This window comes from Limanda limanda, chromosome 18 (genome assembly GCF_963576545.1).
Source record: "Limanda limanda chromosome 18, fLimLim1.1, whole genome shotgun sequence".
Lineage (NCBI taxonomy): Eukaryota > Metazoa > Chordata > Actinopteri > Pleuronectiformes > Pleuronectidae > Limanda > Limanda limanda.
This window is the reverse complement of record NC_083653.1, coordinates 22975939-23120117: the sequence shown is the minus strand read 5'-3', so window position 1 is coordinate 23120117 and position 144179 is coordinate 22975939. Positions and strand designations below refer to the sequence as shown.

At 40.5% G+C, this 144179-nt stretch overlaps 5 protein-coding genes across 8 annotated transcripts in view; 4 read left to right on the top strand and 1 right to left on the bottom strand.

The window, feature by feature from the left end:
* Positions 1-23390, top strand: part of LOC133024500 (centromere-associated protein E-like) — a 36342-nt gene extending 12952 nt beyond the window's left edge. Inside the window, 31 exon segments of the mRNA XM_061091635.1 lie at positions 959-1075; positions 1077-1127; positions 1252-1326; positions 1746-1814; positions 2098-2229; positions 3143-3320; positions 3444-3574; positions 3935-4114; positions 4251-4400; positions 5392-5538; positions 5814-5993; positions 6129-6278; positions 7021-7197; positions 7360-7593; positions 7749-7982; positions 8134-8367; positions 8524-8757; positions 8912-9145; positions 9301-9534; positions 9687-9920; positions 11267-11347; positions 11430-11624; positions 11707-11916; positions 12277-12489; positions 14165-14368; positions 16300-16476; positions 16657-16757; positions 17284-17381; positions 19795-19930; positions 20020-20363; positions 23248-23390. Coding sequence (XP_060947618.1) covers positions 959-1075; positions 1077-1127; positions 1252-1326; positions 1746-1814; positions 2098-2229; positions 3143-3320; positions 3444-3574; positions 3935-4114; positions 4251-4400; positions 5392-5538; positions 5814-5993; positions 6129-6278; positions 7021-7197; positions 7360-7593; positions 7749-7982; positions 8134-8367; positions 8524-8757; positions 8912-9145; positions 9301-9534; positions 9687-9920; positions 11267-11347; positions 11430-11624; positions 11707-11916; positions 12277-12489; positions 14165-14368; positions 16300-16476; positions 16657-16757; positions 17284-17381; positions 19795-19930; positions 20020-20363; positions 23248-23339 — 5226 coding nt within the window. The 3' untranslated portion in view covers positions 23340-23390.
* A 3348-nt stretch (positions 23391-26738) lies between these two features.
* Positions 26739-58882, top strand: rad51 (RAD51 recombinase). Its single transcript, XM_061092141.1, has 10 exons — positions 26739-26786; positions 27095-27200; positions 28748-28885; positions 44717-44834; positions 44978-45069; positions 45274-45368; positions 45544-45657; positions 53390-53519; positions 57441-57562; positions 58044-58882. The coding sequence occupies exons 2-10, from the start codon at positions 27117-27119 to the stop codon at positions 58165-58167; spliced, it is 1017 nt and encodes a 338-aa protein (XP_060948124.1). The 5' UTR covers positions 26739-26786; positions 27095-27116; the 3' UTR covers positions 58168-58882.
* A 120-nt stretch (positions 58883-59002) lies between these two features.
* Positions 59003-80088, bottom strand: rmdn3 (regulator of microtubule dynamics 3). 3 transcript variants are annotated; one of them, XM_061092137.1, is made up of 12 exons: positions 79529-80088; positions 78890-79079; positions 77471-77614; positions 68765-69104; positions 66332-66434; positions 66072-66132; positions 65890-65965; positions 64795-64872; positions 64568-64666; positions 63413-63466; positions 62030-62110; positions 59003-59750 (listed from the first exon to the last, which is right to left on the bottom strand). In XM_061092137.1, exons 1-12 carry the CDS (start codon positions 79725-79727, stop codon positions 59691-59693), a joined length of 1485 nt encoding a protein of 494 aa, XP_060948120.1. In that variant the 5' UTR covers positions 79728-80088; the 3' UTR covers positions 59003-59690. The 3 variants fall into 3 exon arrangements, with proteins under 3 accessions (XP_060948120.1, XP_060948121.1, XP_060948122.1); XM_061092138.1 differs by lacking the exon at positions 79529-80088 and adding an exon at positions 79475-79510; XM_061092139.1 differs by lacking the exons at positions 59003-59750; positions 62030-62110; positions 63413-63466 and having other exon boundaries at positions 64597-64666; positions 65885-65965.
* A 7658-nt stretch (positions 80089-87746) lies between these two features.
* Positions 87747-125131, top strand: mcm9 (minichromosome maintenance 9 homologous recombination repair factor). 2 transcript variants are annotated; one of them, XM_061092134.1, is made up of 15 exons: positions 87747-87838; positions 98186-98369; positions 98962-99127; positions 100360-100466; positions 100875-101081; positions 101229-101310; positions 101585-101785; positions 101883-102008; positions 106294-106413; positions 115795-115969; positions 118459-118661; positions 118938-119141; positions 120637-120719; positions 122006-122151; positions 122469-125131. In XM_061092134.1, exons 2-15 carry the CDS (start codon positions 98205-98207, stop codon positions 123805-123807), a joined length of 3324 nt encoding a protein of 1107 aa, XP_060948117.1. In that variant the 5' UTR covers positions 87747-87838; positions 98186-98204; the 3' UTR covers positions 123808-125131. The 2 variants fall into 2 exon arrangements, with proteins under 2 accessions (XP_060948117.1, XP_060948118.1); XM_061092135.1 differs by lacking the exons at positions 120637-120719; positions 122006-122151; positions 122469-125131 and adding an exon at positions 119225-119281.
* Positions 125132-131155: 6024 nt separating this feature from the next.
* gja1b (gap junction protein alpha 1b) lies at positions 131156-136735 on the top strand. The gene is made up of 2 exons (XM_061092140.1): positions 131156-131249; positions 133519-136735. Exon 2 carries the CDS (start codon positions 133535-133537, stop codon positions 134699-134701), a length of 1167 nt encoding a protein of 388 aa, XP_060948123.1. The 5' UTR covers positions 131156-131249; positions 133519-133534; the 3' UTR covers positions 134702-136735.
* The last annotated feature ends 7444 nt before the right edge of the window (positions 136736-144179 follow it).

Genomic DNA, 144179 nt, shown 5'->3' with positions numbered 1-144179 from the left:
TTGGTCAGCTTCTGGGATTTCGAGGATAATCTCATTAACAAGCATTTGGTTTATGAAGAATTTATTTAAGAAAATTGATTAGTTCACTTACACCAGCTATTTAGGACAACCTCAACTTATTTAAACAGTTGAGTAATGAGTTTTATATGCATGGAACAGACTCCTTCAGCTGCAACAGTGTGGAAAAATTACAAAAACTCCCATTGAAAAGACTGTAAAATAAATAAAATAATTAAAGGGGAAAATAATTGGTAAATTATATAAAATTGTATTTATGATTCTGTATTGCTCTCGAAAGATAAAAATGGGCCCAATCCATCCTAGTTTATGTTGGTATAAATAAGTGTTTTAGAGAGGGGTGTTTCTCTCCCTCAAAGTTTTTCTGTAAGATATCCCCCTGGAGATCACATTGACTGTACTTGGAGTATCAACTGAGGGCATAGATTTGAGGGCCAAGAAATACCTTTTTGAGTATATTACTTTCAACAGCCTTAAAGTGCATTTCTAAAAATGGCTGAAACCAGATCCTCCTGTCCACAATATATTGATTCAAAAAGTGTGGGACAAATTACAAATTCATTAAGGCTTCAAAAACTGAATTTATTAAATGATGGAGTCCCATCATAGCCTTCCTAAAACAATGAGGTATGTTGCCCAGTTAGTCTAAAACTCCTCAAACACGCATCACACATTAATATTTGATATATAACACATACCTTCTCCCCCTTTGCTCATACATGGAGTGGACAAGCATTTTCGTCTGTTTATATTTTCAAGTGGCTATTAATTGATTAACATCTATGGTCTATCTAAAATGATGTGTAATAATGTTTTTTGCTGATGGGAATGAAAAAAGAAAGTGCATATATTGTGCTGTTGAAAACTAAATAAAAAGACTAGAAATATGTGTGAAGTGTAAAATCTTTGTGATGCACACTGATGGACTGTGTGTTTGCAGGACAAGATGGTTGCTGAACGTGACTATCTGAAGGAGGAGCTTGGGATGTTCATCGAACAGACTGAACGTCTGGAGAATGAGAAAGCTGCTCTGTCGCAGGAGCTGGAGGAAAAAGAGAGAGACAGATGAGTTCAAATCTCTGGAGGAAGAGTTCAAGAAGGAGCAGGAGGTGAAGACAGACTCTACCTGTTGTTATTGAATGTAATGACAGTCTAGTAAGTTAAGCTTTAGGCTTAGCTTTTTTGCTTATTTGTTCATAAATTATTACAATTATTTTGTTTGTCAACTTGCAGCTCGAGGTGCAAAATGAAATATCTAGCTATAAGAAGGTCATAGAATCAACTGAAGTCAAGTGCAAGGTACTTCAGGTAAGATGACATGTTCTGTCTCAGGTTTTAATTCATCTGGAAACAAATTTGTCCTGTGTGATACAAATGTAGCTAACAATGAATTACAGAGCTCGATAATTTTTTCTTCTCAATTACCAGTGGTTTTTTTTGCTTAGTATGCAGTCTTTAAGCCCTGGTTCACTGTAAAGTCAGATTGTTGTTCCAGCTCCATATGACATGACTAAGGACAAAAGTTGCTGTGTGTTGGGGTTGAGGGAATACTGCACCCAGATCACAGATTGTAATTGTTCCAGCTATCTCAACTTGTTTTAAAATCTTTAGTGGCTGACTATTGTTAAGATACCGAAGAAAAAATCTGAAATACAAAATATTTGATTGTTATGATTATTACAACTTAAATCTGTAAAATGTTTGATATGTGTGTTTCTTTTGGTTAGAACAAGGTAGATACTCTGTCTGAGGAGATACAGAAGAAAACTGAATCAGCAGAGGAACTTCAGAGAATGGTGTGTGTGTTATTTTCTTTTAATCACAAGTAAATATAACCTTGCAACAAAAAGCAAGTTGATGAAATGATTAGCAGTGGCAGGCAGGTGCTGTTAGAACAAGCCACAATTCCACATGCAGAATGTGTGCAGGTCAGTCCACAGAATCATTGTCATAATAATAAATAATAAGTCTATTAAAGTGTAAGGCTAATTATAGCTTGAATCCGTTGAAGTGAACATAAGTTAATCAGGTGACCTCAGTTATTAAGCAGGCTAGTTCTATCACGTTGCCTTCTTTCAGAGCGGAGAGGATCTTGTGCAGGAGTTGTCAAAGCTTCGTCGCTCTCTGATTGATGCAGAGGGAGTCAGCAGAGATACAAAGAAGGAATGGGCTGTCCTGCGCAGCCAAAACATTGCTCTGGAGGACTTGAAAGTAAGTGGAATCTGCTTAAATCAATTCAGTAGTTAAAATGTTGGAAAAGGTTTAACATTGGGTTTCCTGTCTGACACAAGGACACTGACTACAAATAATTTGTTGCATCATTCTCCCTTGTTTATTGTTGTGTCTGGTCTGATGAAATCAAAGGTATATAAAGCTAGTTGTAAAAGTGGGATTTATTCACACATGTACAATGCAGCAGGAGGTTCTCAGCTCAGACAAGTTCGCAAGAACAACAAATCATCCGCAGGCTTCAGGTGATGTGTGGTGCAGCAGATAAAGGCAGGATGTAACGTAAAGTTTCCGTTGCAGAGATCATGTGTTTTTGTTTACAGCACATTGTTAAAGGCGTTGGCACATATCACCACAAGACTCTTGTCAGTGTCTTCTACGTCTTCACTCTCACTTATTCACAAACAAAACATAATCATCGGAAACGTGTGTAAACTCAAACTGGGTTAAAACAACAAAATTTGTAAACTTAGATGATATACGGACTGTAGAGCTGGAGAAGGTGGCAGGGCGTGCATGGTTTGGCTCAGTTGTGTCTGTAGTGCGCACTGCGAATGATTGCAGAGAGGTGCAGTAAATTACTGACAGAGCAAGTAAAAATTCATTTTTTATGGCCCAAACGTGTATGAAGATGAACACTGTAAGCAAACTTAGTGGTCCTGTGCATGAACCCCCCCTCCCCATATGTTGGTAGGCAGAGAAATACTGCAGAAAATCCGGATTTCACTCAATCATTTGTGTTCAGGCATACATCTCATGTTTAGTTTTGACTACATGGCCAGCTATTTTGAACTATGTGTCTCTGACTTAATCATCTGTATGTTTGTTTTTATAGGTGTATTATTCACACTTGAACAATATTTTATATGTGGTGTTTTTGTTGTGATCTTCTCAGGTGACCCTGACTTCAAACCTTGAGAAGATGGAAGCTGAAGTTAACAGCCTGCGTTCTCACCTTGAAATTGAGAAGTCCCGCTACAGAAAGATGGAGAGTGATCTCCAAAAAGAGCTTACTGTTACATTTGATGAGAACAACAAGCTCACCGATCTGCTTGATGGCAAAGTCCCAAAAGGTAGGTTTGAAGTCAGGCTCTTTACTTACCAAAGCTCTACTTGACAAACTTTCATTTGATTGTATAAATTGCGCTCAGTCTGCAATGCACTTTAAATTGGGGTTTAAGATTTTCTGTCTCCAGATCTGATAGACCGCGTGGAATTTCAGAGAAAACTGGCCACTCTGAGTGAAGAGCTTACAGCATCTCGTAAAGTAGAGGGATCTCTCAGAGCTCAGCTGGAGGAGCTGGCTTCATCTCAAACTCAAAATCAGGTAAGACCTCTTTGGAGAGTGTCTGATAGAGGGTAGCATATAGGTGCAGTCATGTGACGTCATGTGGGTTGTCTCAGGTTTGTGAGTTGAGCGAGGAGTTGTCTGCCATTCGAAGTCAGAGGGAAAGTCAGACAATGATTTTAATGGTACTTTCTCTGAAACCATCTTTGGTAACACTGATTTATATATTTACTGAATCATTTTTTAACTGTCTTAAATTCTTAGATCTCTTAATGTTTACGTTTCACCTTTGTTTAATGGCGTTTTCTCTCTTTCTCTGATTATTGATCCTGTGATGAAACTGTGACCATGAAATCAGTGAAGTCTTATATACCATAAACACAAGTTGTATTTTTCCAGCAGAAGCAGCAGACTAAAGTGCTTCAATATGTCCGAGCTGAGAAGGAAGCTCTCCTGTCTGAGCAGAAAGCTGAAGCGCAGAGCTCTGCAGAAGAGATGGACCAGCTGCTCTCTACACTTACTTCCATGACTGCAGAGAGAGACCAGCTCAAGGTGGACCTGCAGGAAAATGTGGAGATGGTCAGTGATCTTGTGACTGCTTTGCCAGTCCAAATTTGAAAATACATTCACTTGTTTCAGCTATCGTTTTCCTTTAGCTGTTTATTTTTCTCTCTGCATGTTAGAGGCCCAAAGATAATATTTCTTTATCAAACAGATGATTGAAAATCAGGAGGAGCTGAGAAATGCTCTGGAGAAGAACCGAGAACAGAAGGAGCTGCTCAGTCATTTGGAGACTTTACAAACAACCAAAGAGGATGGAGCTCTCTCTGAGATGAGTGCACAGCTGGAAGTGCGACAAAAACATGTAAGAGTTTCCTCATGCCCTGTATATGTGGTTGTTTGTCCACCAGTCTCGTTTTCGGGAATGTCTCAAGGGAATTTGTTTCAATGTGGAACTGAGATTAACTTGGATGCAAAAATTACTTGATTTAATTTTTGGTGGTCAAATTCTTAAACTTAAGAATGAATGTGCTAGTTTTTCAGACGAATGTCTAATTGGATAAAATTACAATATTTTATATTTAAGAGGTCAAAGATCAATTTGACTTTGACATCTTTGTATTTCAGTTTTAAACGCCATAATTCAGGAGCAGAGTTAGAGATTGTGAAAATATCATTAATTATTTTTTTTGTTCCTTTATCTTCTGTTTTCTTTCTTTATAGTGTAGGTTTTCCTCATATTCCATACATTTTATTTTTCCTTGTCCCCCTCTCTTATTAATTTAATTAACTAATTTCCTTTTTTCAAAATGAAGCTATATATTTTTGAGCCATGTCTAAAAATGAAAGTCATCAGTGGGGACCAATAAACTCAGCTGAGAGCCACAGGAAGTGTATTGAACTCAGAGAATTGAGAGTTGGACAAACTGATGACTTCATTAACTTGCGCCTTTTCATGGAGTTTGTTGATGGGAGCATTAAAGCTCTGGTCCTTGATTGAAAATACTTGAAGGTGTACTTACTGGTAGTTAATATGTTGCCTTTTATCATATCAAGACTCTTACAGAGCAAGTAGAGAATGCTGGCGCAGAAAGGAAAGCGTTGTTGTTTGAGGGGATAGCCAGATTTCCGAGCTCCTTGGACATCACCCTGCACAGCAGCTTCTCTTTCTCCTCTGTCTGTGAGGAGAGGGATCAGCTGCAAAAGACACTGCAGGAACTTAGACAGGAGAAAATGCAGCTGAGAGCTGAGCTGGGGGACAAAATGGAGGGACTGCAGTGTGAGGTCTGTGAAGAATAACTTTACTGGAAACCAGTTATGGCAGTTCGCGGCTGGTGATACATTTTTGATTTCAGTTGGAGGAGAGTGACCAGCAAAGAGCATTACTGGTAGAAAGACTGAATGAGATGCAGCAGCTGATGAAGCATTACGAGAAGAAGCTTGCTAACAGTGAGATTTCCAGAACCTCAAATGAGGAAATCGGCACAGAACTTCAAGAACAAGTATGATTTTGATGGTACTTTCTCTGAAACCATCTTTGGTAACATTGATTTAAATATTGTGAATCAAGTTTTTGACTTTCTTTAAATCTTAGATCTCTAAATGAAAAAAGATAATGAGAAAGAGAAGGATAACACCATTAAACAAAAGAGAAACGTTTCTGTTTTGTTTAATGGTGTTATCTCTCTCTTTCTCTAATTATTGATCCTGTGATGAAACTGTGACCATGAAATCAGTGAAGTCTTATATACCATAAACACAAGTTGTATTTTTCTAGCAGAAGCAGCAGACCAAAGTGCTTCAATTTGTGCAAGCTGAGAAAGAAGCTCTCCTGTCTGAGCAGAAAGTTGAAGCTCAGAGCTCTGCAGAAGAGATGGACCAGCTGCTCTCTACACTTACTTCCATGACTGCAGAGAGAGACCAGCTCAAGGTGGACCTGCAGGAAAATGTTGAGATGGTCAGTGATCTGGTGACTGCTTTGCCAGTCCAAATTTGAAAATACATTCACTCGTGTCAGCTGTGGTGGGCTTCTGCTGTTTGTTTTTCCCTCTGCATGTTAGTGGTCCAAAGATAATATTTCTTTATCAAACAGATGATTGAAAATCAGGAGGAGCTGAGAAATGCTCTGGAGAAGAACCGAGAACAGAAGGAGCTGCTCAGTCATTTGGAGACTTTACAAACAACCAAAGAGGATGGAGCTCTCTTTGAGATGAGTGCACAGCTGGAAGTGCGTCAAAAACATGTACGAATTTCTTCATGCACTGTATATTTAGTTGTTTGTCCACCAGTCTCGTTTCCAGGAATGTCTCAAGGGAATTTGTTTTAATGTGGAACTGAGATTAACTTGGATGCAAAACTTTTGGTGGTCAAATTCTTAAACTAAAGAATGAATGTACAGGTTTTTCAGACAAATGTCTAATTGGACAAAATTACAATATTTTATATTAAAGAGGTCAAGGATCAATTTCACTTTGACATTATCTTTTTTTTAGTTTTTTCTGCATAATTCAGGAGCAGATTTAGAGATTGTGAAAATAACATTAATTATTTTTTTGTCTTTTATTTGTTAAATAACGATCCCTTGCGATGGTTATTCCACCTACCCCATCCCCCAAAAAAGTAGAAAAGAAAGGGTTGGAATGAATATTTTTTGTTACTTTATCTTCTTTTTTGTTTCTTTATAGCGAAGGTTTTGCTCATATTTAATAAATGTTATTTTCCCTTGTCCCCTCATCTTAATAAAATGAAGCTATATATTTTTGAGCCATGTCTTAAGATGAACTTCATCAGCTGGGTCCAATGGACTGAGCTGAGAGCTACAGGAAGTGTAATAAAGTCAGACAATTGAGAGATGGACAAACTGATTTTGGATTCACTTTTGCTTTTTCATGGAGTTTGTTAATGGGAGCCTTAAAGCTCTGGTGGTTGATTGAAAATACTTGGTGGTGTACTTACTCGTAGTTGATATGTTGCTTTTTGAACAGATACAGACTCTTATGGAGCAAGTAGGGAATGCTGAAAAAGAAAGGAAAGCCATATGCAGGGTTATGTCTGTCTCCGAGGAGAGTGATAAGCTGAAGGAGACACTGCAGGAAGTGAGACAGGAGAAACAAAAGCTCAGAGCAGAGCTTGGGGACAAGATGGATGCACTTCCGTGTGAGGTATGTGAGGAATAACTTTACTTCTATTAAACAGCATATTTTGTACATCTGCTTGTATATTGTATCATAATAACAGATGTGATAGTATATTTGGATTATAAATAGTTTTAAGACAATGTTAAAAGGACTCTTGAATTAGCCTGATTGCGGCCTTACCTACAGATGAAGACCTTAACAGAGAAACTGGAAAGTACTGAAACAGAGAGAGACAGTCTGCTCTGGGAGAAGGAAGCCAGCTTTCAGAGCTCCTCTGAGGAGAAGGAAAGGCTGCTGTGTAGGTTGATGACTCTCTGTGAGGAGAGGGATCAGCTTCAGGAAACACTACAGGAACTGAGACAGGAGAAGCAGCAGCTCAGAGCAGAACTGGAGGACAAGATTGATACCCTGCAGTGTGAGGTAAGTGAGGGATAACTTCTATAAAACATCATATTATGTACACCTGCTTGTATATTGTTTATATCATAACAGTTGTAATAGGACATTTTTATTAGTTTTTATTCAAAGTTCATGTGACTCTTGAATGAGCCTTGTGACTGCTGCCTTTGTCACAGATGAAGACTTTAACAGAAAAACTGGAAAGCACTGAAAGAGAGCAAGACAGTCTGCTCTGTGATAAGGAAGCGAGCTTTCAGAGCTCCTCTGAGGAGAAGAAGAAACTGATTTGCAGGGTGACATCTCTCTGTGAGGAGAGGGACCAGCTGCAGGAGACACTGCAGGAGCTGAGGCAGGAGAAGCAGCAGCTCAAAGCAGAGGTGGATGACAAGATGGAGACAATGCAGTGTGAGGTCAGTGAGAGAGAGCTTCTATAATACAGCATTTTATGTGTATTACACGTACAAATTACAGTTGTAATTGGATGTGGGGATTATTAATCATTTTAAATCAAAGTTAAAGAGAATCTTGCTTGAATGAGCCATGTGACTGGCTTTCTAACAGGTGAAGACTTTAAAAGAAAAAATGAAAAGCACTGAAAAGGAGAGAGACGGTCTCCTCCTTGAGAAGGGAACCAGCTTTAAGATCTCCTCTGAGGAGAAGGAGAAGCTGCTCTGCAGGGTCACGTCTCTCTGTGAGGAGAGGGATCAGCTACAGGAAACACTGCAGGAGCTGAGGCAGGAGAAGCAGCAGCTCAAAGCAGAGCTGGAGGACAAGAGGAAGACATTGCAGTGTGAGGTCAGTGAGAGAGAGCTTCTATAATACAGCATTTTATGTAAACCTGCATGTATATTGTATGTACAAATTACAGTTGTAATAGGACATTTGGATTAGTTTTTAATCGAAGTTGATGTGACTCTTGAATGAGCATTGTGACTGCTACCTTTGTCACAGGTGAAGACTTTAACAGAGAAACTGGAAAGCCCTGAACGAGACCAAGACACTCTGCTCTGTGAGAAGGAAGCCATCTTTCAGAGCTCCTCTGAGGAGAAGGAGAAACTGTTTTGCAGGGTGACATCTCTCTGTGAGGAGAGGGACCAGCTGCAGGAGACACTGCAGGAGCTGAGGCAGGAGAAGCAGCAGCTCAAAGCAGAGGTGGAGGACAAGATGGAGACACTGCAGTGTGAGGTCAGTGAGAGAGAGAGCTTCTATAATACAGCATTTTATGTACTGTATATTGCATGTACAAATTACAGTTGTAATTGGATGTGGGGATTATTAATAATTTTAAATCAAAGTTAAAGAGAATCTTGAATGAGCCATGTGACTGGCTTTCTAACAGGTGAAGAATTTAAAAGAAAAAATGAAAAGCACTGAAAAGGAGAGAGACTGTCTCCTCTGTGAGAAGGGAGCCAGCTTTAAGATCTCCTCTGAGGAGAAGGAGAAGCTGCTCTGCAGGGTCACGTCTCTCTGTGAGGAGAGGGATCAGCTACAGGAAACACTTCAGGAACTGCGACAGGAGAACCAGCAGCTTAGAGCAGAGCTGGAGGAAAAGATGAAGACATTGCAGTGTGAGGTCAGTGAGGGATAACTTCTATAAAACAGCATATTATGTACACCTGCTTGTATATTGTTTATATAATAACAGTTGTAATAGGACATTTGGATTCGTTTTTAATCGAAGTTGATGTGACTCTTGAATGAGCATTGTGACTGCTGCCTTTGTCACAGGTGAAGACTTTAACAGAGAAACTGGAAAAACCTGAACGAGACCAAGACACTCTGCTCTGTGAGAAGGAAGCCATCTTTCAGAGCTCCTCTGAGGAGAAGGAGAAACTGTTTTGCAGGGTGACATCTCTCTGTGAGGAGAGGGACCAGCTGCAGGAGACACTGCAGGAGCTGAGGCAGGAGAAGCAGCAGCTCAAAGCAGAGGTGGAGGACAATATGGAGACACTGCAGTGTGAGGTCAGTGAGAGAGAGCTTCTATAATACAGCATTTTATGTACTGTATATTGCATGTACAAATTACAGTTGTAATTGGATGTGGGGATTATTAATAATTTTAAATCAAAGTTAAAGAGAATCTTGAATGAGCCATGTGACTGGCTTTCTAACAGGTGAAGACTTTAAAAGAAAAAATGAAAAGCACTGAAAAGGAGAGAGACCGTCTCCTCTGTGAGGAGGGAGCCAGCTTTAAGATCTCCTCTGAGGAGAAGGAGAAGCTGCTCATCAGGGTCACGTCTCTCTGTGAGGAGAGGGATCAGCTACAGGAAACACTGCAGGAGCTGAGGCAGGAGAAGCAGCAGCTCAAAGCAGAGGTGGAGGACAAAATGGAGACATTGCAGTGTGAGGTCAGTGAGGGATAACATCTATAAAACAGCATATTATGTAAATGAGTTTGTATTTATATAGCGCTTTTCTAGTCTGACGATGACCACTCAAAGCACTTTACAGTACAGTTTTACATTTATTTAGTTTAGCTAAACATTACCTATGAAACTGGAACACTAAGAGGACGACGTCTGAGGTCCCTTTTTCTTGCAGTCAAAAACAGAGCAACTTTCTTTTCTGAAGTTTATTCCATTCATGTTTAAGTGTGTACATACTACATACTCTACAGCTGTTATTACAGACCACCAACATTATTAGATCCTGGCCCAACCAGGCTGCATACCTATTGGCCTACTGATGAGGAAAAGGTTTATTCCTTGACATTTGGAGTTGAGGCATTTTCAGAGCTTGTTAGTGTCTAACCCATTTGGTCAGTGCCATAGTTGGAGGTTCAGCACCCTGCCCCGAACAAAGCCCCTGGTTTACACAATCAAATACCATTTAGATATGTTTTTGTCTCTGAAATTGTCCCCGTCACTCTGACATGACAGTGAACTGTGATACTACTTCTTGTTGATCTGTCTCCATCCCCCCATCCCTCCCCGCTCCTCCTGGATTTACTCTGAAGCAGCATTGAATTAGAAACTCAATTGTTATGGAAGTTTTCGTGAAGCTGGTCAAAGGAGAACTCTAGATTCTAATGTAGACTTGATGCATCGAGGAGACCAGAAGGTGGACAAATATACAGAGTAACATAAGCAATTGTCAGCCCCAATCTGAAGATGTCTCCCACAACATCCCCATTTATCTTTCTCTACTTGCATTCTAACAGCACAGCCAGCGGCTGTGGCTCAGTCGTAGAGCTTTCTTCTTCCAACGAGAAGGGTGGCAGTTTGATCCCCAGTATTGCCCATCTGCATGCCGAAGTGTCCTTGGGCAAGATGCTGAACCCAGAATTGCCCCTCATAGAACAAATAAAGTGCTTGTTGCTGAGAGTTGAAGTTGATGCCTCGCTGTCTGGAGCATCTGACTTAGATATGAAAGTCCATCAACATAGACACATCAATGCACTGTTGGTTGGCCCTTTATCTATAACCTGACCTTTGGTACTGCTTAGAGATAGACTGGAGTATCTGTGGAATTAGACAGACATTCTCCTCTACAGATTTAGTGTAATATACAATATACATAATATACAGTGGCATACAGTCATTTGTGAGGATGGTCAAATATTCCTCAATAATAATGAAGCAGCTTTAGTATGAGGCATTTATACACAGAGTGAATGGTGTGTCGTTCTCTTTTTTTTGCTAGTGAAGACCGGCCTACTTACAAGACTTTTTTTCTTTTCTTTTTTTTCTTTCAGTTGCTCAGTGAAGATCGAGGCTCTGCTGGAGTCGAGGTGACGGTGTCATCAAGGTTGAACGACTCCACCAGGCAGCTTCAGGTACTGTAACCTCTAGCTGTTTATTCATCAGCAGGTGAAAGTCAGACAAAGAATTTAATAATTCTACTTCTACTTGTTGCAGGAGACCTTCAGAGGATTTCAGCACTCTATAGACAGGTGTTCCAAATACATCTCCACACCCATGGACAAGGTTTTGAGGGTGCAGAGTGCCTTGAACCATGATTATCTGACCTCTCTTCCAAAAGCCACCATGAGCGCCTACACTGCTATATGTCAGCTAGGACTTGAGACTGTTCAGACTCTGGGAAACATTCTAGTAAATATCAACATTTGTCCACTTGAAATTTCATGTAGGTCTTACTCTTGATAAAGTAGTAACCAGTAAATCATGTCCTCAGGTGTGCCTACAGGTGAAGGCCCAGGATTGTCGGAATCGGTTTGAGGAGTTGGTGAAGAAAGACTTGTCTGTTTTCGAGGAAAGGCGGCTGCAGGATGTGCTGATGTGCAGAGTGCAGGCACCTACTCTCTCTGTCAAAGACGAGGACCTCCATACTGTGTGGGAACACAGACTGGCTGATCTACTGGACAAGCGGCAGCTCTACCAGCAGGTGAGAATGTGACCCAGCCTTTGCAAAATGCTTGCCTTCCAATTCAGTCATTACCTCTACAAAGGAGCATATGTTTTCACCCCTGTCAATTTGTGTGTTGGTTGATGTGTTTTTAAGCAAGATTATGCAAAAACTACTGGACTGATTTACACAAAACTTAAGGTCAGGGATGAAACCACAAAATCTTGGTGCGGATCTTGATCAAGAGATGGATCCAGAAAATCATTTCACTTTCTTTAACATGGCAAGATAAGGGGTTTACTTGATTTTGATTGATTACCTTGATTTAGTGTAAATAAATGTGGTTTCACTCCAACATTAATGTACTGAAATCTCATAACAATTCTGCTGGCTTTGTAGAAAATGTCCATCATTTTGAAGAGGTTCTCGGACAATGTGGCTTGTCATCCCAATGAGTTGTCGGCGGAGATCACAGAGAGGGAGAGGTTCAAGGAGCAGCTACAGGGCGCAATAAGCACCCAGCCAATCAGCTTCAGTGAGCTTGACAGCATCCTTAGCTGTGAGCTGGACCGCAGAGCTGCCCTGGCCCACAGCAAGAAGATGATCCTGCAGGTAATTAGGGATTGGGGGGGGGAATCGTGATTCCTGTGAATGACTATTTTAAATCGCCACGCTGCCTCCCAAATCGATTTTAAAAAAATAAATAATTATTATTTTAAAAAAAAAAGATCATGTTGACCAGCTCTTGTATTTGCACAAGGATCTAAACATACCCAAGCACTAGCTTTGCATAGCCTACATGCAAACAACAATGAACCATATCCTACTTTTTGTTTATTTCAAAGTTTATATTTTAATTAAACTTTTATTCATTCTATTTAATTTACCTTTTATTTATTGTTTAAAAGTAGCCTAAGTGGCATAGTTTGTGTTCAGTTGACAGGGTCTTTACAATAATAGGGCACATTTTTATTTATTTTCTCTATTGGCTGCCCGGCAGTCATTAAGTTAATGTTAATATTTGACATAAAACTTGTAAAGCTCTAAGTTAATTTAACTGTGTTGTATTTGAAGGTATGATTCAACTTTTTTCCATTGTCCAGTATTTAAAAAAAAAAATAACCAAAAGAAATCGTTATATCGAATCGCAATACTTACAGAATCGCAATACATATCATATCGCCACCCAAGTATCGTGATAGTATCGAATTCGGGAGGTCCCTGCCGATTCCCGTCCCTAGCAGGTAGTGTTCAATATTCACCTCTTTGATTACTTCCACAGGCAGGAGGGGCGATCTGTTGTATGTTAGTGAGCAGGATGTCTACAGTTTTGAAGATGTGTTATGGAAAGTTGCTGAAAATATCAACTGTACACATATGGTACACACACACTCAGATCGGTACAGATCCGATGATGCCAGACAACATTCAGAGGTGGTCTGGGCCACGTGTCAAAATTATTTTAGAAGTGTGACTGAGAAGGTGGCCTTCTCAACCTACTGTATGTCCTATTTGTAAGGCAATATAACTATACTATTTGTATAGCAGATTTCAACAGCACAGCAATTCAAAGTTCACTGTGAAGAAAGTGTGACACACCTTGCATTAAAATGTGGCCCCACATGTGTCTCCTGATCTGATCTCGGATCAGATCTCACTTCCCCACCCTATATGTAAATATACACGTACATCATCTCCGCTAGCTAAGATGCACTGCATGGCGGGAAGAAGCAAGGAGAAAAAGAAGATATAAAAATAACACAAACACCACAAGGTATAACAAATCGTTTCTGTTGTTACCGGTTTCTTCACTTTAAATGAAGCCTACAGCAGGGGTATGTGTACGTATTTGCAGTTTCATGATTCACTGCAGATCGTTTCATTCTGTTTCGAGAATGAGTGATACATTTACACACCGGTTTACTCATCACAAAGTGTACAGCATTTAAAGTGCACACTCAACAGTTCAGCCATTTTTCTGATTGTCATCAGTTGTGAAGGAAACTTGACGTGTCTGTTCGGGAGATGTCCAGCATTTCTCCAGGAACTATTAGGATTTATCAGCAAATAGGATCCATTCATTCAGTTCAGTTAATGAAAACCTGGGATATGGTTGCTCACAACTACTGCTATTTTAATTATATAGTAAAGATCTTAATCTATAAATGTTCCTATGTTTTTAAATGTGGTCTGGCTAATAACAAAGTGTAACAATTTTCCATCAAATGTTCACTACAATGCTATTTCTTGTCTTCCTAATGTCATATTGTCAATGGACTTCCTACAGGGCATCACTGCTGAACAGAGTGTTCTGAGTGAAGAGCTGAAGCTGCTGGAGGCTCAGGCTCGTTTTCAGCTCAGAGAGGAGAAAAGCAAAAGTTCCACTCTGCTGCAGGCGATTGAGGGAGCTCCTCTGAAATCAGAGCTCTCCTTGCTGAAGGACAACCAGAACCTTCTTACTCAACTCATGCAAACTGAAGAAGAAGTAAAAGTATGTCTTTGATGTCTGATATTGACACCTTTTAGTACAGTGATTCTCAACTGGTGGGCAGTGGGTTGCGGGACTTTGCCTTTGCAAAAAATTATTTTAAGAAAACAATCCTGTGCTTTTATTTTGAGGGGAATTTTTTTTATGCAGCAGCGTGCCATTATTTCACACTCCTTAACAGTATTTGGCGTTAATGCCTTGTAATGCTAATAGACACCTCCCATAATTTCATATGCTAATTGAACATGAATCTTTTTGAATTGCATTGTGAGTTTGTGGATAAAAGCTGCTACTCATTACACTGCATTTTTTCCATAGTGCATTGTTCGTTGTCATACATTCAGTGAGTGAGTATTCTCAGCTTCAGCTACATAATTTGAGTCTTTTTTTAAACTACTTCTCAGTAGTTGGACTTTTTTATTTCATGTTTGTGCATGAAAGGGCTGTTGAGTCTGTTAAAAAATGCTTAAGTTACTGAATTATGTATGTTGTATTACTTTATGTCCTTAAGATTAACTTTTTGGTTTTTAATTAGTGCTGTGTGTGCGTGCATGCGCGTGCTCCCAGATAGCGCACCGGTCTGGGGGCTCCGCCCCCCGCTCACTCGCTCAGAGAGACACTGTGAGATCAGAACTCGTTCACGTGAAGCAGCCGCTCACTGACTCACCGGCTGCTTCTTAACTATGGAAACAGTGAAAACACAGAGTTTCTCTGGTCTCAGCTGCTCAGAGATCAGCGCCTCAGCTTCTTGATCAGAGCAGAAGCTGCAGTTGGTTTCTACCGAGCTTCAGTATCTGTGTTCACCTCCAGTCTGACCTGCTCTCGCTTTTTGTTTTAATATTTCGCCAACTAAAATAAAAAAAATATTAGGCTGCTGCTATGTTTTTATTTATTTCAAAATAGGGTACTTCTTATTTCATACATTTTCCACAAATATGGAACTCAAATAGCCCTACAAAGTTCTGTGTATAATTTATTTCAAAGTAGGCCGACACATGCCTGTGTATTTTTATTTGTTTGTTATTTTGTTGCTTGTCTGTTTGATTAGCTGGCTGAAAGCAAAGAAGTAGTAGGCATACCTTATATTGGTAACCTAACTGTTACGGTTCATTGTTTCTTAAATAAGAGGCCTAACTGCTATGTACACAGCAAACTTGAAAAAAAGAAAATATGAAGTCATGGTTTAACTGCACTATAGGCTGAGTCCTTGTTTACCTGAAATGTGCACTTTATAATTTAATTTTTTACCGCCCTGTTTGGCAATGTTGTTTTTCAATAAAATAAAACATTTGCATGAAGCAAGCCAATCCACTTTTCAATGATGAAAAATTATGGAAAAAAAATAAATGAAGGGTCATTTAGAATAGATACAAATTTGCGATTAATTTTGAGTTAACTACGACATAATGCGATTAATCGCGATTAAATATTTTAATCGTTTGACAGCACTATTTTCAATTCAAATTAGGCTAATTGAGTGTAAAAAGGAATATTTCCCTCTCTAGCATCGCCACCTGCTGGTCATTTTGGTTTATCATTAAAGTTGTTTTTTTTGTGTTGGCATACTGTGATATTCTGTTCTATCTCAGGATCAAACTGCACCATCTTTTCATTTCAATAACATTGAGTAGTTGAAAACTTTCCTCAATTTGGGTTGATGTCATTAAGGGGTGATGGTGGGTCCTGAAGCCATCCCAGTTGAGAACCACTGCTTTAGTAGGAACTAGTGAGCTTGGGTCTGAGAAGCACAGATACCGGAGGGAGTCTGAACACACTGTGAGGACAATTTCATTGTTATTTTTAGCTGAGCTCATGGGACATTATAGCTTAGCTCGTAAAGACCTTTTAATTTCTTTTATCCCTTTCCTCTCTCTTCTTACAGTGTCCATCTCAAACCTGTCCAACAGCTAGTGACATATTTTTCTGTGTTCCAGGCTTTGCATGTACAAAATGAGCAGCTGGAGGAGGCACAGATAAAGGCCACAAACAGGCTGTCCAGCCATAAGCAGGCCACTCAGCTTCTGCAGACAGAGCTGCAGGACAGCTCGGCGCAAAACGATGAGAAAGAGAAGACGATCCAAACGCTCAGGGGCAAACTGCAAGAGTCTGAGGTTTGTATTATCTGTAGGGACTAAATAACAGCCTTTCTATAGCTGAAGAGGTTTATTTACCTTTATATCAGACTCTGAGCTCAGTTATTGCAGTCATTTTTGTTTTTGTTTACATGTTTAAATGTTGGTTCTTTGACTCACATGAAGCAGCTCATATTGTATTTGTCTTTCCCATATCAGAAAAGAGCATCACCCAGTGTTGCTGAGCTGGAAATTCTCCAGACTAAACTGTTCAAAAAGGAGGTGGAGTTGAGTTCTGCATCTGATAAACACAAACAAGAGTAAGAGCCTTTTGTTACCTACGCCAAGGACGTATGTTTTCATCTGTGTTTGTTTGTCCGTCTGTGAGTCAGTGGAATTACAAAAAAACGTCTGACTGGTGGAATCCATGTTTTGTTTTTGTGAAATTGCTTTCTGAGATAATTATTCATAAAAACAATCGGACATGTTTTGGAGACTGATATTTATGAATGTGTGCACTTTGGTGCAGATTCCCCCACAAAACATGGAACTCGAGAATTCAAATGTGCGGTCACAAGTTGAGCCTTGACGGTCTTAAACGCTCTCTCAAGTACCAGTTCTATTTTTCTACTTATTCTGTTCGGTCTTATTTATTGGCTGAACCTAATGTGTTATTGTGATAGTGGAGGGACTATCCATTTATTTTAAAAAGGCTGATGTGCCTGTTGACAGTCGAATGAAATTCTCAGCTGTCAACCTTCCTCATTTACGACACATAAGAGCGTTATTTGTACTTTGCTCTTTGTTCTGTGGCTGAATGTTGTGACCAGAGTGTTTCCTTGTCAGGATCCAGAGACTGAGTACAGTGCTGAACGTGAAGGAAGAATCATTAAGAAATCTGAAGGAGACGTTGAGGAGGCTACAACAGCAGGGAGAGGAGTCATGTAAGTCAGAAGTTTGAAAATGTATTTAGACCTCAACTGTAGCTCTCAGCTTCAGGTAGTGACAACGTTATTTTTCTTTTGGCCTTTTTATAAGATAATTGATAATAGGAATGTAGCAGCTGGATCACAGATTAGTAAAGATTATGGATATGAAATTAAACTGTGTCTTAGTTTGGTTCAGATGACGTCTACCTTCACTTTAACGCAGTGGTAACAAACTGAATGCATTATTAACACATGCTCACCTTTTAGGTTGAATGTTTTTTCTGTTCATGACTTCATGTATCCACGGTGGTTCTAGAAAACAGAGATTCTCACAAATGGAGAGAGAGTTTAACTTTTACAATTTTTTCTAACACAATTTCACACAAAAGTCAAAGTGCACATGACGAAGAATGATGCCTCTTGAATTGTTTAATTCTGCAGGTGATAAATTAATTTTTTTTATTAAAATGTTTTATGTTAAGAGGAAGACTATGGAAGCCCATTTCCGCCACTGTGATGAAAAAAAAAAAATTGGTATCTCATAATTATGAGATAGCATCTCATTATTATGAGATAGCATCTCATTATTATGAGATAGCATCTCATAATTATGACTTAGCATTTCATTATTATGAGATAGCATCTCATAATTATGACTTAGCATCTCATTATTATGAGATAGCATCTCATAATTATGACTTAGCATCTCATTATTATGACTTAGTATCTCATAATTATGACTTAGCATCTCATTATTATGAGATAGTATCTCATAATTATGACTTAGCATCTCATTATTATGAGATAGTTTCTCATTATTATGAGATAGTATCTCATTATTATGACTTAGCATCTCATTATTATGAGATAGTTTCTTATTATTATGAGATAGTATCTCATTATTATGACTTAGCATCTCATAATTATGACTTAGCATCTCATAATTATGACTTAGCATCTCATTATTATGACTTAGCATCTCATTATTATGAGATAGTTTCTTATTATTATGAGATAGTATCTCATTATTATGACTTAGCATCTCATAATTATGACTTAGCATCTCATAATTATGACTTAGCATCTCATTATTATGACTTAGTATCTCATAATTATGACTTAGCATCTCATTATTATGAATTAGTATCTCATAATTATGACTTAGCATCTCATTATTATGAGATAGTTTCTCATTATTATGAGATAGTATCTCATTATTATGACTTAGCATCTCATTATTATGACTTAGTATGTCATAATTATGACTTAGCATCTCATTATTATGACATAGTATCTCATTATTATGAGATAGTATCACAATTTATGACTTAGCATCTCATTATTATGAGATAGTATCTCATTATTATAACTTAGCATCTCATAATTATGACTTAACATCTCATTATTATGAGATAGTATCTCATAATAATGAGATAGTATCTCATAATTATGACTTAACATCTCATTATTATGAGATAGTATCTCATAATTATGACTTAGCATCTCATTATTATGACTTAGCATCTCATAATTATGAGATACTGACTGCAGGGTCTGTCATGGAGACTGTGTGTGTGTGTGTGGGGGGGTTGTGTGTGTGTGCGTGCGTGTGTGTGTGTATGCTTGTCTCTGTTCCTCTTCCCTAAAACTGATAATCACATGTATTTTTTAGCTATTATCCGATGATGACCGATCATGACTTCGGATCACTCAGTCACTTTAACGCTGAAGGTCCTGACTGTGCACGTTACGTCTCGTGTTGTGTGGAGCGGGGGACTACGTGCACACGGTGTTTAAACATGTGTTTCATGAGCTCAAACAAACACAAAGTAAACATCAGTCCTGTACGTGTCCTAATAACTTGTGATTATTGCTGGTGTTTAACAGAGGACAGAGGGAAGTGAGGCGGAAGCAGACTTCGACACACACACAGGACGACTGAACTTTTAATGAGCGTCTGTTCTGATCCTGGAGCAGCGCTGGTTATAATTATTCAGCCGCAGCACATCGCCAAGACAATGAACGGAGCACAAAACATGGATCGATTATATTATGTCTCTGTATCAATGCACAGTCTCCCACTTCCGCGAGTAAGGCGGCTGTCCCCGCAGCCGCTCAGCCTCGGCTTATAATAATAATAATGAGATACTAAGTCATAATTATGAGATGCTTAGTCATAATTATGAGATACTATCTCATAATAATGAGATGCTAAGTCATAATTATGAGATACTAAGTCATAATAATGAGATACTCAGTCATAATAATGAGATGCTAAGTCATAATTATGAGATACTAAGTCATAATAATGAGATACTATCTCATAATAATGACATGCTAAGTCATAATAATGAGATGCTAAGTATGAACAGTGGCGGAAATGGGCTTCCATAGGAAGACTGGTTAATTGGAAAATGTGAAAATTTAGTCTTGCAGGGTGAGGACCTTCACACTAAACTGACCAACCCCAAAGGTGTGGTGATCAAGAGCAGCATTCTGCTGGACAAGACCATACTTGAGAAGGAAGTCAAACAGCTTTGCCTTAAAACAACAGAGCTGGAATGGTAAGTACAACCAGTCTGACAGTGGAACTGCTCAGTTAGTTTCGATAACTCTTAAATCCATATTGACATCTGCCCCTGTCTCACTACAGCTTGGTGTCCACTCAGCAGACAGAGATAAGCAAGTGGAAGAGCCGAGCCATCAATCTGAAGGCAAAGAGCAAAGTTGAAGTGGACAAGCCTTCATCGCCCTGCAAGACTACCAAGAGGGGCCTACAAGAGACCTCAGACTCCAGCTTCCTTAGCTCACCTAAGAAGTTGCTGGTTACTTCTAGGAAGATCCTAGACTCTCCTAGGAAGGTGATGGACTTTCCAAAGGTCTATCAGCTCGACTCCCCCAAAAGCAGTTTCTTTGATGTGGGTGGGAGCTCGGACCTGCTGCCCAGAACCTTTCCCAAGCAATTCTTTGATAACTCCAGCCTTGGCACCATTCCAGGTAGAAAACTTTTGTCAACTACATTTTTGTGTAGCTTGTCTGCCACACTTATTTTTAAAGGGAAAGTTTACCGAAAAATGAGAATTCACTCATTATTTACTCGCCACTATGCCAATGGAGGGGTATTTGAAGTGTTTGAGTCCACAAAACCCTTGTGGATTCTCAGGGGTAAACAGAGTTGCAGCCAAATCCAATACAATTGAGGTAACTGGTGACTCCTTCAGACATAATAACACAAAGAAAAAAACATAACATGCCTCCATACCTCTCGTGTGGTGTCATAAAGTGTCGACTCAGCTTCATTTCAACATGTTTTAAGCCTAAAAGTCCACTACTTGAAGTAGTGATACTGGCGGATGCAGCTTGTCTTTAGTGTGTGCGTACATGTGTGAACATGGCTCCGAGGAGGATATATCTGTGGACATTTAGGCTGAAAACATGGTGTAACTTATGCTGTTTCGAGTTGAATTGAAGGTCTCGGCACTAGGGTTGGGTACCGAGAACCGGTTCCAATATGGAACCGGTTCCAATACAACCGATACCTACCCGGACCGAAATGCAACAGAGATTTCGGTGCCTCATTTCGGTACCTGAGCCAATCAAAGCCTGAGGTCTCCGCTCGTCCCGCCTCCTCACACTTCCGCTCCTTCCTTCACGGATGACGGCCGCGGCCGCCGGTGGACAGACTCTTGTCTCCGCTGCCCGCGCCCCGCGTGCGTCAGGGCTTCCGTGCAGGTGGTGGTGGTGGTGGGGGGGGTCTCCTCGCGGGACCTCTCCCCTCCGCCGGGCGCATTTCCTCCGTGGCGGTGCGCCGCGACCGGATCCGGGTCGGCTTGGAAAGGCTTGGGGCGGGAGGAACGAAGACCACGCCGAGAAATGTTTCAGAAAAGCGACCGCATTTTAGGGGGGCGAAGGCGGGGGGCCGAAGCCTGCCTGCGACAGCCCCAGCCGCGGAGACACGGGGGTCTCTGAGTGATGGAAAAGCGACCCTCAGTCTTCATTTGGCTCAGGCACCGGAGTCAGAGTCACGAGTCAGAGTGTGTGTGTTTTGTATTTATTTGTATTTATTTGTATTTATTTAAGTATAGTGTAAACTTTTGTTAACAATTCGTATGTTATTCATAGTTTTAAGTTAAAAAGGGTTTTGTATTTATTTATATTTATAATCTACTTTAAACAGTTAACATATTTGGCAATAAAAAAAGCCTTTCTTGGTCAAGCATCGTTTTGTGCACTTTTTTGAAAAAAGTATCGGTTTAGGCACCGGTATCGTTTTAAAAGTATCGGTTAGGAACCGGTATCGGATAAAAACCAAACGATACCCATCCCTACTCGGCACCCAGACACGTGGATGAAACAACACCAGTAGTATGGAGGCATGGTATTATTTATTTTGGTTCTTTAGAAGGAGTAACCAGTTACTTCAATTGTATTGGATTTGGCTGCAACACTGTTTACCTCTGAAACTCCAAAAGTTTCTTGACTAATAGACTTCACCCACCCCTCCATCAGCATAGTGGTGAGTAGATAGTGACATTTTTTGGCGAACTATCCCTTTAAGAGTTTTTGTACATCATGAACACTCAAGCTGTTTGTTTTGCCAGAGGTTTCCAATGTTCCTGATACTCCAGACGCAGAGAGGGGTAACTGCTGCAATATCACACTGTGTGTTTAGGGAAACTGGGGTTGCACTGACAAAAGCTTGGGGTGATGGATTTTATCAGTCTTCCATTAAAACATGAATCAGCACCGTCCTCAACTGTTGAACTCTATTTTTTTATGAGCCTGAGCAAACTGGTGATGTCCATTCAAACTGTGCCTGTCCGCTGAGCAGGATCATCATTTAACTAAATTATAATTTAAGCCAAAACCGAGCCAGTCGCTCATGTATCCAGTAGCCAAAAGCAAAGCAGTCTAATGCAACAGTCCTGAAATTAATTGTCCTCCATAAATGTTCCAATATACAGTTTGTAATGAAAATGTTTGAGAGGTGCTGCTTCATCTGTGTGATAATTTTAAACACTCTTGTGGTGCTGTTGAACACTCTTGTCTTCCTGATATTTGCTGATATAAAAAGGATGGACAAATTAAATAAAACAAATGCATAATCATGACACCAGTCAGAAGTATGACATATTAAATGAACTTTACGAGACAATAAGTCAAGATTTGAACCATCTCAGCTTGTGAGTTGGATACTAGTAATTTTTAGAATAAGTGGATATGACATTGCTTTTGAATGCTCATCACTTTTCTTTTGATATTTTTGATCAATTTGTCTTTCCCAACAATATTGCATTTCCTGTTGTGATTGGTTTCCATATTACAGTCGATGCATCTAAAATCCCTATCTTTTTGCAGCACATCCAAACCTAGGGCTTATAAAATGTTTAGCCACTGTTTGTTTTAAAGGCAGAATGTTGACCATTTTTAGTTGTATTAAAAAGTGTCAGTTCATAGTAGGGCAATGCTAATGTCTGCATTGAGGCAACAAAACCTAGTGAACATTCAGGATGTTTCACTTTACAGTGGCTCTACAGTCCTTTATTCAGATGTCCAACAAGTGGAAAATTAAATTTATGGAGAGATGGCTCTATGTTGCAGTATGAGCTAAAAGTGCGGAACTTAGTCTTTTGATATCATAATAAATGTAATATATTGATTTGTATCAACATTATTACCTGGTAATGAACAACAAACACTGCAGTCAGATAAAACGCACTCTGATGGCTGTTTGCTACATTAATATCTGGTTTGACTCTCAGGTCTGAAACAGGGTAAATTTAAGACCATCATGATCATCACAGCCACAGCAGAACAGGTGATTTTATTATCTACTGTTACTTGATCTTCATTGGTTTAATAAAAGTCTGGTGTGTTGCAGATGCAGATGCAGCTACAGGTCTCGATGTAGCCAGAAAGGACGAGTGGTGGCCTAAGTCTCCAAAACAAGAAGACATGTGTAAAACACAGTAAAATCACTTGTAATATTTTAAAAGCCTATGTGTTAGTCATAATTTCTGTTGTCTGTATTGCTTTTGTTTTCTTTGTTTTTGTCTTTTTTCAATTTAGATAATAAAGGTTAGTTATACTTAATAATCAACATCTGTTGTCTCCTTCACGTATTTAACACAATGAATTTGTTTCAAATAAACCCAAATAGAAATTGAAACACTGGCAACGACTGAGCCTTTAAAATATCACGACTCGGAGTCATTCATTTCCATGTCTGTACATAATTAAGTAGTTTCATATGATTAATATACCTGATTATGTTGATTTGTGTGACATTCATGACAGTATTATTCTAAACATAAACCATATTTAGGAAAAGTAATGTGATCATGTCTTTAGCAAATATATACTGTACATCTTTATGGGCAGACTGAACCAGACATATACACTGCTCAAAAAAATTAAAGGAACACTTTGAAAATACATCAGATCTCATTGTGAAAAAAAATTATGTTGGATATTTATACTGATATGGACAGTTTAATGTCTTAGGAACAAAAGGATGCCACATCTTTGATGGAAATAAAAGTTTTCAGCCTACAGAGGGCTCAATTTTATAGACACCCCGAAAATCATAGTGAAAAAGTGATGTGGCAGGCTTGTCCATTTTGCCAAACTTCAATTTCTGCTACTCAAAATGCTTCTCAATATCTTGAGTGACCCCACGTGCTTGTATGCATGCTTGACAGTCGCGGCATGCTCTAATGAGACAACAGATGGTGTCTTGTGGGATGTCCTCCCAGATCTGTCTAAGGGCATCAGTGAGCTCCTGTAAAGTCTGAGGAGCAACCTGCCAGCGTCTGATGGACCGAAATATAATGTCCCAGAGGTGTTCTATCGGGTTTAGGTAAGGTGATCGTGAGGGCCTTTCAATTGCATCAATTTCTTCATCCTCTAGGTACTGCCTGCATACCCTTGCCACATGAGGCCGGGCATTATCGTGCGTCAGGAGGAACCCAGGACCTACTGCACCAGCGTAGGGTCTGACCATGGGTTCAAGGATTTCATCCCGATACCTAATGGCAGTAAGACTGCCGTTCTCTAGCCTGTAGAGGTCTGTGCGTCCCTCCATGGATATGCCTCCCCAGACCATCACTGACCCACCACCAAACCAGTCATGCTGAACGATGTTGCAGGCAGCATAGCGTTCTCCTTGGCTTCTCCAGACCCTTTCACGTCTATCACAGGTGCTCAGGGTGAACCTGCTCTCATCTGTGAAAAGCACAGGGCGCCAGTGGCGGACATGCCAATTCTGGTGTTCTATAGCAAATGCCAATCGAGCTCCACGGTGCTGGGCAGTGAGCACAGGGCACACTACAGGACGTCGCGCCCTGAGGCCACCCTCATGAAGTCTGTTTCTGACTGGGCAGAGACAGATACTTCAGACACGTCCGTCTTTTCCATCCCACCAACAAAACAACGCCGTTAGAGGAGAGAGTGGAATCAGATGCGCAGGAAGCATGTCTAGGCTATGCCCTAGTGCCTAGGCAAAAGGTTTACCCATGCAGACCAGCGCTCCCAAGTGTTCCTCACCAATTTCAGGTTTCTTACAAACAAGATGGATGAGATCAGTCTGAGAAATACAATTCATTACCTCATTGCTGTGCATCCTGCAGAAAACTGTAATAGTGTGATTTAGTAGTCCATCCAACTTAGTTATGTATGATTTCAGCATCTTGTGATGAGGCTCTAAAAAGCAGTATTGTGTCTCCACTCACTGACATATAAAGGACTAATATAAATAAATAAATACATACATACATAAAGCAGATAAGTTCATTTCGAACATTCATATATTAGGCTTACATGCTTTTTTGATATTAAAACCAACAATATTATTTGTGCTCGCATAATTCTTTCATTAACATCTTTAGTTGAAAAATATATAAATCAACAAAGTAAATTACGGTAAAATAGCATAAAATAACAATTACAAAACAGGGTAATGATTAGTTTAACGATAAGTGTGTGGAATTGCTGCTTTGAATGTGTCTGTGCTGTCAGCCACATAGAGCACATTGAGCACCACTTACAAAAAATACTTCTATACTTCTATATCCAAATGATGTTCCAGAATGGACGTATGATCTGGGATCTTTGTGCTGAACTGATTCCAGTATAACACAGACGGATTCAACATAAATTAACCACCAATTGTCGTAACACACTAGTTAGCTCTTCTCTATTGTCGCTGGACCATACATTTACCGACTTAATTTCCGGTTTGCTCGACTTGAAAACTGATCAGCACCTGGGGAGCAGTTGGATAAAATTATGATCAGAGATACCAAGGGGAGGTCTAGCTCTGGCTGTATAGGCATCCTTAGTATCACCATAGTACCTATCAAGGAGGTTGTTGTTCCTTGTGTTAAACTTCACATATTGATAAAATCCTGGATTTCTTCAGGCTGCATTTATTGAAATCACCTAAAATCAACAAGGGTTACTGCGGTCCATACTTACACTCACACTCAGACAATGTACGGGGACACCACAAACAACCAAATTATGTCCAGAAAGAATGCCCCACCATCTTGCAGACAGAGCAGCGCAATCTTTCGTGTTATCTATGTGTTAAAAAAATATGGACAGTAATCTTGATCGTTTGTCACAAGTAATGGTTGAATTATAGCATGTTTTGATTCTTCTAAATGGTGGATGACTAACCCTGGTGCATTAGCCTCAAACATAGTCAAATTATCATTAAAAAAACGTTTGCATTAAGAGGAAAAAGATGTGATTACCCTGATTGCCAAATTCGGAGGAATGGAAAAAGTTCCGTAACACGTACAGAAAAGTACAAATCAGCCTTCACTGACATCATGTGCCTTTCCCCCGTGAGGGGAACACTTTCTGTCAGGGATAAGTACCTCTGCACAACACCTGTCCTATCCCCAACCATGGCCAGTTGCAGTAGCACAGGAAAACACTATATTTTTTCATGAATTAGGTCAAATCAATATCAGTTATATAATTTAAACCTTCTCTAGATAGTGATTCATTAATAATTATTTAATGAATTAACTAAATACATAACTAGCCAGAGAAGATAATCAATCAGTTTTAATGCAATAGTGAAAATACAATAATAATACATTTTAAAAATGTATATTTATAAAAGAACATTGAAATCATAAACAACATTAACACTGAACCATAGTACGCTTTATTTCAATTCATGTCCGCTCAGTCAGATTTATATATACTTCGTTAGTTTGACCATCTTTAGAGATTTTACTTTGAAGGGTAGATCGGCCTGTTTCCTGTGTTTATCTTTCTTGACTGATCACAAATCTTGGGGCGTTGACGTCCATTGCGTACTTGCGTCAGATAAGTGCGTATTACGTATTTCGCGCGGGAGCTTGAGTTATCAAACGACAGAGTTTGAGGGGAATCAAGAAGCTGCATGTAAGTATCAGCTGTGCATTTTAGTCCACATATTTGACGATGTGTTGCGCTGTTTGTGGTGCCGCTTATGCTAACAAGCTAAGCTTTAGTATGCGTATTAAATTCCTAGATGATATACTGGTAGGTAAAGGGAAACCACGTCTTTCATCGCCCATTACATTCAGCTAACATTGTCAAAGTTTTAGTAGCCACTCTCTCAGGGTTTGTGAATTATGACCTACTCCGTGACAACATCCCTCAGCTCTTACGTGAATGTAGCCCTCATACTCACTGTTGTCACCTCAACACCTTCTATTTCTTCTTTATAGACCAGACTGTCATACTCTAAACATGGCTATGAGGAGCGAAGCCAGAGACGAGGCAGAGGTAGAGGAGGAAGAAAACTGTGGACCACAACCTCTGTGCAGACTAGAGGTTTGTTATCTGTGTGCATGTGCATGTAACTTGCCACTGTTTCTGAGTGAGAGCAAACATCCATTATAAGATGTGCAGCCAATTCAGAGTCTCTGTGAAATGAATGGGAAGTGAGCTGGGTGAACTTTAATTTTTTGTGTCCATACTAGCAACTAAGTATTATAAAAGGCAATCTTGTGACATTGATTTCTGTGATTAGTCCATAGGGAATCTCCCCTTCACAAATCTGGAACGTGCATGTGTGAACCAGTACCTTAAGAATTTGTTTCTTATTGACCAGTGCGGTTACTGTTTGGCTTTCCATTCAGTAATAATCCAGTGTTTTAAACAGCCATCTAATCATTTAATCATTTCAGTATCAATAATTTAAAAGTCACTGATGGGATATGATCTTAATGATGATATACCCTATATGTACAGCTCTGCAATAAATCCTCCGTGATCATAAAGTTCTTTTTTTTTTTTTTCTAAAAGTGGGGCTGATTTATTTTAATGGTCAGTTTGGAGGCTGTATTACTATTTTGTGGAGCTGTTGAACTGAGCTGGTTTTCACTGAGATGTTCTTAAACTTTTTCCTGACACTTCTTCTACTTAGGATGTGAATCAGTTGTGAATGGTGCAGTGTTGATCTTAACAAAAATTTAAATGTACCTTAATGAATTAACAATTTTAGTTGATTGATAATGTAATCAGTATCCATTTTGTTCTGCCAACCCATGTCCAGGTCATGTTAATTAAATTGATTATATCGCTAGGGATTATTCTGATATATTGCTAAGAAGCACTGACCAATTGTAATGATATAATCATTTTTACATTGTATTGTTCCATCTAGTCTTCTATTGTGCTTTCATACTACTAATGGTATGATTGTGAACATGTATACATTTTCAAAGAAGATGTTAAAAGTCTTACACATGCCTTAGTTAACTTTGTTTCAACCTCACTCAGCCTGCTTTCTAGTGTAGTAGTTTCTCTGGAGGAGGTGCATGTGTGAACCCAAATGTTCGAGTGAGAGCTGTCTTTCTCCTCTACCCCAGAGTATAGAGCTGACAGTAAATCTCGAACATGCAACAGATGCAAAAATGCAAAAAACTAACCACAACTACAAACATATCAGTATGAAGAAGCAGTGTCATACTAGTGGATGACATGGACATGTTGATGTGATGTTAACAATATCACATGATTTACATGATCACAGGATGGTAGAAAGAACGTCCTCTAACTAGTTGGTCTGTGGTTTGATCCCAGTCTTCCCCATAAGCATACCCAGGTGTTTTTTGGCAAGATACTGAACCCCAAAATTGCCTGTCTCATATAGAAAGTGTTGCCCATAGATGCAGTGTATGAATGTTTGTTTGAATGGGTGAATAGCAAAAAAAAGTGCTTTGAGTGGTCGTATATAAATACATTGTGTTGGTGTGTTGTGTGAAAGGCAAAGTCCCCACCCAGGAAGTCTGGACACATTCCCCCAGAGATCCTGTGCAAAACGTATCTGAAAACTGCTTTAATAAATTCACCCACTCAAATTCTTTCCATTACAGCAATGTGGAATCAGTGCCAGTGACATCAAGAAGTTGGAGGATGCAGGTTTCCACACGATTGAGGCGGTGGCCTATACACCTAAGAAAGAGTTGCTGAACATCAAGGGCATCAGTGAGGCCAAAGCTGACAAAATTCTGGTAAGGAGCCAAAGCCAATTTACTTAGTGTCCCAGATTAATGATGCAGCATGTAACTACTCCATATTTCTATTGCAGGTTTTACATGTTCAAAAGTGTAAATCATAAATGAGTGTCTAACGTCATTATGGTCTGAACATGAATCATTCAAACATGAAAATGAACCCATAATATCAGCATACCCTCCTGGCTCAACATACTTAATTTAATCAAGCAGCTTCAATTAATTAGAGGTTTTTAATTAGTTTGACTTTGTCTTAACTGTAAATCTGGGTGTTGTCAGCATAACTATTGTTGGCAAGATTATTGTTGTGAATGATATGGCAACGCGGGAGAATGAATATATGGAACAGAAGTGGTCCTTGAATTGATCCTTGAGGGGACACCATAGGTCAAGAGCATGTGTTCTGACCTGTGGTTTCCAATGGAAACCCTGACCAAGTTCCAAAGTCTGTCGGAGCCATAAATAGGTTAAAGAAGGATATTATTATTATTATCTGGTCATGAAATATGATGTAATGGGTTTGTAATTTTGGAGTTATATGTTATTTATTGTTTACTTGGCAGGAAATAGGTCATGAGGATAGGGGCGGTGAGAGAGTTTGAGTGGGGACGAAGTGTTTTTTGTTGACTAAACTTCGTTATGCAATGTGCTGCTTACTGTTTGATCGATTTAATCTATGAGTTTGTGCATGGTCCAATAAGGTGATCCTCTTTTTATTTAATAACAGTTTGAACACATTTTTACGGATTGCACTGATTTTGGGATCATCATGCTATTCAATTTATTAGGCTCAGCCTATCAATGACGTTTGTTTTCACTAAGTCGCCAAAGGGTCTATGTATAAGTATACTGTGATCGACATTCTCAAAAGGTTCACTTAGATCTAAAAGCGCTTAAATTTATGTTTTGCCGGAACTGATATATAATTTAAAGCCTTTATGTATATATTAAGTATTAAACATTTGCTACAGGATATATCTGATCAGTAAACAGAATGTGATGGTGATGATTAATAATAATATCGGAATTGTTGTGTTAACGATGTGCAAGCTCAAGTTATCGAGATGATGATGATGATCCATGAGCCACGCATTCAGGCTCTGCATGTCGATATATTTGGCCGATCAGATGGAGCCCTGCTAGCCTGGGTGCCAGACGAACTTAGCCCCGCCCACAACATTTGAGTCCGGGAAGTTCGGTCTGGCATCGCTCCGTTGGGGAGAAACTATGCCCGCACAGAAGCTGTTCGGACCAATCAAATTGTCAGGGCGGGCTTTATACGATGATGGACAGATGATCTACAGCACATGTGTCAAACTCAAGGCCCGCGGGCCACATGTGGCCCGCGAATGAATTATATGTGGCCCGCATGATAAAATCTATTTACTATTAGAGCTGGCCCGTCGGCAGTGTTTTGCAAGTTCTCAATACAAAATAAGTACTGAGAATTCCTGAGGTTCAGTGAACACGTCGGGATGGGGCACGTGACAGTTCTAGACCAATGGCAGGCTCTCATTGGCTGACGAGTGGGCGGGTCAATGGTGAATGACAGATCCCACAATGCACTGCCCGTGTGTCGGCACGTCAATCACGGTCCCGCGAACGCGCGCCTCACTGTATCACATATCACTTGTGACAACTTTCAACTATCCCGCTCCCCAAAAATGTCTAAACGAAAGGTGGCATTTGAAAACAGGAGCTTTCAAGACAGGTGGGAGGAACAGTATACGTTCGCGGATGTAAAGGGTGGATCCGAGAAAGGATGAAGGAGGAAAAAAGTGAGTTGACAGCTTATCACTGCATCATACACCAGGAGTCGTTGTGTGGCAAAGCCTTGAAAATGAACATGTGATGAGCATCATAACATTAGCGGTTAACTTTATCAGAGCCAAAGGTTTAAATCACCGCCAGTTCAAGTCTTTTCTGGAGGAGTTAAGTCCAGAATATGGTGACTTGCCCTATCACACACAGGTGCGATGGCTGAACCAGGGAAAGTTGCTGGAAAGATGGTTCCAGTTGCGTGAGGAGATCTGTGAGTTTATTGAAAGCAAAGGGAAAGGCCCAACAGAGCTCCGAAATAAAACGTTTCTGTGTGACATCACGAGCCACCCGAATGCGCTCAACCTGCAGCTTCGGGGGGGGGGGGGGGGGGGGGGGGGGGGGGGGGGGGGGGGGGGGGGCGTGTCATCACTGACATGTACGCTACAGTGAGGGCTTTAAAACCAAGCTGCGCCTGGGGGAGACGCAGATGCTGCAGGGAAACTTGTTTTTCTCTTGCTACTACAGGACATTTGATTTTTCTTTGAAGTCAATTATTTTTGGCTGTTGTTTGCCTGTAGAAAATGTTTTCGCTGGAAATTACTCTGGAAATACTACAGATAAAGCCAGAAAGCAATTAATGAAACTGATTTTATTACTTTTATATTTATTTATGTATTATTTATTATTTGTATTTCATTTTTTTCATAATTAATGTTGTTTTATCGGCATACTCTATAGGCCTTGTTAGTTCCAGGTTCAATATGTGCACTAAGTTTTCAATAAACGTTGAACCCATGTGGCCCTCGACTTGAAGCAATTTTTTGATTTCGGCCCACTGCGTATTTGAGTTTGACACCCCTGATCTACAGGGACGTAAACAACCACGTCACCAAAGAGCGCTGCCTGCCGCTGGAGAGCTGAGATGTGTCGATGCTTCCATCGAGTCTGTTTGAGCAGACATCGACAGCGCATTCATTTTGAAAGAGGAACAGAGGAACGCGATCAAGGCATTTGTAGATCGAAAAGATGTTTTTGCCGTCCTCCTACGGGATTCATAAAAAGTCACACAAGCAGTCATATAAATAAAAAGAGAGTGGGGGGAGCGCTACGCTCCTCAGCACATATGAGACAAAAAAGACACATGTTGGGACGCTGTTAATGTTGGAGCAACAAGGAAGTGTATGCTTGAAAAAAACGATTAACCCCCGTTTCTCCTCCTCGCTGGCCTCCTGCAGAGCCTGGCGGATCAGCAGCTCCGTAGATTTCTGGTAGCGACGGATCTCTCTCAGAGCCTCAGCGCTACTGGGACCCGTGACGGTCGCGGTCCCGGGTCCCGGTAGCGCTGAGGCTTCTTCACGCCGCCGGCGGCCGGGGCTCTCACGAGCAGAACTGGCCTCCAGCTGCTTCCTGGGGGCTTTGCCTCCGGTGGATTTACGAGCAGCATTTGCAGCATTTCCATTGATTTATTTAGAGAGTGAATAAACTCGTGAAACAGATAACTGACAACAACTATGCGTCCCTTGACATACGTCACATACTACGTTGCTCTGATTGGTTGTAGGTCTATCCAATTGAGCAAAGAGAAATTTCTTTTCCTGGTTCAGTTGAAACACGCCCCATAATCACAGCCCAATGGAGCAGTATCAGACTCATATTCTGACTAGAATAATGAGTCTGACAACGTCAGGCTAGAGCCCTGCTGCTCTTGATGATAAATGAAAGACATTCAGATCATTGACAGGTTTTGCGCCCTCTCTCTGGCATATCTTACTTGGTCGCACTGGTCTGTTTTTGTATTTTAGTGAGTCATCTCACTTCCTCATCTCATCTCATCTGCAGAGATTACACTCACTCACACAGTGACACAGTCAAGCACAGATGAGAGAGGAGAGCTGGTGAGCGAGGTCGTAAATGTTGAACAGTATTTGAAAGAGGTGATTTTCGGAGAAAGAATAATCGCGGGCTGACCGGCGTTGAGAAATGCGCGTCCCGTGAGAACAGCCAGGCGCCTGCGCGCTGGAGAATTGTGCGGTGCTTCGGCGTCCGGTGTAATACTTACCAAGATCAGTCTTGTACAACCAGGGGGAATATTTCCCCTCTGGCAGCCAAGCTGGGTCAGAACCTGTCATCCGGTGATGACTGAACAGATTCTTGTCTGGGGCAGGGCGTGCAACACGTGGGCTCTTCTCTGAACTCGGACCCGGAGCAGGAGAGCTACTCCGGCTGCTACTCACAGGAGAGTGGGTGTTACCATCTTCCACCTGGGAACGTATATTTTTAACTGCTTTTCAGGTGGTTCATGCGACATGTTTTCAGATGGATGCTCTCTGTCCGCTGGTGGGAGGTAACGATTGCTCAACTGTGTGTGCGCGCACGTATTGTGTGCGCGCACGTGTCTGTGTGTGCGCACATTTGGATGGAACTCCGCCGTGCGCGATACAGAGAGCAGAGGAGAAATCTAAACGCCCGACCATGTCGAGACAGAAATGCAAGCTATATACCTGTTTTAAAGGAAATGTAACCTTAAAATTATTTATGTAGAGATCTGGCGCTATATTAAAAAAATAAAAATAAAAAAAATAATTAACTTGACCTTCCAGGTGGGGCGGAAGGTGCCGTTGGGGGGGCGCAGCGCCCCCCTAATAGAATGGTAGGGGAAACACTGGGGAAAAAAGAAAGGATCATTACAGTAGTCGGTTACGTTAACCAACAATCATTATTCTCAGGCTCCAACCATACACCCTGAAACGGTGCCATGGACATGGTCTTTCCATCTCTTGGCAGAGGGCGTCTTCCACGTCACCACAACTGTCACACCCTTCTTGACGGTTTGTTGAAGCTCGGAGTACAGGCAGCACTCCCCCCCACGAGGTGTTAGGATGAGGCGATGTGTTTGAGTACTCACTGCACAGCTGCCACTTGTTGGAGCTTGGCATGCTACTGATGGAGGAAGGCGCTATTTCACCCTTTCCTCTTCTCTCGCTTCTAAGCTTGCTGGTTGTCTTTGTGAACGTTGGGGCGGAAGTCGCCAACTGGTTCCCATATGTACTTGCAGTGGCTGGTGTGGATCCAGGTGGCTCTTACTTCAACCTTCACTGCTGTCTCGAGCAGGTGAACCGTCAACAAACAACTCCAAGTCAACATTTTGCAATGGGGTGTCAGTCAAGTCAGATCTGGTTGTACATTTGTCTTGTAAAACCTCAATGCAGTTATGTGGTTCTCTGTCATCTGCATTAGGTTTAACCTTTATGGTGTCATCATGTTTATATACCACTTCTTCTCATAGCTGCTCACTGGCCCTGAACTCACATGTGATGTGTGCTTGAGTGAATCAGGTGTCATGAACTGTGTGAGAGATGAAATTGTGAAATCAGGTAGTTGTGGAGCTGTGGAGGTGACATCACTGTTGACAAGCTTCCACTCTTATGCATACAAGAGTGCACTGGGACTGTATTTAACCATTTGCAAAGGAGAACATTCTCCTGGTTTTAAAACTTTGATGCCCTCTGGTATTGGACAAAGAACGAGGCCAAAATGGCACATCAAATCTCTGCCCATCAAATTTATGGGACAGTGTGTTGACACTAGGGGTGCAACGATTAGTCGACGTCGTCGACAAAAATCGATGACAGGAATAGTCGCCGACGAATTTACTCGTCGATGATTCGTTGGTTACGTCATAACACGTGTTTTTCGTGCCGTGCAGTTGAACTAAACGTCGTTTTACCGTAGGTGCTGATGAAAGCAGCTGAGGAGTGAGCCATCTCGCTTCCTTCCTATCTCTGAAAGTCGCGCATGTGCAATAGCCTCAAAACACGGTCCAATGGCGTCCTCCGCTGCAGCAGCATCGCGCACCAGAAAGTAAAAAGTTCCGGAGAACTTCACCCGTAACAGCCCGAAAAAAACTATCTGCAGTATCTGTACGGCGGACCTGCTCTCCATGGAAGCAGGACACGCACATTTGACTTCGTAACGGAGACGATGCGGACTCGCCTCTGTCAGATGTTATATTTAAACGTATAAACCTGCGCGCAGGATTCTAGCACCCATTACAAAAATATGGTTTAAACTTTTTATTAACGAGTTTAAAAGCGTTATGTTATCCTATTGCCTGACAAACGTCTTTTTTTAATCACAATTATTTAATCAGAAGAAGACTGTAGTTTCGTTTGTTGATGTTTTTATTGCTGTTACTTTCCCTGTCATTTTTGTTAACAGGAAAAATGAATACTTGATTTTTAATTTATTTGTTTTATTAGCACTTTGCCTGTCCTTGCTTTTAAATGGACAAAAACTTGATTTGTCTTTGCTTTTGTGTCAACAGTACCCTTATATGAAACAAAGTTTATTAAAAGACATTTTTTTTTAATGAAGTATCAATATTTATTGCCTTTATTTTCAGTCATCACATGCCTCGAACAACCTCAAGCTAAATTTAAAAGCTGCTTGCTAAATAAGAGCAATTGAGAATTTGTGTCATTCATAATCCGATTAGTCGATTAATCGTTTCAATAATCGGTGACTAATCGACTATCAGAATAGTCGTTAGTTGCAGCCCTAGTTGACACTAATAATTGGTACCTTATTGTCCAGTTCACATCTTAGAGGCACTGAGCTATGCTCCACAACGGTGTCCCTCGTGCTCCTACTGTGAAGCATGTTCTTCCACTTCTCTTTGGGAGTGTTGATAGTGCATCAGATCTGAAGACTGAGGTTGTAGCACCTAAGTCTACAAGAATCACTACAGGTTGTCCTAAGGTAAACAAAGTTAAATGTGGAAACATTCTATATCCTTTATGATAAGTGTACATTGGGAAATCAAAGGAACACAGCCTTTGATTTAGTGAGCTATATTTTGATGTGCATGTGTGTGTGTGTTACTTCATCTGGGTGAATGGTGGTCTGTTTCCGGGGTCCACCCTCCCTCCTCCATCCCTCAGTCTCCTCTAAGAAAAGACGTCTCTTGGCAATTGTTTTCCGCAGTGTCCTGTCTTTCCACACTTCTGGCATAGATATCGGTCATTCTGACCTCCACTACCTATTCGTCCACACCGATGACCTTGTCCTCTCCTTCCCCCTCTGGCTTGGACATGTAAAGGCTGAAAACATAACAGGTCTTCCAGGTCACACACTTGATTTTGACTGCACTGGAGGGATTGAGTCTTAACCCGCTTAAGAAGTGTTATTTTAAGTGAACCCTATAGGGAAACAATGGGAATTCTCCCATATAAGCTGGACGTGTGAGTACACTGTAGGTCAAAATAAGCTGTAAGCCTCTGCAAGTATGCACTGACAGTCTCATCCACGTGTTTACCAGTCATCATGCATCCTACTGCCTGTGGTGGAATCAGGGTGTGGTCCTCCTGTAGCACCTCTCTCGTCCGTCTCATCAGCGCTTGTGTCTCCTTCCACCTGGCGAGATGGTTGTGGAGGTGGGGCTATCCTATTGCTTGAAATGGTTTCCATTTTTTTCTTTTGGACAGAGTTGCAGTCCGCTGTTGTTCTTTTGTCTCTCTCACTTACAATTTCTCCTTTTAGCTGTTCAAGTTGCCTTTCACTAAAACCTCCCTATTTCATGGAATCCCAATTTAACATACTCAGTCATTTGAGTCATTTGACTGAGGCTCCAGGTCATTTGACCTGGATAGGTATCATTCATTTGTTCAAAAAATGTGGCAGAATTGGGGTCACACCGTCAATACACTAGAAGTTTCAGGGGTAAACAGTCTTTCAGCCATACTACATACATTCATACTTTGGTGTCATCCAAGTATCTGCAAGCCCCGACATTCATATTCGACTCAACTGTTTTAAGCCTAAATGTCCACTACCGGTGTTGATGCTAGCGGACGTGGCCAGATGAACAGGCATTCTTCGCAAGAGTGCCTTTTTAGTGTGCACCTCATCAGAGGACATTTAGGCTAAATTACGCCGTTTCAAGTTAAAAATGAGTGTTGGGGCTTGTGGACACTTGGATGACACCACACAAGCAGTATCGAGGCATGTTATGTTTTTTTCTGCTGTTTTTGCAACGTCTGAAGGGGTTCAATTATTTCAATTGTATTGGTTGTGGCTGCAGCACTGTCTACCCCTGAGACTCCAAAAGTGTTTTGTGGACTCTTTATCTGCCCCCCTTCGGCATAGTGGTGAGTAGATAATGAGTGAACTTTCATATTTTGGTGGACTATCCCTTTAAGCATGTACACTCTGACACATACATAACATACTATTACATCGAAAAACTTCAAAATTTCACATTATGCCACATACATCTTTAATGTCTTTTGATTGCACTAACCAAATCAGAAGTTTATATGATTATTCTGGAGTAAGAGTTCATAATACCTGCAAATGGCAAAAACCAAGCAAACATTGTACATTATAATCGCCAATTTCCTGTTCAATTTAGGGTATGGGTCTGAGACTTTTTTTTGTCTGGCCACGATGCATACCTCCCCATTCTCATATGTCGGGGAACCTTTAAACTTGAAATTGTGTAGGGTGGGCAAACGAGCCATTATGCCACAACCTTATGCAAGACCCTTTAGTAGAAGTAGAAGTCAAGAAAGTATCAAGCCAATACGGTGGACTCTTAGAGGAGTTTAAGTTGTTTCGAAAAGTTTTCAACCGTGTTGGAAGAACTCTGCGAGGGTCATGTCCAGGATATTGACAGCCTCACCACCTGCATCACGGATTACATTCATTTCTCTGTGGAGTACACTGTACAAACCAAGACTGTATGGTGCTTCTCTAACAACAAGCCATGGATTAATCCGGACATGAAGGCTCTGCTCAAGGAGAAAAAGAGGGCTTTTAGGTCAGGAGACAAGGAGGAGCTGAGAGCTGTTCAGAAGGAGCTGAGGAGGATGAGGATCAGGGAGGGGAAGAACAGCTACAGGAGGAAGATTGAGGACCAGCAGCAGAACAACATCAGCATTGTCTTGAGAGGTCTGAAAACCATCTCTGGCCACAAAACTTAATGTCCCGTTGAAAAGCCATCCTGCAACGGAGTTCGTCCAGCTTGTTATCCAGAGACTGGACATTAGCCAGAACAATACTGGGTAGTAGAGGCCGGTTCTCACGTTTCCTCAGCCGGACTAGGATGCCGGCCCGCGACCCTCGTTTCCTTTGTCGTAGCATGGACTGACACTTACATCTCAGGTGATCCCGAGGAGTACAGGAAGTCCAGGTATGTGCTCTGAAATGCTATAAGCAGTGCTAAGAGACTTTACAGGGACAAAGTGGAGTTACACTGCAAGGACTCCAACACTAGGAACATGTGGGCCGGACTCAGAACCATCTCAGACTATAAAGGAAAGACCAGCAGGGCTGATGTAGTGTCTGCATTTCTCCCAGAGGATCTGAACACGTTTTATGCACGCTTTGAGAGCAACTCCCCGGCTCTGGAGATCCAAGAGCTCTCAAGGTGTGTGCAGATCAGCTGGCAGATTTGTTCACAGACATTTTCAACCTATCACTGCTTCAGTCTGTAGTCCCCGCATGTTTCAAGGATCATTGTCCCTGTTCCCAAAAAAACGAGAATCCTCTGCCTGAACGACTACCGCCCAGTTGCATTCACCTCCACCATCATGCAGTGTTTTGAGCGGCTAGTCAAACCCTTTCTCACATCCTCCCTCCCTGACTTTCTGGACCCTCTTCAGTTTGCCTACAGGCCAAATAGGTGGCTGCAGATGTCATCTCCCTCACCCTTCACACTGCCCTCTCCCACCTGGACCAGAGGGACACATATGTGAGAATGCTGTTCATTGACTACAGTTAAGCACAGCACATCACCAGGACGGGGCTACCATCCATGGAGGACCTCTACACCCAGCGGTGTAGGAAGAAGACCAACCAGATCATCAAAGACCCCATTCACCCCAGCCATAAACATTTTTGCCTGCTCCCGTCTTGCCGACGGTAAAGCAGCATCTGGGCCCGCGCCACCAGGCTCAGAGACAGTTTCATCCCCTAGGCCATAAGACTTTTAAACTCCTCCAATCTGCAATAACTCCACTAAACCAGCACCGTATCATATTTGCACTATTGCACATAATTGCACTATTTTTCTTGAGGTGTATATACGTATATTTTCTATTTTAAATTTTTGATATTTTTATTTTATTTTTTTGCTTGTAATACTCTGAACATTGCTAGAAGAGAGCCTGTGACCCAAGCGTTTCATCGCCTTCAACTGCTTAATGTTATTGTTGTGCATTTGATAATAAACTCTTGAAACTTGAAGAAAGCTGTGTCCCCGGCTGCAGGGGACCAGGAGTGGGCAGATGCCCTGAAAATGTTCTTCAACAGGTTGGATCCGACACCTGGCCCTCCCCCTACCCTGCCAGCCCAGCTCAGGAACATAAAGCCAAGAAAGGCGGCGGGCCCTGACGACATCGGCCTCGAACTCCTCAAATCCTGCGCTGACCAGCTGGGTGGGATTATGGAGAGGTTCTTCAACATGAGCCTGACTCTGGGGAGAGTATCATAGCTATGGAAGACCTCCTGCGTTGTACTGGTGCCAAAGACTTCTCACCCAAAATACCTTAGCAGCGACAGGCCGGTGGCAGTAACATCCAACCTGATGAAGACCCTGGCGCGGCTCGTTCTTAAACACCTCCACCCCTGGTGAGACCATCGATGGACCCACTGCAGTTCGCCTATGTGCCTGGCATTGGGGTTGATGATGCCGTTATCTATCTACAACACAGAGCTCTTTCTCATCTGGAGAAGTATGGGAGCACTGTGAGGATAATGTTCTTTGATTTCTCCAGTGCTTTCAACACCATTCAACCGTCACTTCTGAGGCACAAACTGGAGCGGACTTGCACCTCACATCGTGGATATTGGACTACCTGAGCAACAGACCCCAGCATGGGAGGATCCGGGACTGTGTGTCAGACACGGCTGTGTGCAGTACAGGGGCCCCGCAGGTAATGGTCCTGACTCAGTTCCTCTTCACCCTCTACAGTGCAGACTTCACCTACCACTCACCCACCTGTCACCTGCAAGAGGTTCTCTGATGACTGCTATTGTCGTCCTCATGACTGCACACACAGTGTTGCGACCGAAAATACTGTGATCTACAATTCAAGTAGTTTATCATCCAGGACCCAAGGGGGGCATCCATGACGGATTGAGTGGCGTCAGAACCAGTAATTGGTGATCGCGTTGCGGGCTGCGGACCTGAAAATCCCTCCCCGAGCCGAGCTCCGGGGTGGGACCTACACGCACATCTGCGAGACGGAGGTGTTCAGCATGGGGGTGTTCCTGCTGAGGCCCGATGCCTCCGTACCGCTGCACGACCACCCGCACATGAACGGGATGCTCAAGGCTTTACACCGCCTCATGTCTGCTGTGTTGTGGCTCCACACACACTCAGACTGTTACGTGACTTGTGTTCGAAAGGGTTAAAAATCACAGTTTGAGTAGTGGGACCATTTCATTAACTTCAGGAAACTGTTCACACATGCAGTTGTACTGTTTGACTTGGTCGCCTGTGCATTTCTCAGTTTTTTATTAATAACTTTATTAGGGCCCGAGCACCGAATGGTGAGAGGCCCTATTGAATCTGTAAGGATTATTATTATTATTGTCACTATCCTAAATTTGCTTTTTGAGGGCTTTCCAATGCTCAAAAAGTTGCTAAACTTTGCAGTTTATTAGAACGTGGTGAAAATAACAGTATTCTGGAGTATTTGGAAATGGGCGTGGCAAAATGGCTCAACAGCGCCCCCTGGAACCCAGCCGCTAGGTTTCCACATAACCGGTTTTCACCAAAATCGGGCGAGAGGTGTATCGTGACTAATGATGAAAAAAAGCCTCTTAGAGCATTATGAAAAACGCAACAGGAAGCCCGCCATTTTCTATTTAGTGGCCATTTTGACCATATTCACCATTTTTACTTTGACATACTTGTCCCAGGGCTTTCATCGGATCAACTTCAAATTCAGATGAGTGTCATCACAACAAGATGGAGATAAAAAATGATTTAGGGATTTGTCCTTCGTCACACCGTGTAACCGTGGCGTGGCGTCAAAGTTCATCAACTCGCCGCGAAACACGAAATTGCTGTAACTTCAGTGTTCATGGTTCCATCTCACTCAAACTACATGTGTGTGTTAACATCCCCCCCCTGAAGATATTCATATGGTTTTAAGAAATGGGTGGGCAAAAAAACTGACAAGCGCCCCCTAAAGGGCAGCCCCGACACTACGATTGGCCGTCATGTACAAAAAATGATTAGGGCATGTGTCTTTTCATTACAAACAAAAAAGTCTCTTGGATCAATGTGTTAGATCAAACAGGAAGTCCGCCATTTTGAATTTAGTGGCCATTTTGACCATATTCACCATTTTTACTTTGATGTACTTGTCCCAGGGCTTTCATCAGTTCAACTTTAAATTCAGATGACTGTCATCACAACAAGATGGAGATAAAAAATGATTTAGGGATTGATATTTCGTCACACCGTGTGACCGTGGCGTTGCGTCAAAGTTCATCAACTCGCCGTGAAACACGAAATGCTGTTACTTCAGTGTTCATAGTTCTATCTCACTCAAACTACATGTGTGTATCAACAGCCCCCCCCCCTGAAGATCTTCATATGGTTTCAAGGCCGTGTGACCGTGGCGTCGAAGTTTGATTACACGCCATCAAAACACGTTGTTCTGTAGCTCGGATTGTCCAATTAAGTCCAAACTAGACATGTAAGACTAGAGTCCCGGCCTGATGACAGCTACACAGAAATCATGACTTTAAATCACAGCGCCCCCTGGTGGCTACAGGAAGTGAAGCGTTTATTGTCCAATTGAGTCCAAAATAGACATGTAAGACTAGAGTCCCAGCCTGATGACATCTACACAGAAATCATGACTTTAAATCACAGCGCCCCCTGGTGGCTACAGGAAGTGAAGCGTTTATTGTCCAATTGAGTCCAAACTAGACATGTAAGACTAGAGTCCCAGCCTGATGACATCTACACAGAAATCATGACTTTAAATCACAGCGCCCCCTGGTGGCTACAGGAAGTGAAGCTTTTATCCTTGCCACAGAGAGGAAAACGCATCCAACGCGGAGACGTGCGCTTGGTCATCGACCGCTCTCTCCCCCGACCGCAACAGGCTTCAACGTGCAGGTGCTCGGGCCCGCAAGTGCTACAACGTAGCCCTAGTTTACTTTGATTTTACAAAATATTTTCAAAGTATAGTAGAGGCAAATTCTATGTTTCAGTTGTGTGAAATGTTTCTGACTTGGGAGCAGTAAGACACCTATAATTTTAAATATTATTTAACACTAAATGTATCTAATATTGTGTTGGTCATATTTAAATCATTCATTACTTTTTGTTGGGGAAAAAAAATTGGATCAAATAAAAAAATCGCATATTAAATCGCAATCGCAATATTGGGGAAAAAAATAGCAATTCGATTATTTCCCCAAATCGTTCAGCCCTACATTAAACTCCTTAACTTCCCTTCTCAGGTCCAGGGACCCCCTGTGTTGTGCCTACAACTGCGTACTAGTCTAGCTTTCAGTACTTAGGTTGTCCATTAGATATCCCTCCTATAGGTCTATAGCAGGGGTCGGCAACCTTTACTATCAAAAGAGCCATTTTGCCCCCTCTTCCCCCAAGTAAAATTTGTCTGGAGCCGCAAAACATATTTGATAACAAAGCTGATCAAATTTTATATAAAGTTATACTATACTAATCTGAAGATTATTGCATTTATGAAATTATAGAACAACAATTGACATGAAACTGTTGACATTTTATTTATTTTTACCTGTTACAACAAAGGGAAACACCAAATGCTTATGAAGAGGAGAAGAAAATACACAGGCAAGTGTAGGCCTACTTTCAAATAAATTAAACACAGAACTATGTAGGGTTATTTGAGTCATCCCCATATTTGTGGGAAATGTATGAAATAAGAAGTACCCTATTTTGAAATAAATAAAAACAAATAGCTGCAGCCTATATATTTTAGTTGGCGAAATGTGAAAACAAAAAGTGAAAGCAGATCAGACTGGAGGAAGACACAGAAACTGAAGCTCGGTAGAAACCAACTGCATCTTCTGCTCTGATCAAGAAGCTGCGACGCTGATCTCAGAGCAGCTGAGACCAGAGAAACTCTGTGTTTTCACTGTTTCCATAGCTAAGAAGCAGCCGGTGAGTCAGTGACTGGCCTGCTTCACGTGAACAAGCTCTGATCTCACTGTGTCTCTCTGAGCGAGTGCACGGCGGCAGGGGGCGGACCCGCGGGACAGCAGCGCTATCTGGGAGCACACACACACACACACACACAGACACACACACTCGCCGCTCCGGGTACTTCATACGATTATGTTTTTAAAAATTGTTGTGACTTAGTCAACCGCCAACATTTTCGTTTCGTCTTGTCTCGTTAACGAAAATTTAAATAGATTTCGTCATAGTTTTTATTTTCAAAGATCCGTTTTCGTTTCGTCTTAGTCATGGGAAAAGGGGCGTTAACGAATATTTTTCGTTATCATCTACGAAATTAACACTGGTAGTTATTGAGTGTAGGGCTTGGTGATATGGAAATAAATCTTAACAGGATCTTTTTTTCATATCAGTCGACAACGGTATGGAGCGCAATATAAATCAAATCAGCGCCACTGCACTGAGTGGCATTACTCTGCACAGGTCAACAAGTGACTCTGCTCCTCTGATGTTTTCTAATAATACTAATAATGGCTTGCATTTACATAGCGCCCTCACAGGACCCAAGGATGCTTTGCAGTTGTCTGTGGAAACAAAACAAGAGAAAATTTAAATAGTAATAGTACAAGACAAGATAGAATTAAACACCCTGGAGGGGCATTAACTAGGGCAAAAGGATTACGTGAAAAGATGGTGATTGAGAAGATATTTTTGAAGATGTAGAGGGATTCAGAGTTGCGTATTTTGGCCGGGAGAGTTCTAGAAGGTGGGGGCTGCCACATAAAAAGCTGTCTCCAAAAGTTCGCAGTTTGTGTCTGGGATGAAGGGCAAACCTGTTTTGTTTTTTTTGTTAATGTTGATGTAAACTATAAATCTGTTATGTATGGATTATTTATAGAAAAACTAATATTAATTGAACTGAAAAAACAAAGGTCATTTGTTTTTAAACAAAAGACTCTCAAGCCCTGGTATTTGATCAATTTACAAATTATAATAATTAGGAGAATTTAATCAAATGTGTATGTTGACTTTTTTTACTTCATTGAACATTAGGAGATTCTACCCTATTTCATTATTGTAGTATTTTATTACAACAACATTTTATAAGGTCTATTTTAAAAGTTAAAAATTACACAGTGTAGAGCAGGGGTGCCCAATAAGTCGATCGCAATCGACCGGTCGATCGCGAAGGCAGTGTTGGTAGATCGCACGACTGGACAAGAGGCAGTCAAGTGGACGCTCCGGCGCACATATCCCCTCTTTTTTTTTTTGCCGCCGCCGCCACGTCTTTGTACTCCGGACTCTGTTTCTGGTATTAATATCTGTCTGAAGAGATCCATTACAGTGTTGAGTACGTGTGCCACCCCTGACATTAAAATGAGTCCTGAACGTGTTTCCTGTCACCACTTTATCGAATCTCAATTCACCGCTCTATATTCAAATAATCATGACCATCATTTCTGTTTGCATAGACCAATTTATGTTTTTTAACCCAGTGTTAGTTTACAGATGTGTGTGTCTGCATGACTAAACAAGGGAGTGAGCGGTATAGAGAGAAAGGAGTAAGGATGGGCTGAATGAATCAGCCAAGAGTGATGTGGGCCAAGTATGCTGTTCTTTAATATGCCCCCCTTTTGCCTCCTGCTCTTAGTGCAGTGCAGGTCAACTCTAAACAATATGAAAGCCCTCCTGGTGTCCTGGTGCAGCACATGATACTGCACTCCAAGTACTCCATTGACTCCTGGCTAGCATTAAGTCTTTTTTGCAAGCAATCTCACATTGCCCAAAATGAAAGAAGGGAGACGAGGAGTGTTTCAAGACATACTCTAGAGATCTTTATGTCTTCTAATTTCTAAATTATATTATTTTTTCGTGGCCAGGCTGAAGCAGCCAAATTGGTGCCAATGGGCTTCACAACAGCCACTGAGTTCCATCAGAGGAGAGCCGAAATCATACAGATTTCTACAGGCTCAAAGGAGCTCGACAAGCTACTACAAGGTCTGTACGTCTGTCTTGAAAATCATCTTGATCCTAAGTTAATAGAAAAACACCATCTGGCACGTCCCAAAGTCTGGTTATGAACATAAGACCTGGGTCCTGTTTATGAACACCGTTAATAGAGATCCCTTTTTCCTTTGCAGGTGGCATTGAGACAGGCTCCATCACAGAAATGTTTGGAGAGTTTCGGACAGGGAAGACTCAACTGTGCCACACACTAGCTGTCACCTGTCAGGTACATTCCACACTAACACCAGTGTGGGCGGTTCTTCTACTGCGGAAGCCTCATTTGTATCAATAGAAGCTGTTTTTTAAAATGTTTTATTTTTAAAATGTACAGAAATCAAATTACTACATTTATTTTGAAGTAGGTCAATACTGTGTATGAAGCCTAAATCTTCAAATTGACTTTTAATTGCACTGTCCTGTCTGTCTGCAGCTGCCCATTGATCAGGGGGGTGGAGAAGGTAAAGCAATGTACATTGATACAGAGGGAACCTTCCGACCAGAGCGACTCCTTGCTGTAGCAGAGAAGTGAGTCAGCGCCTTATCAATGATCGAAGGCTAAAGGCTATAATATGGGCCAACATTTAAGTTGTTCCTGAGACTTCAAGTGTCTGGAGATTTGTTTAAACCAATAAAAGGATCTGGTTTTTGTAATAATGCAAAAAAAGTATGTTTCATGTGACTTAGATCTCTCTTTCATCAGATATGGGCTGGTTGGCAGTGATGTTCTAGACAACGTTGCCTATGCCCGAGCCTTTAACACAGACCATCAGACCCAGCTCCTGTACCAAGCATCTGCCATGATGGCTGAGTCAAGGTCAGTCGGCACTAAATGCCTTTGCTCTCAGGGTCTTAAAGGGGACCTATTATGCTTTTCCTTAATTGCAGAGGTAAATATAATGTTACAATGTTGGATTATTATATTTAACTTGCTCAGAGTTTAAGAAATTGGCTCAATGCATGTTAGAGTAATTCCTTTGAGGCACAGGGAGCTGAGCTTTTCTTTTGCGCCTTGTTTCCAACATTTTTTTTCACCCTCTTGGTAATCTGACGATTTCGTTGGACGTTCATATTTGGGGATCTGGTCCAGGATCTTTTCGTAAGGTTGTCAGTATGCCTCTTCTTAAGCTATTTTTTGGTTGTGAAGGTAAGTTTTCCAAAAGAAAAACACCTAGCAAAAATGGATAAACGTTGTTTTTGCAGGCCAACAACAACCCCATGCAACATTCTTTGTTTGTTTACGCCACTTCACAAAGGACTCATCAACAGAGCCCAGCATGAAGCTGTATTTGCAGCTTGGTTTTTCCTGAAAGATGGCGGTGTTCCCTCTGTAAAGGGCTGTGCGCAACCCGTAAGTAACATATAAGTTAAATGTTTGTTTTCAATTGGTAGTCAGTCTAGATCGCTTCAGAATACAGTTTCATTACAGACAGCGTAAGTTTACAATGTAATGTACAGTAGCTCCAGTTAGCTGCAGGGGCTAATGGGGCTTTGCACATAACAGTACAGCTGAGCTGTGCACTGAGCAGTCTGATAACGTTAAAACATTTTTAAACCATTACCGTAAAATTCAAAGCATTATTTTCACAACTGCAGTGAATGTAACCATTCTCCAAAGTTTTTATTTACCTAGTTGTATCCAAATTTGAAGCAATTCAGGAAACCTGCTTACCTCGCTAACAAGGAGCTATTGGGGAGGGCGAGGAAAGAGTGGCAAATAAGGCTGTGTAGATTTCATTGTCATCATTGTTTTTCGTCAATGGGTTAAAATAACTAATTGTCCATAGAAATCAGAGTAAAAGTGGTCATAATGGCCACGCATCACAGAGTTTAGCAGCTTAGTGCTTGTTTCTGCTCAACTTTATATTGCTGTTTGCTCTTTCAAACATGTTGTACACACATTTGAATACATGTAGGCTAACAATATCAACAAGAAAATATTCTTCTTTACAGAGAAATCCTTACTCAGATCAGCGGCAACACCTCACCTAAACCAAAAATTACACAAGTAATACCAGCATGTAAGAATGCGTCTCAGTCAGACAAGAGAAACTCCATGTCTGGGGTTAATATGTGAAAACGGATTCACCTTGCTCTTTAGGGAGAGGTGGACTAGTGGCAGAAACTTGGACTATGGGCAGAAAAGGTCTCGTCTCTGGTTCGACTCCACGGAGAAACATCAAAAAGACGAACCTGGATTGATCTGTCCAAAAATCCAAGAGGATTCTCCCTACCCTGTCTAGTGCCCCTGAGCAAGGCACCTTACTCCCCCAACATCTGCTCCCCGGGCGCCATACATGGCTGCCCACTGCTCTGTGTGTCCTGCACCAGATGGGTTAAAAGCAGAGGTTAAATTTCCCTCCTTGCATGAGTGTGCTTGTGCATGCCTGTGCATGTGTTTGGGACGAATAAATGTATCTTAATCGTATCTTAGTCAACTGTGTTGCAACTACTGTAACAATGATTTTTTTTTTCGTGTCTTATTTTAGCTGTGAAAGCTACTGTTTTAGGTGTATCTGTACGTTTATCATGGCAAACATAGCTATTTCGGTTGACTGAAATTTGCATTGTCTTTCCCCAAATAGAGCACATCACAACAGACCCATAAAAGACAATACTGAGACACAAGATGCCAGATGGTACATGTAGGCACACATGGTACATGTTTTCACAAACCAATGTTCTTTTTAACATCCCCCAAATCTGTTGGGACACAGTTGTTGCATGGAACACTGAAAGCACATGTGAGAAGCAAAGGTGTGTATGCCATATGGTCACTAAACGGGTATTATTTGGAAAATACATAAGAAGTTCATAAATAAAATATTTAAATACAAAGTAGCCTGGAAAAGCAGCTTAACAAATCCAAGCTGTTTGATGCATTCCTAACAGCAACAACCCAGGTAGGGGTAGGAAGTAACATAGTAATTCCGCTGCAGAGATCAACTTATTTTCTTGACAACAATCAGATAGTGTTTGCTCTTATCACCACAACCTCTCTAGACATCTTTGTCTGTGCCTTCTGTGTATGTCACCGCCTTTTGACTTGAAGATGTTTTATCTTTTTTTTTTTCTTTCTTTTTTTCATGTTAGGAAGTATCATCTGTTTTATTTCCACACAAGATCAACTAAAATATTCGTAATCGTGCATCTTTAATTTTAGGTTCCAAAACCGGCTTTGTCAAAGAGGACCTGTCTGCACAGATTGAGAGATACTCAAAGGAGGTCAGCGCCAGGCCAACATCAAGATTCAGTCAAGGGGAGGTTGGAACCCAACATACACTGCTCAAAAAAAATTAAAGGAACACATTTTTTTATCAGGGTATGGCATGAATTCAATTGCACTTTTTTGATAATTATCTGGTCAGTTAAGTAGCAGAGGGGGTTGTTAATCAGTTTCAGCTGCATTGGTGTGGATGGAATTAACAACAGGTGCACTAGAGGGGCAACAATGAGACGACCCCCAAAATAGGAGTGGTTTTGCATGTGGAGGCCATATCAAGTTTCTCCCTCTTGATCACTTCGACTGGTTTTCCATTAGTGTTGGCTTTAGCTGGAGTCATTATCTCTACTGGGAGCATGAGGCGATTTCTTAACCCTACAGAAGTTGCACAGATTGTCCAACTCCTCCAGGATGGCACATCCATGCGTGCCGTTGCAAGGAGATTTGATGTGTCTCCCAGCATAATCTCTAGAACATGGAGGAGATTCCAGGAGACAGGCAGTTACTCTAGGAGAGCTGGACAGGGCCGTAGAAGGTCCTCAACCCATCAGCAGGACCGATATCTGCTGCTTTGTGCAAGGAGGAACAGGTTGAGCACTGCCCGAGCCCTACAGAATGACCTCCAGCAGGCCACTGGTTTGAATGTCTCTGCCCAAACAGTCAGAAACAGACTTCATGAGGGTGGCCTCAGTGCGCGACGTCCTGTAGTGTGCCCATTGCTCACTGCCCAGCACCGTGGAGCTCGATTGGCATTTGCTATAGAACACCAGAATTGGCATGTCCGCCACTGGCGCCCTGTGTTTTTTCACAGATGAGAGCAGGTTCACCCTGAGCACCTGTGATAGACATGAAAGGGTATGGAGAAGCCAAGGAGAACGCTATGCTGCCTGCAACATCGTTCAGCATGACCGGTTTGGTGGTGGGTCAGTGATGGTCTGGGGAGGCATATCCATGGAGGGACGCACAGACCTCTACAGGCTAGAGAACGGCAGTCTTACTGCCATTAGGTATCGGGATGAAATCCTTGAACCCATGGTCAGACCCTACGCTGGTGCAGTAGGTCCTGGGTTCCTCCTGATGCACGATAATGCCCGGCCTCATGTGGCAAGGGTATGCAGGCAGTACCTGGAGGATGAAGAAATTGATGCAATTTATGCCTCTACGTCTTTTCTAAAACGGATAAATAAGACCGCCCTATCTGTCATGGAACACCCTCTCCGAGCGCCTCGGACAGCTTTTCGTGCACCTCTGATTTTTCTAACTGTCCGTGTTTATTTCGGACACCCAACGGACAGACCTTGGCTGTGATTGTATCGCGAACGACATCATTTCCGTATGACGTCATTTCTGTATTTTACATTTCCGGACCTCAAACTTCCTGATTCCTTCCCTGTGTCACAAAAACCCAAACACAACTATGATTCTACGATTAATGTGACGTGTGTGTTAAGCCAGTGGAGTTATCCGGCTGATGGTGGCTCGTTAGAGTACTGACGGCATGTGTGCACGGTCACATACGGTTATAACGAGCTTTCATAACGGCGCTAGCATGCTAGGCTAGCGGGCTAGCCACCATGCTAACTGCGGTGGTAACGGTGCAAAAACCCGCCGTCACGACTTTAATTCCACTTCTATCATGACACTGTTTCTATAATACCGTCAGGTAATAAGCAAACACTGGATAGTAGCAGTTAGTGTCGGGAGTCCCTGCTGACTGTGTGTGGAAGCTGGGGGGAGCTAGCTGGGAGGGGAGCTAGCTAGCTCCGTCTAGCTTCAAGCTACACGGAGCTTCAAGCTGTGGAATCAGCAACACAGTTCGGAAACAAGACCTGGGAAACGCTGCGCTAAGAAACGATAACATCAGCATTTTGACCCGCTGGGTGTCACTTTATTTAGTTCTGTTAGTTGCCATGGTTCAGTGTGTTGGAGCCAGCCGTCAGAGGTAAACAAACACACGTGGACTTCTTCTTCCGAGATATGGGGTAGGCTTCTCTGAGCTCGTCTTCCGTTGCGCCACCTATGGGTTTGGCGGTGAATTGTTTTCAACGTACAGTCGTCGGAGAGGTAAAAATCAAAAAGGCTCTCCGCTCTCCGTGCAACCCTCTCCGAGAAACGGATACGTAGAAGCATACTGGAGCCTTAAGACAGATCTGGGAGGACATCCCACAAGACACCATCCGTTGTCTCATTAGGAGCATGCCGCGACATTGTCAAGCATGCATACGAGCACGTGGGGGCCACACAAGATATTGAGAAGCATTTTGAGTTGCAGAAATTGAATTTTGGCCAAATAGACCAGGCCTGCCACATCACTTTTTCACTATGATTTTCGGGGTGTCTATTAAGTTGAGCCCTCTGTAGGCTGAAAACTTTTATTTCCATCAAAGATGTGGCATCCTTTTGTTCCTAAGACATTAAACTGTCCATATCAGTATAAATATGCAACATAATTTTTTTTCACAATGAGATCTGATGTGTTTTCAAAGTGTTCATTTCATTTTTTTGAGCAGTGTAGTTCCCAGCAGGATCTAGAAAAATCCTTGCGTAGTCTGCGAGCAACAGATGAGATGACGATCGGACTTGACCTCCAAGGTATCCCCAAAACCAGCTAAAAAAACTGCTGCAGGCAAGATATTTGTGACAGAAGGAAGAGAGGGAAGACACTATCATTACAAAGATTGTCAGCTGCAGTGAATCTGGTGGATGAATTTATAAATGCTGGTAGTAATGTTTCTCTGTACATAGTCTTATGCTTTTAGAAAAAATTACGCTATCTCATCAACATTTGTTTGTTGTTGATCTTGTTTATTTAATTAATACTGTCTGTCTTAAATAAAATACTTTTTCTCAGTTGAGTGATTGTTTTAAAATTGGCAGATATGCGGGGAAACTGAGGGGTTAAACTACTCAAGTTTCCATGAAATCAGGGACCAATTTTTATTGAATATAGACACATATTCTAATTATTTCTAATGCCAATTGTATATTTTGAAGGAATATAACATTTAAGTTGTCTCAATATACAGTTTTTCTGTGCAATTTTATAGAACATAAAATACCACATTGACTGTCATCACTGTTATACAGCAGAATTGACAAGTGCAAGACTAATTGCTTTCTGTAAGCATCTGTTAAGCATATCTCAAATTGTGCCATTTTGGGTCCTTTAATGTGAGAAAATTTGGCCCGAAAAGTCCTTACAATTTTTAAAGACACATGAGAACCCATGAGGAAAAACGTACTCGTCCAAAATCTGTTTGGTATATATTGTTGATATTTTTAAATGTGTATCCATTGCAACAGTTCTAGGTCTGGGTGGTCAGTCTTACATATTGAATTGTTTGGCACTTTATTGTTCTTACAAACTGATGTTAAAAAATAAAGATATTGGAAAATAGCCATTTTGATCGGGAAGCATCACAGACATTTATATTTGTGTGAATGTAAACACTTATTTCATATTTCTGCAAATGGGAAATTTTAAGTTTTAATTAATTAATATAACTAGTAATTGATATACTCTTGGTATATGCCGACAGTAGCTGTTCTACTTCACTCTGCATTTTGCTGATTTTTTTCCCCCAACGTATACCTATTAAGAAGAATCATAGATATAGGTGACTTGTGATTAAGAGACGCCACACACTGGCAAACCAAAAACTGCACACAAGCGCTCGCCCTTGGGCACGCGCGGGTTGCATGTTAGCATGGCTACTTCCAGTAGTAGACTTTTAGGCATTTGGATGAGACGAGCATTATGGAGGCATGTTGTGTTTTTTTTCTGTTTTATTACATCTAAAGAAGGGGTTACCTTGGCTGCAACACTGTAGTGTAAGTAGATAGTGAGTAAATGTTCCTTTTTCTGTGAAATGGAACTCCCTAATTGCCAGTTCATTCAGCTATTTACTTCACTTTACTGACAGCACAGTTTGTCCAAATGTTGTGCACCTATATGGCACCATACAGTCTTATAGTGGTGGCCTTGGTGCCAATAAACCTCTCAACCTTCTGTCAATAAATTAATTTAAAGAAGGTGGGGCAAGCCCATGCAAAAGACATTGAGTTTTTTAACTGTAAACAGTGTTCAGATACTCTAGTGGAGTTCAACAAAAAATAAGAAAAGGTGGAGATTTTTATAATTGGTCCCCTTTAACTTGTGCTTTTCAACTTGTGTATAATAATACTAATATCAGTATTCTAATAAAATACTAGTAATAGAACTTTATTTTGTATACTCAACACAGAACAAGACAAAACAAAAATAAGATAACAAAAGAAAATATAAAAAAGAAACACAATATTTTATAACCACTTAAAAAACAGGCAATTAAAGGTTTTCCTACAATGTTTAAAGCTATAATTTAAAAAAAAAGGGTAAGTGCTGGCATGCTACATCTCCTCAGGCAAGGCGAAAGAGAAGTCACCCTTAGTATTCAGCCTTGGTGGGGTGGTGTGGCCTAGGGGGTAGAGTGGTCGTTCTCCAACAAAAAGGTTGGCATGGCACAACCACAAATCTACCAAGACAGTCGTCTACTCCACAAATGTGGCCTTTATGGAAGAGTTGTAAGAAGAAAACCTTGGTTGAAAGTGAACCATAAGAAATCCTGTTTGGAGTTTGCCAGAAGCCATGTGGGAGACACAGCAAACATGTGGAAGAAGGTGCTCTGGTCAGATGAGACCAAAATTGAACTTTTTGGCCTCGATGCAAAACGCTATGTGTGGCCGAAACCTGTCTTCACACTGTCAGAATGTGAGGGATCTTGTTGTATTGCCTGTTCTTAAATTTAATCATAATTTAACAGAACTATATTTATATGATTGTGTTTGTACCGGGATGGATGGATCGGTTCCGTCGGGTCGGTCTAATACTGGACCCAGTTCAGCACAATTAATTTATAATTATAATTTCATCATTATTAAAAACTATTATTAACTTGGCTCTCTAACTCTGCTGTTTAATGGTATCGGAACATAATTTGCTGTAAGTTGTTGTAGATCTTTTTAAATTTAAGGTTCGTATGGAACAGTTATGTTGCGTCGAGCAAAAATAACACTGTTGGTTTTATTGTTAATGATGAAGTGGATCAATAGACTGCCTAAAGTCACCTCCTCATGTCAGCATCGCCACTTTCACGTCTCCAAAATGTTCGTAGGCATGGGTCAGAGTTTGTGTGGAAATGCACAAATTTTCCCGTCAAGTTTGTTTTTATTAATCCAAACGTTTGCGTGAGAAGTGGCCAATGCACGTTTCATGCCCCGTTTTTTTGCGTACACAACGGTTATAAATGAGGCCCCTGGTGTTTAACTCACTCTCTCTTTGTGTCAGGTATGCCCTACTGATAGTGGACAGTGCCACTGCTCTGTACAGAACAGACTACTCGGGTAGAGGAGAGCTGTCGGCTAGACAGGGACACCTGGGACGTTTCCTCCGAATGCTGCTCAGGCTGGCAGACGAGGTAAGGCCCTGTTCACACCTGGTGTTAACATCTGTCTTCAGTGAACCAATCACAAATCACTACAGGTGTTAACCTGAGATTTAAACACTGACTGCATTCAGAGATGGTCTTGGACGCATGTTTAGCAGTATGTATGCAAATTTACTGCGGGCCACATTGAAGTATTGTCAACTGAGCTGACATGCTCTGACCCTGTAAAGTTTCATAATGAACCAAAACTACATTAACCTACACCGACTTATTTGTGGACACTGACACCATATTATTATTAATTGCCACATTGATTTCCATTTTTTATTTTTTTCAAAAGTTGCTCAGCTACTCTGCTCTTTCCTTCTCTCCAGCACACATACACACATCTCTAGAGTCCCAGTGGGTGAAAATAGAATGTTTCTGTGATCAGAAATTATGTGTATGTTCATTTTCAAATGCAAAGCAGGAAAATTTGCTCTAAGAGACACGTGAATACACATTCTAATGTCAGGAGCACTCCAACTGTGATCAGATCACTGGAGAAATGTTTTTACCAGGTCTGAAAAGGACCTTAGATGTCCTAGTTGTCTGGTAATGTGCTCATGTGCTGCTGTACAGGACAGAAATCAGGACAGTACATCATAAAGACTAATTCACACTTTTTATTCTTTTTTTTTTGTCACATTCACAATTCCGGAAATGCACTCTCAATCTACACAGTCTACACAGTGATGCAGATTAAATTACATTATATTACATGTCATTTGGCAGACGCTTTTATCCAAAGCGACTTACAGTTAGTGCATTCAACATCTATGAGGGGCCATTTTAGGTATTTCAGTATCTTGCCCTTATCTTACACTTCGGCATGCAGATGGGGAAGAGTGAGGATTAAACCGCCAACCTTCTTGTTAGAGGATGACCACTCTAGACCCTAGGGCAGGGGTTTTCAACTGGGGGTCCTCTGCCCCCTGGTGGTCCGTGACGGCATTGCAGGGGGTCCGCAAAATTCGCTTTGATATTTCAACACATTTCCAGATTACTCTTGAATATAGTGAAAAATATCTAAAATAATAAAAAGGTGCTAGGTTAAACTTAAGTAGGCCTCAATTGTTTGTGTGATATTGAATGATTATCATTTGTGACATATTATGCATTACGTCATCTTCCCTCTTCAGTTGTAGCCCCAGTTTATGTTGATTGTTATTGATCACTGTTACTTTAACGTTCTCTCAACATGTCGACTACATGTCTGTACATTTAAGTCATGAACGTAATATATTGATGTACATATGGTTCTGAGATGCAGTACAACTACAAACTGCATTTTAATTTTGTTTTCAATTTTTAAGCACTGAAAATCAACCTTTGATTTGTTCTAGGTTTTTAAGTAGATATATCTAGATTTGTTTGAGGTTTTTAACTAAAACCAACATGGAAAACCAAATGTTAAAACTTCCTTAGGCACGTGCGCGCGTAGGCACATCAGTGGGCCACGGATTACTTTCTAGTCAGAATGGTGGTCCCTGGGACAAAACCAGTTGAAAACCCCTGCCCTAGGGCCTAGGCCACACCGCCCTCAAACAGTATGTTTCGCCCCAAATCACAGCATACATATACTCTCGAGGCACTTTATATCGTAAGGCTGTGTAACTGTCGTATTGAAGCACCAGGGGTGTGGATTCGAGTCATATGACCTGGACTAAAGTCAGATTCAAGTCACAATTTTGAAGACTTCAGACTTGACAAATCTAAAATGACCTCTTACTAGACTTGGACTTTAACACCAAGGGTGTCTGTATGCAACATCATCGGTTAAGAAGCCGGTCAGTGATGGTCTGAGAAGGCATATTCTTTGAGGATCGCACAGACCTTCATTTCATAGCTAACAGTGCCCTGACTGCTGTTAGGTATCGGGATGAAATCATCAGAGCGATCTTCAAACTTTACGCTGGTGCAGTGGGCCCTGGGTTCTTCCTGGTGCAGGACAATGCCCGGCCGTATGTGGACTGAGTGTATAGGCAGTTCCTGGATGACGAAGATATTGATGCCACTGACTGACCCTCATGTTTCCCCAGGCCTTAATCCGATTGAGAACGTCTGGGACAAAATGTATCGGTGTGTCTGACAGTGCAGTGTCCAAGAGCTCACTGATGCCCCGATCTAGGTCTGGGAGGAACATACTCAGACAATGTTGGAAGTGCATTCAGGCACATGGTGGCCGTACACACTACAGAACCACCTTACGAGATGTTTGAATGAAAATCCACACAAGCTGGATTGGCCTGTGATTAAAAATGTTCACTTTGTTTTCAAATCCAGCCCTCAAGGGGTTAATGATTTTGGTTTCCATTGGCGCTTCTTACGTTATTTTGTTCTCAATGAGTTTCGCAAACAGTAATGATTTTCAACATGAATAGACCCTTGTAGAATCAAATCTTAGCCCTCTGAATATAATTGAATTGTGAGGTGCCTAGAGATTCCCAGCCCCAAAGTTAAGACAAGAAAGGAAAAAAAATCCCTCCATTTTCACTTCTTTGTCTATGGTGAGCTGTTTAAAATGAAACTTCTCTTTTTTATTTATTAGGAGTAACCAAAGACCAAGATTTTTAGTCATTTCTGCTGTGTGCACAGTGTTTTTTCCTTTGCTATGCATAACACATGCAAAACATTTATTTGATTTATCGAAATATTAAGTCTCTCTTTGATGAATGAGAACAATATTACATACTGTAAAAGCAACTCACTCGCAGTCCCTGGCACACAAACCTCACTCATTCATTCATCCCTACCCACACTTAACTTACGCTCCTCATTTAGAAGCATGACTCGTTGGATACAGTACCAAAGTAAGTATATACTTGTGTTCAGAAGCAGTATTCAGTATTCGCTCATTTGTCTTAATTTTTTTAGAATTCAGTATTTGTGTTAATTTAGTACACTAAGTGTTTCTCTGTAGGCAGTGTTGGGGAGTAACGGAATACATGTACCGGCGTTACGTATTTATAATACAAATCATGAGTAGCTGTATTCAGTTACAATTTAAATAGATGGTATTCAGAATACAGTTAAATTGTTGAAATCAATGGATTACATGACGGTACTTCTCTGTTTCACAAGTTTATTCACTCTCTAAATAAATCAATGGAAATGCCGCTCGTAAATCCACCGGAGGCAAAGCCCCCAGGAAGAAGCTAGCCACCATGGCTGCTCGTATGAGCGCCCCGGCCAACGGCGGCGTGAAGAAGCCTCACCGCTACCGGCCAGGGACCGTGTTTCTGAGAGAGATCCGTCGCTACCAGACATCTACGGAGCTGCTGATCCGCAAGCTGCCCTTCCAGAGCCTGGTGAGAGAAATCTATCAGGATTTCAAGACCGACCTGAACTTCCAGGGCTCCGCAGTCATGGCTCTGCAGGAGGCCAGCGATGCTTACCTGGTCAGCCTGTTTGAGGACACCAACCTGTGCGCTATCCACGCCAAGAGGGTTACCATCATGCCCAAGGACATCCAGCTGGCCCGCTGCAACCGCGGAGAGAGAGCTCAAACTGCTGCTGCTCCACTGACTATAACAACGTTGCATTCCTACACTTATAAAATGCAATTCAATGTGGAAGATATCCAAGTATTCAGAATACTTTACTCAGATTAGGTAATGTAACGAAATACATTACAGATGACATTTTTGGGCATGTATTCTGTATTCTGTGACTACGTTTTGAAAGTATCCTTCCCAACACTGTCTGTAGGCTAGAATGCAAAGGCAATTAATTTGTCAAACAGGGCACATTGCCTTATTTATGTCTTGAAAAATAAGTTTAAGCTCTTGGACTTGACTCGGCAATCCTTGACTTGGAACTTACTTTCTCTCTTACGCTCTGTCTGATTAACCAAGAAATTTTGCAGTGAGTTGTCTAACAACTATTTCTGTCTGATCTATTTCACAATAGTTTGGCGTTGCTGTGGTGATATCAAACCAGGTGGTAGCACAGGTAGACGGGGCAGCCATGTTCTCTGCAGATCCCAAGAAACCAATCGGTGGCAACATTATGGCTCATGCCTCCACCACACGGTGAGTGATGCAGTGTGTCATCCTTACATTATTCTCCACCTCCAAAATCATCAGGAGATGCCTCATCCCTTTGCACCACAAAACATGAAAGAACAGATAATTTGGTTTCATCATAGTAATATTTCCCTCTGTGAACAGCTGAAGGTTTACAATAATTCCACGATAACAAGTGAATGCTTTCATGTAATCACTCTGTAAACAGAATTCATTGTGGTGTCTTTCTGTTGGTGAAAGGTTCTTAGTTGAAAACGGCTCCTGTTCACTTAAAGGGATAGTTCACCCAAAAATGGAAACTCACTCACCACTCTGACGATGGAGGGGTAGGTGTTTGAGTCCACAAAAAAGTGGCGGGGTTTAGAGAAACTTAGATGATACCATACATCACAGCAGCTGGAAGGCTTTGACTACTGCAGATTGATAAAACCTTGGTTACATGAATCTAACATCACAAAAAAAAATGTAATTGGTCTTGTTTTTCCAGGCTGTACCTAAGGAAAGGTAGAGGAGAGACGAGGATCTGTAAAATCTACGACTCGCCCTGCCTACCAGAGGCTGAAGCCATGTTTGCCATCAATTCTGACGGAGTGGGCGATGTCAAGGACTAAGTGGGCAGAGAGAGGAAGGTGCTGGTAAATGCTCTATCACCTGCTCTCTTGTTTCTTGGTCAACTGTGTTGAATGACGATAACCTTAACACAAAACCACAGATGGGCTCATTGGATTGGCTTCCCGAAAAGACGGTCCTGCCTATATGCATTATATGCTCAATGATAACGCTGTGGCATTAAAATATTTGTTTTGTGCATTCAACGAAGGAAAATAAACTGTTTCCCACAGTTATGACATAGAATCTCATAATAATGAGGTTATATCTCCATAATTACAAAAAATCGTGAGATTTATATTCTCGCAGGAAGTTCTTTAGTCCTATCCCTTACCCTGCCTGTAATGTGTCACAACTCATCATTACGAGTCACTAAGTTGCAATGACAGAAAAAGTTGTTTTCGTTGTTGAATGTGCTGCAGTTTCTTTAAAAAAAGAAAGTATGGTGAAATAACTTGCTATAGCTTGTGACATTTATTTTTCTGTTAATTTGATGATTTTTTTTGTTGAGTCGTGCATTCTTTGGTTGGTCTGATGAAGTTTTTTTCGGAAGGCAGTTATTATTTTACAATGAACACATACCCACAAGATACTGACATTTATCTGCCTTTATTTTTCTCCAGCCAAACCACTTCTGTTGAGTCCCTTCTCTGTTTATTTACCAGAAAGAGTATTAAATTCCTTTTACCAATAATTAAACCTGTTGCATCATTGCAGGAGGGATTTTTTACTGTCTGAGCTATCCCCATGTTGTTGGTTACCCAGATCCTGAACATAACTGAGGTAGAGTGGTGTCACGATGGTTCAATACACACAACTAAAACTTAAAGACAAAAATTTGAAAACAGAAGTTTATTAAATGTGTGTCACCGAATTGCATGCAACATTTTTCATTCATTAACTGTGAAGAGGATCACTTCTGATATCCCTTGTTAACTCACAGCACATGTATTATCAAAAGAGTAAATTCCAGGGAATAGAAAACACAGTACTATTAAAGTGATGTTAGATGATAACTGATGACTTAATTAAATACTGCACCTGTACTTTCACTTCAGGAAATCATGTAAAAAAAAATATTAGGATACAACCAGACTACTCAATTAAAAACTCCTACCTCCAATTAATTTTACTATCGCATATAACTAAATATTCTGTGTCTGTAGTGGAAAACTGTAGTGTTTGACTAGTGGGAATCTACTTGGAACAAATTCTATTGCATTCACATTTTGGTGCTGAAAATAAAACAACCCTCAATGACCTTTAAGGTATAAAGACAGTTATCAGATGTAAACAAATCTGTATTAATTACTAATACTGACTCAATGAAGCATAATAAAGTCAGCAGGAAATAAATCAACATCAAAAAACTTTATAAGTTCACAGTGACCGCATAACAAAGATATCCACCAATGAAGGGAAAGAAAAAGAATGCCTTGTGTAAAGCCCACCGGACTGATCGATCACAGATGGGTGGCTGGACTAGCCAGGCTCCATCTGGTAGACCTCAGTCTAAATTAATTGTTCAAGTTGCTCTCTCAGTTAAGACCACAAGTTGAGCTTCAAGTTTGGATGTTTCGTCGTCCTAGAAAACAAAGAAAAATAAAGTCAACAATAAATAGAAATGAAAGCTGCAAGCTTTCACCTTCTGTGTGTAGTTACTGGTCGTTGGTTAACATGGCCTTCTATTATGTAATGCATCTGCACAGGGCATGATGGAGTTAAATGTAAAATCCTGTTGAGGTGTGCATCCTGTTGCTAGTAGGTGGTGCTATGACTTTCGAATTTTGGACAATGTATAGTCCAATTAGTGGAACTTCATGGCTACATGGCCATAGTCATGCTGTTAAAGGAAGACTAATGATTACCACAACTTGTAATTAATTTTGTATAAGGGGTTGTTTATAGAACAAGATCTTGAAATTGAGTAGAAATTGTCTATTATGTGTGCTGCGGCTGTGTTACGTTTCAGCATATGAAGTGAAGACCATCCCATGAAAATATGTCAAACGAACATACATACGTTTTACATATGCAGCGGAGTGTTGTATTTGTTGTTAGCAATGCATGATTGTGAAAATAAGGTAAATGGTTTAATTGTTGTAATCAAATTAGATAAGACTGACTTCATCAATTTCACTGTGGAAAATCACTTACAACAGCGGACAGGAAGAATGATAAGAAAAAACAGTGTAAGAGTAGTTGTGTTTGCTTAGGGACCAAAGGATAGTCAGGTTATGAAGCACAAATGAAAAGTATAAAGGCTTTCTGTATGCGTTTCAAAATAAAAGCACTCCACTATTTCTGTTGACCGAATCCATTATTTTGTTTAAAAAGTGTCCGTTTTTTTTTTAAATATTTGCAGGAGCGGACAATGCATGGCTTCATACTGTCAATTTTATTCAAGGAGTTTGATTATTGTGGTGTTTACATACTGATTTTTATACATGTCGATGAAACGGCATGCAAGTGCTGCTTATATGAAATTTCCAGGAGCCACTATCGAGCCGTTTTGCTACAACCTAATGCAAAACCCATATTGGGAATACATTTTTGTCGTTTCATGAGTTCTTACAAAAAGGCCATAAACATTTGCTGCACAACATTCAGAAGATGTTTTCATCTTGTATGGGTATTCCACATTTCAGTTGGATCTGGTCTTGTAAAGTTTGATAAAGATTGGACAATGTATAGTCAAGTTAGAAGAACTGTCGGTTTCAAAGCAAAACATCGAACTCTTAAAGAGTACAACTTTTCATCTTGAAGGTGTTTAGATTACACTAACTCAATAGGAAACTGATCTGATTAATCCTCCTTCAAAAGGGTCTTCCAACCTAATTTTAGCTGGGTGTCAACCTTCTCGGAGTACATTACAGTATAAAAGATGTAAGTTATATTTGACTGTAGGGTGTGCTATGACTGAATATTGGTATGTAGATGATGAAAAGTTTTTCTCTGAGTGAGTTTTTTTCAGCGGGCGTGTGCATGGCATGGCGTAGAATTTAAATATTTAACCTTGAAACAGGAAGTTGTAATATTGTGCATTATCCAACTTCACATGTTTGATACGCACATAGTTACAACAACTTCCTGTTTCACGGTGAAACATTTAAACTCCACGCACTTTTCAAACTTTTCATCATCAAGGTGTTGAGATTGCACTGACCAAATTTGAAGTTCATATGATTAATACTCTAGGAGGAGTTGTGTGAATCGGCAAGAATTACTGACTTCTTCCTGTGTTTGAAATATAGGTCCACGCAACTTTTTTGTACATCCGGGAATGATACATATGGCTTATAATTTTCATTTTGGTAAAACATGCAACTTTAGGGGACGCAGGAAAACCATGTAAATTTCTCAGACCTGAATTTTGGGCAAAATTTCAGCCAAAGCTACACATGTTTAGGCCACCAAATGTGCGATTCATTGCTAGAATAAAAGGAGTAAATACAATAGGGTCCTCGCACTGTAAGTTCTTGGGCCCTAATTAATTGTTGGGTGCAATAAGTGCTTTGTAGTCTGATGATTAAAAAATAAAAGTTTTTACTTCAAACAAGTCTGAATATTCTTCCTTAGCTCCACATTTGACAAATGTATTATTTACTTTCAATATTCAATGATACTGTAGAAACTGTTTTGATGAATATCTCGAATCTATGTACATGCAGTACAATCTCGATCATGCAGAGTTCACATACTTTAACATTGAAAACACTTTTCCATTATGTCACAAACTCCTTTAAATACTGTTATTAAGCCCAATGAGACAAATTTTGATTTGTGAATATGGGCTATACAAATAAAATTTTAGTTGTTTATTTATTGATTGGTTGATGTTGGGAGGGTGAGGTGTGATCTCACATTGTCACTGTTCGTGGTCATGCTCAGAGCCAGCTGAGTCCAGTTCGTGGCCTCCGATATGTTTCCCAGTTCCTTGTGACACTATGAGCATAAAAATTCGATGATTAGTTTCATTGACTTCACAACAGTAACACACATGATGATGTGGCAGTGGAGGACAGGCAAGAAAATATAGCCTGATATTTTGGCCTATACCTTTGCTTTAACCCTTTGAAAATCTGCTCTTGTTTTTGCTGGAATTTCACCTTAATCCAAGTTGAAATTCTTTTTGTATATGAATTGATTTTTAGAAGTCCATTTTAGAACCTGCTCAGGCTCTGGGCCTGCCGCACCACCAACAATCATAAGCCAGGGACCACCATTCATCAATTCACCGCCCCATATCCCGGTACATCTCCTCGTGGCAGGGCATTGAAGAGGGAAATCTCTTTGATACTACCCACAGCTAAGCTTTCTCAGGAGCTCCTGACTCCCCAATTATTGTCCCAACTTCTTAACCATAACCAGAAGCTGGCCTTTTTTGCCACTTCAGAGCGCTCTCAATTGGCCTTACCCATTAGCCCTAGATCTCAGAGCAGGTACATTGTTGAGCTCCCAACAAAGCTCATTGAACAAATCTCCACCGTACTGAGTTTTGTATTCAGTCAGCTATCCCTGCTCTCTGCAAACAGGTCTGCATATTTTGCCCCGCTCCTTTCATGTGCTGCCTCCAACCCCTCCTCCAATGGCAGAGTCAGCTCCACCAGCGGCTATTTTAGCTGACCAGAGTACCATTTCAGGTCGCATTGTGGTGCTGCAGATCTGAAATAGAGCTGCCTGCCAAGGTCAACCTCCAGCCCCCACCGTCCCAGACAAAAGGAGCAAGGGTGCTGGTCTTTTGTTGGGTGCCATTCAAGCAGTGCTGTTTTTATTTCTCACCCATTTGGGTGGCTGTGGCTCAGGGGTTAGAGTAGTCGTCCTTTAACAGGAAGATTCGCAATTTTGTCCCAGTCTTCCCCTTTCCGAATGCTGAAGTGTCCTTGGGCAAGATACTGAACCCCAAATTGCTGCTTCTCATAGAGAAAAGTGCTGCACATAGATGCAATGCATGAATGTGTGTGTTAATGTGAAAAACTGTACTGTAAAGCGCTTTGACTGGTCATCAGGACTAGAAATGGGCTACATTAATACAGGCTATTTACATTTGAATAGTGAACATCCAAGCTTCATCTGCACTGACAATGAGTTTTTTTTAAAGGATTTTAATGCTCAAGATGGAATTACTGCTAATGAATGGAATATATACATATATAATATACACAGATTATTAATCACACATTTCCTTTAAATCTGTGTCATGAATTGAATAAGTACAGTGTAAGTGTCACTGACAAGCTTGTTTACCTTTGCAATGTAAAGTCTCACGGCCTTTGAGAAACCTGGACTGAGTTCCTCTGCCTGGTTGTTCAAATAACACAAGACAAAGATTCTGTTTAATAATCACTTTACTATATAAAATATCATTACACACTGAAAAGCAGATGAACAGTTAAGACCCACTGAACGCTTGGTCAAGTTCATCTTTGCATTGAGGTTGATTGAGTGTTGTAAATAACAACCATGTCCCTGGGTTAATGCTAGCCACAGAACATTAGGTCCTGTGCCTCTACACGGTAATAACATCAAAGGCAAAAATACAACAAATGATATTTAAAAAGCACAATACTTTTCTCACAAGAAAAGCATTGTGATTCCCTGAATCGATACCCTATGTTACATTGCTTCTACTTGCATATATATTTCTGGTCTCTTCCAAATAAATTTTGTAATATTGTTCAGTTTTTACCAGCTGGAGACACGTCTTTATGGAGAAGATCATAACTGGGGGATGTCTGTAATGCCGAGGAACGTATATACGTTCTTCGGCTCAAAGACAACAGATTATGTCTCATAGTCTTATTCTTTGTTGAATCAAGTTGTTGATTATTTTATCTATTCATTAACAAGACAGGTGTATATCTGGGGACACTAGAAAGTGCAGTGTTTAGGATGAGTGATCACAATTCTGGAGTGGTTAATTTGTAGTGGGAACACATAACTTAAATACCTTTATCCAGTGTGCTTTATACCACTATCAGCCTTTTTTCTTTTTAGCTAATTATAGACCCATATCAAACCAATCTCTTCATTTCTAAAAATCTTACAAAAATGTTGTTGCTGACAAGTTGTTTGATGATTTGCAATATAATGATCTATTTGAAGGCTTTCAATCAGGATTTAGAATCCATTACAGCACATAAACAGCACTGTCAATGCCAATGACCCTTTCATGGCCTCAGACAATGAACTTGTCCCTGTACATGTCCTGCTATATGTGCTGCATATGACACCATAGATAACGAGATTCCAGTACATAGACTAGAACAAGTTTAAGACACACTCAGACAAATTACAATTTGTTAATGTTAATAACTCAACTTATCCACTGAATGTGACCAGAACAGAAACTTAAGTTAAAACACCCTTTGACCAAAGCAGCAGCAGTCTGTGATCCTATACCTTGAGGAAGTTCTCAAGGGCGTCATGCAGAGTGGAGTAGGGGGGGCTGTGGTAGAGGGCAGCAGCCGCCTTCCTCTCAAACCAGTCCAGGGTGGCTACCTGCAGAGACACAAACACTTGAAACACTGACATCAGAGGTATTATACCGTAAGAAAGTGCGATGATGAAGTTGCATTTGGTAAGACCATAGTCAAACATAACACCAACAATACATCCCTCTATCTCACCTCATAGCTCCATCTACCCAGCAGGTAGAAACACATGGGGTCATCATCTCTGAGGCAGATAGCACGTTCCAGATGCTCCTGGGTATAAAAAAAAAACCAAAGTTCTCTAAAAAAAAATCACAGGATAGAAGCTCAACATGAAATGGGATAAAAATGGTTAGCACAATATAAGTGTCATTCAATCATAAGATCATAAGGTGTCATACAATCATATGAGTTTCAGATGACAGCTGTCGCCATCATTGTCAGCAGGGACTCCAGTTTGCTGTGTAGTTTCATTATTTATTAGTTTTAATTGTCCCAAAAAAATTATAAAATCGTAGGTTAGGTTACTAGGGTATCTTCAAGGTCAAACAATTTAGATAAATGAAAAAGCTTTACAACATTTGTCGCCTGTAGACCAAATAGGTGAAACTACAGAATTTCTACGTGTTTGAATGAACAGGTGATTTGATTTGGTTATGAATCAGTCTTACTCTTTACTGAACAAAAACTAGTTTGTCATTACAGTGTCTCCTAAACACTGTCTGTGATCATCCCAGCGGGAGTCAAGTCGCGTGACAACGTTTGTGTCAAGGTGGAGGGATCCTTAAGTAATTGCAGTTTGCAGGTGAAGAACCAATGTTAGAGCAAGAGTCAGAAGGACAGGTTACCAGTGTGTTGTTTTGGTTAACTTCATATGATTGTTTAGCGTGAATTAACGACAGTAGGTGCATATTTACCTATTGTTATGTTCATTGCCTGTGTAGAATGCTACTGTGTTAACTTACCATTCCCATAGAGCTCATTTAGGTTATTTCATACTGTTGTTTAACATACTGTTTAGTATTTACCTTATGCAATTAAACCATATTCCTCTGGTTCATTTATGTAAGTGTTATGATAATAACATGTATGTGTAACCTATCTTTTCCTGTATGGACACATACTGCTGTGTTTGACCAACATCCCCACTTCAACGTCATCTACTGTACAGCTGTTAAGTTCAATTCAGACACACTGGTGGTGTGGAAATATGCTTGCACATAAAATGGTCTGAATTTATAAAGCAATTTTTTAGTCTTGACCACTAAAACCTCTTAACACTGACATTACTTTCAGTAAGAGGCTGCTCTTCAGCTTGCCATGCATGCCCTCATACTGGGAGCAGAGTCCTGTCAGCACAGCAAACCTGGAACCAGAAACAGAAGAACTCAGACACAAAAATATAACCATGTTGTCATTCATGGGAGAAATATTTAAACAGAATGTTAGGGAAAAGTTCATTTTCATCTTACCATTTGTGACACTCAGCGTTAAGGCCATTCTTCTTCAGGGCCAGCTCTGCCTCCATACGACCTGCAACACCAGTTCAGTTTATTTCCAAAATCTGTTGGAAGATGCAAACTTTTCTCTTAAGTAAGTTTACTGTGTTTTGGCAGGTTCCCCAAGCAGTTAATCATTTCCTAATGTGCTCTTTTTTCTTAATCAAATGTGAGTTAAAACAATTCTTGAGTAAGCAGTTACGCAAATGTGTGCATGTGTATTAATTAGTTACCTTGTTGTGCATATATCATCTTCTTTTGTTTGTCCTCAGTGGACTCATACACATCAATGTATGCCCGAGCCAGTCTCCATAGAAACTCCCTGTTGTCTCCATACTGCAAGCACCAAATCAGAAAACCATCACACAAACTTTGAGAGGGGTTAGGGTTATATATACAGTAATAGTAGTCAAACACTTGACCATGACACTTGACATAAAGGTCAGGTACCTCCTGTCTCTGTCATCTTTGAGCTGTGCAACTTGATTGAAGTCAACCTGTGGCAGAATCTTCTAATTTGACATGATCTTATCATTATAATCATCGGCATAATAACTTATTTTATTAACAAGTGCAGTCATCATTGCTGCTGTTATTAACATATTTACAATTTCTCCCATTATTTATCTAGACTGTGGCAGCCCACTAAGTCTGTAATAATTCTCCAAATCCACGATTCAGTTCAAACCTCTGTTTTTGAGGTATGGGGGGCGGGTGTATTGGGTGCGTAAGAAAAAGCAGGAGGAGAACATTTCTCAAACACCAACATTTGGAACAGTAAAAAGAAGAAGAACAGGTTGGACTTAAAATTACGTAAACAAGAAGGGTGTGTGCGCATGTGTCTCCCACAGTCTCAACGTACAGAGTTCAATCAGTCTATTTAGTAAGTCTGTTTCATTGTCCCCCACAAGCCCAATATACAGTAGTTCACTTCAATCCAGTTCAAACGAAAAAACAGAACAAAGATTATCTGATGCGGGTGTTGAACATTTTTTGACCATCCTCACACATTACTGTATATGCCACTATATATTATGTATATTACACATTATATCTGTACAGGGGAGTAGTTCCTGTCTAATTCAACCCGATACTCCTTTCTCTCTCTGAGCAGTAGCCAAAGTCAGGTTATATAGATAAAGGGCCAACCAACGGTACATTGTAGTGTCTACGTTGAGGGACTTTCATATCTAACTCAGATGCGCCAGACAGAAGCACCAACTTCAACTCTCACCAACTTTAACTCTTTTGCATATTTAATAAGACGTAAGGACAAAATGTGATTAAGGTATGCATGCTTTAGATTTAACTATCCATTAGTATGGGAACACCTACATGTATAATAGAGTGTGACAACAACTCACCCATTCATGGATGTGCTGTTGGAATGGGTGATGCAAGTAGAGGACATCTTCAGACTTGGGGTTGACAATTGCTCATGTTACTGGCTTAGCGTTTGTATATTGTTTCACCTTCTGGTCTCCTTGATGAATCAAGTCTACATTAAAATCTTCTGCATAAGACATCAGCTGCTGCCTGAGTTCTCCTTTCACCAGCTTCCAGAAAACTTCCATAACGGTGGGATTTACCACAGGTCTTACACAGCCCTACAGCTTACTATTTTGTAATCTGACTCTTAAACTGCTTTCCGATATGAACTGAACTGTGGAGATCATCGAGAGATTCTTCAGAGCAGGTGCATGCGTAAAAGCAAATGTTTGATCCCTGGCTCCTATGTATTAAGTCCGCCAAATGGACGGAGGAGTCGTGTGTAGTGGGATGATGACGCTTAACAGGCTACAGATGCAAAAATGAAAAATCCCTCTAGATGAAATGTGTTGCCAGACATGTACAGGACGTCAAGAGAGTTTGTGGTAAAAAAAGACGCGGTGGTATCGATATGCTGTAAACAAAAACACTTGATCACCACTTTGGAATCAATACATTACATCCTGCCTCTGCCTGCTGTACCACCCCTCACCTGAATCCTGCAGAAGATTTGTTGCTGTTGTGAATGTGTCTTTGCGAGAAACTTTGTGCAGGTGTGAAAGGTAAACTGCGGAGAAGGTCCAGACCCAATTCTCCGGAGTTCCTTCGCAGGACATCTCTAAAAAAAGCTATGATGAACCAATTTTTGTTTACCTCTCATAATACAATAAATCTCTAATCTCTAATCGTGATGTTTGAAGCGCTATTTGCCTTCATGCACATAAAAATGCACCCCTTTTACCACCATAGATTGAATTACTTCTGTGAGAAATGCTGTTACATTTTCTGTTACTATTACTGTCAATGTACAACCAGTCTGACTGGCTTAAACACAACAGCAACCCTCCTTTCTCTTTTGCCTCTCCATCAATTTCTTGCCTCTTATCCCGTACGAGGCAGATGGCCACTCACCCCAAGTCTGGTCAAGGTTGCTTCCACTTCCAGTTTTTTCTCTCCACTGTCACTAAAGTGTTTGCTCTTTGTGGGAACTGTTGTGTTTCTGAATTGTAAGATCTCAACCCTAATCTTTAGCCCTGAGATAACGGTATGTTGTGATTTGTTAAGTAGTTTATAGTCACTGAACCTGACAATTTCCACACAAATAAACTTTTTTCTGTTATTAGCTTCAGCACTAGTTAACCATCATGTAAACAATAAGTCAGTGTCCTGTTACTGACCTCTGCTCTGTTGTCCAGCAGGAGTCGAAAGCCCTCTGCCTTTAAACTGGCATCTCCTGTGTGGAGGATGTCACTCTGTGCCAGAAGGAGAGCCAGCTCCCCACTGGGAACTTCAGACGCCAGCTGTGGCCTACCCTGATAATCTTCCTCCTCCTCCTCCAGCTCTCTACATCCATCCACCTCCTCTTCCTGGGAATCTTCCTGGCGGAGCGTGATGACTGTAGCACAGCTCCCGTCTTCATCCTCCTCAGACTCCTGCTCAGGCTCCTTCTCAGGGTCCTGCTCCTCTCTGTCTGTGTCCCGGTCTGTGTAGTCTGACTCAGCATATGCTGTGGAGTAACTGGGACATATATTGAGAATCATCTGTTATTTATGTAGGATTTATTTAGCAGGGAAAAGGTTGCAAATATATTCAAGAAACCGCAGTTTCACACAACAGAGCATTGATTTGTGAATATTATTGGTGTTTTAAATGTTAATTCTCCCAAATTGCTAAAAAAAATTAAAATAAGTTCTAAATGGTAATTTGTTTGATTTGTCCAGGTTTATAGATAATGTCTCCTAGATCAATATTATGGACGTGTAAAATAATAAAAGAAAACACAATGCAAATCAAGCATGTTCTTTGGAGATTACTTACGTGAACAATGTATACTCTTAACTACAGCAGTGCGGTTGTACAGCTCCGCCAACCAGTGCAGTTTCAATTTACATAATTTTTTCCCCCAGATTCATATTAGATCACAATGACTTTTGACCACTAAATCATGCACTGACTCTCCCTCTCGGTCTCTATTCCCGTTTTGTTTTCCCCTCCCATTGTTTCTCTCTCTCTCTGTGTCATATTCTGCAGGTATAGGACTCCAGAGCTGCAGGATCGAGATGACAACTTTTTTTTATTATTTTTATGAATATTGGTAATTGTTCTGTATTTAAATCATGAGATTTTAGTATTCTTGACCATTAAAATTCCTTTTACATTACAGTTTTGCCATTCACCCATTCACACACACATTCATACAGTGCATGAACTGTTGCTGCTATCATTAATCACATATTTATGTCTTTAAATATCACTCTAACCATTTTCATAACAAAAAGTCAGACAGAGATTAATTATAATGGTCACACAACTTCAACAAATGATTTCTGATGCCACTGTGACCTTTGATCACCAAAATCTGGATCAAATAATCCATGAGACTGAGTGAATATTTGTTCCAAATTTGAAATAATTCTCTTGAGGTGTTCCTGAGGTATTACATTTAAATTGGTAAATGGTTTGTATTTATATAGAGTTTTTCTAGTCTTGATGACTACTCAAAGTTCTTTACAGTACAGTTTGCCCTTCACCCATTCACACACACAGTCATACCCTGCATCTGTTAGCAGCACTTTGCAATTTGGGGTTCAGCATCTTGCCCATTGACATTCGGCATGCAGATGGAAAAGACTGGGATCAAACAGCCGACCTTCTGGTTGGAAGACCGCTCTACCTCTTATTCAAGTGACCGTGACCTGAATTTTGCCAGATGTAATGTAATTCCCGACAGGCAGTCCTGATATTCTTTATGGACAAAATTGTGTCCCATTGCCATTGGTTTGACTAGGCCCCCCTTAAAAAGGACTTGAACCCGTCTGTACGTACGTAAGTGTGAAGTAATTTAGTTGGTTGGAGAGACGGCATTATGACAACAGCAGAGATAGGATGTTACGACCGATTATTAGTGAAAATTATGGCAGAAGACGAGACAGAGAGATTTTGAGGAGATATGTTGAAACCTGATGGCGTATGCATTCGAGCCAGGAGGAGGGAGAGTGCAGAAAACAACTCTATTTAACTTGGAGGAGCAGTACAGAGAGGGTGAGCAACACAAAATGTACCGCAATGCCGACCACAAGCGAGTCAACCTGTTGCAACATGGCAGATTCGCATCACATGCTTGGTGTCTTCCATGCATTACCCTGGCTAGGACTTTCCTGATCCTCTGTTGTGAGAGGGACGTATTGGAGGGGACTACTATCTCCCTACGTGAAGTCCATGCAGAGACCCTGGAGCGCCCCATCAACAGCAGGTAATCTAACTAGCTCAAAACATCGCTAGCTTAGCTAGCATGTAAAACTGGAAAGAGAGTGTTTGAAACATCGAAACAACGTTCTTCTCCAAGTCACCATTTAAAATAACCTTAATATCGGCCTTTACATTCTCAGTTTGTAAGCTAACATTATTTATGTTAATTAGCAGGCTAGCGACATCGACTGTTTGCTAGCAGGACTACCATTAGGCAGCTACGGCCAGTGGGTCCTGTACCTGAGCTTATACTCAATGTGATGCTTCTCTTATACTTTGAAAAACACGTTTTGGAGGCTATTTCCCTAAGTATGACACTGATTAAGGTGATTAAGCCGCTTTGTTTAACCTTAAACTAATGCTAGTAGGCCCTCATGTTAACAAGCTAGCGGCGTCATCAGTGTGGAATCTCTTGTTTGAAACATACGTCCTTTGACCGGTGTTGGTGCCAGAGCTTTCAGCCATCAAGCTCCTCTCCTCAGACACCATCTGTATGTTTAAGAGATGGCTTAAAACCTTCCTTTACGATAAAGCTTATAGTTAGAGCCGGTCCAGGCTTGTCTTAGGCCATATGACCGCAACCGCGTCACTGATCTGGGGATCGCGTATCAGAGCTTGTGATCGTAATGGTGGATCCTGTATGGCAGATTCTGTATCGTGCTGGCTGATAGTGATAATAATGGTGGATCCTGTATCGTGCTAGCATCTTATAATGGTGGTGGAACATAATTGAGGCGCCAACTGATGGTGGATGCTGATGTGGAGAATGACTGTGGACTAAAGTGGCATCCGATCTTGATGGTGGATCATGATTATGGTGGCTGCTGACCATGGACTATGATTACAAGAAGACTGCTTGATATTAGGGCTGCTCAATTAATCAAAATATAATCGTGATTACGATCTCCAAACTACTATAATCTAGATGAAAAGATTATTTGGCATTTTTTCTACAGAGACGCGCATTCGCATTACAGTTCATCCCCTAAAGCATTCAACGCGGCCCCGCTGACTGGCATTTGCTCTCAAGCAGCTGTGAAGTGAAGGAGGCGAGTTGTGTGTGTGGGGACCGGAGGAATTTAAAAAACAGTGCGAGTGGAAAATGGGAGAGGGAGGGCAGCCCCGTCTGATCCACAAAAAGTGTAGAAAAATTATGTTGTATGGGAACAAGTCGTATTCTTCAAATCCGACGAGCAGCAGCACCACACAGTGTAGCGGCCGCGCAGCGTCCACTCTACAGCGCGCAGCCGCCGGCTGTTCACATGGGACCCGCGCGGGTCAGCTCGCGATTCTCCCCTTTTTGTTGTATGGAACCCGTTCAATGTCGGGGTTCGGGGGTAAATGATGATGGTCCTCATAGCCCCCCCCCACCACTATCTTTCTCTCTCTCTCTCTGTGTGTGCTTGTCGTGGGGGGGGGGGGGGGGCAGATGGGGGCATGAGAGGAAATTTCAAAGTTCTCAGTTACAAAGTGTTTTTATGGAGAGTGTTAATGTTGCCATCATTAAGGGTTTGAATAACCAGGCACCAATATCCTGCATGGTTTCACGGAGGAATAAGACACGCAGGCGTAATCGGTGTTAAGCGGAACCGGAAGTGACTGGTACTTCCGGTTAGTCATTTACAAAAAAAAAAATAAGGGCACATATTAATAATCGTTTGAATAATCGTGATTTCTTTTTTGTCCAAAATAATCGTGATTATGATTTTTTCCATAATCGAGCAGCCCTACTTGATATATAATATTTCCTCTCAGATACTCGACCATTACTAACAATAATCCATCAATTCATTGACCTTCCATTATGCTACAAAGAGTTTATTGTAATCAATGCTGCAAATACCCTTATCTTTCTGATATTCTCCTTTACACTAGACATCTATTGCACTTCTGTCCATCCTGGGAGAGGGATCTCTCACAGGCTCTCTCTGACGTTTCTACCTTCTTTTTACCGTGTTAAGTTTAGTTTTTCCTTACTCTTGTTGAGGGTTAAGGGCAGAGGATGTCACACCTTGTTAAAGCCCTATGAGACATATTGTGATTTGTGAATATTATTGATGTTTTAAATTAGCCTGACGTTGTCATACTCATTATTCTAGTCAGAATATGAGTCTGAGACCGCTCCATTGGGCTGTGATTATGGGGCGTGTTTCAACTGAACCAGGAAACCAGATGCCTCTTCGCGCAATTGGATAGACCTACAACCAATCAGAGCAACGTAATATGTGACGTATGTCAAGCGACGCATAGTTGTTGTCAGTTGTGTGTTTCAGAAGTTTATTCACTCTCTAAATAAATAAATAGAAATGCCGCTCGTATATCCACCGGAGGCAAAGCCCCCAGGAAGCAGGGCTGCTCGTGAGAGCCCCGGCCGCCGGCGGCGTTAAGAAGCCCGCGAAGGATCTCTCTCTCAGAGCCTCGCTACCGGCCCGGGACCGCGACCCGCCAGTCCCGAGGCTCTGAGAGAGATCCGTCGCTACCAGAACTCCACGGAGCTGCTGATCCGCCAGCTGCGCTGCAGAGCTTCGCTGTCATGGCTCTGCAGGAGAACAGCGAGGAGGAGAAACGACAGCTAATCGTTTTTTTCAAGCATACACTTCCTTGTTGCTCCAACATTAACAGCGTCCCAACATGTGTGTCTTTTTGTCTCATATGTCCCCCCCCCCCCACACTCTCTTTTTATTTATATGACTGCTTGTGTGGCTGCAGCATCGGGGCCAGCTGATAAATTAAACTTTTTATGAATCCCGTAGGAAGAACTGCAAAACATCTGTTCGATCTACAAATGCCTTGATCGTGTTCCTCTGTTCCTCTTTCAAAATGAATGCGCTGTCGATGTCTCTGAAACAGACTCGATGGCAGCATCGACACATCTCAGCTCATAGATATAAACACTATATATGTTTATGTCTCAGCTCTGCAGGCAGCGCTCTCTGGTGACGTGGTTGATTACGTCACTGTAGATCATTTGTCAATCATCGTATAAAGCCCGCCCTGACGATTTGATTGGATCCGATCAGCTCCTGATCGGGCATAGTTTCTCCCCAACGGAGCGACTCCAGACCGAACTTCCCGAACAACAAATGTTGTGGGCGGGGCTAAGTTCGTCTGGCACCCAGGCTAGTTTTAAATGTTAATTCAACCAAATTGCTAAAAAAATAATATGGGCTATACAAATACAATTTGATTGATTGATTGGTAGTTACAGACTTAGTTAAACAAAAAGCTTCTTCAAGTTAAACTAACTTGTTTGGTATGTTGCATTATTGTTTGTCTTGTGTTACATAACATTTTAAAAATTTGTATAACTAAACTAAAAACACACCTCTTCCGACTATGCCTTGAATACAATTTTAAACTAACAATTTAGTAGCACTTAAATGGCACTTACTTATAGCACTTTGTAGTTTTGCTTTTTTGAAGAAATAGTACTTTCTTGTTTCTTGTTGTTCTGGGTTTGTACCCTCATGGTTGAATGCACTTACTGTAAGTCGCTTTGGATAAAAGCGTCAGCTAAATGTAATGTAATGTATATTTGTGTATAATCACTCTGACAGGCTTTTAACAGTTAACGATGTATTCCTGTGTGTGGTTTATGCAATGTAATATTTGCAATGTAATATTTGTACTCCAGTACGTTTATTTTATATTGGGTAATTGGCTAAAACTAAATAAAACTACTTTTAAATGTCATATTCAGATCAAAAGATAGGTTTACTGATAAATTGATATATTTAATCAGTAGTACATAAGGTAATTAATATTGACTCCAGCAACATACAATTATTGTTAATGCATAAGTAATTATATTCCTGTAATATATATGATTCTGAAAGGGGTCTTTCTGAAAAATAAGTACATTTCCTGTACTTTAAGAATAATTCTGATTCCAATACCTTTGTACTTTTGTATGCTGACTTTTACTTACAACTGAGTATTTTAACACTGGTATTGCTTTACAACATGTTTGAAGATCTGAGTGCTTCTCTCACCACTGATTAAGTCTAAGAATTATGGATAGTGCAATGTCTGTCTTGACATATACTGATGGTTAACTGTACCCTGGAATTGAAGATATGAGAAGTGTAGTGGACCTTCAAGCAGATGAGTCTAAAGCTACGTGGCCAATCAGTGAGCTTGTTTACAGTAAGTTAGTACCTTTCTCTGCTCTGCCTTGTGTGTGACGCTGAGCTCTTTCCCTACAGCGTGCAGCTACGTCTTTGGTAGCACAATGCGTCGGGCGGTCTGTACAGATTACCTTATAAGAGGAAAAGTGAAACACATATGGAATTCAGCTTGTTAGTCCGACCACCAATACACCGGACATAAAAAACCCTCTCCTCCACATAGCCTTCTTGTATGATTTGCTCAGTACAAACCCTAGCATTACGGCTAACGCGAGGATTCTTCCGTTTCATTTACGGTAACCGACGAGTTTGGAGCTCCATGTTTTTAAATTATTCTGCCATTATTAGTGCTGCCAGTAGTTCGCTAATGCAGGACTTGCACTTCAACCAACAGCACAACGTCACATCAAGTGCTAGCAGAATATGACATTACATAACATTACATTTAATTTAGCTGACGCTTTTATCCAAAGCGACAATACAATACAATACAATAAGTGCATTCAACCATGAGGGTACAAACCCAGAACAACAAGAATCAAGAAAGTACAAATCTTCTTTTAAATTATGCTAAATACATTAAGTGTTTCAATTCCACTTTAATGCTTCAATTTACCAAGACATGCCTCCAACTTTGTGGGAACAGTTTGGGGAAGGCTCTTTTCTGTTCTAGCATGACTCTGCCCCAGTGCAAAAAGCAAGGTTCACAAAAGGTATGGTATGGTGAGTTTGGTGTGGAAGAACTTGACTGGCCCACACAGAGCCCTGACCTCAACCCCATCAAACAGCTTTGGGATGAATTAGAACGGAAATTACCAGCCAGGCCTTTTCTCTGGTGTCTGACCTCACAAAAGCTCTTCTTGATGAAGTGGCAAAACTTTACATTAACACACTCCAAAATCTTGTAAAAGCCTTACCAGAAGAGTGGAAGCTGTTACAGCTGTAAAAGGGCTTCCAATTCAGCATTAATTCCTATGGATTTAGAATGGTACGTCATAAAAGCTCCTCTAGGTGTGTAGGTGTCCCAATACCATGGTACATATAGTGCATATCACATTCACAGGAACGAGAGGTCACTGTGACCTCGACCTCCAGGCACCAAAATCGAATCAATTCATCTTTGAGTCCAAGTGAATGTACCAAATTTGAAGACATTTTCCTCAAGCTGATCTTAAGATATCCCATTTAAAGAATTCAACATACTTTGAGGGGCCATTATGAGCTTGAAATTGGCTACCAAATTCAAATCCCACTCCAAGTGAATGTTTGTGCCAAATGTGAAAGGATTCCCTCAAGGCGGAGATTTGCATTAACAAGGCAGATGTTATTGTGAGGTCACAATGACCTTGACCTTTGACCGACAAATTCTAAACATGGAAATTCACTCATTATCTACTGAAAAATTTGTGAATTTTCCTTTTTCAGTGAAATAGCCCTTTAAAAGGGACTCTCACCTTTGTTGCATTTGAGAATTACAGCACATTCAAATCATCCCGCCTTCCTCCAATGCCCCACCCCCTCGTTCCCATCCGGGGTGTTTTATTTAAGAAACTTTATTTACACAAGCAGACTTACAACCATCCCGGTGTTTTTATTTTTTTGAAGAAACTTTATTTACAAGCAGACTTACAACCTACTGCCTCCGCGCACGCACGTGAGTTTTTGTTTACCAAAGCAATGGATTCGGATTCAGAAGCACCGGTAAGTTATATACATTTATGCCTTGATGACGCGGGCCCGAATGCGCCACAAGAAGCAGACGGAAAACCTGCATGTCCATGCAGCAAACAGACAGGTCTGTCGGCCAATAAGGTCCTTCGGTCCGAAGAATTTTATTGGTTGAAGTTTTCACTAAATATTATGAGAGTGAAATAATTGTTTGTTTTTACTCCTGGTGGGTCTGTCTTGCATTTTAGAGTGTCATTACCTTATTAATACCAATTTAACCTTATCCAAAAAAAGTGTAAAAATGCAACAAAGGTGAGAGTCCCTTTAAGAACCCTCATTCACTTTCATTTGGCCGGCCCCTCACACCAGGAAGTACATTAGTACAAAAATGTACCAAATACAACTTGAAACAATTTCTATTGAATGCTCATAGGCACTTATGGTCTACCAGGTGCATGGTACGAGGAAACTATTATCATCTAATTAAGTGTGTCTTAAGCTGCTTTTTTGTCTCAGGATGTTGGATTAGGAGGCCACTGTGGCTGAGAAGTAATCCATTATTCAATCCTGGATTGTATTTTTGTATCTACTCTGTACAGGAAACCACTGACTCCTACAAAAGAAGCACCTGCATTTTTTTAATCACAGCACCATGTTTATGCTAAACTCTGTAGGAATTAATGCTACTACTTACTTACCTATTATTAGCACATGACACATCCTAACTGTCAGCAATTGTCTTACAAGCATTAGCTGATTAAACTAGTTAAAAAGCCTTTTAAAAATGTCCACAAGATCAAGAATATGACAAAACAAAAGCATCACCAACCCATGACATACCCTCCTTCGCTGGTTTCTTCATATGCACTGGCCATGCCCTGGCTGGCAGTGAAATAGATGGAGCTGGAACTGGTGGAATCATTGCGGTCTCTGTGGACAACATGACGGCGCCTACGTACTCGCTGACTGTCCTCCACTCCCTTTCTAAATGTGAAGGAGCAGAAGGAAAATCCATGCACATCAGTCAAACAATTTCAACAACCTCCATGTGGGGACCCAACCTCATTTAGAAGAATAACTCTTATGCTTCATACATTACCCTCATTTAACATTTTGTTCTCTGAATGTGCAAAATGTAGTTGCTAGAGCATCCAAAGAACCAAAAACTTACTCAGTTGGTACGGTGTTGTACAGTTACTGTGATTTCATTCTGCATTAGCTAGTTTACACGCAAATGCATACAGCCTTTCTTAACAAGTGTCTCCGGTCTCTAGGTCCATTACTTTCTGTCTACAGTTCAATTTACCATCAGAATAGAGTGCTTTTTTTCATTTCAATTATAATTTTGGTGTTTCTGATGGTTTCCTGCATCACAGTTGTTTTTATTTCACTGAATTTGTTCATTTATGCTATGTATTATTGGGGACATGGTGCATGGTGTAAGAAAAAAGAGAAATCAACAAAATAGTAGATTGAATACATTCCACAACAACACAACCCTCCGAGGCCAAATATTTCTTTTACTTTTCAATTTCATACAAAGTAAGCTTCCACAGAAAAGAAACCAAATTGTTTGACCAACTTACACTATATGTTTCTGCCGGTATTAAAGAACATACCTGTACTTACTAAAAGACTCAAATACGAAAGAATGACTGGGCCAGGAATACCACAGCACATGTTCTACCTTAGAGTTGGGAGTGAAGATCTATTTAATCAAGTATGAGGCCCATTCCTTGAATAAATGAATATGAATGACTGATGCTATCTACTTTAGCACAATTTGTATTTGAACATACATGATGATTATAATACATAGACTTCAATGGGTGATGTGGTTTTTGTGGTAGTTTTCTTCGATCCTTTTTGGTCTTCACTGTCTGGATAATTCCAACTGTTGTTGCAACCTTTCTCTTAAAAAAATTTAAAAAACCTGAAGAGACCTTCAATGAATACAGTATATCATCCACATACAAGTAAACGCACGATTGTTATTTCAATGTAAACACATGACAAAAATAAGAAAATACTCCGAAACACTAACATTTTTTTTTAATTAATAATCATAATAATAATAATAGCACCCTTTATCAAAGGCGATCGTAGAAGGTACTCTAATGCTTTAAATTAAACTACTGTGGATATGTAGATTTGAACCCATAATATTTAATTTTAATGTCCTGGCTATAATTACTATTTGGTACACTATGGGAGGCACACCAGCATAGACTCAGTAAAGCTCATGACACTGTCACTTACTTGACATCCTGGATGATTTGCACGGCGATGTCCTGCAGGCCGCCCCTCAGCTCAGCCACTTCTGAGCGCAGTGAATCTACGCAGCTCAGCACCTGGTCCAGCTGGTTCCTGAGCTGTAGTTGTTGCTCTGGGGACAAACCCCGTACCACTGCCTCCACCGCTGCCAGAGCCTGCTGCTGAGTCTTCTCCTCTAGAAGAGGATAAGTTTTTCATATGGGTTTGGTATTATTAGTCATTTAGTCCTGTCTGTCCCAACAGGCACCTCTATACCTAAAATCTCTAAGCTTTCTCCCACTCTCTTAACATGTAAATCCCTCTATTTTGTCCTGTTTGTCCAGGTTGTTGGGGCGGCAGAGCAGACTAAAAATTGTATCATGGACGTCATACACTAACACTGCAATCAGACCTCTTCACATATTTTTATGCAATTTTACTTCCAAAGGTGCTTCAACTATGTACTGAGTTGAGTGCCAGGATATGAATGTCAAAGAACTGTCTAATTTGCAACAATTATCAAGTTCTGTTTTAGCTGTGATATGGGGTATTTAAACTAGATTGGTGGGAGAAAAATGTAGACAATATTACCATAAGACATGTTAGGTGCCTGCCTTATGTGCATGCCAGTTCCAGGTAACCCACCCTGAGCTTCCAGTGTCTCCTGCAGCAGCGCTGGTCCAGCCCCGTCAAACAGTCGGCGGGATGGACGGGCATCCAGCACCAGTCTCTGGAATCTTCTCTTACTGACCTCTCTGTAAATTATGAGGGCAATCAAACCCAAACTGGCAGTAGCTCCAACAGCAAGCCCGATCAAACCATTCCTTCCGAGATGTGTGTTCATGTCGCTACTCGAAGCAGACACTAGTCGTTTCTAAATATCGTTAATGTCGGTTATTGACAGACACCGCTGTCTCCCACCATTACAGAGCCTCGGCCTGGAACCAGCATGCCCGCAACCGAAGAGAAAGCTGACAACGGAAACGCTCACTGCATTGGACTGAGTTGGCCCAGTGTCACCAGTTGGTCAGTCCCTCTGCTCGGATTTCAGTTTGGCTAGCAGCGCTTACCACTTTGAATAAGAATTACTTTCTGGCACCACAATTATAGATGTCGACACTTCTTTTCACAAACATCTGTTTACATCAAAATGTGCGTTGATGCTGTGAATCTAAACATCGTAGCTACCTAACATCCGCACCCGGCAGCACCAACATCAATGAGGGCAGCAGCTTCCGGTTTGAACTTATAAAATAAAACGCGTTGATATCATAATATATCCATTGTTGACACTTAAACTGAAGCCCATTTCCGTTTGTAAATTAAATTCAACCTTAAATTGTTATAATGGGTGGTTGGTATTATGGAGGCCCATTTCCGCCACTGTGATGAAGAAAATGAAAATCTGTATCTCATAATTATGACTTAGTATCTCATAATAATGAGAGGTGGAGGTGTGACTCTCTGTCAGCCTGGCTAATGTGCTTTTATTTTCTTCTATTAGTGTGGAGCAGTAGGCAGCTCTTGCTTTGTGGAGGGCCTTCTCATATACTTAACACTATGTTTACAGGTTTCTTTTTTAGAGGCGCTATTGAGTCTAATGTTAAGCGTAATGACTTTACAGAGTTTGAGATTGATCATCAACAAGATGATCAATCTCAGTGGAGCTAGGGTTTTTAAAGAATTTGTGGGTTATATCGACGGATAATACGGGATAAATGTAAATGGAATTATTTTCATAAATATAGCTACAGCTAAAAGTTATTAAATTATGGTCTGATAGAATCGAATTACCTGGAAGTACTATTAGATGTTCAAATTTGACACCGTATGATAATACAAGGTCAAGGGTGTTGTTACAACAATGAGTATGTTGGTGTACACACTGACTGAAACCAATTGAGTCTACTACTGAAATAAATGCTACGCTAAGGCTATCATTATTATTGTCAACATGAATATTAAAGTCCCCGACAATAATGATTTGATCTGTTTTTAGGACTAGGTTTGACAAAAATTCAGAATAAGCCCCTGGAGCACGGTAAACTACAGCAAATCTGATTGGCTCTTGGTATTTCTTGGATTGGTGTGGAAGACTAACGAAAAGACTTTCAAATGAGTCGTAGCTTAGTTCAGATCCAGGATTAATTGATAGACTGGAGTTAAAAATAGCAGCAACCTCACCTCCTCGGCCAAATTCTCGGGGAATGTGTGTATTTACATGAGTGGGGGGAGGAGATTAATTTAGGCTGACATATTCATCAGGATGAAGCCAGGTTTCAATGAGGGACAATAAATCAATTGATCTGAGACTAGTTCATTTACTATAATAGCCTTGATGACAGTGATCCTATGTTTAAAAGTCCACATTTAAAAGTCTTTGTTTTAGGAGTTGTTGCAGAGGTTGTGTTAATTTGTGTTAGTTTTTTGTGTAGAATTCTCCCTCTGTTAATGTTTGATTTAAAAAATTGAATGGGACGGTGGAAAGACACAGTCCCTATTGGGTTGTGGTTGTGTGACTGGTCAAGAGGGATTGCAGAGAAATGTGTAGCACTGCAGCTCTGCGTCTTGGTCCAACTCTGGGTTGTCATTTTATAGACTGAGTGATATTCCTAGATAAGAGAGCTGCTCCACGGACTTAGTAATCCTTGACTTGGGACTTACTTGGGAGTTCTTCTTTACTTGGTACTTGACTCAATAATTCATTGTTTGGAATTGAGACTTACTTATCACTTGACAAACAATTACTTTTTCCCACCTCTGGGTGATAGATCAACTCTTCAAAGGGGAGAAACAGTTTTCATTATAATAAGGGGATTCTGATGGGTTGTCTTTTCTGTTGAGATGACCTTTCATTTTGTTTGAGCATATTGGAAAATTCACCTTTTTTAAATGTATTTTATTGAGTGCCCAAGGTTTTCCTTGTACCATATCAACATTCTTCCTGAATTCCTGCCTTGGGTTACTCCTTTTTGTTTTGTGGATGGGAATACTCTCTCCCTCTATCCTGATGGACAACCAGTGGAAATGTCTCCTCTACTCCAAGTTTCCTGGATGACATACATACATTCTACATACATTTCCTGCTGCTGGGGTTGGTGGGGGGCTCAAGGGTACAATAGTTGGTCTTACCTGACTTGATGGATATCATTGATGCCCAGGGGTGATGTAGTAGGGTAATATGAGGGTGGTCTGGTCCCCATAGGAGTTGTCTGGGTGATGGTGTAGTTGACAGCCTGGTCATTCTAAGGGGGTTGTGGACCAAGCTTTTTGTTCGGCGGGGCGTGGATTGGTCTCTTTTGAAAGCAACGTCTTTCAGTGTCCGGGCAAAGATGGAGACTGTGTTTTTCAACAGGTGGACGTTGTTGTAGAGACAGTTGATATCTAGGGTGGTGGGCCACGTGGACATTGAGTTTCCAGGCTCAGTCTTTGGACATGGTGCTGTTGATCCATGGGATGGTGTCAGGGTGGAAGTCTTTCTTTGGTAGTAGGGTTGACAAGCCCCGGTGATTATCCATTTTTACTTGTGTTTGTCTATCTTTTAAGTTGCTCTCCTTCACACTGGCTGTTAATCAGGTCTTTGATGGGTCACACACATCTGACAAATAATAATAATCTGGCAGTAATAGACCAATTATATCATTTCTTGGCAGTTCCCATATTTATTGGTAATTTCATACTAGTGCTGGGTTCGATGCCATTTGATTTGTCAGAATATCAATTAAGTTAAGGATATTTAAGTGTACATACATTTTCTGGATATGAAAAAAATTCTCATAGAACAATACTTGTAAATTAAATAAGGAAAACCTTTAACTAAAGTAAGGTAAATAATAAGGTAGGCCCCGTTATGTTTTGTGGTTGGACCTCAAAGCAAAGAGACTGAGGCAGGTGTAAGAATGTGAAAAAAGGTCTTCAATGACAGATTAAGGCAGCAAAACTCGATGGCCAAGTGCACGGAGAAACACAGGAAATCTGGAAAAGCTGAGGCTGGTGCAGCAGCGAGACACACTGGCAAAATCTGAACATGAAGGAAATGAAAACAGGTAAGTAAAACTCAAGAGCAGAAACACTGGCAGCAACAAAAATCTTACAGACAAAAAACACGCTAGAAAAATACTAGAGACAAGGGCCATTGAAATCAAACTTTTGGCATCCACTGCAAGACAAGGAGCATCAAATACAAATAAACATCCTCAAAGAAGTCACCAGCATCTAACTCTTTACCTTCTATCATCAATTCCTGCTCCTCGTACTCCTTCCTCTCTATATTGCTTACCTGACCAGATCTCATTAATTCATGTAATTTTCTGAAACAAAGTCTTTTAGGCCTTCAGCCACAAATGTAATTATGTCTGACGTGATCTTTTTTTGGTCTCTGGTGCAAAATATTTCAAACTGTGTCCAAATCTTTGACATTTAAAGGACCATGAAGGAGTTCTTTCATAATTCTTTACTTGATGAGCCAGAGAACCAATGTATACTCTTTCAAGAAGAACCTCAGCAGCAAAAGAGATCAAGAAGTAAATTTTCATTGTAGATGATGTTAATACAAATACTCAGTTTCCTTCTCTTAGTGGGTCTAGAACTGGCTACAAACGGTGGCTCTTGCTCCCCCTTGCGTGGGTCTAAAACAGTGGCTTGCGCTTGCGTTGGTCTAAAAAGGTGGGCGACATGGGCGGGAACAGACACTCTTCGGCTCTGCAGGAGGATGTTACTCGCTTCGACACCGAAAAAGTCCTTATTTTGTAATGATTGATGTTGAGGAATTTTGGACCATCCTCACGCATTACTGTATATGCCACTGTATATTATGTATATAATGTATATTGTATATTACACATTACTGTATATCTGTATAGGAGAATAGTGCCTGTCTAATTCCACAGATACTCCCTTCTCTCTCTAAGCAGTCTAAAGGTCAGGTTATATATAAAGGGCGATTCAAGAGTACATTGTAGCGTCTACGCTTACCGACTTTCATATCTACTTCAGATGCTCCAGACAGAGAGGCACCAACTTCAACTCTCACGAACTTCAACTCTTTTGCGTATTTCACCAGTGGCAAGACATAAGGACACAATCTGATTTAGGAATGCCTATTTTAGACTTAACTATCCAATAGGATGCAAACACTGACATTTAACATAGAGAGTGACAGCAATTCTGGCCATTCATGGATGTGTTGTGGGAATGGGTGACGCAAGTAGAGAGAGACATCTTCAGACTTCGGGGGTACAAATTGCTCATGTTACTGTGTTAGCGTTTGTATGTATATTGTTTCACCTTCTGGTCTCCTTGATGCATCAAGTCTACATTAAAATATTTTGCATAAGACATCGGCTGCTGCCTGAGTTCTCCTTTCACCAGCTTCCAGAAAACTTTCACATCAATTGTTATGAGAAGAGTATATCGTCTATGATTGACCTAATGGTAATTTGTTAGATAATGAACAATTCTGCACACAAAATTTCAAGCCAAATTAGACATAGAACATTTCCCTTTGAATTTGTGTTCCTGACAAAAAAGATATTTTGGCACAACATCTCATAGAACCACACCTGGCTCGACTCTCAAGCAAAGGAATCTTAATCATGGACTAAAATAATTATTTCATGAGGAATAGTCTTTCTGAACATGTATTCTCAGAAAAACCAAACAAAAATAGTGTTATACAAATTTGAAAAAGACTCAATTCAGAAGCTAAAACAATGTATTTATTGTACCCTGTAACCCCTTTGACTAAGGTTACATATTTCAGAATTATAAATGACATTTTTCCATCCAAAGAATTATTTGGATCACGTTTAATATTGATGATACATTTCATGTGAAAATTACATGAAAACGGCTGAACATATATTTTGCTCAGTGTAATAAATTTATTCTGGGCTGATGTTCACAAAAGGATACCTAAAACAATTCCACCATTCCCCACTTCTCTACTTTTTTTGTTTTGCCTAAATGACACTTAAAATCCTTAAAATCTGTGAAGACAACCAAAGTACAAACATTATATATTTTGAAAACCTTTTACCTTGTGGTAAATTCCGTTCAGTACTTGCGATTGAATTCTATTATGAAATGTTTATGTTCAGTAATTGAATTAAATTTTGTTATTGAGTTAGAAGAGAAAATGGTTAAATTGAAATATGTTAGTGTGGGGAATGATTAAAATAATGAATGGAATCAAAAGAGAGTATGGGTATTGAGTCTTAATTGACAATGGGACTGCAGCCGTAACAAATGAGGAGAAAACCGAAATGTTGGCACAGACCTTCATCAAAGTTCATGGTTTGAGTAATAGTGAGGAGGGGAGAGGAAGAAGGGGAGTATATAGCGGCTGAGAATGAGGAACTATTACAGAAACCAGTGATTTCATACATTTACCATTCACAAAGGCAGAACTCAGATGAACCCCAGGATCAGATATGTTATGTCACGGATGCTAACTGGAATTATACAATAGAGTTTGAGAGAAAGGAATATTACCACAAATCTTTAAAGAAGCTGTTGTAGTCCCAATACGTAGGCCAGGTAAATATTGCTAAAACCCAAGGAGTTATAGGACTGTTGAATTAACTTCTAATGTATGCAAAACTATACTGAGAACGGTACATGAATGACGAACATATTCTATGGAAAACCAAGGCTATGTATCAAAGTATCAGAGTTGAATGGGTGGAATAGGAAGGTGTAGTGACCTTTTTTTTTTTTTTTTTTTTTTTTTTTTTTACATAAAGAGGGCCTATAGAGTCTATTTTTTAGAATAGAAGAATGGTCAGTTAACTGGGGACGTAGATTTTTAGTAGACAATTCCACAGACAATGTTCTTTACACAGAAAATAATTGGCAGTTATCTTTTATTAAAATTATATAATCATAAATGGAGAAAGGGACTACATGGGCTCTACACATTCAGAAAATAATGAAGTTATCAGACCTTGAGAATGTTCAGGTGCCACGAGGAAACAGGAGAAATGTCTAGGAATTGAGGAGAGTACAGCTCTCCCTGAATTACTGCATTAGTTTAAAGGACAGTATGAACATCATCTATGACAAGATACAATGAAACCGTTTTGGGAAAATGAGAGGAGAGAAACAAAAGGTTTTGAATGGACAATTGAACAGAAATCAAAATAACTAGAAATAATTATTAATAAGTATTAGTCCAACAATACCACTCCCAGTAATACACCCATGGATACTTAGCAATCCTGTTGCAGACCTCATATTGCTTGATAAAAAAGAAAATAGATAAGGAATTTAGTTAACACCCACAGGTTATAGAAAACAAATACTATAGCAACGTCCAGATTTATACAGATGCTTCAAAGAACTCTGTAAACGAAATTGGTATTTCATTCATGGTATGATACAGTATAATACTTTCATGGATACCAGCACGTATAGGAATCAAAGGAAATTAAATAGCTGACAAATGTGCAAAGGAAGCCACAAAAAGGGATCTCATTGACTGCTAATTGCCCTTTAGTAAAACAGAAATAAGGACCACAATTAAGCATTAGTTAAGCAAAAGCAATTGGAAGAACAGAAAAAAGGAGAGTTGTTTGTAGAGATTTCAAAGAAAAGTAAGTAAGATGAGAATCACGAGTGGTCCCACTAAGCGCAAACCAGATGGGATGCAGAATGCTGTGGAAGCCATGCTGGTTTAGTATGCCTTGAATTTTGAATAAATCACCAACAGTATCACCAGCAAAACACTCCCACACCATCACAACTCCTCTTCCATGCTTCACGGTAGGAAACACACATGTTGAGACCATCCGCTCACCTTTTCCGCGTCTTACAAAGACATGACGGTTTGAACCAAAAATATCCAATTTGGACTTATCAGACCAAAGTACAGATTTCCACTGGTTTAATGTCCATTCCTTGTGTTTCTTGGTCTAAGCAAGTTTCTTCTTGTTGTTGTTCTTCCTCAGTAGTGGCTTCTTTGCAGGAATTAAACCATGAAGGCCTGATTCACGCAGTCTCCCCTGGACAACTGATGTTGAGATGTGTATGCTACTTGAACCTTGCGAAGCATTTAAGTTGCCTCTAATCTGAGGTGCTGTTAATTTGTGTTTTCTGAGGCTGGTAACTCTAATGAATTTATCCACGGCAGCAGAGGTATTTCTTGATCTTCCTGTCCTGGGGCGATCCTCTTGAGAGCCAGTTTCATCCTAGTGTTTGATTGTTTTCGCGACTGAACTTGAGGATACATTCAAAGTTCTTGAAATTTTCCGGATTTACTGACCTTCCTGTCTTAAAGTAATGATGGACTGTCGTTTCTCTTTACTTAGGTGAGTGGTTCTTGCCATAATATGGATTAGAACTGTAGTCGAATAGGCCTATTCCCTCTATAGAGCTGTGCACCAACCCTGCCTCTGCACAACACAACTGATGGTCTCAAACACATTACGAAGGCAAGAGATTCCACAAATTAACTTTTGACAAGGCAAGCCTGTTAATTGAAAGCCATTCCAGGTAACAACCGCATGAAGCTGATTGAAAGAAGGTCGAGAGTGTGCAAAGCTGTCATCAGAGCAAAAGGTAGCTACTTTTAAGAATCCATATGTGTTCCTTCATAGTTTTAATGTCTTCAATATAAATCTGCAATGTAGAAAGAAATAAAAATAAAGAAAAAACATTGAATGAGAAGGTGTGTCAAAACTTTTGACTGGTACTGTATATATTAGAATGAGCGAATGTACATGTATTTAGCTACACGAGCCCCGTTTCATACCAGTTGGTGGCGCTAATGCGCGATAACGATAGAAGAAGAAGAAGAAGAAGAAGAAGAAGAAGAAGAAGAAGAAGAAGAAGAAGAAGAAGAAGAAGAAGAAGAAGAAGAAGAAGAAGAAGAAGAAGAAGAAGAAGAAGCAGAAGCAGAAGGAGAAGACGAAGAAGAAGAACAACAACAACGACAAGAACTCCCTGCTTAAAGCACCGGTAAGGAGAGCGAACATGTTTTTGTTAGATTATAAGGTCTTATAGTGTCACCAGATATGGTGACGGAAAAAAGCCCAGAAAAAAGCCAAGCTTGGAGACGCTCCTCAAGCGCAAGGTCTCCCGGGAAGTGTAGGCGAAGGGGCATGTGACAACTTTCACTGTGTGGATCCGGGGATGTGTCATGGCCGAGGGAGTTTGATTTGTATATTACTACGCTATTTAAATAACTGGTTAGGACGTATTTCCTGATTGAATAAAGAACACTGATTTTGTATTTGCGGACGTCGGGACTCATATAGGGTAATGTCAAGTACAGTTTGTGGGGGTATCGACCGACGGCCTGTAGAGGTCCAGTTTTCAACTGGCGCCTGTTTCTGAAGTGCGGTGATACACTGACAGTCTCGTTGAAATAAACATCAATCTAAAACACATCACGAGCTAATGTAACGTGTCTGTGTCAACATCACGTTAAGACAGCATTATAAATCATATGGGGAAACAAATTTAAACCATTACCAAAACTTGAGTGGGATTCGAAGCAACAATTCGAAGCAGTATTTGCTTTGGAGCGGATGACTACAAATTTCGCCAGCCAGCCGTTAACCATTGTAAAGCGTTTTTCACCGTAATGGCCAGCTCCACGCAAAGTGCTTTCTTTTGACGCCGGTGATCATTACAATGTGCACGCACCAAACACGTGTCACATGAAACCATCACTCACATCATGATTCAGGTGGAAGCTCCTGCAGTGTTTTTGTGAGTAAAGTTGATGAACGTGTAGTTTCTGTAATGCCAGTGTTGTTTATCTGTCTGTAATCAACCGATGATCTGTCTGAACTGTGTCCAGTGTGTTGTCAACATGACACGTGTGACGAGACAAGTCTGGAAAACTAACATCTTCATTGTCGAAGGACGTGTTGTGTATTTCTTCTAGGGCTGTCAATATATTAAAAAAATTAATTTATTAATCTCACATTTTGAAATTCATGTATCTAGATTAATCGCAATTAAAAGTTAGTTTTTCTTCTAAAGACTAAATCTTATACATTAACGAGTAATCACTTCAGACAGCGTGTATTTTAGACACTGTTATTTAATAGTATTTTTTTTTTAATTACAAAAAATACAAAGAGCTGTGTTTTCAAAGAGGCTCAGGCATATAACTCCTACCTATAAAGTGGCAGCCAGGTATTTAAATATCATGTATGATAAATTGTGTAAAAAAAAAAAAAAAAAAATCGTCCAATACATGGGTTTTCAACTGGTTTTGTTCTAGGGACCACCATTCTGACTAGAAAGTAATCCGCGGCCCACTGATGTGCCTGTGTGTGTGTGTGTGCGTGCATGTGGATAGAAGGACGTTTTAGCATTTGGTTTTCCATGGTGGTTTTATTTAAAAACCTCAAACAAATCTAGATATATCTACTTAAAAACCTCAAACGAATCTAGAAAAATCTGTGTAAAAAACGTAAGAATTGAAAACAAAATTAAAATGCAGTTTGTAGTTGTACTGCATCTCAGAACCATATGTCGACAATATATAACGTTCATGACTGAAATGTTCAGACATGTAGCTGACATGAAGAGAGAACGTAAAAGTAACGGTGATCAATATCAATCAACATAAACTGGGGCTACAACTGAAGAGGGAAGATGACAAAATAATCAAGAATATGTCACAAATGATAATTATACAAAGTCACACAAACAATTGAGGCCTACTTAAGTTTAACCTCACTATCACCAGCAGCAAATCCCACCTACTGCTAGTGTTGGGGGGGAGGGTGGTGGGTGAGTAGTACTTCTGTGTGTGTGCGGAGAGAGGGGAGACCTATCAGTGTAATATCTGGGCATGGTGAAGTCCACACAGCATGTCTATTCGTGGCGAAATGGTAGACAGCGAGAGTCTCATGTCATGCTCTGGTTCAAGCCTTGCCCTGTACGTATACTTCAAGTACGCCAGTGTAGAAAAACTGCTCTCGCACAGGTAGGTTGTTTGAAAGGGCAAATTTATTTTTCTTATTACAAAGAAAAATAAATATTTTCGCTCTTTTGTTTTCAATTCTTAAGCACTGAAAATCAACCATTTTTGTTGTTTTTTAAGTAGATATATCTAGATTTGTTTGAGGAAAACCAAATGTTAAAACTTCCTTCTATCCACATGCACGCACGCACACACACACACACGTAGGCCCGAAAAGAGGCGTAGTGGTCAGTTTCATTGCCATTACGTTAGACGTTTTTATGTGGACCACAGTGTGGTGTCTGAAGATGATACTGACACGATGTTACCTGAAGCATCCTCAATTTCCTGTATCACCACACAACATTGTTTGTGAAAATACAAAATACAAATAGTTTAATTATTATTATTTGCCAGAGTTGTCATAGTTAAACAGGGTACTTTATTTACTCCTTCCACTGACACAGCTCCAAGTGTGTGCATTGTAATGATCACCAGCGTCAAAGCAAAACACTCTGCGTTGAGTTTGCCACGAGTGTCTGTTTTTGAAGCCTATGCAGCCTTTTATCTGTGTTCGGACTAGGGCTTGGGCGACTCGTCGACGCAACCAAAATATATCAACTCGCGGAGCATGCGTCGACGTGTCTGCGCACAGTCAAGGCATGCAGTCAGCCAGAGGAAAGTTAAAGCTGTTTAGTTGTTCATGTTTGTTAAGATTGGTTATATGTGTAATTAGGGGTGGGAATTGGCAAAAATGTGACGATTCAATGGTATTGCGATATTTGGGCCACGATTCAATAGTATTGCGATTCTGGATATATTGCGATTCATGTCCCCCATATTATTCAAAGGCACTACAAAAAATGAGGAAAATAAGACTGCTCAACTCACTTCAAATGTCACATTTAATTCTGTGAACAACATTGTCTTCTACACATTAACTGAAGTGCAAAAACTAAGAAAGGGTAGTGCAAAAACTTTGTCCTTGAACATTCAGGACACAGGACCTTTGTAATTATTTTCTGAATAGGAGACCTCTCACATGAACACTGAGCTCAATCATATAAATAGGAGTAGCCTAGAGCTTCAATCAAATTGAGACCTGCAAGGTCATGACCCAAAAAGTTAAATTCATTTGGGAATATTGGCATTTTTGTTCAGAAAAAGGAGTTGGTCAACATGCTCATATGTTAAAGTGCTCCTCTGGGCCGTTTCTATATCTCCTGCAGTGGAGAACATTCTTTCCGCATACACACTAGGAATCTTTTAAACTCTGAAACTCTCCTCGTCATGCTTTGCCAGCCAGGGGCTGTTACATATATAATTGTAAATAAATATAAAAAAAAAAAAAAAATACTTTGTGCTACAGTATCGATTTAATCGCAGGCGCAAAATATCGCGATACTGAACAGAATCGATTTTTTTCCCCACCACTATGTGTAATGTAGTTAAATATTAAGAACAAATGGGGAAACTCAAACTAATAATTTTTTTTTCTAAAATTAAGCACTTTATTTAATTCTGAGTAAATTAATTATTATATTAATCAAGTAATAAAAAATAATTGATAGTTTATCCTAAAAAATAATCGTAACATTTATCGATAATAATTGATAGGTGCAGCCTTAGTTCGGACTAAAACCAGATAACATGGGCATTTCCGTAAACATCAGGTGTTATATCGTCATCAGTACAGAAGCTAATACTGCTTCGGCTCATCGCTTCGAATCCCGTTGAACTTTTTGTACCTTGTATCAATTTTTTTACCCATATGATTTATAATGTTGTCTCAATGTGATGTTGACACAGACATATTATATTAACTTGTGATGTGTTTTTGTTTGATGTTTATTTCAACGAGACCTTCAGCATATCACCGCACTTCAGACACACACAGGCGCTTTGTAAAAATGACAAATCTGCAACCGAGTCAGCGACTGAATCTGCATTCAACCAGCAACATCTGGAATAAAGATAAGAAATATCACCTGTTGCCATGATCCCCAGTTAAACTGGAACACCGGCATCCCAGTCTCTTGCAGGTTGGATATTTGGTTTGGTCATTGATCATTTTTCGGTTGAATGTCGGTGGAGAAAATGGCTGGGGAGGATAAAGGGGGGATATTTGTTGCAATGCACACTTCCCTCCAATCCCATTGCTGAGATGCATGTTAGATCTATAGATGTACTCCCGTGTAGTCATAGCGTTTAATTCTAAAGTCTCAAACCAAAGCAGTAATTGACATTGTATCAATGGGTGTACCTGAGCAGGAGCTGCTAACCTTTCTGAAAGGTGGCAATGTTATAAACGTGACATCCCACGGAGGATGCCCCAACTATATCAAAGCAGAAAAGGTAGAAAGAATAAGAAGGAAACGTGTAGTTTAAGGGGGATTGATGGATGTACAATGAAGCTACAGCAAGGCCACTTGTTGAAATTTGACGCCGTGCCACTAACATCGACAAAAAACTCACAGTTTCCATATGACTAGTTTCCATCAATGCCTTGAGACTCTTCTGACAAAGTTTGACATGGTTTTGGACGATGAACAAGGAGGAATTAATCAAAGTGTAAAACGTGCAATAAAAAAGACCGTTCCTCTTGCCAAAAGGAGGTGCTCTCATTTTAAGTCATGATTTCTGTTTAAATGTCATCAGGCAGGAACTTTTGTCATCAATATCCAGTTTGGAGTAGATTGGACCATGTATATCCGAGATATGACAACCTTGTGTTTGGATGGCAAGTATTCAATATTTGATGCCACGCCACGGTCACATCGTTTGACGAAAATTCAAAAATAAATAGTTTTAATCGCCATCTTGTTAAAATGATACTGATCTGATAAAAGCCCTAGGAGGAGTTTGTTAATGGTCAAAATGGCCGACTTTGTGTTGCGTTTTTCATAATGCTCCTTGGGACCTTTTTTCCATCTGGTCATGATACAAAATGTGTACCAAGGTTCGTGAAGATCGTTGAATGCAGACTCTTGGGCTGCATTTTAGGTGGTGTTGCTGAGCCATTTTGCCACATCCAGTCTTTCTGGAGAGAAGTGGCAAAAATTGTTTCAAAGGTTCTATGCTTTAATATGAATGTATTATTCACAATTCTCTATCTTGGCAATATGCCAGATGGGTTGAGTAAAGCTGATATATATCTACTTAGGGTCTTGCTGGCTGCAAGTAAAAAGGCCATCACAAAATGTTGGCTCCAGAAAAATGCTCCAACTACAGACTCTTTTGTTAATATTGTAAAACAACTACATGTACTAGAGCAAATGACTTATTCAGTCAGACTCCAAAAAGATTTAGGTGAAAAACGATGGCAGAAATGGCAAGCCTACTTGGCCAATGAGTGAGACTGTATGCACCTACTGGGTTTGATACTTTGTCTTTTGGATTTATTGATCACCCCGGACCTTGAATTTGGGTAATTATTCAATGTTTTGTATTTGTCTTTTGTTTTACCTCCCTGTACTAAAAGATGAAAATGATCTATAAAGAGTTTAAAAATAACAAAATTTTAGCAAAATCAATAGTAACTTGCACTGTCATGCTCGGGACCTAATCATAAAATAATTGGGATAATTCTGGCGCTATCAATGTATATTTCACATTAGAGGAGTGAAAAAGGGCATTTAAATAGGGGAAATATACCACTCCAGGTAGAGATAGACTGGGATATCAATTATTTAAACATGCTGAGGAGCTGGTGTTTGAAGAAATACTACCCCTAATTAATGATGTGTGGGAAATTGGTTGTCTTCCTAATGGAAATACGGCGTAATAATCCTGGGGAGGAGCCGAATAACAAATGATAATTTATGCCATACTAGAGTCGCTTTAGAGAGGGACGCTCAACAATGGACTCTGTCCTGAATTTAGACATTGACATCAAGAAAGCTGTATAAAAAATAAGCAGTAGTTGCAGTTTTTCTTGACATTGAAAGGGGAAAGTTAAAAACATTGGAAAGTTAAAAACTAGGGCTGGGCAAGTTAACTAGTTAATTACGAGTTAACTCATCACTTATTTAACGCAGTTAATTATTTTATCGGGCATAAACGCAGGTTTGATTATTTATTGTTTTATTGTGAAAGTCAGGCTTTTATTTTGTGAAAGTCTGTTGCTGACTGCTGCGGAACCGGAAAAGAAAAGAACTGGCGGATAAACAAACATGGAGAAGGGTACGGAGATTTTACATGGCCATTTTCATTTAAAAGTTATTCCAGACGGCGCAGTCGACAGAACCAAAGTTATTTGTAGCCACTGCCGAGGTGAATTTTCTTATCACCGGAGTAATTCCAGTCTGAAATATCACCTCAAGGCAAAACACACAGTTGATATCAGCAAACCATTCAACGAAGCGGACAGTGGAGCAAGGCTACGGCAGACTACGTTAGATGCAGGGAGGAGTATAGATAAACAACGGCAAGAGAAGCTAACAAATGCTATAGCGAAGTGGATAGCAACAGACTGCAGGCCGATGAGTGTTGTGGAAGACGTCGGTCTGAAAAATATTTTGAGAAACGCAACAAAATACTGCAGGTATGAGATGCCCTCAAGACGCACCATAACACGGAGAATACACGAGTTGTATGAAAAGGAGAGGACTGCGAAAGCGACAACTTTACAACGTGCACCCGCTGTTGCTCTCACTGGGGACTACTGGACTTCACTCGGTAACCACAATTACCTCGGAGTTACAGTGCATTATATTGATGAGAAGTGGGCGCTGCATTCACATGCTCTGACTGTGATGAAAACAGAGGAAAGCCATTATGCTGAAGCGTGCGCGGGACACTTTACTGACGTTGCACAGCAGTGAGATGTGTTAAATAAAGTCACCACACTTAGCACAGATAGTGCACGAAATATGATCGCTGCTGCGAGACAACTGCCTTTTGATCATGTCCCCTGCTTCGCGCACAGTCTCCAGCGTTCTGTCACAGTATCTCTGCAGAACAGTGCGTTTGACAATGTCCTGGCCAAGTGCAGAAAGGTTGTGGGGCACTTTAAACATAGTCCAGCAAGTGCAGCAGAATTAGAGCAACAACAAGTTGAAAATGGACAAAAGAAGGAGTTGCTTATGCAAGACGTTCAAACCAGATGGAATTCTACTCTGGACATGATTAAAAGCTTCCGCAGAAACGAACAGCCACTGAGGGACGTCCTCACCACAAACACCAAGATTGTCATGCCAACTACAGCTGAAATGGACAAAGTGCAGAGATTGGAAACGCTACTGGAGCCTTGCAGGTATGTTTTACATCATATTTCTCACTATCCTGTCTGAGTGCATGTAAGAGAGAAATAGTGTAAATGTGTAAATGCAGCATGAATATGTAGAGGATAATTTTTCTGTATACTGTAAGTGAATGCAATTTTTTTTGACTTAAGTGGAGTTGATTTTCTGTTGCAGATATTTGACTGAACTTTTGGGAGGAGAAAAATATGTCTCATGCTCTGTGGCACTGCCTGCTTTTTGCCATCTGTCCCGGGTGATGGAGAGCTCAGATGATGATCCTGCCTACGTTAACAAGTTCAAGTCTACATTCAGAAATGACATGGAGACACGCAAGGGAAATGCCAACATTGCATATCTGAAGATTGCTACTGCATTGGACCCTAGATTCAAGGACCTCAAGTGTATACCCAGAGCTGAGAGGAGTGAGGTGTGGGCCTCAGTAACCAACTTACTCAGGGAACAGAGGGTAACTGCAGAGAAAACTAGGGAAGAAAAAAACTCAGAGCCAGTTGAGCCACCAAAGAAAAAGTTAACCCTCTTGGCTGTTTCATCTGAGTCTGATTCTGAACAGGAAGAAGACTCAATTGAGAACAGTGTGCGTTGATACAGAGCAGAGCCCGCCATCAGTTCAGATTCCTGTCCATTAGAGTGGTGGTCCAAACATGCAGGCTCACACAGCAGGCTGGCCCCCTTTGCACAGAAGTACTTGGCCACACCGGCAACCTCTGTCCCCTGCGAAAGGTTGTTTTCTCTTGCTGGTCATATTGTCCAGAAGAAGAGAGCTTCTTTATCATCTGAAAATGTAAATAATCTTGTGTGCCTTAGCAACTGGCTTAGTGCAGAGGAGTAAAACACATCAAGTTTTAGGAATCTACACTGAAAGTGTTTTCTGGTTCTTTTATGACCAAAGGAAATCCAGTATAAACATGGACTTTACAGACTAGTCCTCTGCACAGTAAATGCCAGCAGTGACCTTTTTGGTGCATCACCACACTCTAACATTAATGCCCTGGCAGTGGCAATAAGTTTTAGTTCTGTGTTTGTTTTGATAACATTGTTTAAGTTGAGATTTACACAAAGTATTTATTTTATTTTACTGCTACTTTATAATAATGCTGAAATTAAGTGACTGTTTGCACAACATAATGTTATGGCACTTTAGTTCATATGGCAGTACATTTAAAATAACAGTGTCCAATTCTAGGAATTGACAACTGTACTGAAAGTGTTTTCTGGTGTCTCACTCTAACAGGGATATATGGTACTAGACTGGTTATGCTGCTCCCTGAAGAAAGAAAAATGTTTCTGCTGTTACCTCAGAAATTGCCTGTTTTATTGAAATGATTGTGACTCAGGATTTTGTGGCCAGTTTTTTTCTTTTTCATAACGAAGAGGATAACATTTATGCCCTGGCAGTGGCAATGAGCTTTAATTTTGTATTTGCTTTGATAACATTGTTAAGTTGAGATTTACACTGAATATTTTATTTAACTGCTACTGTATTAAAATGCTGATGTTAAAAGTGTTTGGACAACAAATGTTATGGCACTTTCGTTCATATGGCAGAACATTAAAAATAAAAGTATGCTATACACTGCTTTTCAATTCATTATTGGATTTTGCGTATACATATGCGATTAATCGTGATTAATCAGGGAAATCATGCGATTAACTCGATTAAAACTTTTAATCGTTGCCAGCCCTATTAAAAACGTATGTTTCTTGGAATGTGGTTGGATGAAAGATTGACTTGGAAACACAGACTGGTAACCATTACAAGTTTGCATGAAAATGTGAAAAAAATAATAAATCTTCATAGGTTTGGGGTAGGTTCTTAGTTGGGGGCTGATACAGAATGAATGATGATGAAGCATGGTACAGTATACGGTTCATCAGCTTCTGCAGTAATTAAGAAAACAGGTGTAATACAACCTAAAGCCCTGACAATATGCATTTTGCACTACTCCAACTCCAGCATTACTGATAGAAATGGGTGCCCTTGGAAATAAGATGATGTAAACTTGGACTAAAATATTTGGTGAAAATTAAAGGTCAAGATGATACTTTTCAACAAAGTGCCTGCTGGATCAACATTGGGAATTTCAGGGAAGCGCAAGAAAAACTTAAAATAATATATCAGCTAAAATCTAAAGCGGTGGAAATTGGAATTGCTGATATAGAGTTGTGCCCTCCAGTTCGCTGTTCAGGTTCCATTATGGCTGATCCCAGAACCCAATGTTGATTTAAGCATATTGAATAAAGCCTCAAGAAAGACTTCAGGGATCATGGTTCTGGAAATTAAAACATGGTTGCAAAATCAGTGGAATTCATATCTACAGATCTAAACAGATGGATCAAAGCACAGAAACAGGGGGATAGTGGTGTTTGGGGTAAACATACCAGAATTAGGATATAAAAATGGATTTCGGATCAGATGGTGGGTAGAAGCATATAAACCAGTTAATTCTGTCATATGCTGTGACTGAGCAGCAGTTTTGAATACAAAAAGAAAACCAAATCCAATTTTTTCCCAATATTTTTCAAACATTATACAGGGCAGACACCCAGGGAGTCATGCATAGCTTTACTAAGCCCACTTACAGTGTTAATTTTTGGGTCTTTTCATACATGTTTGGACCTTGAAAAGTATTTGAGAAGGAATGATGTTCTCTGTTCTTACTATTCTCACCTTAGCAGAAAACTAGTCAGAGACCCGGGAACAACTGGAGAAACAGTTTTTGTTTGCTGACAGACTTTCAGCAAACAAAAGCTGACGGACGTTCTGCATAATAGTGGACAATATAAACACATTCAAATAATGATCAAAAGGTGCACATATAACAAACAGTAGAGGGCAGCAATATGTCAATGCAGTGTCTAGTCTGCCAAATCCAATAAGAAGAGAAAGTGTTTGAGGAGGAACCTAGTTAAAGTGATTATACATCAGTCATTGGGAGATATGGCAAGTAACAGGCACACAGGGTGGAGAGGGTTGTCACAGTGTGTAGATTAAGTAATACTGTACCAATTTGTGACCATAAAAGTCTAAGTACTTGGCTTGCCATATTTTATTATTTATTATTATTATTTATTACTAGTGGATATGATATTTGTCTGATTTGTTCATTTCTCTTCTTCTAGGAGATCTAATCACTTCAACATGCTGATAAACTCAGAACAGGAGGCACTGATTGGACGGGTGTTTGAAACCTATCTGACAGAACATCATCATGGTGACATTCTTCAGCTTATTACAGATGCTAATGAAGAGACCCATCACCCTGTTGTTGTCAATGCAATGACATTGTTTGAAACCAATATGGAGGTAAGTTAAAACAAACAGAAGTAAGCCAGGGTACTTGTAATATGGATATCAGTTCAACTACAGGCCAGGGAATAGGATTATTTTTACTGTACAAATATATTGCTGTTAAGCCCTAGTAATCATATATAAAATCTTCTCAGTTCAATACACTGAGCCATCTATCATGCTTTACACAAGACAGAACTCTTCAAATAACACAAATCCTTCATTGACTTTTGAAGTTTCATTAGTTCCTTCTAGTTGGACTTCATTTGGTCAGCTTAATGCTGTCATCATGACTGGATAACACCATTCGAGATTGAATCAGTGTCCAAGCTAAATTCAATAGCTGCCTGAAAATAGAGCCTTTTTGCATTCCAGCTAATATGATAGTAAAGTAATGGAATTTTAATGTTTTAATGGGCTGGGACACTGATACAAATTATTATTAATATTAATAGTAACGATAATATAAAAAAACTAAAACGTTTGTATTGCGAGTTTAAAGTATTGTTTACTGATCTGCTCATTGGAGAGATTCTTTAAAAACACTTCATTATTTAACCTGTTTTTCATTAATTACATGGTATATCTAACATGTGTGTGTCCACAGGTTGGGGACTATTTCAACGCCTATCCAAACGATGTCCTGGCTATATTTGATAAAGTGTTACAAAGAACAGCGATGGACTTGTCACAGAATGCTTCTACCAAGCACTACGAAGGACAAAGAACAAAGGAGCACCGAATGAGAAACACACTTCATGCTCGCATTACAGGTTAGACATCCAACTTGGAAAGATGGTCTGATGTTAGCAGCTGTTACCCAGAGCTTACATTGAGAAGTTGAATTGTATTCAGAAATTCATTCGATTAAAGTTCTGTGGCGCAGGATGATTGCATTAGGATATTACTGTATTTGCATTATGTGTAAGGAGATTGAAGGAGATGTAAAAATAGTATGTGCTACATACTTATAAATGTAAAGGACCCGTTAAAGCCACTCATCCTTACACTCTGGGTTCAGCAGTCTGCTGAATGACATGCGTATGGCCTCCACAGTGTCAAGTAGGGGGTAATAGGTGTTACAAGATGGATTTCAGCTTCACTAACATCATCCTCTCACTCACTTTCTCAATGGAGTCAAGAGGGCAGTCCAAGACTGGCCTTCTGGGATGGTTCACTGAAAATGTTAAATTCACTCATTACCTACCTACTCACCACTCTGCCGATGGAGGGTTTGGAAGTGTTTCAGTCCACAAAGCACTCAAGGAGTTTCAGGGGTAAACTTTGGTGCAGCAGAATCCCATACAATTGAAGTCATGCCTCCATACTGCTCGTGTGGTGTCATCAAAGTGTTAGTGAGCCCCGACATTCATATTCGACTCGAAATTGTGTCATTTACACCAAGTTAGCAGAGCGCCGGCACACCTTTGCTAGAAGAATAGGTAACATCACGGAGGGAGCTAAAATAGGTTCAGACATTTTTTTAGGTATTTCGGTGTGAGACAAAACCTTTGCATAGCTTGTTCTTTAAAAAAGGTATATAGAGTCAAATAAACATTTAAATTATTTATTCTATTCGAGACTAGATGATTTTGTTGATTTGTGTGGTGACAAATTCTGTGAATCAAGCACAAAGTCAAACACTTCTTTCTGTAAGTTTAATTCAGCATCTGCAGATGGACTTACAGTACACATTACCTGAATGACATGTACGAATGAGCGAAGAACTGAGGAGAAATCTGTGTTTTTGTAACACACAGCCCCCTCCCACTGGGTATTTAAATGTATTTATTACCCTCCTGATGGCTTATCAGGGTGTGACACATCCTGTCTTCGTGTATCTGTAGAAGACCTCTAGAGTGAGACCCCAGGTGTGAGATCCCAGCCATTTGCAAAGAGATTACATAAAGTTAAAGTCTCTGAGCAATAATCGTAAACCTAAAGTCATAACATTTGCCTGTCAAGTTTTCTGCTCTTACTGACCCCCTGACTATTATGTGTCTAGGTTTACCAGTTTGTCCAGAACTGACCAGAGAGACCATTCCCAGGTCAAGAGACGTAGGGCATTTTTTGTCTGTCACTGGTACTATCATACGTACCAGTGTTGCAAAGGTAACCGATCGTCTTATAACTTTTGCAACCATTAACACTAGAGACGCAATATATATTTATATATATATACAGTATATATATATTTATTTTTTTTGTGTGTGTGTGTGCTGACATTGGTGCGCCTTCTGTTATTGCTTGTGTGACTCCTATATCTCAATTCATTTTCAAATCAATTTGATTTGTATAGTGCCAAATCATAATATACATTATATCAAGGCACTTAAGCCATAATTGGTAATAAATAAGAGTAATTTTTGCCAATATTGTATCCTGACAGTTTATGGTGATATGTGCCTAAATAAAGAAATATACATTTTGACAAAATTGAGATTTTTTCAAGTAATTCATGTTTGGTGAGTGTAGCCGTGTTCTTGTTTTTTCTTTTGAGTTATACATCTGCTTCTCTAGGTTCTGGAATTCGAGCGTGATTACATGTGCAACAAGTGTCGACATGTTTTCTCGATGCAGGCAGATTTTGACCAGTTCTATGCCTCAGTCCCACCTGTGAACTGCCCTAATCCTGATGGCTGTAATTCATACAAATTCAGCTGTCTGTCAGGAGGATCTGAGCTTTCAGCCTGCAAGGACTACCAGGAGATCAAGATACAAGAACAAGTAAGGCAATTATGAATACAATCCCCATTTGTCTAGTTAAAAAGGAAATGTATCTTTGCTACTATTGTTTTCTTAAGATAACAAAGTTAATATACCCAGGATGTAAAATCTGGATTTTCCTTAGTAAATCTTGTTTCCGCACCAAAGGTACAGAGGCTGTCAGTGGGCAGTATTCCTCGTTCTATGGTGGTAGTTCTTGAGGATGACCTGGTCGACAGTTGTAAATCTGGTAAGAACTGTAACCCGAGACACTTTGCTCTGAAGGCAGTGTCATTATGTTGTATGTCCGCAATGTGAGTTACCTTAGATAAAATGTTTTGATAAAGAAGAAATTGTAATGGAAATTTACTTTCTGGTACAACACATGCTGTGAGACAAAGCAGTGGTGCAGAATCAGAGTTAAAATTAAATTCAGTGAGAAATTCATTAATAAAGAAACCACAATATTTATTTTCGACTGACCGTGAAAGTGTTCATCATGCTCATTTATTGTCTGCTCCCAGGAGATGACGTGACCGTCTATGGGGTAATGTGCCAACGCTGGAAGCCCTTATATGAGGGCACTCGTAGTGATGTGGAGATGGTCCTCAAAGCTAACAATATAGAAGTAAACAACAAGCAGACTGCTTCTGCACTGCTCATGAAGGATGTTTTGCAAGAATTTGCTGTTTTCTGGGATAATTACGAACATGATCCCATAGCTGGTATGTACGAATTTCCCTTGGAAAAACAAAAGTCCTACTATGTTTTTATTTCTTGTTTTATTTTGATTAAAAATGTTATCCTCTCCCCTCTCTTTAGGTAGAAACCAGATCTTGTTGAGCCTGTGCCCACAGGTATTTGGCATGTATGTGATTAAACTTGCAGTGGCCATGGTGTTGGCTGGCGGAGTGCAAAGGATAGATTCTTCTGGGACCAAGATCAGGGGTATTGCTCTTGTTTCTAATGTGTTTTAAATCACAAGCGGCTGCAGAGGGGCTTACTTAGAGCTTCACTTTATTACCGCCAAGGAGCTTATATTTGTTGGTGCGTTTGTTTGTTGGTGCGTTTTCTGGATTATGCAAAATGCACTGGACTGATTAACCAACTGATTGGTCAGTGTAGAACCCATTACATTGTGGTGTGAATCAGGAAGGATCAGTGGACGGATGAGTGTGTGCAATTTCGAGATCCAAATACAATTTTAAATATGGTTTCATAGGGGCCTTGGCAGATGTATACACTCTCAAGGTACCTTTCTAGTTTTTCCACTTTGTCTGCCTGTCTGATATTTGAAAGGATTACCCAAAAAATACTTGACTGTTGACCACAATTTTTTGTGGAGGGATGAAGTATCCGACAGGAAAGAACCCATTCAATTTTGTTTTGGATCCAAATAAATGGGCAGATCCAGGTATTCCCCCAGAATTTGAAAAAACATCCTTCTGCATAGCTCGAGAACCCCCACCTTTCCCCTTTTTCAGACGTACGCATGCCATTGAATCATATAACCACCATTGTTAGTGACCTATGCATGTGCCACCAGTTTGACATACACACGCACGCTTAATATATATAATAAACAATGAGGGAACAATTAAATCTCACATCATGTGTTGATGTCATCATGGCAACTCATAACAGGACTCAGTATTGTGTATGGCCCTATTGTGCGTGTATGCACTCCAGACAACGACTGGGTATGCTCCTGATGAGTCGGCGGGTGGTTTTCCCCTGGGATCTCCTCCCGGTGCTGTAACTGGGCATCGGTGAGCTCCTTGACAGTCTGTGGGGATACTTGGCGGTATTGGACATAATGTCCAATAGGTATTCAATTTGATTTAGGTCAGGGGAACGTGAGTTAATCCAGGAACTGCCTACACACTCTGGCCTTCACCAAGAGGAACCCAGGGCTCACTGCAACAGCATAACTTCTGACAATTCTTCTAAAGATTTCATCCCGGTACCTAACAGCAGTCAGGGTATAGTTGGCTATGACTTGGAGGTCTGTACGACTTACCAAGGATATGCCTCATCAGACCATCACTGACCCACCGCTAAACTGGTCATGCTAGATGATGAACAAGCAGTATAATGTTCACCACGGCGTCCAGACTCTTTCACGCCTGTCATATGTGCTCAGTGTGAACATGCTGTTATTTGTAAAGAGAACGGGGCATCAGTGGTGGACCTGCCAATTTTTGTGCACAGTGCTAGGCAGTAAGCACAGGTTCCAGTAGAGGGCATCGGGCCTTAGGCCACCCTCATGGAGTCTGCTTCTGACAGTTTGGTCAGAAACATGCCCACCAGTAGCCTGCTAGAAGTTATTTTGTAGGGCTCTGGCAGTGCTCCTCTGTGCTGGGAGACACGGTAAACCTTCTTGTGACTGTACGTATGGATGTGCCATCCTGAAGGAGCTGGACTACCTGTGCAATGGTATAAAATGGTATATATACCATTTTATACCATTGATATACCATTCAGACCTCTGGTATATATACCAAGCTTCAAGACATGACAGAGAAACTCAATCAGCTCAACACCCAGTTACAAGGTAAAGACAGAACAATTTCTGACATGATCAGTGCTGTTAAGGCTTTTAAAGCAAAACTGTCATTCTACCTCCAGCAACTGAAAAACAAAAGACTGCAACACTTCCCAACAGTAGTTAAGATGTTAGATAGCCATGCAGGGGCTGACTTTGTTTTGGATGTCAATAAATATTGTGACCTCATGTCAAAGCTAGGTCAGGAGTTTGAGGATAGGTTCAATGATTTTGATAAGCTGGAGCCATGTGTGGCATTCATTGCCAACCCATTCATGGAGGTAGACATCACAGAGATTTCAGAAAACATGGCTGAACTGTTCACTGTCAATCCTGTGGAGATGGAGATGGAGGTTATAAATCTCCAGAATCATGTTCAGCTTAAGTCTCAGCAACACTCACAACATTTCTGGAGCCTTGTAGACCCAGAAAACTACAAGAACATTCACCAAGCAGCACTTAAAATGTCTGCTTTATTTGGTTCGACATACCTTTGTGAAGCTGCTTTTTCTGACATGAATGTCATCAAATCTAAATTCAGAACAAGACTGACCGATGAACATTTAAATGACTGTATTAGAGTGAACCTGAGTGCATACACTCCAGCATACAGTACACCTCTTTGGTGGACTCCATGCAGTGCCAGTCATCTCACTAAGTTTTAAAAAGAGTGAGTTTACTAATGTTTTCTTGGACCTTTGATGTTGAGTTATTGTTATTGAGTTGAGTTATTTTTGATAAGCATTGTGTATTGCAATTTCACACGTGTACAAACAGAAGGACTCCATGCAGTGCCAGTCATCTCACTAAATTTTAAAAAGAGTGAGTGTAATAATGTTTTCTTGGACCTTTGATGTTGAGTTATTAAGTTATTGTATTAGAGTTGAGTTATTTTTGATAAGCATTGTGTATTGCAATTTCACACGTGTACAAACAGAAGCTTAAGTCAGTTGATTAATAAATATGTGCGATGTGATGCAAGTAGCTCTTGACCACTTCATTTTTTTCTAAGTAGCTCTCAGTTGAAAAAAGGTTGGAGACCCCTGCTCTAATGAGTCTCATTTTGAGTTGCTGTGATGAAATCCACGGAGTTGGATCAGCCTGTGATTTCCATTTTTTACTTTTTATGTGGTTTTGAATCATGCCCTCAGTTGGTTGATGATTTTGGTTTCCATTGACCCTTGTTCCGTCATTTTGTTCTCATCAAATTGTTGCGTGATTTAAGTTTTCCCATAATATTTTATGTTTTGTCTGGTCAACTTCATTTTATTTGTAAATATACATCCATTCCTGCCATTCAGGCCTGCAGCACTTTCCCCCAAAAGGTGGGACGGGGGCAATTTAGGGCTAGTATCAGGTAGAATGATTAGAATAGTGATTTGAAATTGGTGATGTCAACAGGTGATTGTAATCATGACTTGGTACAAAAGCAGCATCCAGGAAAGGCCTAGCTCTTTAGGAGCAAAGATCCAAGGCAAATGATTGCCAGTTTGCCAACAAATGTGTGAGAAACTTATTTGAAATGTGTTCCTCAATGAATGATAGGAAGGGATTTGGATATTTCATCCTCTATGGTGCATAACATTATTATAAGATTTAGGGAATCTGGAGAAATTTCAGTGCGGTCAGACGAGTCTGTATTTATGGTCTTTTTTTGGAAGAAATGACCACCCAGACTGTTACCAGCAACAAGTCCCAAAGCCATGGTCTGTCATGGTATGGGTTTGTGTCCGTGCCCTCGTTAAGGGAACTTACACTTCTGTGATGGCACCATTAATGCCGAAAAGTGCATATCGATTTTCGAGCAGCAACTCCTGCCTTCAAGACGACATCTTTTCCAGAGACATGCATGCATATTGCTACAAGACAATGCAAACCACATTTTACACACATTACAAAGGCATGGCTGATGGAGAAGAGGGTGGGGGTGCTGGCGTGGCCTGCCTGCTGTCCTGATTTGGCCACAATAGAGAATATGGGGGGCATTTTGAATTGAAGGTGGTGAAAGATCATTTATATATCGCTGTTCTTAGTTTTAAAATGTAACATACCGTCCCAACTTTTTTGGATCTGGGGTTGTATATGTCACTCTAGTTTTCTGAGATCTCAATGAAAAGATGGAGCACCCTATCTCGCAATGGTAAAGAAAATTCCTTTATTTTATCTGGATCTGGACCAACCTTTATGTGTTCTTTCCTGACCAATACCATAGTCTTTCCTGCAGTTTTCGTGTAATCCTACTGACTAATAGACAATCTGACAAAACACGAAAGCATAACCTCCTCAAGGGAAGTAATAATTCATGCACTGGTGCAGATACAAATAATGCAAATCTATAAAATGTAAATGTTGTGTCAAAAGGGGAATGTTGGCCAAGGAAATTGTGTTTTCGTCTGCGATTGTATGTTTGGATGCTAATTATTGTGCTTAGCTCAGCCTCATAATGTTGTCTACTCAACTGTGGCTGTGGCAATCTCATTTCACCTTACATTTACAACAAGAAGCAAACAGAAACTAAATCAAAATATTTTAAACGTGAGGGTTATCTATCATTGTCCATCAAAGTCAAAAAGAGTGGTGCCAATTTCACCACAATATGGAAAGTGTTTGCCATTTGTTTGGTTTTGTATTTGGTAAACTGGTTGTCTGTGAAATACTGTCTCTCTGAGTAAATTCTTTCCTTTCTAGGTGAGTGTCATATGCTGCTGGTTGGTGACCCAGGAACAGGGAAGTCTCAATTCTTGAAGTATGCTTCTAAGATCATGCCTCGTTCTGTGCTCACAGCTGGCATTGGCTCAACAAGTGCAGGTAAGGCTGGTTCACTGTCAGCTCTCAGTTTCAAAGAGTCTGTTTTCAGTAGGGATGCACCGATCCGCTTTTTTCACCTCCGATACCGATATCTGAGGTTTAGTATCGGCCGATACCGATCCGATTCCGATATAGAAAACAGCGCGAAATTATGGTTTCACCAAACTTGCCATATCCCTGCCACATTAGCTTAAAATACACGGAAGGGGGGCTACCAGCAGGCATTGTGAGAAGGCAACGCTGGCGTTAGCAACCTAGCAACAACAGACACCTGCTCCAGCTGACCCAGCTAGCATCCGCGGCTAGCCCCAGACCGATGCTAACCCTAACCCAAGACCGATGTTAACCCTAACCCAGCATGGTAAGTTTAAACAAACCAGTTACCCCACAATAACCATTAAACACCAGGTGGACTACGTATGGGTGAAGGTGTAGCCACACAATAAACCCGGTTGGGGGGGACGTTCCGTGCATATGCTAGCGAGCCGGTCCCCTCACATCTGTGGGTATCTCCCCAGGGACAGCACTAGCCGAGCATGCTAGCACGTGACAAAGGAACACCCTCGCTAGCAAAGTACCCCGAGCTACCCACCGAGAGGAAAGCATTCATTCATCGGTGGATCTCTCCCCCCGGCGAGCAGGGACGCCTCGGAGGTGGATTCGCGGTAGTTGAAGGGTTAGTAAAAGGATTGATTCCAAACCTGAGCCGTGGACTGGTGAATGAGGATGGTGGAGGAGGAGGTGGTAATGATGGAGCGAGAGGTTGTTGTTGGTGGGTTACAGTCACCAGAACATTCACTTTACCGATGTTGCACGTAGCCGTGGAGCTTGTTGGCTGAGGTAATGTGTAATAGCTCCAGATAGCCGATCCTTTCGCTCGCTCCATTTTGTAAACGCACGGTGTGTTGCTTGCGTGTGACATCACTCACAGCGCACAGCATAGAATTACACTGAATAGATCAGCCGATATGGATCGACCCATTGTCACCGATACCCGATCTGTATCGGTATCGGTACCGATTTCTTCAATATCGGTACCGATACCGATACAAATATCGGATCGTTGCATCCATAGTTTTCAGTGCCTTATAAGCCATTATCCATTTGTCAGTAGTGGTTCATTTTTACCAGGTATAGATATATACACTCTTACTATACATATTATCTAAAGCCTGATGGCACAGTGGAGACATTTTGAGTTTTCATTCTGAGGTCCTGGCTTCAAGTTATATTTTTACTATTCAATATCATATTGCTCAATTTTACCATATTTGACATATAGGTTAAATAGATACTTTCCAATGTCTCCTGTGGTGGCATTATTTGTGTATAATGAAACCCATAAACCTAATGGGCCTCATTCACCAACCGTTCTTACTCACTTACGCAGTTTTTACAAAGATTCTGACATTCACCAATATTTTCTTATCTGTTTTGGATATGAAAACACTGAATCTCAACATATTCCTGCAGCTCCTTAAAAAGTCTTAAATAGGGCTGCAACTAACGACTATTCTGATAGTCGATTAGTCACTGATTATTGAAACGATTAATCGACTAATCGGATTATGAATGACACAAATTCTCAATTGCAATTATTTAGCAAGCAGCTTTTAAATATAGCTTGAGCTTGTTCGAGGCATGTGATGACTGAAAATAAAGACAAATAAAGATTGATACTTCATTCAAAAAAATGTCTTTTAATAAACTTTGCTGCTGTTGCGGGTGGAAATCAAAGGCAGGAGGCGTCGTTCTCAAGTTAAAATTAAGCAAGTTTATTCAGAGGTCACAGGTCAGGAAACTGCGTTGTCTTGAGCATGCATGGGTCCATGCATGGGCCATCAGTCCTGCTCAGGAAAAATGGCCCTGAGGCAGAGTACGCACAAAGCTTATATATTGATACTGGGCATGACAGAGATTCTTCTTGGATTGGGATTGGTCGGATCTCGTCGGGTCGTCCTCCTGGCGTCGTTGGGTCCTTCTCCTGGCGTTGCGTGATGACGTGCACGCTGAGTCGCGGTTACTAGAGTTCATGAGCATTTTGCCTCGGTGTGTCTGCTTATTTTATGTGTGTGTGAAGTGAAGTGAGGTCATAGTGTCCCGGCCTCAAGGCATTCTAAGACTGATAATTTCACAGGAGGGAACATCTCAGTATTTAATATAATGAAGTTATTCTTGAAGGCACTGTGAGAGAAAGCCTCCCCTACCTCTAATCTGCTGTGTATTAGACTCCCTGTTTGATACGGAGTATGAGATTGTTCAATCAACTAGCTGGAGATGTGTGTGTGTATCTGAAGTTGAGGAGCAGTATGACGTACTGTTATGTGTGAATGTGTGTGTGTTTACGCTCAAAGGACATTATGTGTATCTGACTACACGTTAAAGTGTGTGTATGTGTGTGAACAGTGGTGTATTATCAATACTGCATATAAGGGTACTGTTGACACAAAAGCAAAGAAATCAAGTTTTTGTCCATTTAAAACCAAGGACAGGCAAAGTAAAGTGCTAATTAAAAAAAATAATTTAAATTCAAGTTTGCTGATACTAAAAATAAATTAAAAATCAAGTATCCATTTTTCCAGTTAACAAAAAGGACAGGGAAAATAACATTAATAAAAACATCAACAAACGAAACTACAGTCTTCTTCGGACTAAATAATTGTGATTAAAAAAAGACGTTTGTCAGGCAATAGGATAACTTTTCGCTTTTAAACTCGTTAAAAAAAAGTTTAAACCATATTTTTGTAATGGATTCTAGAATCCTGCGCACGGGTATAAACGTGTATATATAACATCTGACAGAGCGAGTCCGCATCGTCTCCGTTACGATGTCACACGTGCCTCCTCCTCACATGCGCGTGTCATGCTTCCATGGAGAAAAGGTCCGCCGCACAGATATTTCAGCTAGTTTTTTACAGGCTATGTTAAGAATGGAGTTCTCCCGAACTTTTTACTTCGTGGTGCACGAGGCAGTGGACGCCGCCATTGGTCCATGTTTTGTCGCTATTGCACATGCGCGACTTTCAGAGATAGGAAGGGAGCGAGATGGCTAACTCCTCAGGTACTTCATCAGCCCCTCCGGTAAAACAACGTTTAGTTCAGTGGACTGTAGCTTCTTCTTTCTCAGGACTGCATCCACATTCATGTCCTCACACATCTCTCTGCTGAAACCTGAGATGAAGCAAAGCCGGTAAGTCTGTAATTTATTTAGAAAGTTTCATCTTTCCAAACAGATCTACAAATCTATAATAATCCAGTTGCATAGAGGCAGACTGCATCAGCTTACTCACTGTTTCAATGCTACGGAGAATATCGTACCAGACAACTGAGCAGATGGAGAAGCTAAAGGATCCAATTTCTTTAGCTAACACCTTGGCCTCAATTCTTACTGCGGCATCTGTTCCCTTCTCTTTGACCTCCAGCAGAGCATCTCTCAGTTGTGGGACCTGGTAACTTAGTGCCTCCACACTGTTAACAGGGCTGTCCACCTAGTCTCTTTTCATGACTTCAGTTTCATTTTAACGGGATTTTTTAAGATGGACCATCTCTGAATGGATGTTGAAAATAGAGTGAACATCTTAAAAGGGACATATTATGAAAATTCCACTTTTGTAGTGCTTTTACACGTTAATTTGGGTATCTGGCATGTCTACCATCCCAAAAACTCTGGAAAAAAACAACTCCCGCGATTTGGTATGGTTCCTCTGTCAGAAACGATACGCCAGAGTGCCTCGCATTCGTGCCTCGCAATCGATTACTAGCGAAAAATACGTCATATTCACACCATGCCCATGTAGGGAGTCTCGCCACCATCATCTCACCGGCTCCGGGCAGACGGCCCGGCTCCCATTAGCTTGCGAGCTAACGCGCTCCTCCGTCTCCCCGGGGAGAGACAGTGGAGCCCGGGCTCCACCTGCCCTGCTCCCATAAGCTCGCTGCTGCTACCCGTCAGACATCTAAGTGGCCGCATAAACATGCCGATCGTCGAGGCGGAGACCCCCGGGACACCTCTAAACGTTGACTCAACAGTGTGGAAGGATGCTGCTGCGCCCGCTCCAGCTCCCACTGCCCCCCCTCCGGGGCTGCTCTGGAGAGCTAGGGCTCTCGCAGCCAGGCTTCGGTCCACTTGACTGGTTCAAAACGATATAGTTGCAAGATTGTATCTTCGTCTCCAGTAGCCATATTTCTTCAGAGGTAATGGATAGCTAAAAATCTGGGTGCTTGTATCTCGTGAAGGAGGAGAGAGGGGGGTGAGAGGGGGGGGGGCGGGGCACTCAAAACAGGTAAATCTGAGGAGGGCTGTTGTAGAGAAGGGGAAAAAAGGGTGCTGTTTTAAATGATCCTTGTGGTATTTTGACCAAAATATGTTACAGACATTTCATTAAGACCCCAAGGAACCATATCAACTTGTGGTAAAATGGGTATACGATGGGTCCTTGAAGGCCGATATATGCTACTCCGTTTTGACGGACACGGGCCGCCTTCTCCGCCTTGGAACGCCCTCTCCGAGCTCCTCGGAGAGCTTTTCGTGCACCTCTGATTTTTCTAACTACACGTCGTCATGTCGGAGTCCGCTAACGACAGCATTTCGGAACGACATCATTTCCGGACCTCAAGCCTCCTGTTTCATTACCTATATCACAATAAACCCAAACACAACTACAATTCTACGATTAATGTTACAAGTGTGTTAAGCCAACGGAGTTGTCCGGCTGACGATGGCTGGTTAGAGCACTAACGGCATGTGTTTACGGTCACATACGGTTATAACGCCCTGTCATAACGGCGCTAGCGACCATGCTAACTGCGGTGGTAACAGCACAAAAACCCGGTGTCACGACTTTAATACCACGGCTATCGTGACATGGTTTCTCAAACACCGTCAGGTTAGAAGCAAACACTGGGTAGTAGTTAGTATTGGGAGTCCCTGCTGACTGTGTGTGGAAGCTGGAGGGGAAGCTAGCTGCCTCTGTGTAGCTTCAAGCTGTGGGATTAGCAACGTAGTTCGGAAACAAGACCGGGGAACCGCTGCGCTAAGAAACGAGAACATCAACATTTTGTCCCGCTGGTTGTCACTTTATTTAGTTCTGTTAGTTGCCATCATTCACTGTGTGTGAGGAAAGCCGGGAGGAGGTCAATAAACAAACGTGGACTTCTTCTACGTAATTAGATGTAGGCTTCTCTAAGCTCGTCTTCCATTGCGCCACCTACTGTTCTGGCGGTGAATTGTTTTCAGCACCCACAGCTTTGCGGAGGACTATAAATCAAAACGTGTCAGTCGGATCCGTCCGTCTGTCCGTCCGTAACGGATTCGGAGTAGCATACTGGAGCTTTTATGTAAGTAGCCAAAATAACCAATCGCCTCTTGTGAGCTTCATGCAGCAGCTGCTACCACCAGGTTAAATGTGTGAGCTGCACATGGCACAAATATAGCGCTGGGGTTGATTGCAGTAATCTCGCCTGTACACCTTTCCTTTCCTTTTTATTTGCAACATTATCATATGACTGACGTCTGCAGTCATCAAAGGGTATGTTTAGCTCTTCCCGTCTCTTCAAGATGAGAGACAATAGCTCTTTTCCTGGGGAAGCTTCAGCTTCAAGGAAAACCATGAAGTGCTACTTCACCTGTGGCTTGTTCTCCACAGACACAATCCTGATGATAACTGAGAGTTGCTCATAAGAATGGCTTCTGTCTGGGGTGCAATCCAGTATTATTGAAAAATACTTGCTGAGTTAGATCTCACCTTCAATTGCCTCCATGATCTTCCCAGCTAATGGCACTCATTAATTCATTTTGTATGTTTTTTCCAAAGTATGTTGCCATTTGGCTACTCCCCTCTCAAGGATCTGTAAATTCTGTTTTAAAACTGGTTAAAATTTAGCAATTAGCTCCACCTCTTTCAATTGTTGGGGTGATAGAGTGTGTCCGTGGATCCTCTCAGGGCCATATTTCTTTTGAGCACACCACGCCGCCTCTTCCTCTCTGTTACAATGAGTGCCGTTGTCTGTCGTCTGTCCAGTTTCAATTCGAATCTCCAATTATTTCCACATCTTCATACATACATACATTTTCATGGGATTTTTAAACCTGGGTGGCATTCTTCCAATCATTAAGTCCTTCACTATCCAGTTTAAAATCCTTCTGTGAAAACAACTTGCAGCAAAACAGATGTCTCTTTTTCTTGGAGAGGATAAGCCAGCTTCTAATTAGCTTCTCACCACTGATTAATGTTGAGTAAAAGTAATGACGATGGCAACTCCGTCCATCCTCTCTTTTAAGGAAAATATTATCCCCATCAACCTTATAAGGTCCTCTGATGACTTATTCTGTCTTTATCAGAGAGGACAGGCTAGTCGGAAGGATCCATTGGTTGTGGTTTGACAGGCACACCAACAACAGGGATAGATCGAGAAGTAGAATAACCTGTGGTCTTTCCAGTAGAAACTGGTGGCACTCTGGATGCATATGAGCAGCTAGATACCTCTACAGCACTAGTACAAGTGGAAGTAGCCAGAGAGCTTGGTGTTTCATGAATGAAATTGAAATGAAAATGAAATTGCCAAGAGGTAGATGGAGAGGTTGGGTCACTGTGGTAACAGGGACCTGGTTGGTTTGAGGTAGATATAGAAGCTGTCTCACCTTGGTCACTGGGGGCTGGTTAAGAATAGGTAGATGGCGATGCTGAAGTCCCTTGTTAGTACTTCATCAAAGAACCTGTTGGAATATCAAGGATGCTCAACATGAGCCTTTACCACACATAAGGACATACACGGGTGCTCAGACACACACAAACACACACTAACACACACACACAAATGCAAATGCGAATTCCTTCCTTCACTCTAGAGCAGGGGTTCCCAATACGTCGATCTAGGCAGTGTGGGTCGATCGCACAACTGGACATGAGGCAGTCACGTGGACGCTCCGGCGCACGTACCCACTTTTTTTTTTTTTTTTGCCGTCGCAGCCGCCGACCCCACGCCCCCCGCCCTGGACGATGTTGCGAACGTCAACCGGGGCGGACTGCACGTCACGCCGGGTTCAAACCGGACGCGGAAGCGACGCCGAATCGCCGTGCCGCACTAATCCCTAGAGCGCCTGCGCTTGGCTGTTCACACCGGACGCTGAAGCGCCACGCTTATAATGTCACATACTTTTGCTGTTATCAGCCTGCAGTAAAAACGGCATTTAATCATTTTTTTCAAGCATATACTTACTTGTTGCTCCAACATCAACTGCAACACAGCCCAACATGTGTCTTCTTTGTCTCATATGTGCTGAGGATCATACAGCTCACTGTACTTCTCCACTTAAATTATCAATTTAATATCATCCATCTTTAAGAACTTCTCCGCTGTTTGCTATGTCGGGTGTGGAGGGTAAATTACGTATTCTCCACTCAAACCTATGTGGAGAATACGTAGCCCCCCCCCCCCCCTCTCTTTTTATCTATATGACTGCTTGTGGCTGGGCAGAGGGGGGACATTTAATAATGTGATTGGTAACATTGGTAAAATTAAATCTCCAGGACAACAGAAGGGGAATACAAACTATGGGATGCATATGTAATCATTTATATCCTATAAAATATAAAATATGTTATCAATATCGTTTAAAATCTTTTTTCAGTGCGCCAGGGGGGGGGCGGGGGGGTAGATCTTGTTGAGCTGGTCATTTCAAGAGTAGCTCACAAGCCTATAAAGTGTGGGCACCCCTGCTCTAGAGGCTACATTCATTAGTTAATAAAACAAGTATAAAACTATTATTTTAAATGCTGTGTAGAAAATGCACATCAGAATCCATTTGGAGTCTGCATTATAATGCAATATGAACAAGGTTTGACATATGCATATATAAAACATGAGGATTTCACTTAATCTCAGAATATACATCCCATACAACTTTTGGACTGTGTACAGATGCACACACAGGCAAACAAAATATAATAAAAATATCCAATAAAAAATATAAAAATCTGCTGGCTATTCATATCGACAAAAATAAACATTATTGATGTGCACAATCATGGTGATTCTTACCTCTATATTGCTCTTTCTTCTCATCCTCTTTGCAACACTTTCTGAATTGTGCGCCCGATAATTTAATTCTTTTTTGACTCATCTTTGGGGATTTGACTGTGACCACAGTCTAACACTGCAGCCTAAATGTCGGGGACACACAGGAGGCGGAAGCGCCAATTCTCTGCACCAGTTCGGGGTTAAATGATGAGGGTCTTCACAGACCGACTCAAGCCTATAGCCACCCCAACTCTCTTGTGTGCTTGTGTGTGTCTCTGTTTAGACACAGCTGATAAATGTGTGGGATAAGTATATAATCAAAGATTATAAAGATTTTATCATGCGGGGGCAAAAATCTAGGAAATTGAAACTCCATAAGAACAGCTGGGAAATCAAAAGTACGGGATGCATATTTCATAATTTATATCATATATAATAAGTCACTTATATCGTTTAAAATCAGTGTGTTTTCTAGCCCAATTCGATTGCAGAGAGAGAAAAAAAACAAAACAGAAATAATCGCTGCAGATTGTCAGCCGGATGCGGACAGCTTTTCGTTGCACTTCACAGTGCTTCTGCTTCCGGGGTTTGAAGATGGTGGGACATTACTGTATTGGTTAACATTGTATGTTTCACGTCATGATAAATCTCTCTGCATTTTGCGCCCTAGGCAACCACCTATGTTGCCTATAACAGTGACATATCAGAACTTTCTTGTGTGGTCGTGAGGTTTATGTTAGGGATAAATGAGCACTTGAATCACCATCACCAACCCAACCACTCACACACACAAACATGCATGTGCACATGTACATGCAGTCCTAACACTAAATAGAATGTAACAAATGAAATGTTGATTTGGCTGTGATTTTTTTTTTTGTGTATGATTTTCAACATAGTAAACTTTCTGTGTGTGTGTGTGAATGTGTGTGTTTCTAATCATCGACATATCTAAGGCTTTGGGAATCGAAAAAATATAATATACATATATTTCCTCCTAGCATGTGGTATATGGAAAGTACTGCTTTGTTTGTTTGTTTTTCATATGAAACTATGCTACTATCAGGTGAACATGAAAATACAATGGGCATTTAAAGGGGTAAAATAGAAAATTAATGAATATTTAATAGTTATCATCAGGATGGAAAAAATAATAATTTATTAGTCACACAGTGTGGGAATTGCAACTTGAAACTTGCCTCAAAAAAATGTGTCATTAAAAAAAAGTATGTATCATGTTTAACGGTAGTTAAAGGGACCACAAAGGTGCTGAAACAATACATTTTTTTAACTGTTAACCTAACTGTTTACGTTTCACTGGATTAACTAGATATGTTGACACAATAATGCCATTTTTTTAAGGACTGACTGTTGCAGCGGTGAAAGATGGAGGTGATTGGCACCTGGAGGCAGGAGCTCTGGTCCTGTCCGATGGTGGTTTGTGCTGCATTGATGAATTCAACAGCATCAAGGAACATGACCGCATCAGCATTCATGAAGCTATGGAGCAACAGTCTATAAGTGTGGCCAAAGCTGGGTATGCTTTTCCACACACTCAAGTATTCTATTTTATGAAATAATGCAGCATCAATTAAGGGCCAGAGCACTGACAGTGCGAAGGCCCTATTGCTTTTCGTTAGATTTTTCCTGCAAATTACATGAATTTGTGACGGCTTGAGCTTCGCTGTCAGGCATGGTGAAAATGAATATATTCTGGAGTAATTGGAAATGGTCGTGGCAAAATGGCTCAAATGCAACAATTATGGCTGGTTTAACCAATCCTTACGAAATTCGGAACACACGAGTATCCTGACACCTATTTGACTAACGCAACAGGAATGTCGACATTTTGGCCATTTTAAAGACCTTCCTCCTAGAGCTTCCATCTGATCAACTTCAAATTCAGCCAGTGTCCTCTTAAAAGGAGACTAAAGGGTATTAAAAGTTTAGGTTTTCGTCGGACGGTGTGACAGTATAGTGAAATGTTGATGATTCACCATCAAAACAAAAAGTTGTATCTCACATGCATGTTAATTGTTAAATCTCCCTTAAACATTATGTGTGTAACAACAGCCCCCCCAAAGATATTCATATGATTTTAAGGAATGGGCGTGGCAAAATAGCTGAACAGCGCCCCCTAAAGCGCAGCCCTAGCTCCACGATAAAAAATTGTTAGGCACATGTGTCATATATCATTACGAACAAAGAACTCTTCTAGGTCAATATGCTAGACCAAACAGGAAGTCGGCTATTTTGCATTAAGTGGCACACGTGGTATTTTCACAAACTCATCCTGAAGCTCATCAGATCAGTGGGTGTCATCTTAACTCGTGTAGTTCAAAACTACCTTGAATTTTTACTGTACGACACACGTTCTGACCGTGACATGGTGTCAAATTTAGATAATTCGCCAAAAAAGAGAGATTTATTATAACTTCTCTGTGCATTGTCCAATCAGCCTCAAACCTCTTACATAAGGTAACAGTCCCGGCCTGATCAGATCCACATGTCATTATTGACTCATCATTACAGCAACACCTGCTGGCGACAGGAAGTGACATGTTTTATACTTTGAAGAACTGCTCCTGGCTATTTTACAATATACATCAATTCTCACCTATGATCAGAGTCCCAACCTGAAAGGATCTTTAAGTCTTTATGTAGTGATAGTGACAGCGCCACCCACTGATCAGCGTGAAAATGAATTTGTTGCAACTCCACTGTACATTGTCCAATTGGCCGCAAATTGCTCATCCTTCATCAGAGCCCCAACCCAAGATTTTCAATGGAACTGGCCAGAATGAAAATTAGAGAGTGAAAAAATAGAAGAATCAGAAAGAGGCTCTGAAATTCTGTTTTTCTCGCTTGAACATCGTAAACACAACCACCTGTTGCATATTTCAATTCAAAGCAACCAGTCTGCAGTTTTATCAGCTGTCACCAAGCCCCTTACTGAAACTTTAAACTTATATGAATGAACGTTGGTCTCATTGCCGATGAGGGACCAGGAACAGGGGCTGGCATTGACGTGGGACCATGAACAGGGGCTGGCTTGGACATTACCCCAACTTGCATAATGTGACTCAGTAGTGTGTAAGGCCCCTGGTCCTAGATGCACTCCCAACAACGTCTGGACGTACTCCTGATGAGTCAGTGGATGGTATCCTGGGGGATCTCCTACCAGACCTGGATCAGGGCATCAGTGAGCTCCTGGACAGTCTGTAGTGGTACTTGGTCCAGGGAACGTGAGGGCCAGTCAATGGTATCAATGCCTTCATCATCTAGGAACTGCCCACACACTTTGGCCTCATGAGACCAGGCATTGTCCTGCACGCTAATTAACCCAGGGTCCACTGCACCAGCTTGAGGTCTGACAATCGTTCATACATTTACCTAACAGCAGTCAAGGAACCGGTGGCCATGACATGGATCTCTGTGCGACCCTCGAAGGATATACCTACACAGACCATCACTGACCCACCACAAAACCAGTCATGCTGGATGATGTTAGCAGGTTTATGAAGGTGTCTCCAGATTTGTTTAAACCTGTCACTTGCTCAGTGTGAACCTGCTCTCATCTTTGAAGAGAATGGGGTGCCAGTGGGGGACCTTGTGGTGTTGTGAACATCCATAGTGAGAGTGGGGGCGGGGTTGCATGTAGTATGTTATAGAGGAGACTCTTCTCTTCTCCTCAGGAGATAAATCACAGCTTTATCTTGATATAAACAGGATTACGAAATCCTGTACCCCTTTTGAAAATATATTAATGTATTTTAAAAATGCATACCGCGCAACCCCACATTCTACATACAGCCAGTGTTCTATACAGCCAAGATGTTGTTCTCGGAGGACAACACAGTCTTAAAGCAAGAAACAATCATTATCGTCACCCAGTGCTCCACAACTATATTGTAGAGATTAACTGATAATCCTGTATTTGCCTAATCTATTTTTGCATGGACTGTTTTCCACTCTTTTCTAGATGTTTACCTATTTTTCCTCTAAATTCTCTTGTCTTTCTTCAAGTATGGTTTGTAAGCTGAACACTCGCTGCACCATCCTGGCAGCTACCAACCCTAAAGGCCAGTACAATCCCGATGAGCCACTGTCTGTGAATGTAGTTCTGGCCAGTCCTCTGCTGAGTCGTTTTGACCTGGTCCTTGTTCTGCTGGACACCAGAAATGCAGAGTGGGACCAAACCATCTCCTCTTTTATTCTGGAGGACAGAGGTACAGCTTGTGCTTTTAAAAATGAAATGGGCCAGCGGTCAAATTAATATTCAATCAGTGAATAAATAATTGTAAATACAGAAACCAAATGCTCTGAAATATATCTCAAATACCCATGAACACATATTAATTGAAATTTGAAGAATGTTGTTTCAGGGGAACACTGATACAATTGACTGAATAGGATAATAATGAATAATAATACTTATCTCAAAGCATTATTTCAAAGCATTCAATATCATGAAACACCAATATCATGGTGTTGTTTTCTCTCAGGACTGGCTGCTGAGTCTTCCAGCCTGTGGCCCATGGACAAAATGAAGGCTTACTTCTGTGCGATTAAACGCCTGCAGCCGCAGATGTCCGACGAGGCCAACAGCATCCTAACACGTTATTACCAGCTGCAGAGACAAAGTGATGGCCGCAATGCTGCTCGCACCACCATCCGCATGCTGGAGAGTCTAAGCCGACTGGCTGAAGGTGAGCATGGAAATTTGACTAAATCTCTTAGAGTCATTTTTGAATATTGGACTAAATGGTAAATATCCCTTGTATGTTTGAAGGTCTTCTGCACAATTGAAGTTACTGAATACCAGTGGATGTTAGCAGGTGTTGAGGAGGACGTTATGGACATAACCTCAGTTCCCCTTCACGTCATCAAGTGTTTTGGCCTTGTAATAAACGATACAGGACGAATATGAGAGTATGTTAAGAGTATATTTTTGGGGCTTTAATGGCCTTTAATTTTGATAGCACAGGGAGGTGGTTGTGGGGGGGAAGTGGGGGAGATCAAGCAGCATAGGGCAGCTTCACTGCTTGAACCCAGGCCACTGCGAGTAAGGTGTTGCCCCGTTTGGCTGGGAGCTCTACCAGGCGAGCTATACACAGCTGCAACTAATGACTATTCTGATAGTCAATTAATCTATTGATTATTGAAATGATTAATCGACTGATCGGAATATGAATCACACACATTCTCAATTGCTCTTTTTTGGCCATCAGCTTTTAAATTTAGCTTGAAGTTGTTCGCGGCATGTTATGACTGAAATTAAAAACAATAAAGATCGACCTTGATACAAAAACAAAGACAAATCCAGTTTTGTCCATTTAAATCCAAGGACAGGCTGATACTAAAAATAAATAAAAGATCAAGTATCCATTTTTTTTCTTTTAACAAAAGGACAGCGAAAGTAGCAGCAATAACAACATCAACAAAAACTATAGTCTTCTTCTTGATTGTGATTAAAAAAGAGGTTTGTCAGGTAATAGGATAACATTACACTTTTAAACTTGTTAAAAAAAATCTATATTAAAACCATATTTTTGTAATGGATTGTAGAATCCTGCACACAGGTATCGCGGGAGTTGCCAAGACAACTCTGTTTATATAGCAAGCTAGATAACAGGCTATCTCTATGCTTTTATAAACTAAACGCTGTTTAGTTTAGTTTATTCATTTTATGTTCTACTGCACTAATTATCGCCAACCACGTGGGTGCTTGCGTGCGCGTTAGAGATGTGGACCTATTTATCCCAGACCACCCAATAATGTAGTTTCTTAATGTAGGATCTCAGTTTTACTTGGTTGCAGGCACGCCGGTATTTAGAGCAGGGGTGTCCAAACTACGGCCCTCGGGCCAACTGCGGCCCGCCATACATTTTGAATTGGCCCGCATCAATGTCTAAAAATATAATTTTTTTAATTTTTTTTAGAGCTATCCACTTGTGACAGGATACCTTGATACAGATGGTAACACCAGGTTGGAGCAGGACATTCTTGCAACTGTTGCTGAATGCACACTATTGTGTTCTGTGTAATGTGATGTGACTGAAATATGTTCTATTCTTGAGATTAGGATTAGAAGAATTGTGAAAAGTGCTCTAACTAACCCAAGTCAACTAGTTTAATTTCTTTAAATGACAGAGCTAAAACCAGCATATGTATATGATCATACAAATGTTTTTAACATTGCAGCACATGCCAGGCTTATGTACAGAGAAACAGTGACCATAGAGGATGCTGTCATGGCTGTCTCTGTCATGGAGTGCTCAATGCAGGTAAGGAGAAAAAAAACGAGCTTCTTTGCTAAACAAAAATTGATCATCAATAGAATAATTGTGCATGGTTGTTTATTATTTGCCTCCCTGAGAAAAATATGTATTAATATGTATTAAAAAGGATTTTACCGCTCCTGTTTTCCTCTATATTTGTATATTTATCACTCTTAAATATTTTTAAAATTATCAAACAAACGTACTGATAGTTGTCCCAACATTAACATTTGGGTTGGTGTTGGGAAAGAGGGGAGATGAATAGCTTTTGACGTTCTTTTGTATCTTTTTCCTTCAATTTTCAACAAAACTTTTTTGCTCGTGTCAAGCTGTAATAGTACTTTTGTTAGAGCAATGGTTAAAACAACCATGTTACAAGTTAACGTTACAAAAACTTGACATAAATAGTAACAACTTAATAATAATAATAATTGTAAACCGCATATTTTGATAACGTTTGTCCCAGGCTTTTGTACGATAGTCCCAGACCTTGAGGGAATGGTAATAGCAGTTTCAAAGACACACACAGACTCAGCTGACTTCTAACTGCTACCACAGAACTGATTACCACAAAATGATAGATACTTTTCTTAAATTAGTAAAATTTTAACTCATGACTGTGCATTCATACAGTAATTCAGTCCGTCTCTCACGCTGACACTCTTATGTCGACACTTGCACTCATACACACAAACAGTGTCATCCGGGTCAAAACAACAGAATTTGTAAACTCAACTAATGTGTCGGAGAAGATGGCAGGGCGGACTCGGTTTAGCTCGAATCGGCTTGATTCGGTCGGCACTGCACAGCGGGAATGATAGAGACACAGAAAGGAGGGGTAAATTACTGACAAAGCTTATAATTACTTATGAGTATCCTTGCTCTGTGCTGTGTGTCAAAGCAAAGGTTGGTATCACTGCATGTGTGTTTGGCTGAATGCCGCTTCCAGGAGCACCTGTGTTTTCAAATGAAAGACAATGGTGTTTTTTGTATTCAAACACATATTCAAACTATGAGCAGATTCATAGATCAGTAGTAAGGTGTTCGTCTTACACTTTCGCACAGGGTTTCGGATTCAATCCAGTTGTTGTTATTTTGATGTTATTATTCTGATGTTTTATTAAGCTTATTAATAGTTTTAAATACATTCTCTACTCTATCAAAGAAATAGTTTTTGGGGCTTAAATTTCATTTATTGTGATCCTACAAAGGTCTAAAATTTGACTTTGAATCAAGTTTTTGCAGTTGCTTGTAGTACTCATTGGTAGTCAGTAACAACTCTCCTCTCTTAGGGCGGTGCTCTGCTAGGTAATGTTAATGCACTACTGACCTCATTCCCTGAGGACCCTGGTCAGCAGTATGAAGCTCAGTCTCAGTTACTACTGGAAGGGCTGAACCTGCCTCTGCTCCTTCAGAAGGAGATGGATAGACTGGCCAGGTGAGTAACTGACTGCTTGTTACATTTGTAGTGACAGAGTCTGAAATTTTTAACTACTTGTACCAAAAATATTTTAATATCACCCACTCTTTTGCTTTTGCTGATGTGTTGAATTTGATGAGCATTAAACATTAATTTAAATAACCATTTTTTCTCTTATCATTACTTCCGCAGCAAACTGTGATATACATGTCATAATGCATCTGGGCTTGCTTGTTTAATAAGTCTTATGTGACCTCTGAGTTCCCTAAAAGATAGTTGTATCAAGGTTCCTTCCTACACCTCAGTAGTTCATGTGTGTTTTCTCTATTCATTAGGCTTAAAAGCTACACCTCAGATGCCTCCCAGTTTGATTCACATACTGCTCATTACCAGTGTCACCCCAGGGACACAAACACCCACAACCAAACACAAGTCCATGGCATGACCAATGTCTACAAGGGGGATGCCACGGTGGAGAGTGGCTTGGACTGGTTCCACTCCATCACTTCATCAGGGTCACCAGATGATCTGACCCCAACATTAACATCAACTCAAGAAAACCTGAACAGAAAACCAAACTCAATGGGGGCAGAAACAACTACTGCAATTAAACAACCAACCTGTCAAACTGAGGAGGACTATCAAAAAAGCATAGGCTCAACATTGACCCATGAAGGAACTGTTACCACTGCATCCAAAGAAGAAAACGAAAAAACTGAGAAAAACGAATACGTCAAAGAAAAAAGCTCTGTTTACCAAAAGGTACATCAGCCTGAAAGACAGACAGATGAACAACATTCAAAGTCATTGGGGTGCGTGTTTCAGATGGTCCCCAAGAATCTGAGAGACAGAAGACTCGGAGAGCAGGAGTCAAATAATCTGCAGTGTAACAAAGTGGAACGACGGGGACATGGAGAAAGTGTGGTGTATTCAGAGGGTAAAGGTACAAAGTTTCAAAGTCTTGTGCAAGGTAGGTGCAGTAGAAAAAGTGAGGTGGCTGAGTGTTGGTCTGAAGATAGTACTTGTTTCACATCAGGTGAGCTGGATAGGAATGTTTTTTCTTTGGGAAAGGAAACATCGGCCCAAGGCAAAAGTGTCGGTAGAATTAAAAAGAGTAATGAATCAGAAAATCTGTGTCAGCAACAAAGAACCAGAGACATCAATAGTGATATGACTATAGAAGATGACTTTACTTGCAGACCACATTTAAAAACAAGCACTCAAATCAATGATTCCACACCATTCCATCCAGGCCACACAAAGTCCACTATACCCGCTTCAACTCTTGCTAAACTCTCAAGATTCTCTTTCACCTGCACAACTAAACCCAAGACTACTGCTCCAATGCAAGTGGAAATAAATCCTCTAACTGAAGAAGAAAAATGTTTGTTTAAAAGAAAGCAAGTGACAGAGTCACCAACTAGAACACATTTTAAAGTAAAGCAGAGAGAGACTGTACATGCTGCAAAGAGAGTGATGAATGATGATCTTGAGTATGAAAGCACAGTCAATGTGAAGAAGAGAAGGTCTTTTAAGATGGGCCCTCCACCAAGTATTGTTCATGATTCCAAGGGTCCATTCTCTGGACTGTCCCTGTTTGACTCGGTTGAATTTAGCAATGATGTTCTTGACACTGACTGGGACCAAGAGTTTTCAAACCGAGGCAATCTTTGAAATCATAGGCCCATGTCAAAATGGGTTGGGACAATAGTAATTTACTCTGATTTAGTTACCTCTCTTACCCTGAAAATAAACTTCTTCAATTGTTCCAGAAGTTCAGGTGTTCATCCTGCTGTTATATTTAATCTCTAAGAATATTGTGATGTTCTGACCCATGAGTGGTCAGTAGTCATTAACCCGCTTCCTTATAGACCTGAAAAGTGTAATGACAAAATATGTCCTCAAACAGATGCACAAATAGTACTCAACAGGCAGACACAGCAACTTTACATGAAATCGGCTCCACCGTGACAGCTGGAGAAAACATAACTGGGACCATCAGATGTAGGAATTTGTTTTAAAAATTATTGTTAAAGCTTAAAATGGTTAAGAAAGATGTCATTAATTATTTATTTTGCAAGTTGAAAATTTTGGGTTTCTACAGAAGCATCGTTTCACTGCGGTTGGATGTCCTGGTCCAGCAGAATTACTACCCAAGCTGGTAGATAATTATTTATCCGAACTGGGACCTTTAGATCCATCACTGCATCCAACCATATTGCCTAGAAGCCATTAACACCTTTCCTTGACACTGACGTCCACTATCAGTTTGAGGATTATTTTTCTCTCCTTACACAACATGGAGATTTAAAACTGCAAGAAAAACATCGTGCTACAAGTCTGAGGGCATGACTGTTACAGAAGTCCAACTTGCTGAATAGATGGAGACAAATCAGGACAAGTGAAAGTCACTCAGACAGACATTGGAAGAATTTTGAAAGAGCCTGACTTAACAGATTAAAGCAAACAACAGTATCATAAACAGAATAAGATAAATACCCTTATGCATTCATATGTGAATTATTGTTTTCACAATGCCACATTATTTATTTTGTTCTTAAACAATTTTTTATTTTAATTATTGACTGACAGCAATAATACTGATTGTAGATGCCAGTTTTTTGTTCCATATAATAAATAAGAATTTTAGTCACGAAATGAAATCACACAGACAGTGTCAGGACACACAAAACCTCCAGGAAAAGCCTGTTGTATGTTAACATTTAGGTTAATAGTAGTGTAGTGCCCTTTCTAAACCTACCTGTTTGGAATGGGCAGTTAATTTAATCTTTGGTAATGCTTGACATTTTTCCCTTAAACAGTTAAATAATACACGTTTGTTTTTTACTGTTTGTGAGCTTGATGTTGTGTGCAGAGCTTTTTATTAACAGTCTATCATGAAGTTAAGTTGGAAAACTTTGTTTTCATCCTGCCTGGTGTATCTGCAATAAAGATTTGATGTCAATATTTTCTATTAAATTAAACTGAATTTTCTTTATTATTTGTTCAATTGTGTGGTTTATGTAAGATTATCAATGATTTATTTAAATAAAGTTCACAACTTTTCAAAACAAAAGCTCTGTAATTCACCTCCATATAAAGTATGGCATTAACAAAACCAACATATGTTTTCCACATACTGTCAGAAAGTCATTTATGGAACTATATGTAGAAGATAAATTGCATTTTTCAAGTTCAGTTCCTTAATACTGAAAAACAATCAATTAATCAGTTATGACCACTGCCTTGTTCTGTATGTCAGTCCCTTTACCACGGCTGCAATTCTCTCACTTCCCGCTCATAATACATGCCATTATTGCAGAATCATCAGATTTATCTTAAATCAAATTGAGCCGCCCACATTCACAACGCCGCCCTGACAATCGGCATAGACAGATGTTGAGAAATCCCAGCATAGTTACCCACTGCTGACAATAACACCCCATCTGTTCGAATAGGGATAAACCCTCACTACTAAATAAAATGTCTACCCTTGAGGTACCTGCTTATGTCTATTTTGCTTTTTTTCCTCACACATTTGGCTATGGCAACTTTTGAAATTGATACCTAGAAACAAACATGGGCATAAATAATTTATCACAAATAGGGTTGCAAAGGCGCGGAAACTTTCCATGAGAAGTTAAGCTCGGAAATTTGGGGAATTTTGAAAAAAAATACGCAAATTAAATGCTGAGCAATAAAAACATCAATCAAAAATCTATTTTGAAGATGTATGGAATGCAGCACACGCTGCACGTTGCATTTCAACCCTCCACTGTGCATTCTTCCATCACATGCACAGATTATTCCCAGCATCCTGCACACTACAGCACTATTGAGGCCTGCTGTAGTGTGCAGGACTAGTCAGGTCAGTTTCGATGATATTACTGGGGAAAATATATTAGCATGCTGATTGAGGATTGTTCATCTAGCCTATTTCTATTCATTTATCCATCAATTGTAAAATATTTTTACAGATGAATCCAATTGTTTGGCTAACTATATCTCTGGCATTGCATTAGTGTTTTTTTACAAACTTTCTTCTCATCTTATTCTACAGAACAATGCCACGTGCACTATCTCATGTGTGGAGACATTTCACTCCATCCAATGTAGAAGGAAAGGAGGTGTACATTAGCAAATACTGTGCAAAGACCTATGTTAAGAATGACACAACGATGCAGAAGCATATAGTCAAGTGCCCCAAGTTTCCTCAGGGCTCAAATCAGCCTATGACAAAACAAAATGTTTATATTTTTGTCTGTATATGACAAGGTAAATACAGTTAGTATAAATTACCTTCAACATTTCCAGTTTATTCCCGTTAATTCCTGTATATTTCCATATGTTCCCGTTAATTCCCATGGAAAGTTTCCAACTTGAATATTCCTGGAATTTTGCAACCCTAATCACAAAGAAAGTGTACTATATTGCAGATTTAGGATTCATCCTTGTATCTGATTGCCAGTCACTTTAATGTGGTTTTCTCTGAGAGGGAAGACAACATTTACAAGAGTAATAATTGTTGTGCTACAGATGTTTGTCTCCAGCCATGGGTGACTGGTCTTACCAGTCCTCACTGCTAGATAAGGTCCAGTCTCACTCCACTTTAGTTGGGAAGATCTGGATGAGTATTCTCTTCCTGTTCAGGACCTTTGTTTTAGGTGCTGCTGCAGACAGTGTGTGGGGTTTTTAGCCTCATGGTTGAATGCACTTATTGTAAGTCGCTTTGGCGTCAGCAAATTGAAATGTAATGTATTGTAAAAAAAGAGGATTGATGGCATAACTTTAGGGCAGGTCAGAAGGTGAGGATTAAAGGCATCTTTCTCAATACCTACAAGACCCAGCTGGAGTTGGAATTCAGTGTGGGCCAGTTCTACATGTTGGCCCTATGTTTATGGTCTCTTACTTCCACTGTACTATGTCTCGACCTTGTGCCCATTTCACCGGTGCCCAGTCATGTCTTCTTCCATCCACCTGCCTGTTTTACAATCATGGGATCTATAGCCTTCAGCAGCTCTGCTTCTCGCCTCTGGAACTCTCTTCCACCAGACGTGTTTGTCACATTGATTCTCACTCTCCATTTTTAGATCCCATCTAAAAACTCATTTTAAACAGGCATATTCAATTTGATTGTCTTCGATTTTGCAAAACTACATGTTTTTGATACATTGTTCTTTGTTGATGTGTTTTAATCTCTGCCTTTTAAGGTGACCTTGAGCTCTGAAAGTTGCTATAAATAAAATGTATTATTATTAAAATGTTAAAGCTGCATAGGAAATGAACAAAACAAATTGAAATATGATTAGGACATTATATACACACTCGTCAAAATAATAAAGGGAACATTTAATCTTATATTTAACCTTCAGGGATATAAAAATGTCCATTTAGGAAGCAAAAGTGATTGTGAATCAATTTCACTTTCTTTGGTGCAAATGAAAGTGACAACAGGTGCAATGGAGAGCAAGACAACACTTAAAAAGGAAATGATTTACCTGTGGTGGCCACAGACAGCTGCTCTCTCCTTGTCCCTCCTGACTGATTATTCTCTAGTTTTGTGATCTGCTAGTGTTCTTCTCACTACTGGTAGCATGAGGTCGACCCTGCAGCCAAATCAGGTTGCACAGGTAGTCCAGCACCTCCATGATGGCAAATTCATACAGGCGGTCGCAATAAGGTTTGCTGTGTCTCCCAACACAGTCTAAAGAGCATAGAAGAGATATAAGGAGACCGGCTGTTACACAAGAAAAGCTAGACGGGGCCGTAGAAGGGCATCAACCCAGCAGCAGGACCGGTATCTCCTCTGTGTGAGGAGGAACAGGAGGAGCACTGACAGAGCCCTACAGAATAACATCAAGCAGGCTCCTGGTGTGCATGTTTTTACCCAAACTGTCCAGAAACAGACTCCATGAGGATAACATAACCAGCAACGTTCAGCTCACCAGAGAAAACCAGAATTGGCAAGCCGCCACTGTGCGTTCGGATGCGACTCGAGACTGTCCGGGGCTGATACCGGGCAGTGTGTTGTTTTGCTGTTCATACCTTTCATTGCTTTCTAAATAAATACTTGATTGAACCAAACCGAGTTCAGCTCATCTTCTCATATTTAGCATAAACGACCACGCAACGACAACACACACTCGCCCGCTCCTGGTATTTCATGATGGCCTGATACGATGATTTAAAAAAATTAATGTGACGTTCACTCACGTTCATCGTTACATTCACGTTAATGATATGAAAACTGATTAGTTAAATTCAGCGTTCGTGAAAAATATGCACAACACTGTACTGTACAGTACAAGACAATTAGGTGATTGATGATGATGGGTCTCTTATCCCAGTCATGCGGTGTGGCCTAGGGGTAGATTGGTCGTCCTCCAACAAGAAAGTTGACGGTTCAAAAACTCACTCTTCCCTATCTGCATGCCGAAGTGTCCTTGGGCAAGATACTGAACCCCTAAATGGCCCCTCACAGATGTTGAATGCACTAATTGTAAGTCGCTTTGCATAAAAGCGTCTGCCAAATGACATGTTATGTCATGTCAACTGCAAGGACTGTTTGTTTCCTGAGTAGCCCCAATAGACACTGACTTAATAATCTGTTATTGTTGCTTGCTGATTTATAAATGATTTTTTAAATTTCTTTATTTAAGATAGGGTTATTAAGGATGACTTTTATATGTTAATATGAATTAATGACAATAATAATAATAACAATACAGTACAGTGTTGTGCATATTTTGTTAGTCTTTTTTACATAACATTTTTTAATTTAATTAAAATTTAATTTAATTAATAAAATTGGCAAGATTGAGCTTGGCATACATGAAGGGATAGAAGGTGATTTAGTTTGTCTATTTTAAGCCTAATACAAGTGTCCCATATTACCAAGTGACCTTTCCAAGACTATTAAATTCGGGCAGAATTGTCTTTTTTGGCATAAAGAACACACACAGCTGTGCCATGTCTCCTCTGGGTACGGTATCCTAATTAGGAAACATCTTCAGGATTATAGAAAGTTATGTAAAATGTTGATCTAATGTGTAAAGCAGATATTGGAATAAACTGTAGAAGTCAAAATTGCAATTTTTTTCCTGAAATTTAGTTATCTTTACATAGGTATACCGGCAAATGGAACATACTACAACTTTGGTGGTTGTTACTGACTCGGTTGTGCAGTGTTCAAGTACTTCAACAGAACTAGCCTAGAAGTCATAGACTTCTTAGTTACCAAACACAGTGTTAATTATGAGTAACTGTCATAGCGATTGTTTATTATCATACTGATTTGAAGAAGCTAAGTCTTCATTAGAGAAGGTCCACCGTTTTATGTGTTTGTGAAGGAGGTGAAAGTGTATGTGCATGGTCGAGTCACACTCATGCTGGTGTGTCAGTAAAACACCAGGGGGCAGTGTCGTATTGAAACTTTACCCCTGACAGTTAGTTCCACCGTATTAGCGTCATAGCATGAATCCCATTCTGTCCATCCAGTAATTGTGTCACAGCTTCACTGAATGAACGCATAAGAATTTCTGTGTAACCAATCTGAACCAACTTGTGTTGTCCATAAAACAGACGATGAAATGACGGCCACCAAGGCTTTGCCAACTAGTTAGGATTTAGTTTGTGTGAAATACAATAATATCAGTAGGGACTACAGGAAGTTCACAAGCTCCGCCTCCTACACGAACTCCTCTCCTCAGCATTTCCTACTGTCGTCTGTTCATGTCTTCCTCCACAACAACTACATATGGTTTCCTGTACAATAAGTAATCATAAATCGTATTTTATGTATTATTATGACATTTTAAATATGGACATGAGTACAGTATAGAAAAGATACATCATGAATATGAAAATAATAAACACATTTACAGAGAAAAATAACACATGGGTAGCTCAAATAAGTCGGTGACCATAACATCAATACAGCAACTTAACAAGTTCTAGCTTCTACATGTATACCTTAAAAAGAGAAAACAACAATGGATGTATGATAGGCATAGGCACAATTAAGTCTAATAATTAAGCTCACCAAAAGATATTTTAACAGTTACAAAATATGAACAGAAATAGATTTTTGGTAATATATAAATCTAATAAATTAGTTCATGGGTTGCATCTTCACATCTGTGTAGCCTGCAAGAAAAACAATAAGCAATTTGTATATTTCCCCAGTCAACACTGGCTATGAAGCGAGCCCCTGCCCCTAAACTACATGCCACTGTCACACATGTATCAAAGTCATGTATCAAAGTAATTTTCTCTTCCAAGAGAGGAGATGTGACTTGTTCTTCGTCAAACTGTTTGTTGCAGTTTTGCTCATTTCAGGTCAATGAATGGATGAAGAAAGAACAACAGCATTAACATAAACAATAAGACTTCATGATGAAAGTCTGACATCCAGTGAGGTAAACATTTATTTGACTCGATTTCCAGACTCAATTACTGTTTAATCAAAACTCCATGTCATTGAAGATATATATCAATTGAATCAGTAGAATTTTTACATTTTACTGAAGCAAATGCACATTGATCAACTAAACAGGGTGTAAGAGAAGAAATAGGCTGTTATCTGTGATGGCTTCAATTGTAAGATGATCTGTGGTGGAGGAGCTTATGTGAACCACTGACACATCATATTTGAAATGAAAGCTGCCTTTAGCTGTAAGACACGCGGAGTGCATGGTTCAAGTATAATGACAGAACATGAAAATAGCCCTACTTATGTAAAGTAAGGTACTGGAAAGTCCACATAAATTAATTTCGTTCCTTTACTGATCAGACTTATGAAGTACATATATTTCTCTCTCTCTCTCTCTCTCTCTCTCTCTCTCTCTCTCTCTCTCTCTCTCTCTCTCTCTCACACACACACGCACACACGCGCGGGTGCGCGCACATACACACACGCGCAAACAAACAGGGTCTTGACGTAGAGATCAGGTGACTGGAACTTCTCTGACTCTTATAAGGGAGGTTTGACAAGTTGGACTCATTCTCTCAGCTGCTGGTCCCAGACATATATCTGAACATCGTCAGGCTGTTTCTGTTCTTACAACTAGCGGAAAAAGTCCTGGTGGGCCCTCTGCTGTCTCTCTTCAACTCTGCGGGTAGGTTACTAAGTATTTGTGTTGGACAGTGAGAAAAGACGCTTCTCTCTGTGTTCTAGAGAAAAGAGTCAGAAAAGTTCCGGTGCGCTTCACAATACATGCAGTGCAACTTTTTCTGCAGCTTCTCATTGTTCAGAGACAGGGGCTCTCATCCAGAAGAAGCAAAGTGTGCTGAATGAAAATATTTGATTTTATTTTATAAGGTTTTATTCTTTTTTTGGATGAAATTCTGAAACATGTTACGTTTAGTATTTTTTCTAACCAAAGCTGGTTGCTGTTGTGCTGCATTTGTGCTGTAACTGGACTTTTAGTTAAAGGTTCTGGTTTACATGCAAATACACTTTTCTCTTAAAATACCGGCTGATTAGCCCCATGACACCAGAAAGAGTTTAAACTGCCGTGTTCAGTAATGTGGAAATATTGTGTCCATATCCAAAACCCTCAAATGGCTCATTGTGCTGGTCTCTATTGTTCTGCTTTGTCTTGTTCAGTTCCACCAAACAGACACACTCATGTAGAAAATGGCGGGATGTTCTCAGTATAACAAAAAAATTTCAACTTTTATCTATGCTAATCATGTTTCACTCCTTAGATCCATAAACCGCAGGCAAACAAATAATCTGTATATTTCCCAGTTCACAGGATTCAGTGTACATAGTTTATCACAAGATAAGTGGGAGCACATGCAGTTAGTTTGGCAACGTGTGGGTCGGACTGGAGGTTCCTACTTATCCACATTATGTCCCTGCTCTCTGATCTAACTGTCTTCATGTGTGTCTATTGCAGCCTTTTGTTCTTTGCCTCATATGTTCTGCTCAAACTCTGTAAGAGCTCTTCAAAGCTTTTTCCATCTGTAACCCTTATCAGATCCTTGATTTCAGATTTAACTGTTGAGTTGTGATGTTAGAGTGAAACATAGATTCAATCTTTTGTTTTAATTTTTTTCCCAATCTGGTTTGTCATTCAGTTCAAACTGCGCTCTGCTAGAATCACTGGTAACTGTTTAGAGATGACTCAGAAACCACCTTTTAAGGGCCTCTCCTTTGATACAGATTATAATTTATCCATTTATTTTACAGGTTTTTGTACATTGTGTTTTGTTAGTTCATATTAATAAGTGAGCAGTATTATTATTATTTTTTTCTGAGGCTTGCGAACTTGTGTTGACACTGTTTCTTTGACAGGCCAGTCTGTCAAAGCTTTGGACTTAACTGCGTCACACTGGTCAACAGGAACTCAGCTTATTCCATACTTAAGTCAATGGGCAGATTTTCCCACAGGAAATGTACTGTGTATCTGCAGGATGTCTCTGTAGGGACTGGAGAAAGAAGCTCAACACTGGCCTTACTGAATAGATTTAGAGTCAAGAGTGTCTGTTCAGCCACAAACACTTATCAGATTGGGTACACAATCACGTTGGCTAAGACATTAGAATTCATTAGATTTTCTGGTGTTCTCTGAGACCTGCCCAGCAGGTCGGTCTGATGCTGATCTCTGCGTCTGCTAGGAGCTTAAAGCTTTGGTATTTGAAGCAGAGGGTTGAGTCTCTGCAAAGTAAGAATAACAGCAGAGGGTTGAAGACTGATAGAAGTTGTACAAACTGATGTACATATTAAAAAGATTGGCCTAAAAGTTATGCAAGACAACGATTTGCAGGTATTCTCATTTGAAATAGTTTGAATGGTAGAGAAAAATGTTACCGAGATATGGGTTGCTATATGAGTAACACTGACTAGACTGACGACTGCTCAAGATTGAGAAGCCTATAGGTATTATAGGTTATTTTAAGATGTAAAATTTTGCAGGGATTTGAATTTAGAAATTAACATTATTTGATCGTACATTTTTCCTTCATGTAACTTTTTACCATCAGTTTTCACTGAAAAACTGCCTTGCATAAATTATTTTGCTGATGTGAGGATTTTGATGGGAATAAAGGTTGTTTGAAACATTGAGGTGATAGAGCAAATAAAAAGTTTCAGTTCATATTTTCACATCATTACATTGATTTAACAGGCAGTGTTGCATAAACTGAAAAAAATATCATCTCTGTACCTGCAATCAATAATTTGATTAGCTTGAAATTTCTACTTTTGTCAACTGCAATAACAATGCTGTTTAATCACATAATGCTACCAAAACAATGAAATGTTATGACTGCTGAAGATGTCAATCTTCCCTTAAGGCCCAAAGTAATGTAAGGAGCATAGTTGATAGTATGTGTACATTATTGCTCAACAGTTCAATATTGTCCTCTTTTTCTCACCAGCAAACACCCATTGAGAATGGGTGACTGGAGTGCTCTGGGTCGTCTGCTGGACAAGGTCCAGGCCTACTCTACTGCTGGGGGAAAGGTGTGGTTGTCAGTCCTCTTTATCTTCAGGATTCTGGTCCTTGGTACTGCAGTGGAATCAGCCTGGGGAGATGAGCAGTCTGCCTTCAGATGTAACACTCTGCAGCCTGGTTGTGACAATGTCTGCTACGACAAATCCTTCCCCATCTCCCACGTTCGCCTCTGGGTCCTACAGATCATCTTTGTGTCAACGCCCACACTCCTCTACCTGGCTCATGTCTTCTATCTGAATAGGAAAGAACAGAAACTTAATAGGAAGGAGGATGAGCTTAAAGCGGTGCAAAATGATGGAGGTGATGTTGACATACCACTGAAAAAAATTGAGTTAAAAAAGCTTAAGTACGGCATTGAGGAGCATGGCAAAGTGAAGATGAAGGGGGCTCTCCTCAGAACCTATATAGTCAGTATTTTCTTCAAATCCACATTTGAGGTGGGTTTCCTGCTAATCCAGTGGTACATGTATGGTTTCACCCTCTCTGCAGTCTACACCTGTGAGAGGGCCCCATGCCCACAGAAGGTGGAGTGTTTCCTTTCCCGACCCACAGAGAAGACTGTCTTCATCATTTTCATGCTGGTGGTATCCATGGTGTCCCTGCTGCTCAACATCATTGAGCTTTTTTACGTGTTTTATAAAAGGATCAAAGATCGTGTGAAGGGCAAACAGCCGCCCACTATCTACCCAAGTGGAGGGACCTTGAGCCCCACCCCTAAAGAACTGTCCACCACCAAATATGCTTACTATAACGGCTGTTCTTCCCCAACTGCCCCACTCTCACCCATGTCCCCCCCAGGCTACAAGTTGGCCACAGGGGAGAGGGGAACCGGCTCATGTCGTAATTATAATAAGCAAGCCAATGAGCAGAACTGGGCCAATTACTCCACAGAGCAGAACCGGCTTGGCCAAAATGGTGGAGGCAGCACTATTTCAAATTCCCATGCACAAGCCTTTGACTTCCCTGATGATACCCAAGAGCATAAGAAACTGTCGTCATCGGCAGGACATGAGCTGCAGCCGTTAGCTTTGATGGACGCCAGGCCCTGTAGCCGGGCCAGCAGCAGGATGAGCAGCCGAGCCAGGCCAGATGACCTGGACGTGTAAGCCCTTGTTCTTCCTCCTCCCACTTCCAGCCAGATAATCAGGAAAAACTCAATCACATAAGTTCATACTAGAGGTGGAATTAACCTTATCCACTGTCATTAGCATAACAAGATTATTAGTCAATCAAATAAAAACATTAAGATTTATTATTTACCACTGTCAGAGTCAATATTTGTTGAGTAACTTTTACCACAACATTTTAGTGGAGCTAAGCCAGCTGTAAGAGAACAGAACCGCTTCAGGAATGGTGTAGTCAAACATAGGCACTCCATAGAAGCAGTCACTGATCACTTCAACCCATACCCAGTTTATCCAGTATGAATCTGAAACTCCTAATTCAGCTTTATAACCCAGACCATGTAATTTCTCCATTCTTACCACAGGCTGCAACCAGTTTGGCCTAACAATATAACTGAATTGTTTTTAGTTCTTTCCAAAATAACCCATATGAAAGGTTTTTTTTTCTTATCACCCTGTGGTTAAGTAACTACAACTACCTAGTTGAGTTTTTAAAAGGATGTCTTTTATGGTTGAAAACAAATGCGGAGTTTTGCCAATAAATAAAAGATAGGATGTAAAGTGTCCAGTGTAGAATTTCTGCTGAATGATGTCACCTTAGAGAGGACAGACAATTTCTCGTACATCACAGCAGGTCTCTTCTGGGTAACATTTAAACATAGGTCAGGTAAGGACAGTCCCTTACTTATGTACTGTATAAACCTGTGTGATCAAGTGCCTCTACTGATATTGTTTTATGGTCTAAGCCAGCTCTTACAGTTTGTTTCTGTAATTAAGAGAAGTGTATATATAAATCAACACTATTAATATTTTTGTTCGAACGTATGTCCTTATTGTCTTAACCCAGTTCTCAATTAAAATCACATGTTAGTCTCTGATTTCACAACAAAGACAGGACTCATGTGTTGAAAAATGTGTTTAGCTTTCGGCTCAACCTTTGCATGTAAGTCGGAGTTTTGAGGATAATGATTTATAGCAGTTGTAGGGAATATTTATTTCTTGCCATCTATAGGACACATACTACTAGGAAGAATTGACTACTATCCAGTTTCTCATACTGTCATAAAACATCAACTTCCCAACAACTGTATATTTATTGACAGTAAAAAACATTTTTATTAGTAACTTGGACTGTTGTTTCCTGATAAACTTTGAATTTATGTGGTCTTATGTCTTCATTTTCTTGTTTAATATGTCATTTGCAAGTGCGAGACAGGCAGGGCTAAGGGTTCAGTCTTCTGTTGGTAGAAAACTCATCTGCTTGTATATGGTCTCCATCAAGAAGACCTTATAAGTGTCATTAATCGAACATGTGTCTTCTCTTTTTTCATCATTTATGAGTGTTGGAGAAAGACAGTAGAATGATTATGTGTTTTACATTTTATGAATGAATACTTTCTTCATTCTTTAGGTAATGTTTTGATTTCAGACTGATTGCTGCTTGAGAAATAGATATTTAGTACTGTACATCCAGCTTATTGTGTCACTATAAAAATGTGAGTTTTTAGAAGATATATCTGGACTAATATCTAGTCACTTATATCAAAACATATGCCAATTTAGCTTCACAACTACACAACAGTAGGATAATTCTCAATTTGGGCTTCCTTTCTCTTTAGTGTAATTTTCTTAATTGTTAATTGTGCATCACTTTGTCGGTACTTACATGTGTCATGGATTTTCAGCTACAATGGCATTTGCACTGAGATGTAATATGATGCACACAGTAAGTGTTAAGAGTTTTCTGATACACATGTTACTAATTTATTTTATAACACAAAATCACTACAGTGCATAATATCAGACATCTGACACCAGTGGTTTCATTGACTGGTTCTGTAAGAGATGTCTTCTATTGATAGAACATGAGCAATAGTCATTTGTTGCAGTTATTCAGACAATGCTAATCCATGGGGATCCACTGTTGTACAGTGTAAGTGCATGATAGCAACCCATTAAAACCCATTACCTGTACCTGTGAAGAGCAATTTTAACCAATAAATATTTTCTCTCTTATTGACTGATTGCTTGGCTTCATTTCAAGTCATTCATCATCATCACTGGGGTTTGAGTAAGTGTTAATTTACCTAATTTTGATTTAGGTTAAGGCTGTCTTAATCATTTTTCCATGTTCCATGTTTCGGTATTGACAGTTACAGGAGTAAGTGTTCGAAAATATGGCACTGCTGACCTGTTAGTAGCATATGGTAATGTTTCTATAATTTATAGACATGGTAAATGGTTTTGTATTTATATAGCGCTTTTCTAGTCTAATGATTACCACTCAAAAGTTCTTTACAGTACAGTTTTACATTCACCCATTCACACACACATTCATACAGCGCATCTATTAGCAGCACTTTGTTGTTCTATGAGGGGCAATTCGGGGTTCAGCATCCTGCCCAAGGAAACTTCGGCATGCAGATGGGGAATACTGGGGATCGAACTGCCGACCTTCAGGTTGGAGGACGTCCGCTCTACCCCTCAGCCACAGCCGGCCACATGGTGAGATGTATGCAACCAATTAATTCGTTCTCTCTGAACTCTGTTTGAATATAGCTGCTCACAGTCTTTACTGCTCTGCATACAGTACATTATTCATTTGAAGGGCTTAACTTGAGACAAGCAGCAAAAAATTGAATTCAGCAGGATCCAACAAAATTTTAAGCGCTCTTAAAAGTAAACTTCTTTGTTTTGCTCTAAACTTTATTGTAGAGGAAAAGCTCATCAGCAGATCCATTTTGTTGGTTGAATTAACACTGCAGTTTAAACAGACCCTACCCTTTTTGACATCTTAGATAAGAAAATATTTTTAACACATCTTTTTTGTGGTCCTTCTGGAATACAGATTGAAGTTCAAAGATAGAAGTTTAATTTTAACAGCTTTTTGATTCTGTATAATTAATTTGCCTAATCACAGCACTGAATGGTAAACAGTCAAAATTGATATCTTGCTTTTCTGGTCTTATTGACCTCTCGAAATGCAGATTGTCATAGACATTCATATACAGAACTTTTTCTTTCACACACAGCATTCACACACTGCTGGCACACAAGTGCCCCTCCTAATCACTGTCTCTTTATTGGATTTTTTAAAATGTATTAAATTTGGTGTACTATGTATTTTCTATTTAAATATGAAATATGAACTGATGTGCATTTAACTACTAAGGCGAATATACTGATGTATACTCTGATTTATAGAGACTGTCATGTATAGTCCTCTGTGCTGAATCTTTACTTTGCACTTTGGTACTTTTTGCTGACTTAACTTTTACAACATTTAAGGTGAATTGCTTATTGAGCTTGAAACAGAGGAAAACTTTGTCCAGCTAATACTGGCAAGGCCTTCTGAACACCACATAAAGTCATGATCCAGATAATGGGGGTTGATAGGACTCCGGAGGTATTCAGGCCTAAAGCTTTGATAAAGGCTTTCGAGAGACAGTTACATTTCATAATATAAACGGACACAGCTCTTTTTCAGGTCTCCAAGTTTCCTATTTAATCTTTCCACGGCACTAAATTAAAACACATGTTTGCAGAGCTGAGCTGCAGCTTGAAGACCACATGTGGCTCAGAGTACGAAAAAGAAAGGGGGGCATCAACCTTTAATTAGTGACTTATTCATTTGAATTTCTTAGGAAGCTGATGCTGGCCAGTTCAAGATATGTGAAATTATCCCTTTATTTCTTTTAGAACAAAATGATGCCATTAAAACCATTGTTATCTGGTAAGTAAAGACAGAAGAGTGTGGTGGGTTTAAATATCTTAATAAAATACAACATATTAGACTTCGACAAGAAGTCCTGGACTTACTTTCTGCTAAAACCTGTAATAATAATAATTCAACCGTTGCCATCTTGCCGGTGTCTGACTCCTCCTAGTTCCTGGTTAACCCAAATATGGGCATAGAAGAGGAGCTGAGCCGGGCCTCATGAAGACTGACAGCTGAGCCACATCCACAGAGCTCAACGTTACCTTGTTAGCTCAGGCTAAAGAGCTTGGCTACATGCCACCCGCTGTTGCTAACCTGCTATCGCGGCAGTTCTCAGGATGGTAGTAGTCTCCCCAATGAGCTTAACTAGAGGTTAGTTAGCCTGAAACTATACAACAACAAAATGTATTTATCTATCTATTATCATAATCATACTACATATGCTTACATAAGTCAAGTTGTTTTTTTAATTTGTAATTGAGGTCATATTTTTTTATAGTTTATATAAATAAGCTACATCTCTGAGTTGTGCCACTTTATTGTGTTGCGCATACATTTTGATACAGGCGTGTACAACCATCATATGAACACCTCATTTTTATAGAGAGTTGGTGTAAGCCATCAGGCCGAACTTCCCCTTCCTACAAAACCTGACAGAGAACCTGATGGCTTCCACTAGAATCAGGCATTATCCTGCTCATCCTGATGGTTCAATTCAATCCAATTCAATATTGTATAGCGCCAAATCATAACGTACATTATCTCAAGGCACTTAACATAGAAGGTCAAGACCTTAAAATATATAGAGAAACCCAAAAGTTCCAACAATGAGCAGGCACTTCGGAGAGAAAAAACTCCCCTTTTAGCTGGAAGAAACCTCTAGCAGAACCAGACTTAATGTGGGCGGTCATCTGCTTTGACCGTTTGTGGTGAGCAGGGAAAAATTAGTAGGAGAGGAGATATGGGTGGAAAAGCAGGGAGAGAAGAGAGAGAGAAGGGGGGGGAGACCAGGAACGCTAGTGCACTATCAGATTTCAGCTCTGAATAGTTATAATGAAAAGATAAGAGTACTAAGATGAAGCTCAGCGTACATTTTGTCAGGAATACTTTCTGACGACCACTCTGCAGTCCCTGGTCCTCACCATGCAGAACATTGACCCTCGTCTAAAAACCCTTTCGAATTACGCCTGGGTTGATAATGCAAATAAATGAATAAGCTCAACGGTCAGAGAGCTTGATTTCCTAAAGCAGACATAACTGACGCTTTCATAATACATCCTTCGGTTAAATCATTCAGCATATGGTGGGAATCAAAGTTTATTTTGCAGTGCGCCTGATTTTCAGGTGTAGAGCAGGCTGAGTACTTAAGTACTACATATTATGCCCATTTTACCACAATATGATATGGTTCCTTGGGGTCTTAATGAAATGTCTGTAACATATTTTGGTCAAAATACCACAAGGATCATTTAAAACAGCCCTCCTCAGATTGACTTGTTTTGAGTGCAAATCTTGTGAAAATAAATAGCTGAAATTCGAGGACTAGTAGCAGGAATACAGTTAAACGCAAGATGTCACAACCCTTTTTTCACCAGTTTATTTTCAAATCCGGCTGTTAAATCTACCAAATCGAATTTCAAATGTTTCTTCTCCCTTTCAAGATCGTAGACAGTCCCTCACACTCTCTGTTCTGCACAGGATGCTGTCAGTGCTCAGAAACTGCATTTTTGCCCTTGCATAGATTTTCTCCTCGATGCAGTATTCCTATCAGCTTTCTGTGGAGTTTTAAGGATCTGTGAACATGTTCCCAAACATTTAATCCTGATGTCAACATTTGTTTCTCCGACCCTTATTTTTCACCCTGCTCACTACAGACTCCAACTAAAACATTCTAAATGTAGTGGTGTTTGTTCAATCAGACTGGCTCCCCTTTTGCTCATTAAAGTCTATAATACATTTTCTACAAATTAGACCTACTACTAGCCCCCATTGTCCTCTATTCCTCCTCCCGGAAACTTGCCAGAAAACATGGTCCATCACCATCTTAAACAAGTCCTCACTAAAAGCAACCAATTGCCCGAGCGCTATTCAGGATAGGAGCTGATTTTAATTCCTGTTTGTCAAGCTGACTGAATTTCTGTGCACTTGTCAAATAAACATTGTTAAATTGTGAATCAAGTCTCTCCTGTTTTAAATGTTATCAATGATAGCAGGAACAATTAATATAATAATGAATTAATAAAAAGTATTATTGTTAAAGAGATAGCAGCAGAGAGAGAGACTGTTCTGTCCCTCAAATGTGTATTCTGTTTAGTTATACAACAGCTTGCCCTTGGGGCAGTTTAGGTACATAACATTGCCAGGGGTCAAGGTGTGAATCGCCCGTAAGTAATTCAGGGTTAGTTTATTTGCGTTATTTATAGACGTTGTAGCGTTAGACATTCCTGCAGCAGTCTATCGTTTGTCGGTCACCAGTGTGGTTAGCTTGTAGCTTCTCGTAGCTACTATTCACAGGAGAAAATAGTCAGCACACCTTCGTCTCTTTGGTCTGTGAACTCAAGACTGTTTATTCTGTGCATGAGCACAACAGCATCCCAGTGCATGCAGGCACAACATGCTATGTGACATCACTGCCTGGGCTATTTAACATGGCATTGCTCCTCATATTATCAAATATGATCAACACTCCCACTCAAAGACATGTGTATAGCTCTCTATAGTGGTAAATGACAACCAAAAATACATAACTCCAAAATAAAACATTTGGTATACTGGCAGTGTTCTAAAAACTTCAAAACATTTTCATCTGCCAGTTCACATTACTCTCCAAACAAATACCCCTTGAAACTCTCAATCTTAAGGCCGGTGCATGCTTCTGCGTTGTCAGGGGCCCGCAGGCACGCAGCTGTAACGCAGGACTCGTTCTCATTCATGGTTTTCCAACCGTTGCGCCTGTTGCCATGCAATTCCCTGCCAGAACACTAGGCACAGTAATGTTTTTTGTCGAAGTCGGCTCTTCTTCCTGTGTTGCACGAAGAAGAGCTATTTATTTACATCGCCACGGCGGCTCCTCAGAGCCTTTTTCTGGCGGAAAAATCCGCCGGTTAGTGACGGGTTATACTAGTGGACATAGTTTCGGATCTCTTCTGCCAAGTGCTCTTCTATTTGGTCCATATTCGTTCTTCTAAATCTTCCGTGGTTTCCGGGCATGAACCGGAAATGCGACTCTGGAAATGATGTAGTTAGCAGACCAATCACAGCCCTTGCGGGCGGGTGACGCTTGCGGGGCTTTGCCGTCTAGTTAGAAAAATTGGCCGACACACGTAAGGACGTGAGAAGGGCCGTGAGGAACCCGGAAGGGCTCTTGCGTCTCCGGGCCCGTGAAAACGCAGAAGCATGCGCCGGCCTTTAGCCTTTGTCACTGACTTGGTAAAGACATCAGCAACCATGTTTGCAGTAGGACAGTATTCTATAGATATTTTCCCTTCTGCGTGTGCAGACCGTACAAAGTGATACTTTATATCTATGTGTTTGCTTCTCTGACTGCATACTGGGTTTAAGATAAAGCTATCGCCCCCTGGTTGTCCTTATATATCTTTACTGGTACATGCTGGTTACTACCATCTATTCCTCTAAGTCAGGGGTGTCCAAACTTTTTGTCCCGAGGGCCACATACAGAAAAAAATACGAAGGACTGGGCCACTCACGCCACGCCCCCCTGCCCTGGAGTGGACTGTTGACAGTAGCGTCGCTCAGGGCGGGGGGGCGTGGCGTGGTGGCGTTCTGAGGGACAGCTAGCAAGTCAGCAAAGCAATTCACCGCCAGACCACTAGGTGGAGTAATGTTTTTTGTCGAAGACAACCTTAGAGACACCTTCTTTGTCGACTGTTTATTACTTTTTCTGGAGGACAAATTTGTCCCTGATCTTTCTACACAGCTTCGTCGACCTGCAAATCAACGTCAGCCGAGATAAAAAATGACATGTAATCTCCTTCCAGGAATTGCAGGTCATCTGCATGTCCTTGTATTTAGTCAGTGACGGGTTATACAAGTGGTCATACTTTCAGATCTCTTCTGCCAAGTGTTCTTCTATTTGGTCCATATCCGTTCTTCTAAATCTTCCTTGGTTTCTGCCGGTATTATGGGGCATGAAACCGGAAATATGACTCTGGAAAGGATGTAGTTAGCGGACCAATCACAGCCTTGCGGGCTGCGTGAGGCTTGGGTAGCTTTGTCGTATAGTTACAAAAATTGCTGAACGCCCGCAAGCACGAAAGAAGGGGCACGCAAGGGGCTCTTGCGTGCCCCTTCTTGCATGCCTCTGAAAACACAGAAGCATGCACCGGCCTCTCTCCTGTCGACGAAGCCTGGCCCCATAAAACAAAACAAATTCTTTAAGTAAGTGCCATTTGAGCGCTACTAAATTTTGAGTTAAAAAATTAAAAAATGGATGGCGGGCCGCAGTTGGCCCGCGGGCCGTAGTTTGGACACCCCTGCTCTAAGTAGTTGTACAAGGTCTCTCTTGAGTAGTGGCTGCTAGTGCCATATACTCAGCTTCACAGGTTGATAATGCCATCATGGGCTGTTTCCTACTCTTCCACAATATAACTGGACCATTCTCAGTTAAGCTGAAACAGTATCCACTTGTGCTCCTCCTATCATCCCTGTCGGCTGCCCAATCAGCATCACTATATCCCTCCAGCTATAGTGGGCTTTCCTCACATTTCTGGTAGTGTAGTTCTTGACCTATAGTACCCTTTAAGTACCTCAGTAGGTGTTTTGCTGTAGCCCAATGCTGTTGCTTTGGTTCTGCTAGGTATTGAGATAGTTTGCTAACAACCCAGCTCAGGTCAGGTCTGGTACATGTCATAATGTATATCAAGCTACCTATTATCTCTCTATATCCTGTTGAATCAATAACCTCACCCTCACTGTCAAAGTTTAACTTTTGCTCACATGGGGTGGATCTCGGTTTGCATTCAGACATTCCAAATTTGGCTAATATCTTCTCTATGTGTCTCTTTTGAGTCATTTTGATCTCTCCCTCACTCTGTCTGAAATCGATACCCAGGAAGTGTTTAAGTGGACCCATATCTTTCATCTTAAACCTTCACTCAACATTTCTTTTACATCACTGAGTAAGGTATTGTTACTCGCTGCTATGATTAAGTCATCTACCCATACTAACAGAATCACTTTCTCGTTCACAGATTTTCTGCTGTAGACACAATGATCAGCATCATTTTGCACAAAACCATTCACTGTAAGGTGATCATGCAGTAACTTGTTCCAGTTACGGCCGGACTGTTTTAAACCATACAATGACTTGTTGAGTTTACACACTAAGTGTTCCCCTGTTTTTGACTTGATCTCAAAACCTTCCTGTTGCTCCATAAATACCTCACAGTCCATTGGAGCATGGAGGTAAGCAGTTTTCACATCCATTTGGTGTAATGCATTAATGCTCGTACAGAGGTCATGTTGGCTGTCAGCGAAAAGTCTCTTTATAGTCGATCCCTTCCACTTGACCATACCCCTTTGCGACATATCTGGCTTTACAAGTCTCAGATCCATCTGGGCTCTCTTTCACTGCATATACCCAGCGACCTCCCACTGCTTGTTTGCCTCTTGGCAGTGGGGTCAGAGTGAAAGTGTCTTCTCTGTCAAAGAGTTCATCTCCTCTTTCATCGCGTCAGCCCACATTTTTGACTTCTTAGAGTCCATTGCCTCTTTAAGTGTTTT

Coding starts and splice junctions, on each gene's coding strand:
- gja1b (XM_061092140.1), top strand. CDS start 133,535: ATGGGTGACTGGAGTGCTCTGGGTCGTCTGCTGGACAAGGTCCAGGCC.
- mcm9 (XM_061092134.1), top strand. CDS start 98,205: ATGCTGATAAACTCAGAACAGGAGGCACTGATTGGACGGGTGTTTGAA. Junction 115,970..118,458: donor ATAAGTGTGGCCAAAGCTGG/GTATGCTTTTCC, acceptor TCTTTCTTCAAG/TATGGTTTGTAAGCTGAACA. Junction 122,152..122,468: donor GAGATGGATAGACTGGCCAG/GTGAGTAACTGA, acceptor TCTATTCATTAG/GCTTAAAAGCTACACCTCAG.
- rad51 (XM_061092141.1), top strand. CDS start 27,117: ATGGCTATGAGGAGCGAAGCCAGAGACGAGGCAGAGGTAGAGGAGGAA. Junction 45,369..45,543: donor CTCCTTGCTGTAGCAGAGAA/GTGAGTCAGCGC, acceptor CTCTTTCATCAG/ATATGGGCTGGTTGGCAGTG. Junction 57,563..58,043: donor GCTCATGCCTCCACCACACG/GTGAGTGATGCA, acceptor TTGTTTTTCCAG/GCTGTACCTAAGGAAAGGTA.
- rmdn3 (XM_061092137.1), bottom strand. CDS start 79,727: ATGAACACACATCTCGGAAGGAATGGTTTGATCGGGCTTGCTGTTGGA. Junction 65,966..66,071: donor AACGCTGAGTGTCACAAATG/GTAAGATGAAAA, acceptor TTCTGGTTCCAG/GTTTGCTGTGCTGACAGGAC. Junction 64,667..64,794: donor TGGGTAGATGGAGCTATGAG/GTGAGATAGAGG, acceptor GTGTCTCTGCAG/GTAGCCACCCTGGACTGGTT.